Genomic DNA, 139,201 nt, shown 5'->3' on the forward strand with positions numbered 1-139,201 from the left:
TTCAAGTTAATAGAAAGAAGTCTCCTTTCTTTATTAATCTTGACTTAATGAAATGTTTAAATAATTTCATTAAGACAAGTTAATAACAATTGAATTTTCTCTTTCTTAAGACAATTGGATTTTCTCTTTCCATTAAAAGCAAAGTTTTGGAATCAAATGAAATGTGATCCTTGCACAACCACGCAAAAGATGCTCCTCAATCAATTGAAAGACAAGACTTGCTTGCTGGCTGCCCATAAACTTCCCATTGAAGCATAATTTTTTTTTATGACTTTATCCAAACACACTGACTGACCTTTTTTCTTTATGTGCCAAGAAAAAGTTTGGCAATGAACATGCAAATATGTATCAAAATTCATATGACCAGAAGTCCGAACCAATTTCTATATTAATTATTTCAAACTTTTGTTGATAAATACATCAAATCTTAAACTTCAACATTTTTAGTCACATCATCTCTATTAGCAAATTGGATATATGAATATATCCGTGCTAATGCACATGTTCACTCTACTAATAAGAAAAAAAGGGTTTATTATTGAAAATGAAGACATTTTACTGCCATTAAATTTCGCCATCCCATAACTCCTCCACGCTTTTGTAAGGGCCATTTTCTTGAATTGCAAAATCTCCACGCAGCAGCCTTCGCTGTAATTAACAGAAGAAGCAAGCACATAAATCATGATGGAAGGACTATACAAGAAGGAAAACATGCAAAATATATAGCTTTGTGTGTGCCTTCTTTATCTATGCTCTTCCAGAAATCTAGAGTGAACATTTTTCAGAGGTTTACTGACCTGGGGGATGGTACTAAACTTGGAGAAGAGCTCTGGTGGAATCGACCAATCAAAAACACTGAAGTTCTCTTTGATCCGTGAGTCCTTTACACTCTTAGGAAGGATACTATGACCACTCTGAATTCCCCAGCGAAGGGCTACTTGTGCAGGAGTTTTGTTAAGCTTCTCAGCTATTTCAATCACTACTGGTTCTTTCAAGACATTCCCATCGATCCAGTTCCCTGGAGATCCCAATGGACTATAGGCCTGCCAGAAACTCATGTATTAGATTCTCTCCATCAAATCAGCCAGACATATAAGTGGTAAAGCAAGATCAAAGCAAAAGAATATATAATATAAAGTTAGGGGTAAACAACTTAATTGAAGAATATAAACCAAAAACAAGTTCATAGCATGCTCCTCCAATTAACCAGATGACTAACAAATTTATACGAAGTAATATGCTAATCTCTTGACATCTTATAGAAATTCCTATTGCATACTTGCATTACATTTTGCCTTGAAATAAGAGTTTCGTCACACTTCACACCCATTAAAAATTGTATGGGTGGAATTAATCAGATTTACAATAGTCTTCGATTCTAGGTATAGCAGTTTGGTAATAATCTTAGCTTGAATTGCACTAGGCAAAACTTTGAAGTTGATCAAAAATAGATAAATTGTTTTAGAAATCAACAGTGAAAGTTTTAATTTGAACTTCAGTTTTATAACAAAAATTTAGAGCACATAATTTTGTATGTGGAATAAAGATGTAAGATAGAGGCCATTACAGTCAGATGAACACCAGCAGAATTGCACAGATTGTGAAGGGCCGGCTGCTGCCAGACTGGGTGGCATTCAACCTGGTTCACAGCAGGAGGAACCTTAGCATACCCAAGCAAATCTTCAAGCTTCTTGGTGGAGAAGTTGCTCACTCCAATGGCACGTGCCTGACCTGAAGCATATAAACCCTCCATTGCAGCCCATGTTTCAGGAAGACACAGAGGAACCAAAACAGGAGCACTAAGTCCCTCCAAGCCTGGTTTAGTGCGAATTGGCCAGTGAATCTGCATTGTACAGTAGCACTAATTCAAATTTCCATACTTGCAAGAGTAGCAAGAAGAGCAAATTGGATATAAACCGATAACAAAATGAATTCTAATGGACTCGATTAAAAAATGAAGCCCTTACAGTCCTACTAAATTACACACATAACAGTAAGGATTTAGTAGGTGGTAAAATGACTCGTCTTTTAGTACTATATTTCTCAATCAGAATTTTGAGTAGTGAGGCATACAAGATACAAATCAATGTAGTCGAGCTGCAGGTCCTTGAGAGTCTTGCTCAAGGCCTTGGAGACATCTTCAGGAGCATGGTCACTGCACCTGCAGAATTTCACAACAGCCATACTCTTGCATGAGAAAGCTGAAACAGTAATTGAAATTTCATGTTGCATACAGTATAATCATGTTTGATTCATGAATTCATCTTTATTTAAATCAACAAGAGATTACTGATCAGATCAACCAATTTCAGAAACTATAAATAAATAAATCATTACAGAAAAGGCAACAACAGTAGCAATATTAATAAGAGTACAACTGTAGAAGTGTACAACAGCAACAAGAACAGTAACACTGATAATCTTCAGATTCATAAGAGATCCACATCACATCAGATTAGTTTATAATAGGCAAAAGAAACACTGAAGAATTTCCTTAAGAATAGGGCAATTACAGTATAACAATTTCTTGAGAAAAATAATCTTTTTCTTCGCATTCAAAACACTTGCAAACTTACCAGAGCTTTGATGTGATCCAGAGTTCTTCGCGTTTCACTACTCCACTATCAAATAACTCTTTAAGGGCCTTGCCTACCTATAAAAACAATTTCAATCAAATTTGTCTAACCAGTAATTGGCAATTATTCAAAACAAATGCATGCCAATCGTTGCCCCCCCAAAAAAAATGCGAATACTGCAGAAATAAAAGTATAACATCCTAAATTACAAATTGCACATCTATTTCAGGAACTATGGATTGCCAGAAGTATATAAGTTTAGTGTTGCTGAAACGAATAAGATAAATTATAATAAAGAAGCATCCCCTCTTATGGGATAAATGGGATACTTACCTCTTGCTCATTACCATAAATAGCAGCACAGTCGATATGCCTATAACCAGCCTGCAAAAAGGAGTACCATAGATATGGTGAAAATGGAACATTAGATCTAACTATGAATTATGAAGTATAATTTACTGGTGTAATCTGGAAAAATAAAATTGAACAATTGAAAGTAAAAGATGCATTTAATCAGCACAAAAGAGAGTGAAAACCAACAGACCTTAACAGCTTGAATAACAGCTTGGCCAACTTCACCAGGAGAAGCTTTCCAGGTACCAAGACCAACTGATGGAATCTTAGTGCCAGTATTCAATTCAAACTGGGTTGGCCCATTTACAATTTCAGCAGCCATCTGTTAAAGAATTGAAAATTCAATACACAAAAATGACAAAGAAGTAAATTTTGGGAGAAAATTGTGAGAGTTATGAGAAAGCTTAGAGAGAAAAAGCTTGATTATATAGATGAATGAAAAGGATAAGACTATGTAAGTGTTACAAGAAAATAATCCTAATACAATCTCTATGATTCACAAGAATCAAATAAAATAACAATTGATTACAAAAAGATAAAAGGATTAGGTAATAATATTGATATCAAGAGATTTTCTCTTGATATCTCTTTTGATATCAAGAGATAATCTCTTGATATCTCTATTGATATCAAGAGATAATCTCTTGATCTCTCTTGATATCTCTATTGATATGAAGAGATATTCTCTTGATATCTCTACATAAATGTAGTAGATTGCAATTTGGTGCTATTAAATCATCAAATGGGAGTTGTTTGAGCAATTGCACACTCTCATCATAAGCATATTTGAGTTAAGTTCACTCTATTATACTCCTCATTCCACCTCTCCCTTTGATCTCTTCTATATACATAGCAGTTCCCCTTCCTTTCTCTCTAACAAACTCACTTGATTCCTTTCCAAACAAATCCTAACAAACTTATTACGCACTATCAACATTAGCCCTTTCTCTATACCCAATGTATCACTATCACACCATCTTTAACATTCCTTGCCTTGTCGAAATAATCAACCACAAAAAGGGAATTGGAAACTTTGTGTAAATAATTCAAACTCACTTGATACATAGCAGTTCCCCTTCCTTTCTCTCTAACAAACTCACTTGATTCCTTTCCAAACAAATCCTAACAAACTTATTACGCACTATCAACATTAGCCCTTTCTCTATACCCAATGCATCACACCATCTTTAACATTCCTTGCCTTGTCGATATAATCAACCACAAAAAGGAAATTGGAAAATTTGTGTAAATAATTCAACACACAGAACCCCAAATTGGGAATCATATAATACAGGGGTTCGTAAATCAGGCAATGAGTCCAATAAGCCAAATGTACAACTCTTATACATATAAGCAAGAAATTAATAAACATAGAACATCTCCAGTGAAATCCTCAAGAACAATGTATCCCAGTTGAGTTTTCATCAAAATATTTACCACAAGCCCACCATAAATTTAATAATTGAAGCACACAAACTTAGCACAAAAACATTAATGCCAGCTTTGGTAAGTAATCAACACTCATCGTATGTGAATATGACTTTATTGATCCAGAAATTAATGCTTTTATGCATTATTTAAACAATCCAATAGCAGTAGGAAAGACACTCACAGGAGCTAAGACACTTTGCTCCATACATAACTGACTAACAATCCTCCATTGAGATCAACCTCACCCCTCTTTTACCATTAGAACTTGATTTATCTAAGTATCTAACAACAACGCCATGATCTTGGTTATTAACACTCAGACACTCAGTCATCACCCTCATAACATCATGAAGTCCCTTTTCGGATATTCAACCCATAGCACAATCCAAATAAAATGATCAAATTGTCACTTACCAACCTACTAAAAACCTCAACCCTCAATCCAAGATAAGCCAAAATCATAATACTACATTCCACTCTCGTAAACTAATTCAATTCCTGTCATGGATTAACAAACCAAATACACTGAAGGGACAATTTCCAATGATCAAGGACTAGGTCTAACTCGCCTAAACTCACCTTACAAAAACCAAACCTAATTTCCAAGCATAATTCAAATTCAACCCAAAACAACTCACCCAGCTCAATTACCTACCTAGTTCACCCTATGTTACTCAAACTCTTCCCATTACCGCAGATACTCATATCAGATCCTCGACACTCAAACATGGGTAGGAGTACTGTACACTTCAACCCTCCATCTTTTTAATGCCAAAATCATATAAAAATTCACAAAATAGTTTCATCAATCAGACACTTGTACACATACCCGTCTCAAACATAGGTACCCAAAACCAACGTTCACTCACTCTAATCGGAACACTATAATTACCAGAGATTACATGTTTACATGCAAATTCAACCAATAATTTTGATTATCATATACTACGTATATTAAAACAGACGAATAACAATCAAAATCAATAACGTTACCAACATCCAAAAAAACCAATATCATCAACACACAAATCACAATCAATAACCAAAATGCACAATTTCACACATACACCATTCCAGAAATTCAGACAACTTTAATATCCATAAGATTTACGCATAATTAATCACATGATAAATCAGAAATTCCAGCAAAAATTAAGTGTAATGAAAAAAAATTGATAAAGTGGGAATGATGATGTTTAGAGAGAAGATGAACAAACCGAAGGAGAAGAAGAGGAAAATGTGTGACGACGGTGGTGTAACGGTGGTTTTCCGGCGACGAGAAGCGGAGTAGCGAATTTTCCGGCGAAAAAGGGTGTAAAACTGAAAAGATATTTTCCCGGTTGATGAAATGGTTTTTGAATAGGATTCCTCGAGAATAGTTCATACGTGGTGGTGTAATTATTGTTTGATTTTGTGTTTTCGTGTAATGGGATTGTGTGGTTGGGTATTAAAGGAAAACTAGTTTTTTGGCCCGGGCGATGTCCCGGGTCGTTGTTTGTATATAAAAAAATTATAACAAAATATAGTAACATATTGTTGGTTTTATAAAAATAATATCATTTTTTAAATTTTTTAAAATATAATTGGAAATCAAAATTTATTATTTAATATGCAGTATCTTAAATGTTATATTGTATCAGTTTGTTTTATTTGTTAAAGGGATTTTTTTTATCATTCGGCTATCATAATAAATTCCTTCGAGTAAACATATTTTGTGGTTAAAAAGAAAAAAAAAACCTTTAAAATTGCTTTGCATGGTTATATATTTTTATTAACTATAACCTATATGAATTATGGTTGAGTAAATGAAAGAAATAAAATTAATTTTGCAATCATATTATTGTTAAAATATACACATATAAGTTTACAATTAAAATTTTAAAATTTATGAATATGAGTAACTCTTTTTAATACAACTTTATCATCATAAGATGTCATCGGATTGGTGGTTTGTTAAAGTTTAATTTTAATGAATAAGAGTTTATGAGTTCAAATATTAATGCTAATAAATCATAAATTTTAAAGGGAAAACATTGATGTATGACTAATGATAGTGGGTGACATGGCGACACGTGGCAAGATTGGTGACACGTGGCAAGATTACAATCCTTGCCATTGAGTTTTAATATATATATTGATGATACACATAACACTTTTTTTAGAACATCTTCAGTGGTTGTAGTCTGTAGGTAGGGTTGTAGGGGTGTCAATTTGGATGATTGGATCGAATCGGATCAGATCGGATCTAATAAGGTTGGGTCGGGTCAATTTTAAAAGTTGAGGTATACTAAATTTTTATGTCCACGCGAGTCCAAATCTGAATCGGATATTTTCCGGGTCAGGTCGGGTGTGCTTTTGACACCTCTATTTGTAGGTAAAGATTTTGTAATTTAAAAAGTTCCCTAGCTAATAGCTTTACCATTGGAGCTAAAAAATGAAATTATTTTGATTAAGCAAATTAGTTTTGCACAAAAAAAACTTGTTAAAAAGAGTGGTCGATGTATAATAAAATTTTATATAGAAATCTAATGAAGACATTATGGTTCATTTTAATTACAAACTACAGAGCAGTAGCTAACTATTTGGGCACAGACCAGCTACAAATGAGATTAACTTAAATAATTTATGTGGTATATATCAAGTTAATTTGCTAATAGCTTACTATTGGAGTTGTTCTTAATTCACGTTTGATTGTTCAATTGGGATGGAAATACTACCCTTGTTTTTAAAGGTCATTTTCAGCAAAATATAGTTGTTCAGGTGATCTTAGGCCTTAAGCGTGGTAGAAGTTTTTGTAAGAAAAAAAAAGTTTGGTGAGCCATGAAGGCTGAGATGCGAATCAATCTCACTCTCGAGCTATCCCTCACTCTCGTGATAGATGTTGTTAATGGTCAACAAGCTATTAGATGGAAAGATAGATAAATAAAACATGAGTGTTCGGTGAAATTAGATGTAACCAATATTGTTACATACAATACGCACAGTCTCAAATACATGATTTTTGTCCATTAAATTGAAAATTATCACTTGCAAGGTTTAACAATTGAAATAACATATTTCCATTGACATAGGGTGTGTTTTATTTTTCTACTTTATTTAACATGTCTGGTTTTTTCAAACCTTATCTTTTTTTAAAACCTTATCTAAATTTATAATATCTTATAAAGTGAAACTAGGTAATCGTTATTAACCCTTATAAAAATTTATTAGATGTTACATCTTTTATTTAAAATTGTCTTAGCTTATTTTTCTTAAATAAAGGGAAAATTTTAACTAAGGGCATGTTTTGATTTACTGAAGTGAGCTGAACTGAACTGATTGGGGCAGAATTGAACTAAATCGAACTGAATAGATCTGAACTGAACTGAATAGAGCTGAACTGAACTTAATAGAGCTAAAATGAATATTTTATGAGAGAAGGAAATTAGGAGCTGAAATGAACTAAACTGATTGGAGCTGAATTGAACTGATTGGAACTGAACTGAACTGAAATTAAGCTGAAGAGAACATGCCCTAGATGTGCCTAATGTGTGGTATCATCATAAGTGCTATAAAAGGCTATTATGATTAATGTAATACGGAGTATAATACACTATAAGTGTTGCGAATAATATTTGATCAAATTATAGCTTATACGTGTATTCTATTCATCTTAATTTATACTTCCTCTATTTCTTTATAGTTGCAACACACTTTAATTGGAAAATATTTTATGTCAAAAGTTGTACTCTACTATCATTCTTATTATAATCTCATAACCTACTAAATTATAATCTTAACATTCTCTCTCCTCCATTTTAGGTGTTTTAAATCACATGAGACCCACTTTTCTTAAATACCATGCAAAAGGGTGTGTGTATTAAAAACGGAGGAAGTATGAACTTATTAAACTCGGTTGAATTTATTGTGTCAAGTCAAATTGTTACGAATAATATTTATTTATTTTACATGTATTTAATTATTACTAACGATACTTGATCATAATTCTTGAGTACCTTCCCTCATTACTCTAACCCTGTAAGCTAGTTGTCATCTACAGACAAAGTACTTGCATTCGTGATTCCGCCATATACTCTTTGACAATCTATTCCCACAACCATTATCAAATATTCAATAAAAACCTATAAATAAATAAAATCATGAATCACGTTACAAAAAGTATTAAATTAAATTTCTATTCAATAATTAAAAAAAAAAAGATTTAGATTTGATTCCCTACTTTCTTGGAACTTGAAAAACGTTAAGTTTATGCTAATCCATATTCTCACTCTCCCTTAACACACTCACACCACCCCACCTCCCCCCAAAATCCTCTTTCAAACGGTTCGTTTTACAATTTCATCACATCATCCCCTTGAAATTACCAAACTACCCCTACAAACTCCCCTAAAACAGCACTATATGAAAAACCTCAAGGGCAAAATCGTCAAAAAAACGGTTACGCGGCATTAAAAACAAAAATAAAAACCACCAAAAATCCACGTCATTAATTTCCGACAAAAAAAAAAAACATAAAATTCCTAAATTCCAATTTCTCCCTCCAAAGTCCAACCACCCTTAATTGACCCATTTTTCTCTCTCCTCTAATTCTTCCCTCTTTTTCATGGAATTTCTTCATCAATTTCATCATTTTCTCAAAACCCTAGAAATCGATCACTTCAAACCGTTTTTCTAACGATTTTCTCCGATTTTCCGGCGTGTTTTTCTCATTTTCCGATGGATTTTCCGGCGAGATTGATGGTTCAAATGGCGTTTGATTCACTTTTTCCGTCGTTGTGGGAGATTGAAGTTACCTTTGCCGCCGCCATCTTTGTGATTGCTGCTTACTGGTACTTCAGTCTTATTGATTGCAGTAGCCATGGTTTTGGTCAGACTATTGGTTCTGTTGATACTCTTGATGAGAGAGATAAAGTAAGATTTCTTCCATTTTTTCTACTTTTTTGTAAATTTTTGGCATTATTTTTGGTAAATTTTGGTGGTTTTGGTATTATCTGAAGTATTGCTTTATTGGATTGTTGTTTTGTTGATTAGTTTGTTAGTGGAAATGGAGAGTTTGGTGGAAAATTGAATGTATAGTTTGTTTTGATTCTTTTCTTAATTTGGTTTTGCACTACTTTAAGCTTTTTTTATGGTAGGATATTGCTTTTCCTTTTTGGGTTTTATATCGTTTTCGCTTTCGGAGTAAGTGTGCTCTTACTTCTTGTAGGATGTAAGGAAAAGGAAATGAGTAGTGTAAGATTATGTATTGTATTTGATGTTTTATTAGGGTGGTACAGTACTAGTTTACTAATTTTTGTTATTTGATTTACAATTGCGCGAATTGACTTTGAGTAAGTTCTTTGATTGCCTTCAACGTTAATAGAATGGTTTATTAATGATCTTGACTATAGAACTTGTTTAGTAAGGTTGATTTTTTTGTCATTAACATTTTGGAGAATGAATTGGAGTTACACGTATATAGGTTTTCATATAAGAATGATGAAATTAGAGATTAGTGAAGCGCAATGCTAAGTGCTATGCTGATATTGTACTTGATAGTAGTGACTGATAAGTCATTGTGATTGAGAGAACCATGAATGAGGGGAAAGGGTTTGCGTTGTTTTTTTAGAGTAAACTTTTAAGTTATGTTTAGTGATACCATGATTTGTTAATCGTAGAATCACTTGAACTGTGATATGTGATGTTTTTCTTGCTCCCTTTCTCTCTTTGCTTCTTCAACTTTGGGGTATTCCCTGCTTTTCATTTGGTACATTAACCCCAATTTTGACCGTATCAATTTTTTTTGGTCCTTTTCTGAGTTTGTAATGTTCAATTGATTGCCAACGTCAGCCAGCTAGAGAAGCCTAATAGGCTAATATAATTTTGTTATTAATCTAGGGGGCATGCTACATTTGATATCTTGGAGTAATTCCACCTTTCTTGACATGCAGTTCTGCAATTATTTTGTAGATTGGCAAGCTGAAATGTGATCCTCAAACTCACGCAGGGTACTTGATCAAGGTATGGTCAATGTTCGGCAACAAATTTTCTTTTTTGATATGTGCTGAAGAATTCACGTAATGCCAGTAAAGCACAGACAAAACATGTATTCTGATTTTTAAGTGTAAATTTTGACATGTTATCTAAGATGTAGATACAAGATACATCTACTACGTTAGTTTTATAAAATGCTTTTAACCTTTTTGAGACGTTGGCATGTTTCTAAAGATGTAGATGTAAGTTGTATATTGAATAAGAGTTATTAAATTTTCTAAAGATGTAGATGTAAGTTGTATATTGAATAAGAGTTATTAAATTGTTGGGGTGCTCAGTGATAAGCTTGCTTTCATTATGTTGGGAAAAAAGGTATCAAACATTATGGATAGAAATTTATGGAGGAGTGGATTTAATATTGATTTTCTGTTTGAGCACCATTCTTATAGAATCTTTTACCCTACAGGTTGGGCTTTTGGCTGCAAAGAATCTTATCGCTGCAAATCTGAATGGCACATCAGATCCTTATGCTATTGTTACTTGCGGTTCAGAGAAAAGATTCAGGTGATAAAAATGTTTGACTTTAATACCTTGATGTTTTTCACGCCTAATTCAATATAGGACTATTAATGTAGCTTTCTGGAATAAATAAAACAAAGTAAAGTTGTTTTTTTGTTTTTAGACTTTTCTATTGATGTTTGATGCTTCTATTTTCAATATTGATCATATTAGTAATTATTCGAATTCAATATTGAAATCCTGCCATTATTGGTTTAACAAAATTGCCTTTCTGCATCCATGAGGGCAACTGTATCAATTTGACCCCCACTCCTCCCACAACCTTAAAAAAAAAAAAAAACAGTCATAGCAAGGAAGCTCTTGTGAAGGATGAGTCACCGGTCACTGGCTACTGGTTATTGCTTTGGCAATTCACGTCTGCTGTGTGTTTTTCATTATAGTCAATTCAGTATATTCATCCTGTTTATAGTAATTTTTGTTTCTTATAGGCCAGGTGGTAGCTTTACCGTCTTACTGATATGACCATAGTTGTCTAGCTATGTTGTTTAGATTTTTTTTTAACTAAAAAAATAATGAAAATTGTTCTGTTTTGTTGTCTCCTATAAAATTGTAAAGGAGATATTATATATATGTAGTCACCATCATAATTACATAATCTTGTTCTAGAACGCTACTTCATCCCAAAATTTTATTACACTTGAGCCCGTGTCTTAGACAGTGTCAACTAGACATATGGGTTATGCGATCCATTCTCCAACTTTCTACTGTTGTATGACTTGTATCCCCTTTTGTGTGTTTTACTATATTTCTTTCATTTCAATTTAGAGGATTAGATTGTTATGAATTTCCTTATTTATATACCGGGTTTTTGTTTAGATGTGTCCTATATGTCCTACTATGTCATAATGACAATCACCATAACTCTGGAGGTAGGATTTATTCACTATGTTGCATACTCTGGCATAAAAAGAGACTTGAATCAGTTAAATCCCCTAAATATTTGTTTAATTAAAGAATGAAATTTTAACATATCCTACCACTTCTCGCTACATCATCATGTATGTTCTTTTATTTCTACCTTGTTGATTGTAGTAACATAATTTATATTTTGTAACTCTGCATTTTCGTAAGCTCAAAATTATTAGCAACGTACGCAAAATGGCAGGGAGTGAGCACTTGGTTCTCGTTATGTTATTATCCTTCATACACAGTATTAATTATGTTGTTTATATGCTGCTCAGCTTTTATATAACTTGTTTGTGGATGCTATCGCTAGAGATGACTTAGTTGCAATATCTTGGACTTCTCTATCATGTAACAAGAAAATTCTTGATATATATCTCTGTTTTGCGTGTTTATGTTGCTGATTTGAGGCTTGCCCATTTCTCGCTGCAGTTCGATGATTCCTGGATCAAGAAATCCCATGTGGGGAGAGGAGTTTAACTTCGTTGTTGATGAGTTGCCCATCCAGGTAGCTTCTTGGTGCAACTAAAAATTATATGAATTTATGCATGCACTAATAGATGTATAAATATATACATGTATACACAATTATACACGCACGCATGCATGCTCGAGGACACACACATACATATGCTTAGAATTTTTTTTCTTTTGTTTGCTATATCTTTCTTCTTCTTAATTAATAAATTCTGATCTATGTGCTACTCATCAAGAGTTCAAGATACAATAATGGCATAGTTTGATAATTGGAAAGGGGGTTGTATTATTGTTACACTAGAAAAGTTTCCAAGAAATCTATATTGAGACTTGGAAAAGTTACACTTTTAAATCTGGAGTCTTTTGCTGAAACAAAGTTCCAAGATATCATTAGACTTCACATCCCAAGAAATATGAATTTTTACCCTTGTGCAATTAGAAGGTACTATTAAAACGTTTTCTATAAAAAAAAAAGGTACTATTAAGACGAGAAAAGCAAAGGGAAAATGCATCTTCTTTATCCATACAAACCAAAAAATCCTTGAGGGCTAGGTATGGGGACCCACATGCGCATATATACTCTGGTTCTCTGATGTTCTTAGCTTCTTACCATCATACCTGCCACTAGTGACTCGATGTCAAAGTGAACCAGTTTTCAATAAAGTGTTTCTGGACTTGAAATTCTGGAGATTCAAACACCCACTTGTCAAATGCCACCCCAAAGCTATGTTTCTTGGACTCTTCATTTTATATTTTTACCTCAAGTACCCTTGTCGGAACCTCGACATTCAAACATGGGTATGACACTTGGACACTTCATTTTTATTCAAAATCATAGAATTTTTTCACAAAGTAGTCAAGTCGGACACTTGGACACATACCAGTGTCGGACATGGGTACCCAAGTCCGAGTAACATAGTCCCAAAGACAGGTCTCTTTTATCTTCCCCCACCTTATTACTAACTGAGAACTTAAACATAGATGGGTTATTAATTGTGAAACTAGAAATATATGACTGGATGTGTTATTTTCCATCCATCAAGGCTCCTAGAAATTCGTTGCATCATAGGGCTTGTTCCAAGTTTCAGACTTAGTAGTTAGTTGAATACCAGGTAGGTGAGAGTGTAGGTTATGGGTCATTCATAGCAAGTGATGTAAAGAGGCCAAGGGAAGAAGATTTAGTTTGGGATTTCCCTAGATTAATCTGAGGCCTCAAACCACGTCAAATATCTGACAAGCTGTCAGAACATTTTAAACCCTGACAGATCGTCAGAATGGAAGAGGATTATGTCCTCTGCAAAGTGCTAGTGAAAGGTAGAAACCCACCCCAACCTTCAGATCCACAGAAATGCCAACAGCTTTAACCTTGGCAAAAAGATGATTAAGCAGATCAATCACCAAATTTATTAATTGAGAAATATAAATTACCTAGTTGCAACTTTATTGAGCCTCAGTTACCTCCTAGGCTACTCATAGCCTTCGTCCAAAAAGCAATCATGCAACTATTCTAGAACTGCACTTTGTATTGAATGATACAAGGATTACTGTATTAGACAATGGAATGCGTACATAGTATATTAGATTTAAAGATATGTTCTTTACTCCGATTCTTTTCACGAACAAATGTCCTTGCTTTCATTTCCTTCTTTTCCTTTCCTTCCTAATCACCGTATTTCATATTCAACTTATTTGCAGATTAAAGTGACAATCTATGACTGGGATATAATCTGGAAAAGTGCAGTTCTTGGATCAGTTTCAGTATCTGTGGATTCTGTGGGTGATAATTCTGGGGCAGTATGGCATCCATTGGATAGCTCCTCAGGAATGGTATTTCACACTGAAACTTCTATTTTCTGTCAAATTTATTGTTTTTTTTTGGTTAAAAGTCAAATTTATTGTTAAAATAACTGTTTTAGCTTGGTTCTGATGGGTTATCATTGTCAGGTTTGTCTTGATATCAAGGCTATTCCTACAAACACTTCCAGGTATTATTTTGGTTTGGTGAGCCAAATTCTCCAATCTTTACATTTTATTATTGCCTACTGAATTTTTTTTCCACATGGCCCATGTTGGATGTCTGAAAATAACACTCTCCTTAGTGGTTTGTACATTTCTGGGCAGTTTATTAAGTGTACCTGCAAGCTATGTTTCTTGGTGATGTGGCAACAATGTAAGGGAGAAAAGTTGGGATGTACCAGGTTCCTCCATAGATTGTTGCCTCGTCAGCTGGACTTGGAGTACATGCTTTGAGATGTGCATGCACTTGTACTAATATCTTTTAAGATTTTCTAGAAGCCACTTTATAATCAGCAAGTTTGGATTATAATGAAAAGTTCTTAAGTCACCTGAGTACGCTGCTTCTCCATTAATGGCAAGTTTATTGCAGAATTGTAGTATGTATCAAGTGCTAGAAATTTTTTATTTGATTTAAAGCTTAAACTTGTGTAATTTTAGCTGTTGGGCACATCAAATCTTCTATCGATGCTAGCAATCAGCTTGTTCATGTCTGGATTGGTCAAAACACATTTGTATTTCTTACATTTTGATTTTGATGTGTTCCAATATAATAAGCCACTCATCATATCTAGCTAGTTAAATTTGGAAAATTTCCATATTACTCTATACTTCTTTTTAGCATTTTTGATGCATGGTATCTTAATAAATTGTTTGTTTTCAACTGAAACTATCGAGGATATGGTTTTGAAGGAATTTTGTATACCATTTCTAGTCATATATGGCCTATATCAATGTGGGACAAAGGGAGTACGGTTTAGTGATCTTTTGTTTTTATAAAATTATTGTTGTTGTTGAATGTGTGCCTGGATTCTATGGTGAATATTATGAAATTTGTTGACATCGTGATGTAGTTTAGTTGAGGTTGTCTGGAAATTTACTTGGAAGCATAATATAGAACATTCATTTTTACCACTATTGACTGAAATAATTTTTCTTAGGGTTTTAGATGGCTATGGTGGAGGAAATGGTCGCAGGAGGGTTTCTCCAGATAAACAAGGGCCAAAAGATGTAGAGCCTATGGTGGTCTACCAAAAGCCTGGGCCATTGCAAATGATATTTGATCTACCCGCTGATGAGGTGAATTACTATCAAACTTACGATTTCGCTTCTCATATTAGAAGTAAAGGGAGTATGTTTCTTGTATAGGTTGTCCATTAATGGTAACATATTGATGTTGTCAATGGACTAGTGTTCTAGAAAAGCGTTGCATTTAATTTGTTCTTGGTGATCGTTATTTGTGTGGCCATTGGTAATGTTGCTTTATTCTGTTTATGGTTTTCTGCCACTGTAAAAAATCCCAAGCTTAATGACTGGAATCTACAGCTTTTACTATGTGGGTTTTATGCTCAAAGTTTATAATGCATTCATGTCTTTTCCTCTTTTCTGATCTGGTCATTCCATGTTTCATATGATTTGATGATTATATATTGCAGGTTGTCGAGCACAGCTATTCCTGTGCACTGGAGAGATCTTTTTTGTATCATGGTCGTATGTATATATCCGCTTGGCACATTTGCTTTCACTCTAACGTGTTTTCTAAGCAGATGAAGGTTATTTCTTTCCCCACACATTACTTTTTACCTGTAGTAATTATTTTTAATCACAGTCAATTCCACTTTTTTTTTGTTATTGTATGTATAGAAAGGTTTCCTTGCCTCTACATGTTATATTCCAATTTAAGAATAAAATATGTCTGAGTACTTGTCGATCTAAATACCAAATTGTTAAACAAATAGGTGGATTGGTATTTTTGATTAATAAGTATATGCAAGTGGGGTGGGGGATACTTCACATGGGCTTTAATAGAGATATTTATATATATGTGGATTTGTATTTTTAATCCTAGGCAAATAATTTTGAACATTTGTTGTATCTTAAAAAGAATTTATAAACAATGATTGCTTTTAAATTAGAGTAAGAATATAATTTCTAACTTAAAGAACAATAACAGTGGCATGTTGGGTCCTGTATGTGTACTACCAAAATGGTATTCATTGGATTGACTTTGCTTTATTTAGTCTAATTGTAATAATAAAAATTATAAAGTCTCATAGAAGCTAAACACAAGAAAGGCTATTAGTTCATTCAATTTTAACCATCTAATAACTTCTACTGTTTTACATGCCCCTTATTTTATCAATTGTTATTCACTCAATTGATAGTGGAAGAATAACATTATAGTGATGAACAAAAATTTGAGTGCATGTGCTGGCCATGCCCTTTTTTGGCATTTTTTTTTTAATCGCCAATTTGTTACTGCATCTTTATTATTCACCAAAATATTAATTACTCTTATTTCTATTCTTGTGTCAGCGTGGGAATTTCCCATTTATTATTACGTTTTAGTTAAGAATGACGATTCGTCCATCTCAACTTACAGCACCTTGACCATGGCATTAGTTCAGGAACAGTTGTACCTTATTTTTTGTTTTTTTTCCCTCGTAAAGGGTGTTATTTGAGAAATATTTTTTATGAGAAAACCAACTAATTTAATACGCTATCAGAATTTTCCTGTTTTATTGTATTTTATTTTTGAGGGACCCCTGTTGATTTTACTTAGTGGCTTAAAGTTTTATATTTTAGAATATATATATAGCATGTTGAGCTTTATATTAATTCAGATACGCATGAATGCATGATGCTGTGTGACTTTACTGGTGACTTGCATTTCCCTCTCTATGATGAATTTTTGAACATAGTACTAATATTTCTCACGCTGTATACATGTCCAATTTATAGGTGATTATTCCCTTTGAAGACATAGATGAAGTAAGATTTCCTGTTGTAATTTGACATTGTTGTCCCTTTTTTCTTGGCAAACAGTACAATTTCATTTAACTTACGTATTTCTCTTTGTAGATTCGAAGAAGCCAACATGCTGTAATAAATCCTGCTATTACAATCATCCTTCGGCTTGGTGCTGGTGGCCTAGGTGTACCGCCTTTGGGAAGTTCTGATGGTGAGTGATGACTAATGATGTTAGGTGTTTTGTTCGAAGTATGGATTATTTTAAAGCTTGTGGTAGAAACTCATTGCATGATTTGTTCATAAGTTTTCATTGTTGATGCTGAAAAAGGTATATGTTCTTCCAAAATTAATGTTATTTATCAACTAGTGGCTTTTTTTTGGGATTAATGCTTTGATTGATTGATCAACTAGTGGCTTTTTTGCTGAAAATGTTGTCAATTGCTGTCTGATTACTTCCATTATCGACTGCAGCATATCTTATTAATTAGCATCAGATATGATGTATGAGTAAATTTTATGTGGGGGTATTAGTTCTGTTTTTTTTTTTTTTTTTTTTTTTTTTTTTTTTTTTTTTTTTTGGTTAGAGCTCCTTTTCAACCTTTTAGGAACTTTAGGAATTGCTATCTTGAAAATGCGTGATTGTTAACAGGAAATTAACAGCCTTAATTTCATGTGGAAGGGAAGAGTAGTGTGTAGCAAGCTAATGCGAATGGGTTGTTAATGTTTGCTACACACTACTCACTACTCTCATTAGTTTGGTTTTTAATTTAGGGTTATCCTGGGATTTGTGGCCTCTTCTTGGTTTCAAGCCTGGGGCCTTTACTAGCCTATCTCTTTCATCAATTCATCCAGTTTGATAAAGAATTACTGTCCTCTTCAATTGTACATTATGAATTCATCCTTTTTACAAAATGTTCTCTGTTGTCAGACAGCCACCTACTTTGGACCATTATATTAATTTATTTTTTTGTTTGTTCCTTGCAGGGAGAGTTAGGTACAAATTTGCATCATTTTGGAACAGGAATCATGCCTTGAAGATATTGCAACGTTCTGCGAAAAACTTTCTTGTGATGCTAGAGGCTGAAAAGAAGGTTGTTATCTGTTGAATCTTTGTTTAAATTGTGCCTTTTATTAACGGTTTGGCAACTACATCCATCCACCCTTAAGTTTTCCTTTAAAAGAAACTATGCAATGTGATTTAAAAGTGGAGGTCATTTTGCTTGTGTATGAACTTTGAAGATATGGACACAGAATGTGGAGTTTTTTGGAGGCAATTTTTCCTCATTAATCCACTCATTTTCAGCCTATAGAAATAATAAATTTGTTTTTTTTTTTTTTTTTTTTTTTTTTTTAATTTCACCAAAACCATTCATGACATCATCATATCATATTAACTAATATTGTACTCCATTTACTAAATGCCATTATTATCAACTTGCTGAACAGGCTAAGGCACTATCAGAACTTCGTGCACATAGGAGTTCAAAACGGACAGGTCAACCGATGCCTAAAGTTCTTGAAGAAATTATACCAAAGACTGATAAGTTTCAGCCATTTGTCAAGGATGAAGTGCTTGTTAGTATATATAATGTATGGGACAACACATCTTTTCCAAGTACACATCTAATTGGTTATTTGTTAGTATCTGTATTGCATGCAATTCTGCTAAATGTTTGTACTTTTTCTCAGGACAAATTTCCATGCACAGCTGAGCAATTTTTTAACTTATTGTTAAGTGATGATTCAAACTATATTAATGACTATCGTTCAGCACGGAAGGATTCTAATCTTAGTGTAAGTACAATTTATTGATTCCTTTCTTGTCAGTAACTGCTGCTTGTTGAACCTTATTATTCACTTTGCTAATATGTTACAAAGTTAAGTAAAATGTATCTTTAATTTTTCCTTCTATTCGGAAGCAGTGTTCTCAGTAATTTGCCTGCCACATCTTGAAGCATATTTCTGGACGCCTCTCTTCTGTGATTTACTAAGGAACTATGCTTATTTGTGCTCATCTATCTTCTTGCTGTATATCTCTTCTTTTGGTCTTGATTATATATATTGTCTGATAGAGAAATAAAGGGAATTCAAGTCTGACGATGAGCAAAAGTTTAGATTTTGTTCTGAATTTCTGATTGAGATTGTATAACGAAGACCTAGATGGTTTCTAATTGTGAAATTAGGGATAGTGTCTTCAACATTTAGCACCATTTGAATTGTTCATAGTAGAGACAATAATTTACATTGGCTATAGAGCACAGTAAGCCTCATTGTTTTAGTAGCATATAATAGTCTGGATTATGTTCCTTTGCTGCAATAACTACTTTCTTTGCCAAACATAATTACTTAGCTTACAGGTTGAATAAACATTTTCTCAGAGAATGATTTGTCTTAATTTGAATTGGAGAAAAATATTGTTTTGTAACAAATGCTTACCTTTGTATCTGTTTCTTATTAAGTTCTCACCCTTGAATGTGTGACCTATTCATCTTAATCTAAGTTGGTGCAAAACTGAGTAGATTTTGTCCTTTATAACGTTCATTGAGATTAGTTTTCCTGTCCAGTGTTTTGAATATGATATGCATCTGTTTCACTGTTTTCAGATAGGGCAGTGGCATTCAACAGACGAGTACGAGGGTTTAGTTAGAGAAATGACTTTCCGCTCTATATGCAAGAGCCCTATGTGCCCCCCAGACACGGCAATGACAGAGTGGCAGCATGTAGTTTTATCACCAGATAAGACAGTATTGGTATGACTTTGTACATCATAACCTACTTTATTGAGACTTCTTTGTTTTGTTTCCACTTTTGGGCTGATCTGTGTACAAATCTTTGACTCTAGGTGTTTGAAACAGTACAACAAGCGCATGATGTCCCATTTGGGTCTTATTTTGAGGTATGCTGCTTCTGAGTGATTTTGGTTTACTATTTTTTCCATTTGATATTACAACTAATCATGCAGCAAGCCTTAAAAAAAAAAAAAATCAATTAAATCCTATGTTTGGCATTTTCTAAAGGTGCACTGTAGGTGGCGTCTTGAAACTTGTTCTGAGTCATCTTCTACCATAGACGTAAAAGCTGGTAATTCTTTTTTTCTTTTCTTTCCGCAAACTTTTTTTTTGTTTGGTTGTTTAGTACAGCATAACATTTGTCTGATTTGCTTTCTGTGATTCTGTTTACCATGATACTTGATTCAACAAATTTAATGATGCTGTTCCTTGCAAGTCTTCAGTGATTTCAATTTTGTTAACCTGATTGCTTCTATATCTTCTCTTACTTTTATTGGTGATAGCTGTTAATTTATATCATCCCTTACCCTACTTTTTCCTTTATCTGTTGTAGTGCATGCTATGATTCTATATATTCTTGGAGCTTTTCATCATGCTAAATATAGATTTACTTCGTATAAGGTTTCAAAGAAAACATTCCAAACAATCCACAAACGACCATTATATGCAAATTCATAATTATCTACACACTCCCAACCTCTACAAATCTTCTCACAAATTTTTTTGCTATTTTCTTTTTTTACTCTTGTTTCACAAAAAACACACATCTATTTTCTTTTAAAAAGAGTTTTCTCTCTTTTTGTTTGATGTTGAAGCCCCTCACATTCCAGCAAATAATCCTCATCCTGCACCAGAGGGGATAAGGTCCCCCGCCCTCTTACATTGGAAGCTTTCCTTTGTCTATCAATGGATTCGGAACACTGGTTCAATCACAGGGTCCATGTGCAGCATTTCATAAGTGCTCATCACCAATCTGACTACTATTGGCAATTGTTTTAGGATATATCTGATTTATAATAAGCAATTAACAATTATTAGGTTCCATCTTTTTTGCTTTAATTTTGTTGGACCAAGTATTATTGCATTAAAACTGATTTTTATGATTCATAATTGTTTTTCCGGATTCCCTTTGTTATTTGTTTTTTGGCGATACAGATTTGAATTTTACTGGTTTTGAAATATTTTAGCTGGTTAAAACTTACTTCCTCCGTTTCTTTTTAGTTGACACGTTTCTTTAGTCACGTTTGCCAATGCACTTATTCAATCATTAATATCTTTAATTATCGATAAGCAAAAATTATAAAAAGTTGATATTTTGAAAGTATATAACATGACGAATCTAACAAGATCCGACATGACTATATTTTTTATTACGTATAAAGCACAAAATACGGTCAAAGGGAGATGGATGAATAGTGCTAAAGTCAAAACGTGTTAACTAAAAAGAAACGGAGGTAGTATTTTTACTGAATGTAACTGTATTTAAATTGAGTTATTGTCACTTGAATGTTGCCAGTTTCTTTCTGAAGCACAACACTTGCTTAACTTTTCCATTAGTACTAATAAATTCCTCTTAAAGCAAAGGAAGTCAGGGCAATATTGCTATGTTAAACAATTTCTGCCCCCTTTTACTTTTTGTTGTTTTTCTTATCCATTCTTCCTTCTAAAAGTGCCTTGCTACTGGTTTGACTGGTTAGGAATGAGACTTTATGCATCTAGAGCTATGTGAAATTATTTAAATGGTGCAATTAGCTCTCAGCTGATTGAGATCACAAATTCTCTTCTGCTTTGGCTTATTTTTTTTTATTGAAGTTTCTTTCATCTTAAAACACTGTATTGCAGATAATTTTGCTAGTTACATTTATACTCTCGTCTTTTGTAGGTGCTCACTTTAAGAAATGGTGTGTCATGCAATCTAAAATTAAGTCTGGGGCCATTGATGAGGTGCATCTCCTCTCCTTATGTTTTCTCTCTCTTGAAAATCAGACAGCTTGGTTTGATGCAAAGATTGCAATTGAACTTAAACTTAATTTTTGAGTTGTTTCCATGCAGTACAAACGAGAGGTGCGCATGATGCTAGATGCAGCTTGCTCTTACATTAATTCTAGGAATAGTACCAATGCAGATGACAGCGCCCAAATGTCTTCTGATTTACAAGAAAGTGCGTGATTGGAAGCAATTCTACTTCACTAGTTTCTTCAGTTTTGGTCCCAAGATATGGTGCAGCTCTGTTCATAGCTTATATTTATACCCTTGTTCATCCTTTTCCTTGTTCATTGTTTTTCCATGTAAGGTTTTCTTGGATAGCATTATAGTCGTGATTCACCCTGATCCCTTGGCAATAAAGCTAATGGTGGTGGTGGTGTGGTGGTAGCCCGTGTTGTACGTAGTATAAAGAATACTTATTCTGTTGTAATTAGGGCTGCAGCATATTACTAAGAAGTTTATTTCATTTATACATTTATAAAAAGCTGTGTATTTTGTTTTGCGATTTTTGTTTTTTCATATTCTTTGAACATTGAGCTAAGAGTAATTTTGTTTTCATGTCATATTGGTCAATGGCAGTAAATAGATTGAATCATTGAAGATAGCAATAGATTGTCTAACTAGTCCAATTTTCACATTATCATGTTGGATAAATTACAGATATGGATTCCTTCACCAATAGGGCATCAACAGCTCATTCCCGCTGCCAGCTCTCTTCCCAACTTCCATCACCAAAGTTACCTACCAACACCATTCCCATCGACAAAAACCTACCAATAATTACCAAGTAAAGATGGACATCGTGCCGTCGCGGGCCGTGCTTGGCCGTGCCGGGGTGGGGCTCGTGCCGGCTTGGTGGCGGGCGTGCTGTGCCAAGTTTTGGCGCACCCTAGCCCACGGCACGGCCCACGTGCTTGGCGGGCCGTGCCGCGAGTCACCACGGTTTTTTTAATTTTTAAAAATATATATATTATATAAAATCGATATATATATTATAAAAATAGCGTGCCGGCAGGCCGTGTCGTGCCAATTTTCAACATTTGTGTTCACGGCACGCCCACGGCCCACAAGTGGGCCGTCGTGCCGTGCCGGAATCGTGCCGCCCGCGTGCAGGCACGGCCCATGCCCACCTTTATTACCAATCATCACTGCTCATCCATAAAACCGCCTTCATAGCCTCCTACATACAACCATTATTTTGTGCCTTCAATTTTGTTAGTTTTCATTTACTTTGTTATATATTTTTTATTTAAATGAAAAATGAAAAGATATTGTTTCCAAATTTGGCAAGCTGAACCTTATATGTCAAAAGAAATTATTTAGTAACAGAAAGCTAATGGTGTTCATGTATTCTGTAGTCACCATGTACAAATGGGGAGGAAAAAAAAATTAAAAAAATAAAAATAAAATAAAAAATAATAATAATAATAATAATAATAATAATAATAATAATAATAATAATAATAGAAAAAAGATGGGAAAAAAAGGATATAATTTACAGTTTGGGCAGAATGATAGTGCTGAATTGATTACAGTTAGATTGTTGATTATGTTGAATCTTTGATGTACCACAATATATATACAGCAAAGATGCATGTAAGTTGTAACTACACCACCTAAAACTACAATTTACCAAACAAAATATGTACAAGGTCACATTTTTTTAGCACATAATCAGCACTAAGGCCAAACAGGCAAATTTAGGGAAAAATTGGTATATACAACAAATGGGCAATAGGTCACTAATCTTGAATACCAGACTCTGCCTCATCTAAGCTATCAGCCTTTACTTCTAACATATAATCGCAAATCTCCAATAGCTGATCTGCGAGGGGTGGGATACCTGGATTTCGCCCATCATTGTACATGTGGGCATTATAAGCAATTTGCCATACATCATGACGAAAATCTTGTCTGTCTTTGTACTCAAGCCGTCTAACCTTCTCTTTAATTGTGGAGAGATCCATTGGGCGTTCAATTATGTTCAAATAATCGGGAGCCTCTTTCTTGGATACAGGTTTTAAGAAAAGGTACGATACCTCAATTCTCTCTTTGAGAGTGTCAAGAATGCTCTCCAAAATATTAGCTAGGCCAACCTGTCAACAATCGAACAACATTAGTTAAAGCAATAAAGCCCAAGGATACCAACTATAAAATACATGTATCACATTATTTGTCAACAGCAGACTAATCATATCAGTCTCACCATAATTGAACTTCACAATTCCTGGAAAAATTAATGAGAGAGCCACTAGCTAAGGAAAATACCTCTCCGCCCTTACGCCGCTTGGTTGGTGGGACAAACTCTGCGCCATACCTCCCCAAGTCTACAACGGACTTCCTCTTAGCACTTCTTTCCCTCTCTGGCAATCGGTTATTCCTTTTTGCTGGAAAATCCTCCAAATGATCTTTCAAGTCAATTGTCCTCTTCTTTTTCTTTTTCTTCTTGTTGGCTTTTCGCCGTTCTTCTTCTTCTTCTCTTTCTCTACGTATGTCTTCTTCATATTTTCTAAGCTCAGCCAATCTATCTCGCTCTTCTTGCATTCTCATTTCTTCTTCATAAATCCTTCTTGCTTGTTCTTCTCTAACTCTCTCTGCATTTCTCCTTTTCTCTTCCTCTTCCCACACACGTTTAGCTTCTTTATTTTTCTTTCTTAATGCATCTTCACTTATATGCTTTCTTTCTTGCTGTCTGTTTACTCCAAATCCTGTTAATTCAATCATCTTCCTGGTCTTTCTGTACTCTATATCAGCACCTTCCTGGCTGGAGTGGTCTAGATTGATAACTTCCTTGGGTTGCTTGATGGTGATTTTTTTATGATGATGTTCTTTGACTGTTTCGCTGGGTGGCCGTATAATAACATTGAGCTTTGAAGATTCAGCCTGAACATCATCAGGCTTTGTTTTGTTGCTTATTATTTTAATAACTTTAGGTGCAGATTTATTTACAGCTTCAACTTCAGATGTGCTTGGCTGTTCTAAACTTGGCATTGGAACAGATGTAACTTTATCCGGAACCTTCTCAGCAGCGGCATATCTGACTTTCAAAAATTTGGTCTTCGAACTAGACCTTTCCTCCTCAAGACATTCAACTTTAGGAGCTAATGTCAAACTTTTAGTCACGAGTTTCTTGTTACAAGTCTTCACATGGGCCTGAGAAGGGGGGTCCTGAGATAAAAGTTTATACGAGTCCTTTTCTTGATCTAGGTTGTTAACCTGAGCTTCTGGATCTTCCCCATACTTGGGACAGTTCTTGTTCGTTCGCATATGGCCAAGCTAGAAATATATTTTAAGTATAGTAAGCTCATAAAATTACAAAAGCAGCAAATCAAGAAAATCTAATGAACAAACCTGTCCACAGGCACCACAAACAAAACTATCCCGAGCTGATTTCTTTTCCTTATATACCTGGAAAAAAGGGATTTGAATTACGATTCGATAGTTTAACACTACCTCCGTTTTTATTGTTGACACATTTTGACTTGTGTACTATTCACATAACTTTGATGTGATTTAGTGTTAGATAAAAACTATCATGTGGGGTCTTGTTAGCTTCGTCTCAACGTCTAGTTTCCTAATATCAAAATTTTATAGTTTTTGCTGATACGCAATTAAAGATATTTACATTTAAAAATATGCGTTGGCCAACGTGCTTAAATGAAATGTGTCAACTAATAATAAAAAAAGAGGAGGTAGAATTTAAGACTCCTTTAAAATAGAATATGCATGTAACAAAACACATAAGAGTTCAGCCTGCACGTGAACTGCAAAGTATACATGATAAAAGATACTTGAGCTTTCATAAAGGAACAAGCAAAATTCACAGATAAAGTATCATCTGGCAGGCATGGTCTTGTCAGAATCGTCTCCTTTCATTGTTCCTCCCATCATCGCCCAAACTGCCCAAACTCCCCGCCCTAGTCAGATCTAATGATTTTGAGGGTAGGTGTGCTACTTTTAGGGGTGGGTGGGTTGATTTTAGACCGGTTTTGGGTGGTTTTGGGGTGAGTGGGGTGGGTTTTGGGGTGAGTGGGGTGGATTTCGGGTAGGTGCTGTGGGGCGGGGTAAGTTGTCAGGGTTTGTTGTGGCTTGTGATTAGCCAGCTGTTGCTGGGGTGTTCGATAGTACGTGGTTTTTGGGTGGTTTTGTCAGTGCTTGTGGCTGGGACTTATGGGAGCGGGGGGGGGGGGGGGTTGTTGGAGCCCAACTAAAGAAGACGGAGATGTGGTGACTGAAATGGAGGTTGAAAGCCGTGGTCGATGAGGGTTTGTTGAGAGTGGTGAGATGTGTATTGAGGGCAGTGAAGTTGAAGGTGGTGCTCGGTGGGGTGTGGTGAGGGAGGAAAGGGTGGTAGAGTTGATTGCGGAGGCTAGGTTGGTGTGTGTTGAGGGCAGTGAGGTTGATTATGGTGGTTGCCAAGAAACTGGCCAGTAAAAGAACGACAAGGTGGTGGTGATAAGGTGGAGTCCCTTGATTTATTAATTAATCTCATTTTCTATCTCATACCCTTAATGATATGCCCCTTATATTTTTAAACAACCAGTAAGAATTTTTTTTGGGAATTGTGCACATGAGTTTGTTGCACTTAATATGTAACAGAGGTAGTAATTTGAAGTGTATCTACATTTGTGCTAGATAGATCCACCTCTGTCTACTGCCTAGGCAGATACAAAACAAACAAGACCGAACACAAGGATAGTTAAGGGTAATCTATAGGTCACACCCCTAAAAAAAGAGCAAAAAAAGCCTAGAGATCCAAAAGGTCATATTGATCCCCACTGATCAGGATGAATAGGTATTGTATAATTATTTGGTGAACCACAAGGTCCACAAATCAGTCAATTAGCCTCATCTAGGTTGCCTATGAATAATGATATATTTTACAAAAACGGGTCACATTATGATACCTCGATAAATCCCCCAGCCCACGACACAAATATATATATGTAAGCCCTACAAAATAGGTCTTGACGTCGACAAAATAAGTAGCCTTCTGCATATAATTTGTGAAATTTCCACCAAAACTACATCATATCACAGAATCATACGGAGCATTATATCACAAGGTCAATTTTAAATTTGTTCCACATAATAAATGTCAGAAAATGTAAGCATATACAATTTATAGGCTACAAAATAAGTAGATTTTACCTTAATCCCTTCGGTCATTATTTTGACTTTTTTATTCAGTAGATCCAAAGGCAATGCTTCGTTCTTTTTCGATGTTTTTGGCTTGGTCGACATAGGTTTTTTAGAATGCAACTTTTCAACCTAACATCAACAGAATATATTTACCAACAGTTAATTCGCTCGGGCACGCTGATATGAACAAGCTTAACGACATAAGAAATAAACATAATAACCAATTAGGAAAAAAATTTATTAATAAAACCAAGAGAATTTTCTCAAGTCATTACCTCCTCTGGATCAGCATTTTGCTTTCCCATCCATATACCATCAGGTACAACAGGTCCATCCATATGCTTCAATATAGTAATAGGCTTCTTGAAGCGCTCTGCATTTTCAAAGCCCAAACTCAATTGGGACCCTTGCGTTGGTCTAAGTGATTCTCCTCTAGGCCTTGGTTTCTTCTTTTTCTTCCATTCAGCTTCATCATCTGCACATAATTATCTATATCAAATAAACATTATAGGAAACCCCTGGATACTTATAGTACATGTACAACTCTCCTTAAGGGCAATAAAACGTGATCAGAACACAGTTACAGCCTGTTTTCTCATCATAAAACATGGGCCAGAAAATACCATCCATGATAATCCTGCATAGTTCAGCAGCTTCAGCAGCTTCATCTTCCATTTCCTCTTCCAACCGAGCTTGCGAAGTATGACGTCTCATTTTTAGCCCCTTCACTCCATCAGACTTGTTTTTTTTAATCTCCAAACCCTCTTCACCTTCCTCACCTTCTTCTGCATCAAGTAAATTTTCTAAATCTCCAGCAAAAGAATCCAGATCACTATTTGCTTCAGAGTCACTTTCATTTTCGTCAGCATCAGCGGCTGAAAGAGATTGAATCTGACGGTCCCAAATTTCCTGACATTTTTCTCGGGTCTGCTGTTGAAGCTGAAGGAATGACATCCGCTGGCCTCGTGCATATTTACTAATAGTTGTTGGGTCAACCTTGACTCCTGAGGCAGCTTGTTCACTTGAAAGTTTGCGTATTAATGCAATGCGATGCCACCGAGATAATTTTTCGATCTGTTCCTCAGGTATGTTGAATTTCAAAAGAACCTAATGATAGCAAAAGATCCAAGCCTCAGATAACCAGTAATATCCCTCTTCATTCAAAAATGATGAATAAAAAAAGTAACTTACTAGTGAGTGTAATATTAAATAAACTAGCTAATACATAACAACATTGAGAAAAGGACGGAAAACCTAGGTTCAAGAGCATCCTGAGATTAGGCCACCAAAAATTATCATACAATAACCAGGCAATCTATTGCATTTACAAGAATTACAACAACAACAACAAAGCCTTAGTCCCAAAATGATTTGGAGTCTGCCAACATAAATCATCATAAGGAACTGTGTGATATAATTAAAGGGGCATAACTAGATAATCAGTTGAAAGAGTTTGAAAAAAGGTGAGTAAAGTGAGAAAAAGTAAGAGCATTCATGAAAAAATTAAGGGATTTTTAAAAAGAACTAAGAATAAAATTCAATAAAGTTTAAAGGAGTGGTTAAAACGTTGTAGTAAAAAAAATAAAGGTATGAGAAAACTTTAGCAAAAAAAATCAACACAGTTCATAAAACACTAGTGGGATAAAACAATAAAAGTAAATATGTATCAAATAAGTATATTTTTGTACAGTTTGCAGACTTAAAAATCTGTTTTCATTTTTGTTATTCTAGAAGCTTTCATTTATCACCTCACACTGTTTAAAACTAAGGATGGACATGAAAGTAATAAATTTATAAGACTCCAGGTTAACTAAATATGCTTTACTACATGTGTTTAACATTTTCATTGACTGTAGGGATTTAAAACTTTACAAAATTCCAGGACATAAACCGTGAAATAATACTAACAGAAAAACTGATAAATTTGTGCATTCAAACCTAAAGGATTCTATATAATTAAGACCTACACACCTCTCTTGCAGCCTCCATGCTCAATCGTCGAAGATCAGCATCTGTCCCAGTGACAGTAGTACCACGAGGAACAGCAGGCTTTTTCTTCACCAGAGCATTCGACAACGGAGGCTTTGCAGCAACACGAACATAACTGAAGCCTAAGCCTCGACCAGATGGATCACCAACACCTGAAATTTCCAACCGCTCTATATTTTCTCTGTCCTGGTATGACAGGAGAAAGACAAAAGGCAAATATCAACATAATTGTAGAAGCCCAAAAAATTTGTAATCTTTAGTTCTAACAGTTTTCCTTCACTTGACCACAGAAATCTAAGCTAGAACTATCAATAACTAAGCTGGTCAACTGACCAAAATACCTAATACAATCTAGACAGCCTGTTTACCAAGGACAGCAGTAAATTTGGCTGACAGATACATATATTTTACGGATCCATTTTACAAGAAAACCAAGGCAAGAACTATGACAAAAAGGTATATTCGAAAACTGGCATGATCAAATACAGCAACAGTTATAATCCAAGAGTTAAGAGTTAAAGACTCAAGACAAGCAACCTTAACTAAAAAGAGGCTAAATCATGGAAAATTATGCCGTAACTCAAGACAAGCAACTTAAAGACAAGACTGAAGACATAGAAAATTTACTATTACATATCTTAGAGAGCTACTTTCTAGTAGATTACTACAAAGAGGCTCACAAGTGTTCAAGAACACAACATATTCTTCCTATGGCATCCTATCTTCTAAATACAAGAATGTTTCCCATCAAACGCTATGGATAATCTCTAATGGTTCAATAATAGTGTTATACCAAGATGAACTACAACAGCGAAGAAACACTGCATAGAAGCAAAGCCCAATAGGGTAGAAGCATTACCTGACTGGTACAAGCAACAAAATTGGCAGTTAGATTCCATGGAGTTATCTGCAATTCTCTCTCAATGTGTGACGCTGCAGCCAGAGCAATTGCTTCATCAGGAAGCTGATTCATTGCAGACGAAAGAGCAGCTAGCTGTGCTGGGCCCGTTAAATGTGCCAACCTTGTTATTCCAAGACGTTTGAGCCGATGAAGACCTGCCAGTAGGCTTTCATAAGTGCAGACCTGTAACAAGTAGCATGAGATCAGGAGGCAAGCATCTTACTGAGTTATGAAAAGGGAGAAGAATTGATAACAAAATAGATAATCGACACTGAAACTGTTGCACACATTCCAGCTCAGATTGATCTTCTTTGCATCACTTTGCACCAATGGGTCAAGACATCAAAAAAAGAGGAAGATAAGACCATTCATTTTTCATTAAAATAGGACTGCCAAAGTAGACAATAGTAGCACCTTTACACTGCTTCCTAGAATGACATCCACTAATACTATTAACTTTCAGTGTATAAACAAAGTAATATGCCCACATAGATGCCTATAAAAATAGTAGTTGGAAAACTTTCCAAAGAGATGGAATTTGTTTCATATCTCTTCAAAAAGCTCATCTCTTTCTTACTTAACGATAACTAATCTTTGATCCGAGATAAGGTTGAAGTACATTATTTATTGAAAATATTTTCTTTGCATATTATTAAATTATGTAAATTAACAAAATCAAACTTAGGAAAAGATTAGTTTATCAAAAAACATGGAAGATTGGCTAATATCAAATTTAGTTCAAAAATTAAAAACCTGGTTTATTTTTAAGACCTAAAAGATATTGTTGGTTTTTGAAATGATAAATCACTTTTGATAGTTTAGGATTTTTTTTTTCCCCTTTTTTAGAAAATTACTTCCAAATTTTGAAGCATAATAGTATTCACAAAAAACAAAAGGTTTAGGTGGGAAAATATCATATAAGAAGCTTAGTAGCTAACACATGTGCTTCTAGGATATCCTAGGTTTTTATTTTAAATATTATTGTTAAATAGATAGAATCTAGAGGAAAATTGCAATGGCTAATAATGAAACCCATAAAAGACATGGCATTAAAATCTCAGCCACATCGCCGCATTGAAAGGAGTTGTTAAGCTAACTGTGACCGTGACAGTGACATACAGCCACGGCTATCAATAATTCCCCCAAAAGTATATACGCATTCACAAGTGCATCCGAGTATTAAAATCTTGATTAAAGTTGGTTTAAGCAGGCGGAAGACATATTAAACACATCTGGATCAAACCCCTTTGTATTCTTAAGCTGATTCAAACCCATTGAGCAAACCCTTATTCCCAAAAGTTCAACTCATTTTCCGATTTGCATCATTTCACAAAATTCGACTCACTTCTACTTCTTCAATTTCGGGAAACCCATTTTACTATCTTACCCTCCTATTTACACCCTCTCTCTTACTCTATCCACCATTTTCTTACACTCACCCACCTTATTATCCCATCTCTTTTACTTTATTCACTTTTTTCTTACATCCACTCACTTTTTCCATGCATTCCTCAAACAAGAGTCCACAGTAAGCCAGTCAAACTTTCGGGAACAGAGAGAGAATAATCACTGGCCTCATATTTTCGGGGAAAAAAGGTACATGTCCATAGAGAATTACTTTGAGTACTACATATTTGCTTCATTTCTAGAAAAAACAGTCTCTGTATTGAGGAATGGAAAGGAAGGCTCCCACATGTTCTATTTCTCATTATTAGGAAAAAAAAAAATAGTGAAAGGCTAACAAGAAGAGTAGCAAACAAAGAAAACAAATAGAAACAAGCTAAAACGGAAACCATATAAGAAAAAACAGGGAGTGATATTTGGTGAGAATCAGTAAAACAACATTTTTAACAGGAAATATTTAGTTTTGGCAGAAAAATAAATAATATATAAACTGCAGATGAGAAAAAACACAAGAGAATTAGCACAAATCAGGTCCAATGAATAAAAATCAACTACAATCTGAGAAGTCAGTTTCAGTCATTCAGTTCAATCAATAAAATAGACATCAGTTAAACAAAATTTGGGAGAAGAGGCCAGCTCAGCGAAATCAGGGTGGAGAGACCAAATTAAAGTTACTGCCTCCTAAAGTACAGAAAATCATTCTCCAGCAATAATCTGAGATAGACTAGGATATACAGTTCAGTGAGCAGAATACACGAGAACCATTTCCGACACAATTAGATATTAAAACAAAAGAAAGAGCATAAAATGTGCACAATAAATGAAAAGCCTCACTGTTTCTGGTGTCACCATCCGTCTAAGCTCTTCCTCTGGTGGAATGTGGAAATTACGTCTCATAACATAATAAGATTGTCCATTTGGCCCTCTCTGGTGCACAGAAGAAATACATTCCAAAAATCATAACACCATAAAAAACAGAGTTAACGCCACTGTGTTGATTAATTGATATAAAGAAATATCAAATACAAATTATCAAAAATGTAAGAAAAAGTACCTGCACATCCGCACAATGCTTCACCTTTTTACGAAGAAAATGTTCAGCTATGTTAGAAAAATGTGCAGACAACTCATCAACACGAATCCAGGGAAGCATGCCACGTTTTTCAGCTGCACGAAACTCACGATACATATACACTAGAAGTCTATTAATCATAAAAGATTGGAGACCCTTAGCACCAGGAGACATAACTTCCATGTGCGGTTCCTGCAATCAACAAACAGCCAACAAAATTAAATGAACTAATCAAGAAAGAAAACTAAACCTTTCTCCAAGCACAATATAAATGAAGAATAAAGCAAGAGAACAAAAATATTAGAGGATGGTTTCCATGAAAAGATAAACAAAGTTCCAAAAAAGGAAATCAGAATTTAGACTGTTCAGATGTTGAGAACGTAAAACAAAAGCAATCAGATAAATCACCTGCTGACCAACAGCATGCATCTTGTTGATTCGCCTAATAGACAACTTCCCCTTGGCTGATCGAACCAATATGTAGTCAGTTGAAGCAACTTTATGAGGAAATATAGGTGCTCTATACATGTTTGTCTCAATACATGATTGACTACAACCCGGTTTTATATCTCCGAGAAAGGGGGATTTATCAGCTGGATCAAGAGCCAGAACTGTCCCTAATCCACTATTCAGATTACGCAACATATCACCATTTTGATCATCTGAAGATGATTTCTGATAATAAGAGCATAGTCTAGCACCCATTCCAACATTACTAATCAACAGAGGTCTTTCCTCACAATACCTGCAAATTAAAACAATGGTCTTTTAGTATGCCCCACCTAGGCAAAACAGAATAAGCAAACAAAATAATATTATCGCTCCAGTTGGGCATCCTTATAAATTGTTCACATATTCTACTTCAGGCAACTATTTATTCTTGGTCTTCTTTACCAACATTTCCATTAGGCATTTTCTGTTTCTTTTTCTTTTTTTCTATACTTTATTTTCCTCTTAGATAATTCTCTATAAACGTAAAATGATTAAAAAAAAAAAACTCTTTTAAAAGTTTTGTGGTCAACCTTTAAAAGTTTTGATTATCAATTATTTATAACCTACAAGAAATATATAGACCATGAAAAGTCAAATGGAGCAATTATTAAGGGATGGGGTATATATTTAGAGTGAAGACTTATTTGATACTCTGTACATCACAACAAATTGAAATACTTCCTCCACTCCTTGAATATAGCTACGTTTACCTCTTTAGGAAGTTTAACAAAACATACCCATATTAGAAGAACACTTTTTTCCTTTCACATTGCAAATACCCTTACCTTTTGTACTTGTTGCTATAGTATGCAAACAAGTTGTAATAACTAATGCAAAGAGAAATTTAAAGAAGATAAGAAGAAGACAAGATAATAGGAAGCACAAGAGCCATAATTTAAGCAAATGAGCTCTACATGTCAGATAAAAACTTATTCCTTATGAATTTAGGGCCTCCATGTGAATTTTACTGTGCATTAGTTTCCACAGCTCGTAAATACTTTTTGAAACTATCTGCACAGGCGGAGAGTACCATAGAAAAATAGCTATCTAAAAAGGTCCCAGTGTCAGTTCTATTATACCCCCTGTTTGCTTGCATTTTGTTTTGGAGTTAATAATGATACACTGTTGAACAATGTTAAGCATAATTAACTTGATAAAGTTCGCATAACAAAGCTAATCTCTGATAAAAGAAAACAAATGTAAAAACAGCCTGTAAGGTAGTCCAGACTCCAGAAAGTACATTATATAAAGAGAAAGCACTCTTCGACAAATGCAAGCTCAACCCTAAAAATCCACAAATTCCTTTCTTCTCAAGTGCATAATCCAAAAGCCAGTGGAACAATATTCCCCAGTTCAGCACTTCAGCCTTCAAATCTTTATCAATATTCTTCTGTTCTACGCAATAGATTATCTTGGCTGTGTGAAACTGAAACCCACTCATCCCAAGAAAAGCTAGCGATCTTTTAGTCATCTTCGCCACAGGGAAAAAACCCAAAAACATACTTCCTCCATTCTTTTTTACGTGACCTGTTTCTTTTATCACACTTCCCAATGCAGAACTTAAACGATCAATTACTTTAATTCTCCATAAGTAAAAATTATAAAAGTTCAATATTATGATAGTACTAATTGAGACAAATTTTTTTAAAAAAAAAATCCCACATGAATATGTTTTTCCTTACATAATTCACAAAAGACAGTCAAAAGAGGGGTGGTGAATCGTGAATAGTGTAAAAGTCAAAGCAGGTCAAGTAAAAAAGAACAGAGGAATTAGTAAGTGATTAACTCTTAGATTGCTATTGCATATGGTTAAGGAAGCACCCATTTCAAATTTTACGTAAGTTTGCTAGGTACTTCTTGAAAGATACACATAAGGCATCAAGAGAACTTTAAATAGGATTAAATTATGTTATTGTAGCTGCTTGTGGTATTCTAGGTCAATTGATCATCCAATAATTGGTTCCAATTCCAACATCTACTAGAGTTCAACAGGATTAACAGGATTAACAGAACTTCTGGGCTAGTGTACCTTTTTATTTTGATTTTTTTTCTTTTTTTAAGAACTTCTGGTTTAAAATATCTCGTCCTGCGGCTGTATAGGATAAAATAGTATCCATGTTTATATGTGTTGTAATCCTACAAGCCCACTAATTTTCTGTTAATTCCTTCAGAAGATTCCTTGTCCTCTACTGATGTGCTTGCCTTCTTAAATTATTATGCACACGATAATTTCAAAAAATAATTATCTTAACTATCTAATACAGAATTAAAATTTTACATAAGTATACAAGAAGAAAAAATGTTATAACATGTTTAAGAAATTATTAAGGTAGGTAGTTCAGCATGTTACCCCAACTAACAATGGTAACAAGTGATTGTCGATTTTTTATTTTTTTATTTTTTTATTTTTTTTATTATACTGAATTTCAAACAAACAGAAAAGATAGAATAAGTTTGATTAAAAAGTTTAAATATGTGTATTAAATGATTGGTTGTGCCGATGGACATAAATTTAAATTATGTAAGTTATTTATTATTGACATAATTTTAGTATTGAATATTTGAATGTTATTTTTATTTAAATATTCACTGCTAATTGATTGATATTTCCTTTTTTAAAGGAAAATGATAAGCATAGCTCTTAAGGCTATGTATAAAAAGCTAAAAAGGAAATATTGAGGAAAAATTAACATTAATTACAACGATGTGCGCGTGATTTTGTCATAAATTCCCAACTTAATTCCATTTTAGGCAGTATATTTAATGCTTATATATAGCCCTAAGGGCTACATATAACATTACCCTTTTTTAAATGTTGATTGATTGATGTTTCCTTTTTTATTTGCTGATTGATTGACTTTTTTTTATACAATTATCTCTTAGAGCACTCTCACTCATGGGCAAAAAAATGCCCATGAGGAGAATTTAATGGTAAAAATGCTATAAATGTTATCCCACTCATGAGCAAAAAAAGAAATGCCCATATGTATGGCAAAAATAAATTGCTACAGTACCTATGGGCCCTACCTCTCTATCAAAAAATTAGATAGTGTTTGTGAGAGAAAATATAGGAGAGATGGTGGTGTGGTTTTTTTTTTTTTTAGCCCATGAGTGTGGGAAGAGTTCTTAAATAAAATGCCCATAAGAAAAAATGGAAAAGAGGAGTGAGAAAGTGAGTAGAGAGAGAATGGCATTTTTATTTTTTGCCCATGAGTGAGAGTGGTCTTATACTATGTCTAAAGGAAGAAGGATGCTGTGTCTTTTTAGGGGGACACCACAACCTGCCCCCTCACTTACATATAGATAATTAGATATCAATGAAATTGCTTTCATCCAAGGTAAATAATCTGACAGAAAACACTAACTGACTAACCACAGAAGCTTACAACACTATTTGTCCTTCAGAGGATGATGAAGCAGAAACAGAATAGTGTTGTAAGCTTATAGACAAGTCAACAAGACCATTGCCAGTACATTGAACTTCCTAAATCCTAATTATCCGTATAAAGAAACAGTTATGCTTTGGATGTACAATCATGAAGCAGGCATTGATGCTTGAACAAGTAACTTACTCCATTAGGAAAACATGACCATCTTTGAGTGAAAGATCAGATTTCTTCTTAAAAGCCCCTGGCGGACGCAAGGACTTGCTCCCATTAGGAAGCTTCTGTGCAATTGGCAACAAATGTATCTTTGTACGGACAAGATGAAGCAATGAATTAGGCCGCACACTCTGGGCAGCAAGAGTCATATGGTCATCGAGCTCTTTTCCCATATAGAATATTTTAACAGCTTCAGTCAGTTTAAAATCTGCGATGAAAAAACCAACTAGGCATGAGCATTTCAAACTTCCAGCAATAACTATTAACTAAATACTCAGGATCCATAAAAAATATTAGGTAGTAAGATTCATTGAAACCTGAAACAAGCACAGTTTTTGAATTAAGGTGGCTCACCCAGTTTTTTTGAAGCTTTTGATTTTAATGAGCTAATATTTTCTTCTGCATCCACATTGATTTTGCACCCTTTGCCACCCAGGCTTTTCAGTAAAACCTTCATAGGCCCTTGCACAGGAAGCCTTTCCAGCTCTTTAACAGCTAACTCACTTAGATGTGGATACCATGTAGCCTTTGGACGATGAAAGTTAGCAATATCCTTGCTGCAAGACATCCAAAAAGAAGCAGGTTAATATAGACATCCAAGTTTTTATATGACATCAAGCACATGCACATCTAAGATTCCAGAAAACTTTCAGCAATCAGAGCTTCACTAGATGAAAAATCAAGTAAACCATTAATGTGACACGGGTTTTGATATGACAGGGGTCGTCAGTTCAGTTTTCCCCGGTATTTTTTTTTTCCCCATTCAACTAAACTAAAGGATTAATCCACTCCTACCTATGATTTTCCAACCCCACCCCACTAAAATACTCAATCACAAGTCAAACCTTCCAGCAGTAGCTCACAACCACTTTGGTTCTTCCCCTCTCCAACAGTTGCTCACAACCTTCATGTTTTACAAGTAAGACCAACTATAGGAGTGGTCAGTAAAACAGTATAAACATCTCCATGATGAGCAAAAATAATTGGAAGAAGATTGTGAGATATTATTCTACAATGACTCATATTTCTAGTGAAATGAAAATCACTGTAATTCAGGTCCGTGGTCTACAAGCTCATAATCTCAAATATGAGGTGAGGACATCTCTTGGCCACATCTGTCACTCATCACTGTGAAGATGGTTTGCAAGGGATGAGGCTAAAGAAGAAACAGAGAGAACAATACGGGGCTTTAGAGGATTTTTAAGCAATCAAAGTTGTGTTTAAAGGCTGGCTCCAGAGACCAGTGTATTAAAAAGCACGCCTAGGGGTATGTGCTTAACTTGGTCCATGCGAGCCGTTTTTGGTAAGGTGCAAAAAAAGCGCCGCAGGCGAACATTTGTATCATGTTTTTTTAGTCTCCTAGTATTCACAGCTTCATTTCTGATTTGAGTAACTTGTTTTTAAGAAAATGTATGATCTAACAAAACGAAAATTGTGTTATCATAATTTGTTACTCAAGTGTATAATAGGCATTAAAGTTCTAACATTAATAACACGATATCTTGTATCATTAAGTTATGGAATGTATAGGCGCACCAAGGCACTGCAGAACCCCTCTCGTTTCATTGTACCTTGAGCTTTTTTATACTTTGCCAAAGACAATCAGAGCCAGTGGCAAGCGGAAGGAATTTATACTGCGATTGTGGACAAAGGCCAAAGGGAGTTTTAACATATATTTATAATTAATTCAACATTATGATTGCACAACAAAAACCCAACACCCCGTGAGATGTGGAAGAGCCAGGAGAGCGGCTAAGTTCCGTCTTTATCAGAAGGTAGGGATTATTTCAATAAACAAATAAAAAATGGATTTAAGGCAATATAAAGACCTTCATTTTTTTTATTACCTTTTCGTCGTGTTAAAATCAAATGGCCTCTTACCTCATTTTATATAAAAGATAAATTTAAAGTTGTATCCCATATTTTGTGGCTAAAAGACTTTCAACTTTAACAAACACCTTATAATCAAGTTCTTATATTTGCATAAATTGGATAGATATATATATAAATTCCACACATCAGAGTGATCAACTGCTTAACTAAGTTCTTAAATGCAAGAAACTTTTTCCTAACCATTCATCCAAAACTTCAAATGCTTAAGAGTTCGTTTGGCATTACTGTGGTTTTCTGTTTTTTGGTTTTTTGTTATTTATATGATATATGTCATATAATGAATCAAATATTAGTCAAACTTTTTAAAATCATGATAATTTTGAAGAGTGACAACATAAAAGAGGAGACACCTTTTTCTTGTTTCCTGTTTTTGATTTTTTGCTTTCAAAAAAAAAGAAAACTAAAAACTAAAAACGATGCCAAACAAGCCCTAAGTTCCTTCGTTAATAAACTCTAATCTATATCAACTGTCCTTTTAGCTAATTCCTTTTGATCCAAAATATATGTCAATTTATAACACTACTAAGAAATGCTTGAAAATTCATGAACTTTTGGGAGTTTGGGATCCAAAGCAGACACACAGCACAGTACAGCACTACTATGAATAATCATAAAGTGACAAACAATTACGAATGGTAAAAGGTGAAACAAAAAGAATTGTCTTACTTGCTCAGTCTAGGTTTTATTGTTTGCAGCTTCAATGCAGGAATTGAATGCAAAACTTTCACACTATGAGCAGTTCGTTTCTTTGAAAGCGACTTTAGCTGCGGTGAAGTTTTTCGGTTGGAGTAATACTTGTCATTAGCAATATTAAATCGTCCACCAGATAATGTTAGATGACCAGGAACTTCGAAAACTTCAGCACCATTTGTTCCATTTCGTGTAGTAATCATTGCCCCAGCATGAACCTGTAGATGCTCATAGTCTTTGTTGTCTAAGAGTTCAAAGACCATCTGCTCATCTTGAAGATCATATATTAGCTTTGGTTTAGCAATTGGCTTCCCAAATTCCCATACTATATTATCGATCCAAGACCCTTCATTTAATTCTTTGTTTTGTAACGCTAGTTGTTTAAATCGCTTCATAAAGTCAAGTTGTTCAGGTTCTTCTGATTCATTTCCCTTCCTTATATCGGAAAGATTTGAAGACTCATTTTCCAATCTAGACTCTAACCTCAAGAGTTGAGGATGGAAAAAGCTCTCTGAGAAGGCAGGAGTAGAAGAATCTCCAAACCCAAATGGTTCCACATAGAAGTTAATCAAACTATTGTGACACAAATTATCCTTCTCGCAAGGCATACTTTTGGAGTCAGACAACTGCTCGCGAGACCTCGACATGATTTCTTTCTCTTCATGAGTCAGAGACTCAGAATCAGGTCCAGAGAGTTCACAACTTTCCATGGATATTGGACTAACTGTAGGGGAGTTGCCCCAGATAATCTTATCTTCCCAGTCCTGCTGATCTAGTGAGTAAAATTCCGTAGACATGCATGACTTTTGTTCAGCAAAAAAATCAAAGGTCGAATCTGTTCTCATAGGCTCAGAACTAAGACAAGAGTCTTTCTTCACATCATGAACGGTACACATTCCTTCAATCGAATCTAACTTTGAGTCATCAACCACTAATACTTCAGAATGATCTTGCGCTTCCTGCATGTGTATTCTTCTGTCAGAAAACACTTGGCAGGATCCCCTAAGAAATTCCTCCTCATCCTCCTCAACCATGTGTGATGAATCAAGAGAAATATACTTGTCTGAAAGAGGATAATAAGTCAGATTCAAGATATATAGTAGCTTGTTAGTACATAACATCAGATGCAGTAGAACCCATGCACTAGAGAACTAGGGAATCTATAGCCAATAGCCCAATACACTGTTTATCAGGGAGCAAAGACATTATTGAAGAAACATCAGACTGTAGTTAAAGGAATTCCGTAAAATGTTTAATACCACCACTCCCAAAACACACACACACACACACACACACACAAACACAAAAAAGAAATTTCAATAGAAGAGAGAATTACATCATAATTATACAATGGTTGTATCACAAAAATAGTGCGGGCATATTACCTTTAGGAATGGAATACCTGTGCCCCCTTCTTCCAGCCTTTTTCAAGGGCTCACTAACACCAAAAATTTCAGAAAACTTCAAAATTGCCATTCCATCTTCTACACACAAAATAGGCAGTCGCACCAAACTTTTAGTATCAGTAACATCATGGGAAACTACAGGTTCATCCTGTTGACAAAGAAACAGAATTAATCCATGGATTAGCCAATCTCTAAAAGTACCTTCTAATAAAAGAAACTTCAATTAAAATAAAATAAAAAAATTTAAAAAAAAAAAACATGTGCAGTAAATGAAACCAAGAGTCAAATAAAGCAGTTGGTGTGCACGCCAACAGCTACAGTACAAGTTTGGTTCTTCCTAATATAATTCACTGACACCAATGGAATATACAATGAATTATTTAACTAAAAGGTAATCAAAATTAAAGTAACCAACATCAACAAGAAAGACATGAATGGGAACAAACTACTCTAATAACCCCAAACTAAAAATGAGATAAAATAATTAAAAAAAACTTGCTGTTCCAAGTGTACTTGGAAATGGCCGAAATAATTTTAACAAGACAAGTTCCTAGTAAGATTTGAGCCCTTTTTACGATAAAATTAATACATGAATTTCTCGGAACACATGGTGCCATAATTTATAGAAAAAGAGCCATAGTGCCTCATAACCAGCAATAAAAAAAATTTACCATGTCATTAAAGTATAATAGAATATTTGATGCAGAAGCACTTAAACATCCACATTATTAAATACAAGCTCATTGATTCCAGCAAGTGAGTGAGCTTCCAGCTATTCTGCTAGTTGTTTAACTAATTTGTATTAAACTGAAGATTTAGCACCAAATCAAGCAAAAATATAATATTTAGCTAAACATTTTGAACAAAGCCAAAGATTATTTATGATTCAGCAGACTAAGAACTGAAGCAAGAGCATGAGAGTGACAAAAATAATTAGCAGCAGCTTTCTCACACACAAACTAACTGTAGCAGACTAAAAAAAATTTTGTCTGTTGGCAATTTGCTTTTAAAAGCATCAAGACTTGATTCTGCCTCTATTTGAGATAAAATCCTCCTAAATTTACAAAGTAATAGCCAGCAAAGTGTTGACTAAAAAGCATTCAGGCGGCCAATGAACATCTGTAGCAATTAGGTTATCTACATTACTGTTAAAGCTACTGCCAGAATTAATATAGCCAAGGTGGTGTAGTGATTCCTGTAGAATAATATACACCCTCTTAGTAATACTGTCAAAACTAAATAGCATAGATTTTAATAAACATTAGGTGTTGAACATCAGCATAAGAACTTCCAGCAATATATATAGCAACTGAACAGACTAACAAAGAAATTTTTTTACAAAAGAAAATAAATAATTATCCATTACACGTAATTAAGGTCATCAAGTATACCTTTTGAAATTCAGTAAAACCAACAGCAGTTTCAGTCTGAGCTGGACTGGTATCCATAGGTGACTCGGGATAGATATCTTGGTTAGCTGCTGTATCATCATTGGCATTCTCCACTGAAAGAAATTTGATACAGTAAGTTTCAGAAAGAATTGGATCTCGTTATGATTAAAGGAATAGCAATGAATCACCAAAAAGAATCAGAAGACTCCACAACTGATATGAACATATCCTCATTTAAAAAAATTGCTGAGAACAGAAGCATCTTTTCTTGGATTTCAGTTCTCAAAAATGTCAGATCCCAGTCATCCCACTGCAGCACTAGCACAAAAAAAGAGATCCCTGATCTAAATAACTAAGTCCCACAAATTTGGCACAAAGTCTACAAGAAGTGCTGCAGCAAACTCTTCCTAAAATCAACAATCAATCAAAACCATCCTAATGTCCTTGTGTTTAAAATTCTTTACCATTTTGTTCGGTGGCAGTTTTGTAAGAAGATAGAAGTTATATTCCCTTCCCAATGTGTCACTTCAGGCTTCAGCAACCTTCACTGCTTCGAAATTTTATCTACTTTCCAGCCTCACTCTTATTTTCCTTTCCAGGCCACACCATTAAATCCAGACATGGAAGCCTTCTACAGCAAGTCATTTAAAATTAGAGTGGAAGCCTTCTACAGCAAGTCATCCCACTGCAGCACTAGCACAAAAAAAGAGATCCCTGATCTAAATAACTAAGTCCCACAAATTTGGCACAAAGTCTACAAGAAGTGCTGCAGCAAACTCTTCCTAAAATCAACAATCAATCAAAACCATCCTAATGTCCTTGTGTTTAAAATTCTTTACCATTTTATTCGGTGGCAGTTTTGTAAGAAGATAGAAGTTATATTCCCTTCCCAATGTGTCACTTCAGGCTTCAGCAACCTTCACTGCTTCGAAATTTTATCTACTTTCCAGCCTCACTCTTATTTTCCTTTCCAGGCCACACCATTAAATCCAGACATGGAAGCCTTCTACAGCAAGTCATTTAAAATTAGAGTTGAAGCTTCATGGAAAGATGTTTCTTTGGTTGAGGCCTTGAGGATTTGGCAGGCATCAATATCAGTCAAGGACAGAACGGGACTTGGATAAAAAGTGTTAGGCAAAGAAACGCAGCCAGAATTTCTCAGCAGAGCAAGCTCTGGTTTTAGTGGACCATAAGAAAAGGAGAAATGTTAATTAATCCCAGCAAAACTGACCCATACCCGATAACCCAACCCATAATCCACTCGAAATCATGTGACTACGTTAATCCAAACTGTCCCGCCAAATCCAATGTGTCTACTAATAATTATTTTATCATAATATGCCAATAGGAAATAGAATGGAATATGACCCAATCCAACCTTAACAATTCTACACCTAAACATGAACTGAGCAGATCCCAAACTAAACAACTCAATTGCCTTTCTAATGTTAATATGGATTAATAACGAATTACATTTATTCTAGCGAGCTGATCAGATTATAATACATTGTAAGGCATTATAAAAAACAGCTTTTGAGGTCTCACATTCTATTCAAGACTAAAGGATCGATAAGGTAGCAGATGATTTAGAAAAGGAAGCAAGGAGCTCAATTCGTTAGATAATCAGATAAACTTTGCAAGTAGAAACCCCTTGGAGTTTATTCCATCAATCCATCAACTATGTAGGCTTATTGGATGAAATATGGTTTATCATAATCTACTACATAATTTCCCTTTCTACCAAAAAAAATAGTAGCCGTATTCCTATCATCAGGTTAGCGAACAGCCAAACATCAAAACTTAATAGCAAAAGGCAAAAAAAGAGACCACAGACCATTGCCAATGAGAAATATCAACTACCAACATATCATCCACCTAAGAGGCCCTAATTAAACAAATGTTTTGGAAAAAACCGTTAGCCTATAGAAAAAAATAATGTTCGCAAGCTTCCTCGGAGTCAGGCAATAGAATCAGGTTCGAAGACTTAGACTAACGTCTAAGTGGCGACAGAGCTGAATAATGCCCGTAGGGCTCAAAAAAAAATGTGAGAATTGGCAGACCAGAAAATTAGAAAATTGGGAAGAAAAAAAAAAACTAAACATATGTGGGGTTAGAGATATATAAAATGTGAGAAGCGTCACTTGAAAAGCAAGAGAAAATTATTTTCAGACTAGAATATAAGGCAAATGTGAAAAATAATGCATAGCTGAGGGAATAATTAAAAGACAAAAAAAGCCATTAAATTTATAATCAAGAACAGAACATCCAATTAAAAAAAAAAAATTGTGCATGCCATAGACACCAGAAGGTAAGCTACAGACTGAAGTTGAAGATTCCAGAAAGGGGGGATAAAAACCTGGTGACGCAATTGCTTGAATCTCCAACTTGTTATCCACTGGCTCGATATTCTCATCATCCAGTGGCTTCAAAACTAGGTCTTGCACAGCACGTGTTTCAATTTCAGCTTCACTAGCAACAGCATCAGATTCCTTTTCATCATCCACATCTTCATCATAATCTTCATCATCAAATACAGAGGATTTGTGATCCAAATTAGCTGCAGGAGCATCAGCTGGAAAATATTCGCTTTTTGGCAATAGATGGTCCTCCTCGGTACCAGTGTCAATCTCAGGACCCTCATATTGCTCATCTATATCTTCATAATCAACAGCGTCCACAGCCTTCTCATCATAATCTGAACAGAAGTACAAGATTCTCAATTTCCAGGACACACCCAGTCACCAAATCTCAGAAACATATGGACAAAAGTAAACTTTGAAGCACAGCTTCTAAGGCTTATCTTACAACAATATCACTCCTTCAAAGTGAAGCCAAATGATTTCTGATTTTTGCAGATAACATTAAAATATCTTAACAAGCACCCAGATCCAAAATCTAGTGCACCGATAAGATCAAACTCCATTTACAATTCAGATACATATCTTAACAGGTAATATGTTATCTCAATTTCAAAAAATAATTGGAAAACTACAAGCTTGGAATCAAACAAATACCAGCACCTATAATGAAGATGACAAAGATAAAGTTCCATCCACTAATAAGATTCATAGCAACAAAGTAATACACAATAGAATCATATAAAGATGAAGTTGGGATCCTGAAACAGCAATATGAAGCAATAAATCTAGGTAAGTGAGGAAACACACACACACACACACACACACACACACACACAAGAAAAATGGAAACAACAGAGTTTTCAAATTAATATGAAGCAAATATCTGAAGAAAGCAACTCTTGACAGCATGTGGAACCTATCATATCCCCAATGAGAATCCTGTAACCGTGTAAGACCATCATATATGCCTCCTAAGTCCTAACCCAGGTACATAAAACAATATCATATTAACAAATCTTTTAAGCAGAGTATAAACATTTATAGTATTAAATTTAAAGACATACGAAATGGCATCAGTAGCTCAAGACAAAACCAAAGGAACTCTAATTTCATAAAACATCAGTACAAAACCTTCTTCAACTGTAGAAGCAGCAGCTGGTGTCTGTGAGGATCTTCCTGAAAACTAGAATCAATCAAGTATCAGAATTATATATGAAAAAAATTAGGACATACCATTTGATAACAAAAAACAGAAAAGGAAATCATACATTCATAGCAGTGAGAGATGGTCCCAACTTGGCAGCCAGTGCATCAAGATGCTCTTTTGCATCCTGTAAGAAAATCCCTCAAAATCAACATGGAACATCTAACAACTGCCAGCAACAAAAAGCTCTCTCTCTCTCTCTTTCTACCAAAATATATTTACATACTCCACCATTACATATTATCAATCAACAATAACAACTTTATAATTCCATATCATATATCACTTGGAAATATGATAGATACATTTCTGGTCATTTTTTATCACATCTGAGAAATTACTTGTCAACTTTAAATGCTACAGCATCTACAAAGTCCACAAAGCACATAGCCTTAGAAAGTGAAGGAGCATAGGGAGTACAAGTTAACTCGGTGGCGATTATGTTCCAGCACTCGAAATGGGTAAAGTGGAAGTGTCCAGAACATGAATCATTTGACAGTGTAATATATATCCAGAAGCCTCATTTAGCAAGGATCTCACCCCTAGGATAATTCTCATTAAAACAATTATTTATTTCAGATCAATAAACGTAATAAGGCATCTTTCATTCCTTATCACATCTAAGTTTACCGTGAGCTCAACAATATGAATTGGGACAACTCATCTTCCACTAAAACCACTCTATAACCAAGTACATACATTAAAAAGGAATTCAGTAATATTAAAAGAAAGTTACAATAGTGACAGTTTAACATCGGTTGACAGACAAAATAAAGAGGCCGTATGAAATTTATATTCAAATCTATCCTGCTTAATATTGAAAAGCATTAGACTAAATACAAATTTCAAGCCTTTGATAATTAGAAGTAAACCAACATGACAGTTTTTAGTTAGCATTTTCAAGATAAGTAAGTTTATGGCCAAAAAGTTCAGCAAAGTTCAGTTCATGACCATTGAAGGGTCCCCCAAATAAATTTCACAAATACAATATGGTATAAGTTCATACAAGCTGAATTCAAGGCTTATTATATAAAATAAGTAAATTTTGAGTGAAGAGAACACAACCTTAATCATTTGAGATACAGTTCTAGGGATTTAGAATTCGTACTTGTAATTTAAATGGCATCACAACAAAAACAGCATAATGAATTAAATAAATCAAAAAATAAAAACAAACAAATAAATCACCAATTTGGCAGAATGTCAAAACGCTAGTGTACTGTAGGTCCATGTACAACACATATCTCACGATATATTACCATAAAACAGGTATTAAATGAGTAGGAACATAGTGAAAGACATGCATGCAAAAAATAGAAATTTTTCACAAATATCTTTCTCAATAAATCTAATACATGCTAAGTACAAATTCAAGTATACTATTGCAGCCACATAAAGTCATAAACTATGGGAACCTTCCTCGAGAGCTAAAAGATGGCAAGTGAAGCACGGAATATTACCTCATCAAGGTAATCAACTTCAAGTTCGCCCGAATTATCAACATTTCCGAACATAAAACCCAATAGCTGATTACCTCCACCAGCCTCTTCATGTTCTTCTTCATCATCATCTACTAGCATAAATGAGAGCAAACAAATTTAGTTGGACCTAACTACATATAGCTTGCACCAAGACAATTTCACAGCCTTTTAAGCAACTATCTTACGAACACAATATAGTCACAAAATTAAAATTTAGGCTTATCTTTCAAGAGTCGAGAACAAACAGAAAACTAATCAAATAACAGAATTTTTTTAGCATAACATACAACCTAGGTGTTTTCTCTTCTAACGGCGACATTTTCTACAGCAACTTAGATAGAATTTTACTTCTCAAACACCATATACCGCGAATTAAACTAATAATTAAGCTTCCAAAGATGACTTTCTCCATTTCTTATCCATGAAAGTAAAAATGTATCTTCATACTCAAATTCGAATGTAAATTCCACTTACAACTTCTTCCCCAACAAATTAAATCATAATCAAGCGCGGTAAATTACCTGATTCTCGATCATCGTGCGAACCGCTTGCCGGCTCTAAACTCATATCAACAAAAAATAGCTCCCAAGAACTCTTAAATCACAACCAACTCACCCTACAAAAAAAAAAAAAAATCAAAATCAAGAAAAAAATTGCATTAAATTATTCTCGCTAATAGAAAAATTCTAGCAATGAGATCGCTAGTTTATAATCAATCATAACTTGAGTAATTATAACCAATAGTTCAATAATCCACCTTAGCAGAACCCTAAATATACTAGAGTGACGATTAAATTAGCGATTAACAGTAGGTTGTGAAATTGATATTCGATGATTGAAAGAAAAATAATCTCACCTAAGAAGCTGCTTCAATGGAGGAGAGAAAGCTCAGAAGCCGCTTCAATGGAGAATTCAGAGTACGCTTCAATGGAGGGAGAAAGATGGGGGGAGCGATGCAGCGAAATCGTGAATAAGCGAAGGGAGAAAGAGGAATTAAGGTGGTAGGAGGAAAAATATTTATTAATAAGGATTTTTTTACCGTAGGAAATTTGTACGGTAAAAATTTGTTAAATAAAGCCTTTTAATGTATTTTAAATGGAAATAAATAATCCCACTTTTGCCCGAACTGAAAGTAATAAACCCACCTTTTCGTATTTACGAAACAAACCCACTTTGGTCAGTAATCTTATTTTAATATACCTTAACCTTCTAATACAGGTAAACTTTTCCTTATTTTCATTTCTTCCGGTTTTTTCCCTAAATTTATTAGGGTAGTTGGGATTTATTGCACGCCTCTTAACTCCTCCTCACCCTCTTCATTTCCCCTGTTCTTCCCCCTTTAAATTCAATCAAATTAACCATTTTTATCTTCGCTCACCCTAATTTCTCCTCTATAATCAGTTAAGTTTCTGTAATTTCTTATCAATGGCGGCAAGTCATGCTTCAATTGGCTCTGGTTCCAGACCTAGGAGTAGGGGAAACTCATCTCCTGGTCTTCTGTACTGTTACCATGACGAGGTAGCACCTCTGAGAACTGTGCGCCATGATGGTCCAACGAAGGGGAAGAGATTCTATGGTTGTTCATACTGGCCTGTAAGTTGTTTTTGGGTATTTTAATTTTAGTTTTTTTTTTAATTTAAGAGTATTAATTTGATTATAATGTAGGAGCAGCGGACATGCGGGTTTTTCAAGTGGTATGACGTAGTTGATGATGTTAGGGTGTTGCAGCACAGAGTTCTTGACAAGGAGTCAAGGATTTGTGAGCTTGAAGACGAGAATTACTCTCTCAGAGAGAAGGTGAAGAAGCTCAAAGCCAAGAAGGAAGAGCTTGTGGATGAGGTTGCTGAGAGGGGAATTGCCACCACTGAGACAATGAATGAGTTGAAGGAATTCAGCTTTGACAAGAAACTGATCCTAACATTGGTTTTCTCTTGGGCATTTTTTACACTTGTGTTGGTGTTCAAGTAGTTGTAGGTGGATGTGTTTTATTTTGGGGAAGATTGGCAGTAGCTAGGTAGTATGTATGTGGCTGAGTTGTGGAATTTTTTGGTGTTTTTAGTGATTGAAGTAAGGGAAACTCAGCTAGTAGTAGGTTAGTTAAGAACATAGTATATAAGTTCTTCTGATGTAGTAGCAGCAGCAGTTTATGCTGTGATTTTGTAAAAAATCTTGGAATCTTTTGAAATGAATATATATGAATGGCTTTGTTAAGTAATTGTTGGTTATTTTGTGAGTACTTAATTGCTTGAAAATGATTGAACACATTATGATGAAATAAGTAACTAGCAAATTAAATTAGTAGCAAGTAGTTCAAAATGCTAAATTGAGAGTGATGAAATACATTCAAATGTAACACATACAAATACATGTTACCCTTAACAAAAAACAGAGTTACTAAACACAAATATTGTTCATAATTGGCTCTTAATGTCTGAACTGATACAAAAGACTTTGAAGGATTCTTGCACTTGGTAGTTAATTGGTTGACCCTTGGCTGAAATTGTAGGAGAATGTTGTGGTGCTGAGATCTTGAGGACCTGATCCACTTGGAACCTGCATACAAAAATAATTTGTTCAGAAACAAAATCAAATCCAAAGTTATGCACAAAACTCACACAATCACTCCCACTTACATTAGTGTAATTGGAGCCATCAGGAGCAACAAAGACCCTATAACCCTGTGGCACCTGACCCCTTCCTCAGCCACCCCTTGTTATGCCTCCCCTGGAACCCCTTCCAGTGTTATTTCCCCTTCCCCTGCTACTTTCCCCTCTACCACTCCCCCTACCCATACTGATGTCCTCTCCCCTACTTCCCCTTCCTCTACTGCTAATTTCCCCTCCCTTGCCCAGAACTCTCCCACCTTTGCCTATCCTTGAAGGCTGGGCTGTTGCTGTTAAATGAACAGATGGGGCTTGCTCTTGTTGAGGTGTTTGATCCACCTGTTTCCTAGGCCTACCCCTGGGTCTTTTTGGAGGAGGTTCAACTGAGGTGGTTGTTCCTTTGTTAGGATAGGATCTTTTGTTGTGGCTTTTAGTGTTGCAAACACTACATGTCATCTCCATGCCATGTTTACTTAGCTTTCCTGGTTTCTTGGGGTCCTCATGTGGATCCTTTCTCCTGTTCTTCCTTGGTCTTCCAGGGCCAATTTTTATGGGTGGTGGGTCTAACACCAAATCACTCCTGGGGCAGTGTCTTTCTCCTTCCAGTGGGGGTATTGAATTTGAATAGGACAATAGATACTTGTCCTTCTTGTAATAATCAGCCACAAAGTCCTTTGCGTTCCTATGTGTGAAAAACATTGCTGCCACAGCATGGCAACAGGGGATGCCACTCATATCCCATTTTCTGCAGGTGCATATCTTCTTTTCCAAATCAACCTTCATGGTGTCTAGCATGTGACTAACTTGGAACACTGTGTTGCTTGAAGGAGTCACATGACACATGGCAGCTTCTTCTTTCTCCAAGTCTAACTTCTTCTGTATCCTAAGACAAATTGTTGTTGTCCGTTTTTCCATTTCTTGTTTTTTTGTCACCAACCTCTTCATCAAGGATGATCTAATATCCTCAAGCATGTACAGTAAATGCTTTGCTCTTGCATTTATAATGTACCCATTGAATGTCTCTGCCATGTTGCTTGTAATAACATCAGCTTTCACCTCTAATTTCAAAAAAGCTCTGCAAAACACATTAGGGTTACATGCTTTGAATGCATCTGTTGCTGCTGGATCAGCTTTTGTTAGTTTCTCAAAGGCTTCATCATAGTCAGCTCTACTGTAAGCCTTGGCACAACTCCAAAACAGCAGCTTCAACTCATCCCCTTTGAAGGTCTTGTGCCAATTGGCATAAATATGCCTTGCACAATGTCTGTGCTCAGCATTAGGGAGAATGATTCCAACTCCTCTAAGTATTGACTGTCACAACCCAGATAAAAGACACTCTTATTCAAGTACAATTATTACATAATAATTAAAACAAGTACAAAAGCAAACTAATTAAAACTGAAGCAAGCAAGTTACCTGATGTTCATCAGAATTAATAACAACTCCAGCTCCATCTCCTAGATCAAGGCTCTTGCGTGCTGAGGTTTTTGATGAACCATTCCCAAGAACTGTTGTTTTCTCCCTCCACCACAGCCCAAGCAATTGGGTACATTTGGTCATTACCATCCCTACCAACAGCTGACATCAACTGACCTCCTAAGAAGGTCTTTAAGAAACATGCATCTACACAAATGATCTTTCTACACCCTTCCTTCCATCCCTTCTGCACACCCTCAAAACACACATACAGTCTTTGAAAAATCATTGGAGGTTTGTTTTTGTGCATGTAAGTGACCAAATCCAATTGTGTGTTAGAACTGGATCTTTTAATAGCTACCAACTTTCCCGTAATGGTCCCTCATTGACCCATGTAGTTTCCTGTGGGCATGCCACTTCACCTTATAAGCAAAATCAGGCGTCACAATGACTCTATAAGCTCTCCTCACAGTTTCTATAATTTCTTTAGCAGGCCAATGAGGCCTAGCCTTGAAGACATCAAGTAACTACTCTGCAAGCCAGCTACATTTCAATTGCTTATTCTTTTCCATGTTCCTGATGTAAGTATGGTCACCTACCACAGTCTTAACAACAAAAGAACCCCTTCTAGAATCCCAGGAAGCATACAACCTAAAGGGACAACCTGTGCTACACCTTACACCTATCCTTTGCTGGCTTTTCTTATCAGCCAACACAATATGCAAGTTCCTCCCTTGTAAGACTGCAAACTTGGCCACAGCTTCCTTAAAATCTTCCCTACTTGTAAAGCTTTGACCAACTTTCCACTGAAAACACTGAGAAGTCTGTTAGCTTGCCCACTAACAGCCCTCTTCTTTCCCTTCTATGTTGCATGGTGTCAGCTTCATCACCACTTCCACCAGGTGAAGGTATTTCTTCCCCAGAATCCTCATATTCAGATGCAGGGTCATCTTCCCCCACTGCTTCAGTGTTATCAGGACTCTCAGATCCAACTTGTTGTGCAGTAAGGGCACCCTGATCAGCCTCAGCTTGTAATTTAGTAGCTAATTCAACTATGCTACAGTTGAATACCTTTACCCTCTCCCTTGATACTTGTACTTCATCATCACTACTATCCAATTCCTCTAACAATACTGGATCTTGTAATAATTGTAAGTCATTATGTTCAAAACCCCCCCCCCCCAAAAATTTGCTTCAAAAATCTCATAGTCACCTAACCAATCCTCATGGACTTGAGTTCCTTGATTTACTTCATCATCAGGCTGAAATAACCATTCTTCATCATCCTCATCCACCCACTCATCTGACCCTATTTCATAATCAGCATCTAACTTGTCCTCATCAGAATTAAGACCATGCAACAACAAATCTAGGGGAATAGGACTATTGGGTCTGTTGTCCTCCCAGTCATAATCAGAAGGGACTTCAGATCTATGAAATTTTTGTGAAGGTGCAACTGTGTTTCTGGGTTCAGCTATGGTATACTGTGTTTCATTGGGGGTTTTTGTTTGCTGTTGTAGGTCTGAGATGTTTGCACATGCTAAAGTGTTAGATGTAGAAGCAAGTTTTTTGTTTTTTTTTTAAATGGGGGTGTGGGGACCAGTACAGAAACTGTGTTCCCTTCTGCATGTTCAGCACATGAAACCTGAGTCAACTTAGGGGCTTTTTTGGGGGTCAATTTGGTGGGCCTTGTTGCTGGGACTAACTTGTGTTTTGGGCTTCTAATGGATTGGGCTGTGTTTGTTGATCCACACTGAGATCCATGGACAGGGTTTAGGAAAGTCAACTGATTTCTATTGTGAACAACAAACAAATCCAGACATCTACTGCCAAGCAACAGTTCCCCCATTGTCCTAACTTCATCATCATTATACACACTCCTTAACCCATCAACATAATCAAAGCCAGGCATCAAGTAATATATCTGGTACACATCACCATAATTACCACATTTCTGTACTAATTCCTTTAAATAAAACCAACATAACTCATCGGCATCAATTGCAAAAGTCCTGTATTGTCCTCCCGCATACCCCCAATTTCCATTTTTCCCCAACTTAAACACCCCCCCATGGTAAATTTTCAGACACACATTTTCCATGGTTAACCAACAATACACGAATTTCACTTACAATACTGAAGAAACCCTAATTACTACCCCAATCACAACACAATACAGTACCTTAATTCATATCCAAATCATCAAAAAAAAAAATTGAAAACTTAGGGTTTCTGATATTACCTCGACAGTACATGCATTGCCCAAAAATTGATTGAAGCTATTCACAATTCCCCTTTTGAAATTCCAAGCTCTGCGTTTTCAGATTGAATTTTTTTTTTTTTGGGGATTTTGGCTTAACTTCGTGTTCACACCAGTAGAAATGGCGTTCGACAAAAATTAGTTGAAAATATGGAGGTTTAGGAGGGAAATGGGATAGATTAACCTATTCATCAGGTAACCTGTAAAATGGTATATTAAAATAAGATTACTGACCAAAGTGGGTTTGTTTCGTAAATACGAAAAGGTGGGTTTATTACTTTCAGTTCGGGCAAAGGTGGGATTATTTATTTCCATTTTTCCTTTAATGTATTATACTTGTAATACTCGTGTTTTGTTAAGTAGTACTCGTATTTTTTTTTTATCAAAAACAACCTTTTAAATTTTTTTTTTTGCAAAATGAAACCCGAAAATAATTTTTTTGGAAAGTTAAAACCTGTAGCCGAAATCTAGCCGTTAAAAAAATAATTATGTATGGGTTTCATTTTGCAAACAAAAATTTAAAAGGTTGTTTTTGATAAAAAAAAATAAATTAAAAAAAAAAACACTTAAAAGGTTTTATGTAACAAATTTTCCAAAAAAATAAAAAATTTAAAACCTTTGTCTTAAAAGAAAACTATTGTATATTCAGGGTTATTTGCTCATCAATTTTTTTTTTTTATTAAATGAACTAACAAATTCTAGTATGGATCGGGTACTCGTACCGTTAGCACCAGTTCAGGTATTCGATAACCAATAACACTAAAAATTATCCATTAACCAAACCGATAACTTTGGGTACTCAAAGTTTGGGTACCCGGATTTTCGGATCGGTTATTGGGTACCCAATATGATATCCAATAATGAAAATTTAGACTTTATGATATAGTTATTATGATATCAATCAACACTAATATCATATATTCATGAGTATCATGACCAAATTCCTTATAATATTACTAGTCTTTTGAATTATGAAGTGATAATAAAGTAATGTAAGAGTTTAAATTTTGGGCTTGTTCCTTCAACTTTATTTCAATTTAGTTCAGTTCAATTTCTAATTTTTTTTTTCTAGTTTAGTTCAATTTCTAATTTCCTTCTCTCATAAACAATTCATTTCAGCTCATCTCAGCTCAGCTCCAATCAGTTCAGCTCAGTTGAGTTCTAATTTCTAGGCGTTTCATGTGAAACCGCCCAAAAAAATGCCCTAGGAGCGTTTTCCTTGGTTATTGGAGGCACATCAGCCCATCGGTTTGCCGTCCTCCGGTATTGATATCAATTTTACCGTTACTTCCAAGGTAACCACCGATGAAGATAATGATTTTACAGATCTATACATATATAAATGGACATCACTTCTCATTCCTCCCACCACTATCCTGATCGTTAACTTGGTTGGTGTTGTGGCGGGTGTTTCTTACTTTCTTATGCCATCAACATTGTTATGGTGGTTAATCAGTGGTCGTTGGTGATTGGTGACCACTAGAGAGAACAATTAAATATTTGTGGAGAGTGAAAATTGAAAGTTGAGGTAAATTTGGTTAGCTTTTTAACAAGAGTAGGAACGTATTTTTAGATATAAATGAATTAAATATTATGTTGAGGGAGTATTATGTTGGGTATACTAAGTTTGAGAAATGAATTAGATATTGTAATATCTTTCTAAAAAAGGAAATGAAGCAAGTATTTAAAAACGGAGAGAGTATAAATTTTAGGCTGAGCCAAATTGTTTTAGAAAATGAAAATGGGATGCGACAAGAGGATAGTTGAAGTAATTGTTCAATTTATTACGCAATCCAGACCAAATTAGGCAGTAAAAGTTGATTTATCATCGTTTTTTTTTATGAGACATTTTTGGCGTTTATAGTATGCCATTAGAGCTAACAAACACAAGGAGCCCTCAAGAAGTCAAGAATGGAAAAAAATTACTCTATGTTTCAGTGTGGATTTCAATTCATAATACAGAAGTATCAAATTAGATAGGTATAAGAACAATTATCATAAAAAAAAAAAAAAAAAAAAAAAAGATTTCATCAACCTAGAAGCACGTCAAACATTGATCAAGATCAACCTGCCATACTCGTTCGGCAACAAAGGATCAAAATTTTCACTAAAGCAATAAATGATTTGACAACATCTAGCTTCCTGTCACCCATTTTAACTAGCAGCAGATCTGAGCTTCCCCCGAAGAAATTGCAGGATGTGTTCACGTTTCCAGTTGTCAATTCTACATCCAAAAAGATTAACATATGATTACAAGTTTAGGACATTACATAAGGCTCAAAAGATAAAATAAAAAGAAAAAAAGAAAAGAAAATTAGCCACCTAGTTTGCTGTTCCCAGGCATCATGATAAATTGTGTGTTAAAAAAAAGTAAACAACTGGCCTAGGAAAGTCCAAAGATTATGCTGATTAAGGGAGTTGAAAAATCCAGAGAAATAGAACATTACTAACCTAATTGTTTCAGCATGTTCACCATTGTCATCTAGCATAATCATCTTCGGTGGCGAGTTGAAAGAATATTGAACTTTGACCGAAGGAAACTTGTCGTTCTCTTCTTCTATAAAGCCAACAATCTCAGGATAGAAGACCAGTTTCCTCATGCAGACCTCCAACAGTGCACCAGCATAGGTAATCTGTAATGGTTGTTATTCTTAAAAAGTTAATAACCTGATAGCAGTAATTATTTCTAATTGTCAAAAACACAATTACTTTGATAGTTTGATTGTGACAAAAGCAGAGGTGAAGATTTCATCTCTTTTCTCAATTTAAGCAACACTCTAGTGAAATAGAGATGCAGGACAAGAAAACGAAGGGCACAAAACTACTTAATAATGTTAATATAATAGTCCAAAATGTTAGGGATGCATCATAAAAACTAAATATTCTTCCATGAGTAGAGATTTTCTCTAGGACATAGAAATCAGAGTCCACTAAATTATGCATAACAAAGTCACAAATATACAGCTTGAGGTACAAGGCGCTAAATTTCAAATTATTGGCATTCTTGATCAAGCAAACACAAAGTCTCAAGTAATCAAGTTCCGATACATAAGATCATGGGACAATTTAAAATCTGGAATTTTAAGTTGGAAGTTCAAGATAACTTCATTAAGAGTAAATACCTTGCTCATTGAATCATCAGAATCCTCCACACAGCAATTTAAGCAGTCAGATACCAGTTCTGAAACACAAGTCATAAGCACCAACATTATATAAAATGGTTCTAGATGCAAAATACTCCTATTAAGCACAGTACAAGTACAAAAAAATGGTAAGGGGTGGGGGTTTGTAAGGCATCTCATAGCAGGGAGTGAATATTATCTTCAGCGACCAATCTCTGTCCATGCAGAACTTAATTTCTTTCCTATTCAGCGTCTCTTTTAACTGATTAGAGGTAAGGCTATGTTAACATTGGTCAGAAGTACAGATACTGGATGATGGTTCTTGTTGTCACAACTCACAACACTTAGCTTAATTTTTCACATTACAAACAAAGGAAACAAATCTTAAAGTTCTTCATAACAAAAACATTATTCCTCTTTTAAATAAAATAAAACAGAGATCAATAAGTATTCTCTTGAATAGTGCTTAGTTTCCAAGCTCCACTCAGAAGCCAAATGCCTCTTCCAATTACAAGATATGCCTGTTTGAATCCATAATCTCAGCTAGAAATTTGTCAATTACACTTGTCTTCAACAGAAAGCATAGAGATACAAGGCCTCCAAGCTCCATTTAACACTTTAGTTTCGCAACAACCCTGACATTTGAAAGATGAATAGGCTAATATATACATGGTTCTTGTTTCATAGAACTATGACTATTGACTACAATGCAGGAAAAATTAATGAGAAGAAAATGATGTTATATACTTGTATATTTTGCTCTAGCCATGTGTTACGGAATATTGGTAGCATGATGTAAAAACTACCAAAACATTCCCAGCTCAACTGAGCTACTCCTATATCTGACATCACTGTATGTGGCAGATACCCATAGTTTTGGCAAACGTTCTCAGTGGATTCCTCATTCACAGTGACAAAATTTTAATGAGAAGATTGGATATCTTGTATGGTTGTACCAATGAGTCAAATACATAAACCATTCTCCTGTACCTCCCAGCTAACCAGATTTTACATGTCGGTGTGGCAAACTGTGGATGGAGACTGGAGAGTACAAATTGGATATCTTCATACTTAGGCCTATCGAGCTAGATACTTTGCTGCTTTCCATGACAAGTCCGAAATTTAACCATAGGATAGGCTTATAAATTCCAACAGATTTCAAATAATTAACTCAATATTAAAGGGCTAAATCCACACAGTCTCCATTATATACTCTCCTATTCTCTAATTTTCAAGAAAAAGAAAATAGCAGAAGGAAGGCAATGAAACCACAGATAAAATGATAAATACACCAAATATTTTAAATGTAAAAATTTAAACTGCCCATCAATGTATATTATTCACTAGCTACCTTTGCAGCATCTCACACTATAATTCATAATCGCCAAAACTATTACGGCCTGTTTGGTAAGTGATATCAATGGTGTAATGTAAATGAATTTGTATATAATTAATAATTTAATCAAGGGAAAAAACCAAAATTAATGTCTATTATCATAGTAATGCTATTTCACCCCAAATTATTTACAAATTGTCATTTCCATCCATTATCATTAGGACTTAGGAGGGTGATATAGGGAGGTAATGTACATCTACGCAAATAAATACAAGTTTGGATTACTACGGACATTAGGGTGTTACTTTGCTTGCCCAATCACACTAAAATATATCCCTATTACCACTGTGTATAAATGGCTACCAAATGGGCTATTTAGATCAACTCAGTGAACACAATTTCGGGCTTGCCTCTTATTAACTATTTTCCTTAAAACTAATAACTCTCCTCGATCACCACGGTCTCTCCGTCTAAATCGAGCAACTCATTCAAATTCAATTCAACTGATTCGAACTTTAACCTAACCAACACATAAACAGTTTACAATCACTAACACCTATCAAAACTCGGCATACACCAATCAAGCTAATCGAAACACCAAGAATTAATACAAATCATACTTGCATATATCAACGCATGCCAATTCTCACTCAATCCCAACCATTCTCATGTATTAAAATCAAGCGAAATCATATGGAAACCAATAATTAAGCTTATTATACCAAATTCTTCAATCAATTAATTCTAATTTATGTATTATAATACTCATATTGATGCAATCTGCAACCCTAATCAATTCAATTCCCGCAAAAGTAACCCAGAATTGAAAAAATTAAAAAGGGTAAAAACCCTAATCAATCAAATTAACAAAATAATCAAATAATGCGTATCAAATTGAGGGAAGAGAATGAAAAATTGAGCAAGGAAGGAGACCTTGGTCTTTGACATACTCTGACAAAGTTTTGCAATCGGAGCAGAGAGAAAGACCAGTAAATCCCAATTTCTCGCATTCTTTTGAGCTCAGTTGTTGTCCATGAGAGATTGCCGCCATTGTTAAGATCAAGGTCGCATAGATCACCAATCCCATCTTCATCGTCTCTCTCTTCTTCGTTGAGGCTGAATTTCACAATCTATAACACAGAAATGGAGTGATGCTGTTTTTGAATTGATCAATTTGACTGAAACAAAATACAGTATGACTGTATGAGCTTGAATGTGGAGAGGTGTTAATTCGGTTCATTGTGTGTCGTGTGGGTCGAGTCTAGTTGAGACGTTGAGTGACTTGAGTCTCGTATGGTCTAATCGTGCTAAATTAATGTGTTCATATATGTCGAACTTTGGATCCACTACTTACATACTCCGTACTTGTATTAGGTTGGACCTGCGGACTTGGTTGGGTCAATTTCTTCTACACCACTTATTATTAAATATATACTTGTATATAGGGATGTCAGTGGGGCGGGTCAAGTAGGAGACCCGCCCCATCCCCGCCCCACTTGGGTCTCGGTTTGGCGGTGGTGGGGCAGGGATGGGAATAAAAACCACACCCGCCATGGGTGATGGGGCGGGGGTGGATTTTAAGTTGTACCCGCCCCGCCCCACTTCGTACCCGCCCCACTTCGTACCCGCCCCATCCCCACCTCATACCCACATCTATATATCTTTTAAAGCAAAATTACATACTTTTATACTATTTATAAAATAATTACGTGAAATACAATATTAATTATAATACTTTGTACGAGACTTATATTAAAACACAAAAATGTGTGTAGAATGTTTTATTTTATAATTCGTATTAATTATGTAGGATTGTGTATTTGAAATACGGAAATTAGGTGGATCTTGGGTGGGGATTAGGTGGGTCTTTGGTGGGGATTAGATGGGGATGGATATCCAAGTGGGTGGCGGGGCGGGGATGGTTTTGGAGTTGTACCCAGTGGGGCGGCGATGGGGATGAAAATTGGACCCGCCACAGGGATGGGGATGGGGATGGGAAGGCCAACATTCGCCCCGCCCCATTGACATCCCTACTCGTATATGAAGTGATTATTTTCGATATACGTAGACAAGATTTGATCTCATGAGTCATGAGTATCATCCTTTAAAATTTTAACCAAATAATTTTATTTTTTTTACAACACCGAATATTCTTATTGATTATTCACAAAACAACATAATAATGGATTATATACTCCATAGGTACTAATTAGTTAATTTAATTTTATAGTGATCAAATTAAATTTAGTTTAATTTAATTTTATATTGATCAAATTAAATTTAGTTTTCTACGAGTATCCATAGTCCCATACTCCCATACCATAGGCAGCCATCATGGTATGGATCAACCAACTCTTAAACACTACTCATTTAATTCTTAATTCATCTATTTGCTTTGTTAACTAACTTGAAACAACTTCAATTTGGAGTAACTTGGAGAAGTAAAAATTGTGTTTGAAGAGATATATTAAAATAAAATAAAAAAGTTATGCATGGTACTTTCTTTATTTTTAAAGTTCACCTCATTGTTTATTAAGAGTTGTATTAAGTGGGTAGATATATAATCGTTTTTCAGTATGCGGAGTGTAACAGTAAATTAAGTAAAGAGAATTGCCGAGGACAATGATAAATAGAATTGAAATTGGACAATCTTTTAAGAATTAAAATCTAATGTTGTGATTTATTTGGTGATGAAATTATTGAATGATTAAAATGATGAAGATAGTTTGGTGTAATATTTGAGCTGGACCCTCCAACAACTGAAGCTTCCTATTCGCTTGGCATTTTGTTTGTTGGTTCCCTATACACATCTTGATTATGACTAGCTAGCTTCACATTTCACCATTTTTATTTGGGTACAAAGTTTCACACAATTACATAAACGTGCACAAACAATATTTACCACATACAGCTACTTTGTATGATATTGATAATTTGAGACATTACATGTCATATACAAGTACAAGTTTAAAGTGTTATTTGTACTTCATTTGCTCTTAAACCTTCTTTCAATTTTTAAAAGTTAAGTCAAAAGTTGTACTTGTATGTCTTTGTAGTTTTGTAGTTTGTTCCATACATTTTTAACTTAGACTTACAACATTTAACATGTCTATTATACACTCTGATGTATCTACAATAGAAGAAACATTAAAGATAAGATTACTCAATTAATAGATGAACAATACCGAAAGGAGTACAAATATTGTCTCGATTAGTGTACGTATTCTGTTTTCTAGCCAGGCAATTCGGTTGTAAGTTACATTATGCGATATACGGAGTAGAATAAATTGATTATTTTACATTAAGCTTTAAAGTCTAAAAAAAATCAGATAAATATGGATTACGCAAACACATGAGGATACTAATTAGGACGATGAGAGGTACTAATACGAGTAGAAAGAACTGCAAATTCTACATACATATACAACACATATTGTGAATTCAAAATAAAATATTCTCCACCACCAATTTATTGTGAATTATTAAAACTTTTACTCTCAAATTCTTCGACTATTATGATATTATTGTCTCATAAGGATTGATATGGAATTATGGATACAAAGAATGGAAAGAATGTTCTATCTTAATTGGAGGCAGTATTTTTAATTCACCTACATTCACATCATAAAGTTACTGCATGCAAAGACAATACAAAGTAGATGGATAATGTATATGAACAAACAAATTGGCAACATAACACATATATTGCGTAAACCCTAATTTAATTTCTTCTACCATAAAAAAAATCTACATCATTAACCACAAATTCTTCCACGTGGTCAATAAGAATTGGCTTTGATCATAACATAATACAAAATCCTCCAATTACATACTATACTACTTTAATCAATCAACCATATAAATATATAATATAATCAAAATTCACATTCTATTATAATGTCACATTCATATTCTAGCTCTCTTCATCTTTTAATTTAATTTCCACTCCAAGTTTCTCCAACCCCCCTTAATTATTTTATCAGAAACTTCCTACCTTTCTTTCCTTTATTTAAACCCTACTTTTTTCTTTAAATATATACCATCTTAAATCAACTCAAAAAAAAACCCAAACACAAATAATTTTCATTCCCTATCTTTTTATTATCTTCTTTTTTGCATGCAAAAAATGAAGAACAACAATAACACAAACAACACAAAACTTATTCTCTTACACCCTTACATACTTAAACAAGGTAGCTCAAATAGGTTATGGTTCTTAGCCGTTATTTCAATTTTCACCCTTATTTTTCTCCTCACTCTTATGTACACCCGTGACTCGTTCTCGGCCTACTCGAGCTCGACTACCTCCACCACCGCGGTTTCAAGTGGTGTCGCGGCTTCTAATGATGTGTTAGGTGATGGGCACACGACTTCCCGGTACCCCCTACCTAAGAATGTTGTGAGTACGCTTCTACATTACTCTTCTAGGGCTAATACGACGGAGAAGATGGATATTTCTGATACAAAGTCGATTTCGGATGTGTTACGTCGGTGTCCTTCTCCTTGCAACTTTCTTGTTTTTGGTCTTACGCATGAAACTTTGTTATGGCGGTCTCTTAACAACCATGGTAGAACGGTTTTCATTGATGAGAACAGGTAACGTAATGAGTTTATTTAATGAATTCAAATGGACCCTTTCATACTTTCTTTTTTACGTATTAAATTCTATATTTTCGAGTTTCCATTACATATCTAATTGTAAGTTTGTAAATTAGGTTTATACCATTAGTTAGTTGATATATCAACATTGAACCATACATAAGCTCACGACAGATGAGACTCATGAGAGTTTGACCACATATAATCTTAATAACAAGGTTTTATCCTAAAACCAACTGGTAATATATGAGGAATACCCTATACCGGTATACCCTAGGACTACTAGTTTAACTATACATTAGCCATCCATCTAGCTGATGTGAGACAAATGTCATCTTATTTCGCTTGCATGTGAGTTATTAATCTAACTATTTATATCTCTTAATAAAGAGAAAGTGAGCTAAGTATATGCTTAGGTTTATAGGATGTACAAGTATAATTTATCAACCTCGTACATGTATCCTTAGCTAGGCCGTTATAGCATTGTACTCTTGAAAGGCGTAGAATAACACACATACATGAATGTCAAATAAATCATGCCACTACTAAATGCTAAAATTGAACTATTCTCATCAATATGTCAGTATTGCTTCAAAAAGTATATATGTGGCACATTATTTGATCCAAAATATAACATGCATGCTTGTACATCGGTAAGTGTTTATATTATAACTTGCCTAACACTAAATTTTAAATATGAAAAGAGGGTGAAAATACAAAATTATATGTTTGCTTATATTTTTATGTGACAGAATTGACTCGTGTGATTTAAAATATTTATTTAAATGGCATATCATATACTTTTTACAATAGCAAACCGGTCATTGAAAGTTAAAACAGTATATGTATTCCACATTAGGCATATAGCATGTTTTAACTTTTTTACTATATAAATAGCACAAAACAATTCACACAAAGTTGCTAGGTTACAGCTAAAATAATAAGTTTTGGCAGGTATTATGCTGCATATATGGAAGAAAAACACCCTGAAATCGAAGCATACGACGCACAATACACAACAAAGCTAAGTGAGTACAAAGAATTGATATCCTCCGTAAAAGAACAAGCTCACAATGAGTGTAAACCCGTACAAAACTTGCTCTTTTCTGAGTGCAAACTAGGCATCAATGACTTGCCAAACCAAATTTACGATATCGATTGGGATGTCATCCTCATCGACGGTCCTAGAGGTCATTGGCACTCAGCCCCGGGGAGGATGTCAACCATCTACACCTCTAGTGTGTTAGCAAGAAACAAGAAGGCCTCGGCGAAGAGTGGGAAGACACATGTTTTTGTACATGACTATAACTTAGACCCTCAAAGAGTTTCAAGTGAGGAGTTTTTGTGCAAGGAAAATTTGGTTGAAAATAATGGGATGCTTGCTCATTTTGTGTTAGAGAGAATGGATGAGAATTGCTTTGAGTTTTGCCATTATAAGAAGAAATCTTCTTAGGGTTTATATTATGAGACTCATAAATTGGTGGGTTGATTTGTTTTTCTTTATTGAACATGTAAATCTTGGATGTGTAGTGAAAATGTATGGTTTGATCATGCAATTTGGCCCTATGGTATAGGTAAATGTTTGTTCTTATTTATGAACAATTTTCCCCTAAAGAAAGGGCTTGTAAAAATAAACTTTCGAGTTTTAATATGTATATACATCATACAATTCAAGTTTTTGATGTATCAAATGAATTTTTTTTTTTTTTTTTTTTGGTATATTTATTTAGGTTAATTTTAATGAAGTCAAAGTGTGTTCTTTTTGGTTGATCATCTATATGAAGGTACAAAGAACAAATTAGATTCAATCTCAAATCTAAGTTAATATTCGCCGATCAAAATTGTACTAAGTAAGTTGACATCTGACTACATATGCTTAATAAACTGAAATAAAGAATTACAAACCATGAATTAAGTTCATCGCTTAGCTATTAAATCTCTTAATAAGGTGGTAAAACCTTGAGAGATGTGAGCTAAACTAGTTTTCGTAAAGTGTTGAATTAATTACACATGATTGTTCTTTGAGCCTAATAAAAGATATAGTCTACAAAAATTAGTACTTCACTTATTCATCTATATGTATTCTTTTTCTTAAATGCTAAAATTACTTCTTGGTTTTTTGTGTGTAAGGTATTAATGGGGTAGTTTCACCAAATATGCTAGCCTAATACATTAGTATTGGTAAAAAGTAGCCATGTCAACAAAGCATAAACTTTCATCATTAATAGCAGTTAAGTTGTCATAATTAAGTCAAAAAGGTGATAGTAAAGAAAAAAACACAAGCAATGAGAAATTTCAATTATTAACAATTAATTTGTTAAGATAAATTCCAAATACGGAAATTGTGGAAAATGAATGTTTTGGTGTGACGGCAAAGTAAAGACATCCAACTTAGATGTGAACTGGAGACCAGCAAACCTTGACTTAACTCTCAGTTGTTGCAAGGTCCTCCTCACTTCAAATTCTTTCCAATTTAAGTTACCTACCATTAAGGGCATGTTCTGATTGACCGAATTGAACTGAACTGAATATTTTTATGAGAGAAAAAAAATTAAGAACTGAATTGAATTAAACTGAACTGAAAATAATCTGAAAAAAACAGGCCCTAACATTTTCAAAAGTTTTCTAATATTTACAAAAAAAAAATGAAGTATTTAAGTGAAAAAACATGGTTAAAAACTTAACATATATACCAGCAATTAAATATGACGCAAGCACACGACCCTTTTAAAACTGGACACTATGATTTTTATCACACAACAAAAACTTTCGTAGTCTAACCAAATCACTGTACAAACTTCTACTCAACTCAACCGACCCTTGAATAATGGATTGGAGAGTATCAAAGCTAGCTCGACGTCCTATTTTGCCAACCAAATTTGCAGCCCTATCACATCCCTCGTATAAAATAAAGAATAGGCTAAACACTGAGTTAGTCGGCTACATGTATTTCCTTTCTATTTAAAAATATCTAATCATCATAAAGAATACTAATCCCTTCGTTTCATATTGCTCTTCCTACTTTGACCAATTATATATTACAAAAAGATTCCAGTAAGAAGAATGATATAAAACGTAAGGGCGCAACATTGGCAACCCCGTACCAGCTCGATGAGTACTAGGAAGTAGGAACCAACACTTCTTAGTGATGCATACTCGAGGTACATGGAATGGAAAAGGGGACATAAAGAAACACTTCATTTCAATCTAATTCTGTGAATACTATTTGAAAATATAGATTTGCCAATACAAGCTTAAATTATAATTATTGGATCAGTATATAGCCATATATTCCTTTTATTATTTCAGGCAAAGCCTCTACCGGGAACCCCCAAAGGATTCCCAATTCATCTGCACAGATTATCAAGTCAATCGAACCTTTCATATAGAACTCGTACGTTTTTTCATTACATCAACCTAGTTACATATTAAGAGGCCGCAAGTTTAAGTCACTTCATGCTTCTCCACTTTGGTCCAGGACTGTTCTACAAAAAGCTCCAGACCATGTACCAGGCGAGAACTAAATCTGCACAGCACTTACTTTCCGAGAGATGAACTGCCCTTGAATGATATAAATCTTAAAGGCAATTAGGGTAATTGGTAGTTAAACAGCATGTATACTTGTTGAAGTGAGTACTAAAATCTTGGGGAACCAGTTTTGATGGGTGCCCAAATATCTGCACCATTGCTGCGAGCCAATCCAGCAGTACACTCAACTGGTACGAGACACAACCCTTTGCTTCTTAAGCTATAATGTACTTGTTCCTGAAGACAACAAATGAAGATTAAAGACTACCGATCAGCATTCAGCAAATGAAGATTAACGACAACATATTGTGAAGTTGACATGAACATGATATCGGAACCATAAAGTATGTACATACATCAGTAACACATAATTAATGGCTGTTTTCTATGAACATGAAGCATAGAAGACAGACACTACTAATTCCAACTTAACTCTCGGCTACAACTCAATGACTCGTTAACAATGAAATGGTACAATACTAACTGGAACCAGCATTGATCCAAAGCTGGACTCTACTTGAAAACTAGATACCTGCCCAATGATTCAAAAGCCGATAATTGATTGATTTTTCCACAATAAACTGAATAAATCCCGAATCCATCCCAGTTCGAACTGATTGACACAATACCCGAACTGAACATGATTTCACACATTTGCCATCTCTGAATTACTGAGAGAAAGTTAGGAAGTAGGAAGTACATGTATTTTCCTATAGATCTAGAGAGAGTTCTAATAAAAAAAAAGGAAATTTTTTTTACTACCTCCGTTTCAAATTATTTGCAATGATTTGGACATAAAGAGTGAGTAGAAAATGTCTAATCATTGCAAATAATTTGAAACGGAGATTATCTTTTCAGAGGTCAACAAACATGAAGCATCCTTTAACAGGACAGTGTAGACTGTAGAATTTGTTATCTAGTAGTCACTTAACAATACCAAGAAAGTCAAGAAGTGCGTAGAAATTGACTAAACAAAATTAAGTGTCTGCGACGTTATGTACATTTATTCAATAATGACTAATCACTTTCAACAATACTTAAAAACCATCAATCTAATTCTGTTTAAAAACCTTAACAGGTTAAGGTCTCAAACACTTCGCCAAAAACCCAGCTATGTCCCACATATGTCACAATCCAGTCTTTTTCTCATAATGTTTAGCACAATTACTCTTCTAGCTACAAAATGAGGTGCTAATTTTTTCTCAAAACATATGATTAAGTCCGTTATTTCCTAGGATCTTCGGTCTTTAAAGACATTCCCCCTTGTCTTAAACTATCTTGCGCAATGCCATCACAATCAAGTCCTCAAGAAGGCACTTTAGAACTTTAAATGTAATCGCACGCAAACAACCCTTTTACAAGAACTAACACAGATATGCACAATTCCAGCATATTTCTGTTTAAACCATAAAACTAGTTCTCATATTCAACTCAAACTAGACCAGAAAATGGATTTTGTTTGGTTCTAAAACGTACCAGATCAGAATTAGCAGTAAGCGTGTGTGTGTGTAATATTATCTTTGGCGAAGAACACATTTCAGGATCCATATCAGCAAACAAAACTAATAACTTCTTTTTCTACTCAGTATAACTTAAAATGAAGCTATTAAAATCCAAGATGCATGGGATGAGCTGGAAAAGGTAAGGTTCTAGCGAGCATGCATTGCAGGGAAACCAAATAGCACCAACTTTGATCAAATAAACAGCTAATGTCATCTTCCAAGAAGTAGAATTTGCTCTCTTCTTGGTGTGGGAGGACAGTATACCCCAGCGCATAGATTCAACTCTATACAAAAATACATTGATCAAAAAGTTACTCACCTCTATAATTGTATCTGGTGTATTGTTGAGGTATGGAGCACTCAAAACCTACAAGTACCAACACAACATAGAATTAGAGGAGCAAGGGTCGATAGTATGGACAACTTCAAGTAGATGACAAAGAACCTCGGTTGAAATTTTTGCTCTATCAAACAAAACCAGTCTCATACAACATAAAATATAATTTTTCTCCCTGAAATACATAGGGCATTTGAGGTTTTCTAGACGAAATAGAGTTATTTTTGGGGAAATTCTATTTTCCTGAAATTGGTAATATTAGCTTATGAAATCCCACAGTAATTAATTCAGTAGCTCAAAGCCTTAGAGCAATAGAATTGATAAATTGAGTCAATTATTAAATAATTTATTTACTTGTTAGTCATTAAAAAGCTAGGAAAATCAGAAAAATCAGTGCATAGTCGAAGGGTATTTCTAGTGTCCGGTACACAAGATCGTCACGACTTATGAATACCCTACAGAATGGCATACCTTCACTTGCTCATGCAGGAATCTGATGTATTCCATCGCCTCATGCAGGACAGAAGCTGTATCAGTCTGCATCACAAATTTGAACAACATATAAGAATTGTGCATGACAGAACACCTTCCCACAAAAAATCTTACAAAAACACTTAACTTCATGTTTGAAAATCTTCAAATATGAATAAAAAGGTAATCTGTTTATTGAAAGTACAACTCAAGCAACGTTGCATAGTTACAAATGATCTCCACCATCTACAGTCTCCAAAGTAAAGGAGAAAATACAATAACACGTGCCATACCTTGCCATATGGGGAAACAAGCTGTTGTAGTGTAGTTATCTTTTCACCGAGCTTCTCTTTTCTTTCCTGCATCAATAAACCATGAGTCAACGGCTACAATAAGTTCATCGATTTGCCTAGACACGCCACCAAGTTTTCCAACCTTAAGAAAATGGAAAAGCCAAGCACAGATTACTATGTAGTGTTCCCTATAAATTTGTCTCTTTTTTGGGGGAAAAGCCAAGCACATATGTGGGCATGTAAATAAAATATGTGCTGATATAAAGACTTGGTATTGAACCTCATGAAGCAAGTATAACAACAGACATCATCAGACAGAAATACATATATTGAGTATTGACAAAGTGACAAGCAGGCAAAGCGTTCCTCAGAATATAATAACTCTTCCAAGTTCCAACCACAAAAAATTGTTCCAGTTCGATCAAGATTCTGTGATATATACCCAGGCAACCAAAAGAATAGTGGCTTCAATTGAAAATCGCTACCCCTTCCAAAGATAACCCATAAACTCATTGTGGTACAAAAAAATAATACTGCATAGATTTTATAGCATAAATGTCAAAAATGACTCATAAGAAAGTATGTGAATGCGGTTGACATCAAGAACAAACCTTGCTCGACATTGATATATCAACCTTTTGGCGCTTGGATGCAACTGATGTGAAACTATCCTGATCAATAGGCCTAACACTTCTCTTAAGTTCGGTCATCTCACTGCTCTAAACTCTTCTAGCACAAGCATATACAAACAATAACACCAAGTTAGTACAATAGAAGTACATAGCAACGCTGTAACATATTGCTGAAACACGAATTGCCTTGTCACAACGTATAAATAAACTACTTTAAAATACCATTAAAATAGTAGCATTAACACTCTAAAATACCAACATATATCGCTAGTTGATATTGGATACCAAAGCAATGAGGATAATAACTAATATATCCTTAATTTGTGTGCATAACCTTCAAAAAATTCAATAACATAACACTCAATAGCAGCATATATGAGATTGTCTCGATATCATAGGTACCTTCAGTGTAAAAAAAAAGTACACAAAAACTTATACAGTACTTCAGAAACCAGCAATATCACTATCACAGCTACAAATCCACATCATTCTTTTGACCAGCTCAAACATACAATCTATTGATTTTTATATGATTATGAGTGATTGTGTTATAGAGACCAAGTCCTGCATGTGTCATACACTCATACAGGTGCGAGTGAGCACACTCGCAATGATTGAAATCGCTTATATACATCCAGCTTCCTCCAAAGCTTCTTTTAATATACTTCCTATGCTACGTGTAATACAAGTTAGTTCAGCTAAATGGTAAATAAATACAATATGAAAGAGCACATTAACCAAGCATGCCATCTGTAGAATCAGGAGCATAGCAGACTTTTGTACCATGGGATTCATTCAGTTAAACGGGACAGGAATATTATAAATAAAGTTCATTAAATAGGCCACAACTACTTCAATGCTATCTGTAATCAGAGATCACAAGACCTCGTATAAGTTTCACACTACAAGCATTCCATGTTCGCAAACATAGAATAGAAATCCACAAAATTAACGATGCAGAACAGCACATGAACCTACATCTCATAAGTAAAATTTACAGTTTTCCGATATATGATTTTTTAAAATACGACATAGGAAACATCCTAGGCAGAGTGCAGCCATTCCTACTTGCATATTTTAATTCACGTAATGCCTCCACACAAGTCATGATAATCAATTATGACAAAACAATGACAACCGATATATATAATAATACAAAGGCGCATATTATATACAACGAATTAGGAACAAAGCAATCTAGTCAAAGATTATACTTCAGCAAATTTGCTGACACCACCTAATTATATTTGCTCATTGTCGATTATACATACTAAATCCAAAACAATTATGATTATTAAATGTAAGGACTATTAAATCGACAATACAATAGTAAGCAAGGAAATAAATTCAACCAAACATAAAACCATTTTTGTGGTTAGTATTTGAGATAAACCTCAACTAATTCTTTCAATATCAGACACAAAAGCAGACAATTAATTAAATTAGAGATGTACATCATGAGTATGCAAACATCAATAAACGCGTCTCATCTAGATTTTTTAAACACGATCATTTGTGTACGTACTCGATTGTCCTGATCCATGCTCAACATTATCACCTAAATTGATGTCCAATAAGAAATGGGAATTGGATAAAATTATTAATCAACTGTTATTGGCTATATTTTACTAAACCCAACCATATATTCTTGTGTAGTCCTAAATAATGTTTAGGACCACTAAAACCGACCATGAAGGAGCTTTCAGTCTTTCAGAAGTTCTCAGCAACAATAAATTAAACCCAATATATGATCACACACTTAAACTTCACTAGTATTAATCTACTATGTGCTGACAAGCAAGGAATTTCAGCCCATCTGTCAAATGGGTTCATTTAATATCATGCATTTCAAATCAACGAAAAAGCGACATTGGTCATCTACCTCGATCACTACCTATAACTCCCACCTCGTCTCCCCCCCTCCTCACAAGGGTTGTGCTCCTAGATCGGAATCAATCAATCAATCAAAACCTAAATCCCATATGTGGGTCCTAAACCGGAAAAAGGAAAAGAAAAAAAAAAAATCATACTTCGTATACACTTATACAGATATATCTCCCAAGTACGATCACAAGTGCTCGACCGAGTACGTCGGTAGGTCCTTCTCCTTACCTTATGAAAAAAACAGAACAATCACAAGTGCATATATTGATAGAGGATCTAAACCACCTACCCTAACAGTTTCCTAAGGTGAATGTAATCCAAAAACACTACCAAATTTGTGGGTCCCACAACTCTAATTTTATTTGTTTGGTATATTGATGAGTAACAAGAGTCAAAGATAAAAAGGGAGTGAATGTGGAAAATTGTACAAATGGGTTGAAAAAAAAGTAGGGTAATAATGATCATGATGATGTGTTACCGTACTTCTTACTAGCTTGTTACGCTGTACAGAAATACTACCTCCGTCTCTAATTAATTGTATGATCGTGATTACAGTACTTCTTATTAGTCCGCTTACACTATACCAAGTACCAAAAATACTTCCTCCGTGTCAAATTAATTGTTTCGTAACATACTTTCTCCTAACTCGAATTAAGAACATGCATGGTAAAAACCTCAATCAAGACAATCATAAATCAATTCCTTAAACGATCATTAATCAAATACGTAGTACAACTTATTATTTAGGAACGAAGATAGTACGATTATACGAATATTCAATTCAAATTGATACTCGGTACTATGTATATGTGACATTTGATTCACATGAGTAAAAAAATGATTCACACGTCATGCAGATAAAATCCAAAAGATCATACATTCATACCAAATATATTACACGAGTAAATAGTACGGAAAAAAGTACCAAAACATTTTTTTTTTTTCATTTACTCCTAATTAGTACTAATGTTTTGCCAATTTATTAAAATCAACCCAAAAAAATAATAGATAAGGGTGACCACTGACCAGCTAATTCTACTCTCCTCCAAATGTAAAATTTCATAACTATGCATGAAAAATAAAACTTTTCATATTATTAACTCTCGAATTGAATATTGATTATTGATACTCATAACAAAAGAAAATTTTATACACATATATATCAAATTATTATTTTCAAGATCGTAAAATAACAAATGTTGCAACTAATAAAGAATGGACGACGAATTAACTCGAAAGACTGCTAATAGTAAGACAGATGATTAAAGAACAAGAACTTACAGAGAAAAGCAGAGTCTGCATTTCAAGAAAGCATAAAACTTGAGTTTGAGTTTCTTGATTTTCTTCACAATCTTCTTAAAAACAGGGCATAAAAAACCGCCAAACAAACCAAAAGAATTAGGTGAGCTACAAAGTTGAAGCAATAACTCAACTCTACTCAATTTAAGCCTAAAAAACTTAAAGTTTGAAACTTTTTTAGTAAATTCTTCAGTTATCAACGGAATTTTTGCACTAAAACAAACTTTTTTTTTTCCAAGATTAAATCTTTTTTTCTGGGTTCCACACAAATTAATAAAATATGGGGGGAAAAATTTGTGGGTAATTAAAATTAGTTGAGAATTATGGGTTTTTAGTTGGATAGTTTGTTGATTGAGTTTTAACAGAAAAAAAGAGGATGAAAGAAATGAAATAATTGAGAAGGTTTTGGGTTTTAATGGGAGTACTTTTTATAGAAAAGAGTTAATAAAAATGAAAATATAATTTATAGAAGGAAAAAATAAAAAGGGAATTTTGTGGATATATGACAGCTAATTTCCAACCATGTAAAAGTAGTTATGAGGATATTAATTGATTAATTAAATTAAAAATAAAAATTTATGAAATTAAAAAAATTGTTGGTATGTTATGCTGAAGTCATATGATTTTAAGTTTGGTTGAATAAGACCATATTTTTGGTGTGTTGTGAGAAAATGACCACTTTTTATTATGTCCTACGCGCTAGCTTGCTTGCTGGCGGTCTTCTCGTTCTTTCGTTTCATCTTATGATCATCCATAACTTAACTAAAACTAAAAACAAAATGTGTCCTTTTTTTCCTTCTTATTTTTGGTCTTTGTAATAAATTCCTTTCATCATGTTTGGTAATTGGTACCATGCCTTCTATGAGTTCTATACTTCTATGTTCTATCTCCTCTTTGTTCGATGTGGGACAATAGTTTATAGCTCGAATATTTTGATTATAATTAAACTTACACCACCCAAAAGACTATGCGGCTTTATTTTATTGGCTTCTTTATTTACTTTCATATAAAGGTAATTTGAATCACTAATAATTATGCATAGGAGAAAAAAAAAAAAAAAAAAAAAAGGAATTACATGTAATAAGAAATAACTAGTTATTACTTCGTATTAAGGGCCTGTTCATATTTACTTAAATTCAGTTCATTTCAGTTCAGTTCAGCTCCTAATTTTCCTCTCTCATAAAATATTCATTTTAGCTCAGTTCAGTTCAGCTCAGTTCAGTAAATGTGAACAAGCCTAAATTGGTACCAATTGGTTGTTGGTGTAGTGGTGATTGAGATTACACTTAGTGTGGAGGACCGCGTGTTCGATTGTCCGCAACAACAATTGAGAGGAGACTGGTTACTAACCACCCAGAGGCTAGAATTGATCCCCGAATCCGATTTAACCCATAAGGTAAATCGGGTGCAGCACTAAAATCATTGGCGATTAGAATTGAATTTCTACTATTCAACTCTTCAGAGTGCCTAATTTAATTCATTTAGAGTTTTTTTAAAATGATAAACGAATGGTACTAGGAAAAACCCAACATTGAACTAATTTAAAACCACTCTTAACAAACTATATAGAACTGCACACTAAACTATTGAAGATTAGACATTTTTCCTCTCTACTTTATGTCAAATCGTTGCAAATAATATGTAACGGAGGTAGTAACAAAATTTCGATTGTGTCACAGAAGTACACATGGGCGGAGCCAGGGGGACTAGCGTGGGCCGTGGCCTCCCCTTTGGCCCAAGAAAAAACTAATATTTTGCTCATATATGTTATTGCTTTTAACGTAGAGGAGTTGGTTTTGGTAATTGATAGTGGACAAGAGGTTAAGAGTTCAAATCTTACAACTAACATTTTGTATTTTTTTTTTAAAAAAAAGTAAATGCAATCAATAAAATTAGAGTTAAAATTAATAATAGTTGCGAAATTACACATACATAGTTATGATCTTGATCTTGGCCCCCCCTCACTTTAAAATTCAGATTACGCCACTGAAAGTACAAAGCACCAATGCACCGCAAATTCTAATTTCTACAATAAGGGATAAAGGAAAAAAACTAACATTAATTACATTAAGTGAACTCAATTAATAAGAGAATGAAAACTTTTTTGTGGGACGAAAATTTAGAGAGTTATGAAAAGCTCTGTGTGATATTAAGGAAGTTATCTAAGACTCTAAGAGCATCCACAATGGCTAGCTACATGTACATGTAGGTGATGTAGCTTTGAGTTGTCATATCATTAATCACCAAGTTACATGATTTAAGCTGCGACCTACAATGATAAACTAAATCATTGTATAATAAATAAATTATAAAAAAAAAATAATAAACAAATAAATAAACAAATCCTTAAAAGATATTAAACAAATCAATATGTGTGTGTTGGGTGGAGTGAAACTACATAGCTCTATATAGAGCTAGAGCTAGAGCTATGTAGTTTGGCTTAGCTACAAGAGGTTGTAGCTCCACCATGACTAGCATGTAGCTAGCAATTATTTAGAAATTGCTAGCAAATCCTTATGCACAACCATTATCAATGCTCTAATAAGCTAGATACAAACTAAATTTGATGTGGTTTTAGGACATTAGGTGATGTGTGATAGAGGATTGTGAAGAACTACATGTGTTCAAACCTATCAATACGTATATGAAAACACAAACGATATATACCACATGTTTTGCCTAATACTTTATTTTCTCTATTCATAACTTTAAAATCTCTTCAACATTATTCATTAATTGTATTCATTTCTCTATTCAATTCACATACAAGTAATTTTTCCCTCACTCCTTAACTTTCATTAAATTAATTGAAATATTTTTAATTACACAACTATGGTTACATTATTTGTTCTAAAACATTCATTGAGATTTCAAGGGACAAAAATTGTTAACGTTTATTGAGTGGGAACTGTTCTAGTCAGTAGTCCAATATTTGGGCTCAGTAGTGTCGTATTGGATCGGAGATCAACGTGCATCATCACTTCGGAAGTCTTAAGTAACTCAACATGAGTTATCACATACGTACACATTCAAATTTTAAAGCGGGACAAATAGTGGTAAACCCTTTTGTGGATTAGAAGATTTGTACCTAGTTCGAATTATAGTAAAAGCATTTCCTTATCTCTTTTATTTACGAAGTATATATAATTAAGTACTATGGAGTATATGTTTGTCTTAATTGCCCCTCCCCCTGCCCCTCCCCCTCCCCCTCCCCTCCAAATTAAAGGCCCTATGTTAACCATTTTATGTTTGATTCACTTAATTTTTACTTTTTAAAATTTATTAAATATATTTTGATTATAATTGAAATTTGAATATCCGTTAGTAATACTCATTTTTCTTCAATTTATATCTTATTTGAAGTTCTAAAATCTTAAATAAGTGACAGTAAAATAAATAAAACAGATCCTAAATCGTTCAACATTAATAATCTCAAATACATACTCCGTATGATCTAATACCAAACAACTCGATTATCACCGTCATAATTAACAACCCAACAATTCACCACGGCAGTAAAAAGATAAGTTGGGTAAATTGGCGGGAAAAAAACGAAATATAAGACAGGTCAGTTTTCTGAAGATTCAGGTGAGCAGTTTCTAAAGTGGGGCCCAATGATTTGTCTATGACTGAGCCACCCAGTTTGATTCTGTTAGCCAACTTTGTTCTTTTTATCAAAATTAGAATTGAAATTTATAAATAAATAAAAATAAAAAGGGGGCAAAACATCAAATCATCATCGTCAGTCAATAGGAGAAAGCTACTCGATCTTTGCTCGTTTGAGAAGACCACTCTCACACTAAACTAGTCCCACCTCTTTGCTTTTATCATGCTTCTACTACTAAGTGCGAGTACATGTGTTAAACTTATACGAGTATTAGCAAATTTGTTAAAATCGGTACGAAACTCATTTTGCGACTTTGAAGTCATGAAAACTCAATCTTTACCTTTTATGTTTGGGCGACTTTGAAGTCTCAGGTCATCTAATCTACTTTGATGTGAGTTTTGTCTTGAATTGATGGTTAATTCATAGAAGTTAAAACTCATCATAATATTTTATACTATGTCATGACACTCCTAACATGAGAGCTTTTTGGCAGTCATGATGACCTTAATAGCATATCAGAGGACCAACTAAAAACTTTTGATAATTAAAGTTTGAAATATTTGTTTTATACTGTATAAGATAATTCTGACAATGAATTTATTGTATTACATAAGGCAAATGAATTACCAATTGATCGAAGGAATTGTGTCCTCAATTACTCCATACTATAAATATAATATGACCATATTATGGAGATAATAATTCATTTATTTGGGTTGTCTTTATGTCTTGCTAGCTTAGAGACCCATATCGACCTTTGGGTTAGAACAAAATAAATTCCAAGCCCACCTAAACGAATCTTATAAGGTCACACAACAAGTTTGGATCAACAAAGAAACCCGAAAGTTCAACTAGGGCCTTAGGGTGACTGGCCAAAGAGGGAAAATGGAGAGGGGAAGTCTAACCCTAATTAATCTAACATTTGATTATATTAATTAGGGGGTGGAAAAAATAAAATATCTTTTTACACAAAAGAACACGTAATATTTTTCCTCTCTATCTTTTTCTAAGCCGGTTGTATAGCTCTAAGAAAGAGAAGATAATATTCTCCCGTCCAATTAGTATTAGTGGAGTGTTGAATGTATTGATCAAAACAGGTGGACCGAATAGAGGAGCAGCATTTGAGGCTCATCTTCCACAGAGTAGAAATTTGCAAAGAGGAATTCACTCATCAAAGTTAATAAACTATTACTACCTCCGGTTCGCATTATCTGCAACAAAGGAATATTTTATATCTCACAAATAATACCCCTTTGTTGCAGATAATGCGAAACGGAGGTAGTATATGATCTTTATTTGTATATACATACGATCTTGTTTAGATGCGCATGGATGTGAAACGTTTAGAGTACCCTAGGTTACCTACTCAATAAATTCATAATTATTACTAACCTTCTTATAAAATTCCAAACAAAATAACTTGGTTTAATCATGGTGATAACAAAGTAGTTAAACTAAAGATTAGTGAAAAGTAGGCCCCACGAATCTATGGGATAAGAGCATTACAAAGTCCACGACATGGTTAAATAAAAAAAAAAAGAGTGATTTTCTTTGAATGTAAAGTCTATCTGTCTGCGGCCTGTGGGACCCACGCGCTTTCCTTCTTTGTTTCTTACTCTACGTCCTCGTCTTACACTCTTACCCTTTTCAGTTTTATGGAATACGGATTACATTGTTGCATACAATTAAGTGGATTTAGGCCATGTTCTTTGGAGCTGCTGTGTTCTGCTCTGCTCTGCTGAAATTTAGTTTGTTTTTCTTTGTTCTGTTTTGCTTTGCTTCGCATTTTGTGGAAGTCTAATCCTGGATCTGCTCTGTTTTGTCCTGCTCTGTCCAGAAGCTCAAAAGAACATTACCTTATTAGTGACAAATTGACAATTAAATTGTTTGAGTTTATGGTTATATACTTTAAGAGAAATTTCATGAATCATATTCATACGTGTCTGAATAAAATCTCATGCATACATAAATAAAGATTACAAATTGGGATTAAGGCTTTGATTGATTACATAATATTTCCTCCTTTTTTATTGTTGACACTGTTTGACTTTTACACTATTCATATACTACACTTTGACTCGCTTTTGTGATTTATAGTTACGATAAAATATAGTCATATGGGATCTTGTTTGAATCATTTATATGTATATTTTATTAATATTTATTTTTTATAATTTTACAATAATAAAATAAATAAATAAATAAATAAATAACTCTAATATATATCTATACTAAGGGTCTGTTCTCTTACGTTGAAATTCAGTTCAGTTCAGTTCAGTTCAGCTGAGTTCAGTTTAGTTCAGTTCAGTTCAGCTCAATTCAGTTCAGTTCAGTTCAGCTCCTAATTTCCTTCTCTTATAAAATATTCAGTTCAGTTCAGTTTAGTTCAGCTGAGTTCAGTTCAGCCGAGTTCAGTCAATGAGAACAAGCCCTTAGTTTTTAAAAAATATAACTTGAAAAGACACATATTCTCATCCCATTACGTTTCTCTATCTTATTCTTTAACCCAAGTGCCACATGTCTTGTTACATTATTAATGTTTTAAGTATATCTTTAACTTTTTCATTAAACTTATACTTTATCTTCCATGTACACTTCATCTTCATATCCCCTTTTCAATTCAACTTTTTCTTTTTCTCTCGTTACTCCACCTCCTTTATTTAAGCCTCATTTTCAATTAAAATTCAAACGTTTTAATTTCTTTAATTTTTTTCGATTATACATTACACCTATAAATATATAATGACACTTACTGATATTTTCTCACTATCTCTCAATCAATATATAATTTTTTGTGAACAAGCGTGCATTGCACGGGCCAAAAAGCTAGTTAATAATCAACTATCCCAACTCTGTATAGTATTAATTAAATATCCCAACCTTGTATAGTATTAGATGTACTTGTCATATTTTAAACTACTCAATGTCAATTTTCATACTTCCTCCGTTCTTTTTTACTTGACCCGCTTTGACTTTGACACTATTCACCACCTCTCCTTTGACCGTCTTTTGTGAATAGTATATAAGGAAAAACATATTCATGTGAGATCTTATTGAATTTGTCTCAAAAAGTAATATCATAATATATATCTTTTGTAATTTTTACTTGTGGAGAATTAAAGTTATTGATCGTGAAAGTTTTGCATTGGCAAGCGTGATAAAAGAAACAGGCCAAGTAAAAAAGAACGGAGGAAGTACTCCCTCCGTCCCAAAAAGAACGACTCATTTGACCAAAACTTTGTCCCAAAAAGAATGACCCATTTGCATTAAAACACCCACCAATTTGCTACAATATTTGTGCAAAATTAGCTTCCCCATATGCTTTCAAAAAAAAAAAAAAAAAATAGCTTCCCCATATAAAAATTTGATTTTCCATGTTATTTTATTACTTTCTCTCTCTATTTTTTTACAAGCCCCATGTAAATTTATTTTTCCAATATACTTTTACTTCTTTTTACTCAACTTCCTTAATACTCGCGTAATCAACCCAAATGGGTCGTTCTTTTTGGGACGGAGGGAGTATATTATTAAGCATTTAATGACATTTTTTCCTGACATTAATCGATGCGTTAGCAAGATTGATTTACTTGTTTTAAGTATGGCATTAAGTTACATTACTTTCTTGCTTTTAAAGTATGATGATGATTAAGAAGGCATTTAAAAACAAGTTGTTGAAATAATACTAATAGATACTCTTTCAGTATACCAAATGAAGTGACCAGTGATTAATCAGCAGAATATAGTTAGTAGAATAGTAGCTAATGAGGTTAAATTTATCAAGAAATACCGATAATCGAGGCTTAAAACATGGATGACCAAAATTTGTATGATGTAGAATGAAAGGGACTTCCCAAAAAAGGAACTTTCGTATAGCAGAATTAGCAGACAGTATACTTATGAATGTCTATATTATTATTATTGCCTAACCATTTTTTCAAGTCACAACTAACTTATGTATTTTTCTAGAGTTCAACTAGGCGCATAAATGCTATCTATGTGGAATGCATATAGAAGGGCTAACTGGTAAATTCACATAATGTTTTTTTAGTTTTTATCACTTCAGTGGTACTTTTAATGTATTATTATACTTATAGTGGTATTTTTAATATACTACTCCCTCCTTTTTTTTATATGCATCACTTCGACAATTGTACTATTTACATACCATGGTTGACTTAATTTTTTCACCTCTAAAAAAATGAATAAATGTTATTATATTATATATCATTAGATTTGTCATACGCTGGAGCTCAGGCGTTGACCACCACCACACAAGCTCACCCAAGTACTCCATAGGCCCATACAAACAAAATACAATTTAAAAAGTTCTTTTTCACAAGTTTCACTTAAAAGGTCTTTTTTTAAAAAGTCGACCATTTAAAAGGTCCTTTTTCACAATTTTCTCATTAGATAACATAGGTTACAATTTATAGAGAATATTGTCCCAACCTTCACTATTGATGATCGTTAGAGTCTTAGAGATGACACTTATAATAGAATTATAGCTCTCTTAGGCTTTTTACTAGTGAAAACTCTCCGTTTATAACCCCGGTCACAAACTCATAACAAAAAATTCATTCTTAAATCACAAGTGAGATACTCCTAAAGTTTCATTAGACTTGTAGAGTTGTAGACTTGTAGTCACCCTTCGCACATATAGCGCCCTCGGCCTTAGTCGCGAATTATCGCTGTTTATTGTTAATATTCATTAGCGCACCATGCACATTAAACTACGAAAGTGCCAAAGCTTAGGCTGTAGACACCCTACTTTCGACTTAGGTATAAGACAAACAAAACATGAAATCACTTCTTGAATCTGATTAGATATAAACAGATTAACTCCACAACAAGCTTTCGATAGAATGCAGGCACTCGTAGAAAAAAAAACAAAGACACCACATTTCCAAACCTTGATATTTGGATTTCAATTTTGAATTGGCCACAATGGGCGTTTTCAAATATTCGTCACAGTATCACCAGGCTTTCCGATAATTCACATTTTCCGCAACATTTACAAAGAACCCTGACATCATTTTATGATGTCCTCAAAAGGTCGACATATAAACCCGTAGGAGGATAAGTGAGAAAGAGGGGAAGAGAGCTTAATAGCCTAAAGCACTCTAGTTTCACATTTACAATTTGCTTGAGTGCTGCCCTACATATTTAAGGAGGAGAAAACCAGTATGATAACTAGCAGGAAGTTGGTAGCGAAATCTAGATGATGCTATGTAGAGAATCAACAAGTTGTATGCAGTTGATACCTCTTGCTTTGTTGGAGTAAAATCGCATCTGAATTCAAACATTGGTTAAATCTTGTCAATGTTGATAGCTCAGACCTGAAACCAGAAAGGAAAATTTAGCAACTTACACATGTAGTTCAGCCTACTAGCATAAATTAAGTACATAGTCAGTTGTAAATCTCGTAATCAATCAGTTAAAAGAGAGGCAATAGCAGAGTAAATCTTGTAATCCATCAGTTTACCGTTTCAGGTCTTTTTCTTTAATTTAAGGGAGGGTGATTGGAAAAACTCAGCAATGGCTGCTAAATTTAGACAACAGCGCACTTTTACATCCTTAACAGTTAACGAGACAACAAAATGGATTGATTATCTTTCTGCAGCAGTTCCCTCACCAATGCTGGAAAGATGTCAATCATTTACAGATTTGACTTCAGTACTTATAGCTATAATGTTCAAGTATCCTGTAAAACTAGGAATATCCCTCCGCTTGCACATAGGGTAGAAAACTACATAAACTGGTATAGACAAGACTACTCTCTTTGCGCAATGTCACTATCGGCCAGCCATTCATGTTAAACCAATGAACTCTTCCCAAAGCCAAGGTTCCCTTAAGAAGATGGATACAGAAACTAAGAATCTATAATCATGCTAACCACTAGACATAGGCAATTCTGCAATTTGATTTTTTTTTTTTTAAAAAAAAAGAAAATTCAACTCCAACAAAGAGAGGATTCTGCTTCTCCTATAAAAAATCCCTTCGCCATGGTAATTAACTTCATCATCCTTATTCTCTAACTCTGATAGTCGATCTTATCAATCAGATAATTATTGGAACCTCCTCTCAACACCGTCACCAAAATCCCTATCTTTCAACCGCTAAGACAAAAAATACTCATTTTGAACATGCAAGGCAGTTTCCTCCGCTAGTAAAGTTGATAAATGAACAAAAATAGGTAGTTGATGCCAGATTCTAATCCCACTGGCAAAGAGAACTGTTCCATTGCCCTAAAAAGATTAAACTGCTGAGCCAAAGTACTGATTTTATTGTATAAAGAAGAATTGGATAATAGCAAGGATGGGGTTTTTCATCTTTTATTGCTGAGAGAGAAACAAATACACCGAGCAGTAAAAAAATATGACCAAAAGGTAAATAAATCGGTATGTAGCAAGATGATTTAGAAATCTGAAGGGACTTTCAGTATTAGTAGTTCCCTTTTCCACAATAAAAAACAACCCGCGAAAGGGATAGAACAGGAAGCTTAAAGTTTTAAACCATAAGACTTGATATAAAAAGCAAACAAGCAACAAACCTGTCGTCTCCTCCTGGTGTACAAAATGTACCATGAGCGAACCAGGACATAGCATGGAAGAAGAAAACCAGCAAGCTGAAGGAAGGAAACTTCATACTGCATTGCATAACCAATAGTTAAGTCCTAATCTCTTTAACAAAATGAAGTAAATACTTCACAACAGCATATAACATGTTTGTCTTTGGTATGCATGATAGCTTCCATGACACAGCCAAACCACAAGAACAGAAATACTGGTTCTGAGTAGTTACAGAAACACATACCGCCAAGCTAACTAAAATTATCAGTTCAACATTCTAAAAGCAGTATTAGGGCGGCCTTTCAATTTAATTAAAACACCCACTATGAAAACCGTCCTACCAATACAAGAGTATGATAGGACCACACGAAACCTCAGTTGCAAGATTGTTTCACAGAAAACATGAAGTTTTGTTTAAAGTACAGTATTAAACTTGCATATCCTTAATTCAACAAAAGCAAGACATATATGTCCCACAAATTACAAGGTGTAGGATGACATGGTCATCTTATGGAACTTACATGAAAAAATGTCATATACCCCTGCATCAGCCCAAAATCTCTTGTAATCATCAAAACTTGATGGATTAGCAAGACAAACATCAACTGCAAATGCAAAGCAATACATAAATATCTCAAGGTTTAACATTAAAGAAAACTGAGAATTGAATTTGGCTATAAAAGAACACGATATTGAATGTAGGGTCATACAATGATAGCTATTGAGCGCAAATATGTGACATTGCCAGCATTTGCAACAGCATAATCTTCATACTCTGATTCCAGTAATTGACGCTCAGCAGCAGCTAGAGCCAAAAGATGGTGGTCACGGAAACCAAAATGATGACCCCAAGCTTGACTGCAAAAATAGATATGCCAAGCACACAACTAAAAGATTAATACAACAGTAAATCATATTAAAAAAAAGACCAAGCTCTCGCAAAGCAATCAGAGACAAACTACAGGATAAAGTTTATAGTACGATAAAGCTATAAGATAACAAAGGTGAAATTCACGACCACCACTCAGTAGTCAGTACTAATTCCACAAACAGCATGCCCCAGGAAGTCCAATATGCATCACCTCTAACCAATTAAAATTAGAAAAGATAGTTGCTTCTACACTATTCAGTCTCCCTAAAACACCAAAATTATATCTTAATCAGAGAATAGAATAACTCAATATCCGATGGGCCTTGGCTGTCTTTCAATTACAAATGTAAAGCTTTTATAGCTTACACTAACTAATTAATGATCAACAAGGTCACAAGAATCCTTGTTCAGCTATGAAAAGCACCAATAAAATGGACCTCCTAATAAACACTAGTAATCATTTTCCTTCAACAACATTCATTAAAACCCAAGACCACTAGAAAATGGCATTCTACCTCATTTCAGAGGTTCACCTCAACTGAAACTGGCTTAGTGGCTTAAACTGCGGGACCATGAAACAAAAAAAATCCAACGTGACCCAACAAAACATAAAGAATAACTAAAGCCTGATGTTAGAGGTATAAGTCTTTCTCCTAAAGGTCATTGCCTAGTTTAGACAGGACCACATTCCCTACTGCTGTCATTCATTCATCAGGTACTTCCGTACTTGTTACCCCATAATCTTCCTGATATTAGCATTAATCTAGAACGTGTTGAGTCTGTTGACTTCATAATACATAGTCAAAAAGTTTCAACTTTCTATAGACACATGCCGTATGCATGTCCAAAAGAAGTAATTGTACCTAACGCTGTTTGATGGAACTACTGACAGCAAAAATAGTGTGATCAGCATGAGAATATGCTCATATTTCTTGCAGAATAACTATGTATTACTCCCTCCGTCCCTAAATTACATTCCTATTTCTAGCATTAATTCCTCACATAATAGAGTGAAGTAGGAATGTAATTTAGGGACGGAGGGAGTATTAACTTTGTTTGGTAAGACATAATTGATGTTGAAGAGCATCAATTGAATATGGCACACTACTCTCGTACAATAAGAGAAAATTCAATTTGGAGTTTCACTAATACTTTCTTTTAACATTCGACCAGAACGACTCTTAAAAGAAAGACAACCAATGAAAGAGACACTTGCACAAAGTCTTTAAAATTCAGTATTACCTAAGATCAACTGCCATGACATCAGGGACAGGTTTTGGTGGGAGCGTATAATTGGGTGTAAACACCTGCAACACAGGAAACGTTCTTTTAATCATCATTTATTTTGCAACATTTCAAGCAAAACCTAGTTAGCGAATACAAAATGATCAGCAATACCGACCTGATTGCATATCTCGCAGGTGATATCGCCCTTTTTGTTGCACCATTTCTGAATGCACTTCCTATGAGCAAACTGTTTACAAAGAGACCTACGATATTAGTACCATTCCAGTATGTACGAAAAAATTCATAGAAAGACAAAGACAAGAAATTATTTTTTTTTAAAAAAATGAAATCATTTACAGACTACATTATGTTCGGATAACAACTTTTGAGGGAAAAAAGACGGAAACAAAAGGAGAGGGAAATCTCATCTCTTCATGAGTGACAAAAAGGAAAAGGTGTTCTTTCCATCAAAATCTTTCAAATTAAAGGTTTAGATTGTCAAAAAGGTATGGAAATTGATCCACATTACTTCACAAGTAAGTCTATTAAGTAATTATTTTCCATTAACAAATGGGAAGCACATACCACTACAAAGTGACAAACTTTTTCTATCTTTTATTTGATTTCATTCACTAAATTGATCATTGATCAAATTGTCCTTTATCCTCATCAAATAATGACAAACACACTCATCATTTACAACAAACCGATTCACATTAGTACCATCTAGAATTCCCTTAACTCGACTTCCTTAACCCAACCAAATTACTTTCCGGATAACAGAATTACGGAAAATGGATCCATCCCTCTCCCTCCCCTCGAAACCCCATTATCCAAACACAATGTAATTATTGTGGGAACAAGTAATCATGATTTACAAGATCAGCAAACAAGTAATCATGATTTTAAGGTGAGCTATAAATCAAATTGATATTAATCTATTCAAAAGAGGGGACAAAATAATAGAAAATGGAAGCTTAAAACAGAAGAAACAATGCAATTAAAAGGTTACTTCCATTATTAAACACATGAGAACAACCAATCATCACGGATAAAACTTTTAATATAATCCACAACTTGATAATCATTAAATCATATACTCTATTTGTCAACCCTTAACAACAATTGAATACTTTTCTTGGAGTAGATGTTATTTTATAAAAATTTATATTTTCACTCAAATTATGAAAAATAAACCACTCCCTTTTGCTTCGAAATCAAACGAATACCGTTCACGTAGACTCGAAAGTAGCTCGGCTTTAGAAGTCATTTAGCAAACAGGCGATGATATTTTGGGATTTTATGTTTTTTTATTTTTTAATTTTGTTTTTGATTTGGGATATATGAAACAGTTCATTATAATATTCCGTGAATAAAATTTTAAGCATAAATAAACTACATGAAAAAGAGACGGTCAAGTAAATTCAACATTAGTTTTTTGAAATTAAAATTAATCAAAAGAGCTAATTTCAAGCTTGAAAACCCAGAATTTCAAACGCTCATAATAAATTAATAAGTGAACTGACTAATTTCAAGCTTGGAAAAAGCCCAGAATTTCAAACGGTCAGAAAAAATTTATCAGTGAAAAACTGAAAAATCTAGTAATTCAACTTAAAAAATTCATTTCAAGAAACTTTTTAAAAAGGGTTTTTTTATATAAAAAATCAACAAATTAAGGGGAAAATTCCCCAAATTTAAAATCAAAAAAGCCAAATTGCAAAAACAAAGTAGATAAATCAAAATCCAAACAATTAACAAAAAAAAAAAAATCAAGATACCCAGAAACTTTGGAAAAAACAAAGAAGTTCATAAATAATTAAAAACCACTCAAAGTAACAATTTTTTTTACTAAAAAAATAACTAAAAACAATTCTAAGCAACTATCCAAATCATCAAAACTAGATAAGAAAACAAATACAACTTCATAATTTGAAATTTATAAAAAAAAAAAAAAATTTATTAGTTTGTAAAAATTAAAAAATAAAGGGAGAGAAGAAAAAGAAGAGACCTTCAAAGTACCATTACAAGCGCAAGGAGATTCCAAAGAGTGATCATCATCTTCTTCCTGACAAATCCTACACTCTTTCTGAAGCAAGCAACTTGAAGATGAACTACTAAGTATTTTTTTATTATTATTATTAATAATTTCTTTTTCATTTCTTTTCTGATCAATTTTTTCATGAACCCCAGAATTTCCATTTTCTAATTCATTCCCAGATGAAGAATGTAAACATGCTGTAGCAATTATTCTATCTACACACACCATAAAATCATTCACCATTTTTTTACAAAATTTTTTGTGAAAAAAAAAAATCAAAAAAAAAAACAGGGGAATTAAATGGAGAAAAACAGGGGAATTAAGAGGAGAAAAACAGGGGAGAAAGCAGAGGAAATGAAGTGGGGGAGTTTGGATTTTATATATAAATAAAAAAAAGTTTTTATTTTTATTTTTATATTTGGGAATAAAAAAGGGAATAGAATGGTGCTATAAAAAGGCAGGAAGTGGGTGGTGGGAGGCGGAATTTACGAAAGTGGGTGACTTTTTTAATTATTTATCTAATTAATAATTAATTAATTATTAATTAGTTAATTAATTAATTGTTTGTTTGTAAAATTACAGTTTTTGGGGAGTTGTAAAAAAATATCTAAAGGAAGATGGTGTTATTGGTATGAAAGATGGTGCAACAACTGCCCTGAAAAGCTGAGCTATTGTTGATTTGGGATTTGACCACTTTGATATTGGACACTACATTTTTAGATATGGTGTGGGCCTTGTGTCACTTGTTCATTTGGTGGTTGTTCACCTAGAAAGTGTGCATATTGTTATGCTTGGAGTTACCAATGGAGGAAAAAAAAAGTTGACCCGATATGATAATCTGATCTAAACTTAACTCGAGCAATAGGAAAAGAAGTGTGTTTGTATTGAGAATGGTGTTTAGACAATTGAAATATACTTAACTAGAGAGTATTACTTCTAAGTTATTACTTTAAGGTTTTTTGTTGATAAGAAATAAAGATAATGTGATAGTTTGATCCAAATATAATTCGATGAGTAGTGTATCTACTATCTAGCTAGGTTGAGATTTTAGCCATTTGAAATTGGATAAGATGAATGCTTTTAATTTTCATATTAAACATGTGTTACCTTATAATTGATATTATTGATAAGATAAGACTCATAAAAGATATGATTCTCTAACAAAATAATGGATTTAATGCTGACTGTAATAACAGGTGTAAACCGTTAACAAAAGAAAAGAGAAATCCTTTTGGTATTAAGTTTTGTATGTCCATACTTGGAAGAATATATGTAGTTATATTAAAAGTAACATAAACAAAGTATTTTTCCAAAAAATAAGATTTATATCAATATATTATATTTTGTCCATGAGAAAATTAACTGTGTAACATGACATCTCTCTCTCATTTATCGAACTCATTTGGAATGAAAAATTGAAAGCTTGGCCACGAGCCCAATATAATTTGGAAAATTTGATTTAAATAATCCAACCTTTAACGTATTTATTTTTAATAATCCAAGCTTTGCAGGGTGTTCAATTCTATTAGGCCAAGGTAACCTGCTACCTGGTCTTTAGGTAATTTTTTTTTTTTTCATTTTCAATTATTTTTTAATTCATTTTCATTTTCATTTTTTTTAGGTAATTGTATCAGCCTTCCATTTCCCCATTGATTCCGGCAACCCAATTCCGGCCGCTCCTTCCCCCTTCGCCCTGACCTCCCTTTTCCGGCCACTCCGTCCCCTCCCTTTCAGCCATTTCGGCCAGCCCTCCCCCCCCCCCCCCCCCAGCCACGCCTCACCCTACAAAAACCCGAATTCTAAATCAAAATCGAGATATTTAAATCAAAACCATCGAATACAAATCAAAACTCAGAATTTCAAATTCCATAGTATAATCGATTGAATTTTTGCTGAAACCATTGAGTTCTTGAGGAAATTCCATTCTTGATCTTGCAAAACCTTAATCAAATTGGGGATAAATTCTAGGGTTTTGAAGATCAAAGATTTCTTGCAAATGGAGGGTAATTAAACAGAGAGAGAAAGAGGGAAAAGGGTCGGGTTTTCAATGATTTTGGGCCAAATTCTCCCAACACCCACAAGATTCGCTACGTAAACCACTCCAAACACCTGAAAAACCCCAAAATTGGCGGTGGGGTAGGGGTTTAGATGGATGGGTTTTCCATCTGGTTTCGCGTGGGTGGGGGTTTCTGGGTTTGAGGTGGTTGGATGTCGTGTTTCTGGGTTTCGATTAGGGTGGTGGCTGGTGGGGTGGGGTTCCTTGCTGGCGGAGGTAGAGGAGTGGTGGGCGTAGGTCTAGCCGGAAATGGAGTCATTCATGGAGGTGTGGAAGGGAGGAAGAAGATGAAGAGGTTGGGAAAAAAAAGGAGGAAGAATTTTTTTATTTTTTTTTTTTAACTTTTTTTAAATCAAAAATATTTTTTGAACAAATGAAAATGTGACACATGGCAGGTGACTTATTATTATAGGTTAAGTGACCTATTTGGCCTAATAGAATAAAACACCCCCCAAAGCTTGGATTATTGTAGAATAATCAAACGGTTGGATTATTAAGGGGGTGTTTGGTTCAAGCATATTAGGTATAAGGTATGGGTTTGGAATGACCAAAACCCATACCTTGTGTTTGTTTCTTGAAATTTCATTTTTCAAACCCATACCTCAAACCCCCAAGGTATGGGTTTTTGAAACCCAAGGGGGGAGGTGGATTTGACTCATACCCATACCTTTAGGTTTAAAATTAAAAGGAAAACTATCATTCCTAGATAAAAACCAAACACGTGAAATCAAGTATCAAGTTCCAACCCCATACCACCCAAGTTTCATTCCTCATTCCAAACCCATACCATTGTTTGAACCAAACGCCCCCTAAAAATAAATACGTTAAAGGTTGGATTATTTAAATCAAATTTATAATTTCATTTAACATTTCAATGTATGTACAAATATGAATATATGATTTTTTTTTGAAAGACAAAATATGAATATATGATAAAGTTTCATGAATGCATCCCTTTAAAATATCTACACAATCAATTAGACCTCCAACATTGTGTAGTAACATTATTCTTACTCGATTAAAGGAAAACAAAATCCAATTGGACTCTTTAATTCGAAGTGGCAAATCACTTACTTACATACTTTAATAAGGTAATTTTAGTCATAGTTAGGGCATATATGGTCTTTGAGCTAATTGAAAGTAACAAATTCTAGCTCAAAAACATAACCAATTCTAGCTCAAAAACATAACCAATTGATATATGCTCAAAAACATAGTTAGGGTATATCAATTGGTTATGTTTTTGAGCTAGAATTTGTTACTCTTTATGATTATACTCCCTCCAAATCTGAAAGTTCAACTCAATTTGCAATTATATGGTCTCAAATGAACATCTTTGACCACGAATAACTCAGTTTGTGTATAAGTGAAAATTATAAAAAGTTGATATTTTGATTATTTATAATAAGAGAAATCTAATAAGATCTCACAAGCTAATTCATTTACTTCCTCTGTTATTTTATAGTCGCAACACTTCTCTTTTCACGCTTGCTGATACATGTTTTCAATTGTTGATATATTTGATTACCAATATGGTAAAAATTGTAAATTTTAGATATTAAAATTGTATAAATCGAGACGAATCTAACAAAATCCTACATGACTATATTTTACTTAAGTATAAATCGTCAAAGCTAGTCAAAGTGAAATACATGAATAGTGTATTAGTTAAACTGTTGCAACTATAAAAAAACGGAGGAAGTATATATATTTTATAGCTTATAAAATGTGCTCAAAGTTATTTTATGTGTTTTTCTAAAAGTTATACCCCTAAACTTCTTCGTTTTCTAAGCTGTGTCCATGCTTTTTCAAACGTCTAAGCTATGCCCTCAACCTCACTAATTTTTATTAACAATAACCTTTGACGTTAACATAAAGATTTTTTTTATTTTTTCCTGATTTTAATTTTTTTTAAAGTGTTAAACCAATAAGAACAGGACACGTGTCAAATTAATCATGCCACGACACCATTGTTGATAAAATAACTTAACTTTCGTTAATAGATTTAACTGTCAAAGGGTATTGTTAATAAAATATCGTGAGGTGGAGGGCACAACTTATTATAACTTTGAAAAGGCATGGGTACAACTAAGAACCGAAGAACTTGGGGGCATAGTTTAGAAAAACCCTTATTTTATTTTAACCACATGAATAGTAAGTGAGTCGAACTTTCAGGGGGTAGTATTTTTATTGTACTACGTAAATGAAGGTAAGGGGCATCCATTTTATTCGATAAAAACCAAAATCAAACAGAATTCAAACAGAATTATTAATTCAGATTGGATTGAAATCTTTGAAAATTCAGATTTTCAGAGTGCATCGGATTGACCATGTTCGGAATCGATAAATCGAAATAATTGAAATATGAACGGGTGTATAATTTGTAATAGATGACTTGATGTTGAATTGAACTATCTATGTTTATCATGTAAAATTATGTATTCAAGAATTGTATTGATTACCAACAAGAGTTGGCTCAAGTGGTAAGCAACTTGATGTCGCTTAAGGGAACTTGATGTCGCTTAAGAGAGGTCTCGGGTCGAGCCTCGCCGTATGCAGAAACTCTTGTTGGGAGACTCACCCACCATAAGCCAAGTGTGCTACTCAAGTCGGAGCTAAGCTTCGGTGAATCGGGTCATCGGGTGGGCATCCTTAAAAAAAAAGAATTGTATTGATTTAATGGGTTGAACTAATTTTATTTTGTAATTGCAAATATTAATATAATTGTGATATGCCCTAAAAATTGCAATGTATTTTAATTCGGAATTATGAATCGAATCCAAACAATTGAATTTTAATTTTGATTGGATCATGTTTTATTGTTGAAATTTTGGATCAAATTAATTTGCAAATTAAAAAAATCAAAATTTAATTCGAATTAAATTTGGCCTAATTTCAAACTGAAAATCAAATGGACATCCCATAAGGTCTGAATCACAAATGTTATGAATGTTCTGATATCACACAAATCTCCATCAATAAATCAATTTGTTGTGAAAACCTTAAATCATAACCCCAAATTCTCGCAAACTAAGAAAGATTAAACCTAAAATATGGGTGTACTTTTTCTTTCTTCTTTCTTTCTTTTTTTTTTTTTTTTTTTTTTTTTTTTTTTTTACCAATTGATGAATGTTAGTTGAGCTTGATTGATTTTTTTTTATTTAATTTATTTTATTATGGGCATTGGTAAATACAATACTTGTTAGTTGTGATTTGACTATGTGGAGTATTGCTCCAATTGTGAAAGGGTTGTTGCCTTGTTGGTTGTGTTTGGTTGATTAAGGAAAATTGAGCATTATGGAGGTTTTAGGTAGAATCTTATGGTGCATGATGAATTCAAATAAGGTGCTCCAAATATTGTTGGTACTACACTATAATTGTCGCAAACATAATATTGTTAGGGCCTGTTCACATTTACTTAATTTCAGTTCAGTTCAGTTCAATTCAGCTCCAATCTGTTTAGTTCAGTTCAGTTCAGTTCCAATCAGTTCAGTTCAGTTCAGTTCAGCTCTTAATTTCCCTCTCACATAAAATATTCATTTCAGCTCAATTCAGTTCAGTTCAGTTCAGTTCCAATCAGTTCAGTTCAGTTCAGTTCAGCTCCAATCAGTTCAGTTCAGTTCAGTTCAGCTCAATTCAGTAAATATGAACAGGCCCTTAGTCCAAAGAAAAACTATAACAACTTAGGTATTTAATGTATTGATTGATTCCAAGTTAGATTAATGTCTTAATAACGAAATACTCTTTACTCGCTAGCTTAGTAATTTGTCTTAATAACGAGATACTCTATACTCGCTAGCTTAGTAATTTAGTATGGGACGACCTCATATTAACCTATCAAAATATTGAATTTCATTTACATCAAAAAATATATATATATTGAATATAATTATTTTTCTCATTATGAGGGTGATTTACTTATCATTTGGGCAAGCCCTGTTTATTTATATCTTACAATTAATTTGTGTGAGACATGAGACAATGGCATGCATAATGCATTTTCAATGGCTCAAAGCCATCCAATATTCGTACTTGTTTTTGCATTTTTTTTTTAAAACTTATTTTATTAAAAATTTGGGTGAGAGAGCAAATAAAGGTTACACTTCCAGGAGTTGTTTTCTTTCCGTTGACCTCTTGCGTAATTATGAGTTTTATATATAGGCAACTAGCGCCGTATAATTTGAATCTTTGTTAACAATAATTAGAATACCATAATATAATAACATCACTATTAATATTTATTTTAATTAAGAGCTACGTACTACTCGTATATTTTATTGTATAATTGCACTATTTGAGTTTCTGGCTTACCAAAATGTAAATCTAACCTTAAATTTTATGTTAGTATTTTGAGTGCGTAGCAGAAGCAAATAAAAAATATAGAAATTGAAATATTAATAGGAAGATAAATGAATAGGGACCTATAATATTTAACGTGAAAAATCGGTAAAAATGCACGGATGATGAATGCCAACGAAATCTAGGAGAATACAAGTACCCTAAACTATTAGGGATTAGTATATATTGCAAATACTAACTCTCACTATAACTCAAAAAGGAGAAAAATACAATGCAACAATGGATTACGAACACCCATTGTTTCTAGAGTTTTTCGTCAATCTAATATATATATATAAAGGGGAGTTTTTTCCCGCGTTTGTAGAGAGCCATGTAGGATTTTGTTGATTTAAAAAAATTATAGAGCGCCACATAAATGTGCGATGTAGGGTTGGGATTAATGTGTGCCACATAGGTTAAAAAAATATTAAAATATTAAAATTATAAAAGTCAAGGTGAAAAATAACAATATATATCATCTATCTTTATGTACTAAAAAAAAAAAAAAAACCTAAAAAAATTATGTGCTATACGTTTCACTGGCCCAAGCAATCTAATATATATATATATATATATATAAAGGGGAGTTTTTTCCCGAGATTTTAGAGCGCCACGTAGGATTTTTATTTTTAAAAAATTATTAGAGCGCCACACAGGATTAATATTTTTAAAACGCTACAATTGGATTATGCCACCTAAGATTAGTTAACGTGTCACGTAAGATTATAAATTATAGTTATATCCAATAAATAATTCAAGTGCCACATAAGCATAAATGACCAATGAGATTTTAATGGTTACATTAATTAAATACGAATTATTATCTTTTGAGATTAGAAATTTTATCTAATACTTTAAAACAAATACGGAGAAAATGATATATTACATACAACTAATAAAATAACAAATATAATTACATAAATATAAATAATTTTTTTTTTTAAAAAATAAATCGATCCGTGCATCGCACGGGCTTCATCTAGTTTCTTAATATGTTTGAATTTTCTATAGAGTATGACTGTATGAGACATAATTGTTCGGCTTATGAAATTTGGGCCACACTAAACCTAACATTTTATCTTACATTAAAATCACAAAAATATGATACTATATCTAGATAGTTCATAGTTCGAAATATTAAAAACGGAGTAAATAAAATAAAATATAGTAATAGTCAACGTAGGTAGCTTTCATAATTCACAACATAAGAGGAAAATGGGCAATGCATCATAGTAAGATAAAAAGGAAAAAGAGAGGAATTGAATGGGATGATAACACATCCAACTTGTGGTTAGAAGAACAATAATTGGAGCATTGGATAAGAGCAACAACTTGGATAATGCAAGAATATGATGTCTTTAATTTAGCACGTAACAACAATAATAATGGGACATAATTGTTGATGTGTCATGTGTAATAGATAACTAATGTCTTATAATTTAACCATAATTTATTATAAAAAAATATCTAGCTAATCTTATAATATATGGTGGATATAAATAATAATGTTCAATATTTATTATTTATTTGGTAGGTTGTCATTGTCACATGAACATAAAAATATAAAGTAATCTTAAACATCATATTTTATGGCTCACACAAAATAGAAACTATACTCATTTATTACTTGGATGGAATCTACAACATTTGATAACCATTCTTATGTTGTCTCTCCTCTTAGGATGGATGAGCTAAAGGATGGGCATTGCCCATCAAAACAGGGAGGGACTTCATCCACTAGTAGAGAAGGTATGTCGAATTCATTATATAATTTAATTTGCAATTCGTACGTCCGTACCCATTATTCTACTTGTATCAAAGACGTACTATATTTTTTTTTTGCTCATTATGGCCCGGTGAAAAATCATTCGGTGTATCTAAGGGTGTATAATATTTTCTTGGTTCTCTGTCTATTGTTATATTTAAAGATTCGCCTTTGTCAATGTGCCTTATAATATGAGATAAGTATTAAGATTATCTTATTAATGGAGTAAATTTTAGTATAATAAAACAAAAATATATAATTTTGAAGTAGATATTGAGATTTGAGAAGTGTAATAAGATATCACATATTCATAATTGTTCTTACATAAAACCACAATAAAACTCCATGGCAATTTGTGCATACGAAAGTGTAAATCCTAAAATGTTGCAAACTTGTAATAAAAAAGGACATGTAGAAGTAGGGCTTGTTTTCTTCATATTATTTTCATTTCAGTTCAATCCAATTCTAATAAGTTCAGTTCAGTTCTTAATTTCCTTTTCTCATAAAATATTCAGTTCAGTTCAATCCAGTCAATCAGAACAGGCCTGTAAAGTCCCGCTTGAGCAATATTTTTGGTTGCTGATCAAGTATGAGTATCATTTCGCGTAATTTTAGATTATGTTTTAGTCATTTGATTTTACTAAAGATATTTTTTTGTTTGATTAAATTGACTTTTAACAATTATTTGCTCTATTCTAAATGGTGTTTTCACCAAATACCATGAGTATTATTCATGTATAACAACCCCTGTCTTAATAAATTGTAGTAGCTTTTCACACTTCTGAGTCTATAGATTGGCTTTGCAAACATGTCCACATATTCTAAATCATCATCCTCATCCTATGAAACTGCATACTACACATAAGAGTGACAAACAAAGGATGTTCATGTGGGAGGAAATTTCAATTAAGAGCTCTGATTCGGCTAAAAATCCGCAAAGGTATTTTTTGTGAAAAATTCTAAGGGTGCAAGGGAGTTCCTGAGCAAATTGTTGGATTACGTTATGAATTTCAAATGAACCGCCCCTTCATTTTCTTTTGCTTGCAACATAATCTGCGGACAGATCGCCCAAACCCAAAAACTATTTGATGTTCTAAAATATCAAGGCTTAAGCTCTTTAAGGTCCAAATTAGGAAAAATGGGCTCTAAAAAAGTTCAACTTTGAAAATCCAATTAATATTCAAACGACCCAAAACCAACAAACCCAGCTACATTCCCCTCCTCCCTCTCTCGGCTACGGCGACTCACAGGTCTCTTTTTATCTGCATTTCATACCATTTAATCAGCTCAATATAATTTGATTTCATGATTTTTCTTTGGGTATTTTCTTTTTGTATTTGATTTCTTCAATTTTTATTGCTAAAAAAGATCTGAACTTTATTGCTTCAAGATGGAATTAGCTAGTGAAACTTGTATGTATGCTATGTTTTAATGTGGTGTTGGTTTAATTTTAATTAATTCTTTGATTGGAGTATTTAATGTTTGATGATCACTTTGTTTAATTTGATAACTGTTTGTGAATTTCGACTTCTTGTTGTAGTTTGTTTTGAGGGTATTTTGTCCCATAAAGGCTGTAATCTAGAGTCTACTAGACTCCGACTAATCTGAATTAGAGCGAGTCAAGCTCAGATAGGGGGTTGACACCTCTCCTAAAAAATGTTGCTGTGCTCCCTTGTTGTTAGCTGTTTTAATGTAGTTGCCAATTTCAATTCCTCCAAAATGTTCAAATTATAGGCATTTTTTTATTTGAGTTGATTGTAAATTGATGTCCAAGTTATGTGCATAATTTTGTCCTAGCTTGATATATTTAATATGAAGAATTGTTCGCGAAGATTACTTTACTTTAACTGGATCATGTAATTGTTGATATCGAGTTTTGCAAATGAACAGCTAAATTAGTCATTTTCTTGTGAGTTTGTTAGGATTAGAATACAAAGAATAATCTATGAATTAGCTTTCTGCTTGTGTGGTTAGATATTCGTAATTGCTGGATGAGATAGGTTTCAGACAATAGAGTTCACACGAAAAGCATATAATAGCGCATTTTATATAGCATGGCTATGTATTTGCAGGGGCGATTTTGGTTAATAGCTTGGAACTTTGTTAATTAAACTGAAATGGCAGCTGCTGTTGCATCACCGTCTTTGGAGCTATTAGGTGTGTATCTTGTTATTTATGTTTACGGATGTATTTAGTGCTGAAGTTTTAAAGGGGCTTAGGCATTGAAATTTGCTGTTGTTCTTCCTTTTAGTTCGAGACCTAGAAGGATTTTCTATTTGGACTGGTCCGCCATTTGACAATGGTCAACCAAAAGTCAAGATACCTAAAGTTCCTTGCAGCAGTGCAACATTTTCTGAGGATGGCTCTAGATTAATGGTGATTAAACCCGAGGGTGTTATAAGTATTTTTGATTGCAAGACCTACAAAGAGATCAGATCCATTCAAGTTCCAAACTTTGCTGCTGCAAACATATCACCTCGTGGGACTTACATTCAGACATTTCAGAAACAGGCGTCTCCTCAGGAGAAAAACGTGACATTATGGAGTGTAGAGACTGGTGCTTGTGTGCATAACTTTTCTCAAAAGAATATGAGTAAAACAAGCTGGTAATGAAGTTACTTCAATTATAAAAGCAAGTTCTATTTTCTTGATTGTTTATTTGTCATTCTTGTGTGCAAAATTGCTGTTCCCTTTCCTTTCACATGTTCTACAGGAAGCTAGATATCTGTTGGCTGTTTACTTTTATAAGTACATAGATTATGTATAGGTAGCCTAAATGATTATTCCCTTTTTAATTTTAATTTTAGTCTTGGTAGAGGGATGACTTGATTTATCATGTTGGATGATGGTCTCTGGTTTTCTTATTCCCTCTTTTTTAATAGCCTTTGTCTTTTACTGCACAATTCCTCACGTGTTTTGTGGAACCAGTCTAATGGGTCTTGTGATTCTGCTGATTATACTAGGAAGTATGTCTTTGAATTTAGTCTTTTCTAGTTAGAAGAAAAAAGGGTTGTGTGTCACCAAGTCACAAAATTTAAGAATACTGATTTATTTTAGCCTGTATGTGATGCTTTAAGTGATAGTTTGTAACGAATCAGGCCAACACACCACCTGTTCTTCACACTTGCAGCAGGAAGTAGGAAAAAAAAGGGGTAGGCTAACACACCACCACAAGGGGAAGCACTACCTTAAAGCTGCAGTAGTTGTTATGGTGGCTTTTAGGGATGAAGACAAGAATAAGTAAAAATGTTGTACTTTCTTAGCTAAGTAGTATAAATAGGTAGAGAGTAGTAGAAGGAAGATAGGCAGAAATTTGTATTGGGGAAACCTTAGAGAGTTATGGCTTAAAGCCATTGTTAGAGAGTTATAGCCTCAAGCTATTTTGAGAGTAATCAATCTATACCTGTCATTTGTAAATTGTAACCCCTTTGCGCCATTGTTAATCAAGATTCAAGCTTCCAATTTTATTATTTCTTCTTATTTAATCAATTTACAAAAATCAGATTATCTAGTCTATTACATAGTTATGTTGAAACTTCTTTTCTAAGTTCTGTTGGTGAAACATATGTTTTCAATGAAATGTTTGTGTGGTGTCCAGGCCTTCAATTCGATTCAGCTCCGATGAAGCTGTTGCATGCCGGCTCGTAACAAATGAAGTACAGTTTTTTGATACAACTGATTTATCAAAAGGATTTGTGTCTCGCCTCAGAGTTCCAGGAGTAGCAGCAGTTCAACTTTCCAAGCTGCCTGGTTCACATGTTGCTACGTTTGTTCCTGAATCCAAGGTTGGTCTATATTTGAGCTGGGAACTTACTTAATCTAAACGCGAAGATACATGGTCAAGTCGGACTCTTTTCTGTGTGAACTTTCAGGATGTCAGCATGCTTGATATATTACAAAGTATAGTTTTTCTTCATATCTGACCTATAGCCTATAGGTTGTAGGCTTGGTCCCTGATAGATATTGAACAAACTTCTGCACTAAAAGCAAACTATCATGTACCTTTTTTTATAGCTTACTGGTCACTATCTTTGAACTGAGTAGGTGTCTTTGTTAGATTGCTGCACAGAATCAATGGAATTGTAGAAAAGAGGCCTGTAGTGTTAGAATAAGTATTATAACATTGTTTTGATACTTAGCTCTATTAACCAAGGCAAAGTGTTACGTATGCAAAGGCGATTGAAGAAGGCCCATGATTTTAATAAGTTGAGAATTTTTACCTCTGCAAGATTGTCTTGTTGTTTAAATGATTTTCTTCTCCCATTGATGTTCTTTTTAGGGAGTTCCTGCAAGTGTCCAGATATTTGCATGTGGAAGTGACCCCTCTAGCCAGCCTCTTGCACGACGCAGCTTCTTTCGTTGTTCAACTGTGCAATTACATTGGAATTATGGTTCCACTGGTCTTCTAGCTGTGGCTCAGGCAGATGTTGATAAAACCAACCAGAGTTACTATGGAGAATCAAAATTAAGTTACTTGACAACTGATGGAGCTCATGAAGGACTTGTACCTCTTCGTATGTGACCTTGATGTTTATAGTTTCAAATATGATTCAACTTTGCTTACAAACTAATCAGTTCAGTACATCAACAGGTAAGGAGGGACCCATTCATGATGTTCAGTGGTCCTACACTGGTACAGAGTTTGCTGTTGTCTATGGATGTATCCTTTCATTGGGAGCTAAGAATGGTTTACTCAAATATTGTCCATGAAAAGATGGCCCAGACACTGGTGTGTGATTAATACTTTCTAGATGTAGAGGAGTTGTTTGTTTGAACTAGCTGTTGCTCACATAAAGGCTTGGATGTTCCTTCTCTTAGGAACATGTGTTACTCTTGAGATCATTGTTTTTACTTCTCTTCGGAATCCTTTTAATATATTGTTGTTCCTTGACCTAACTCTAGTTATGCCTGCTAAAGCTACAGTATTCGACAAGAAGTGCAATCCACTTCTTGAACTTGGCTCGGGTCCGTACAACACCATCAAATGGAATCCCAAGGGAAGATGTATCCTTTGTAGAGTTGATATACCTCATTTAATATTTTTTCCCCTGTTCTTAATGAGCACCCCCCCCCCCCCCAACTTCTTCCTTTGTTGTTGTTGTTGTTGTTGTTGTTGTTGTTGTGTTTATATCCTTAAATCCTCTCATACAGTTTTGTGCTTGGCTGGTTTCGGAAACTTACCTGGTGATATGGTATGCATTTTGTGCTTATGTAGTTAAACTGGCTGTCAGCTTTCGTAAATGAATGTCACTGCTTGTTATGCTGCATATATCTGAAACATTGGTACAGGAATGGGTGGTTGATGATGTTGTTCTTGTAGCTTTCATTTGGAAAATGCTTGTTCTTGCCCCTCAAATGCCTATCTTTAATGCTTGCTTTGTGGATTTTTTTTTTCTTTCAAGTTTCATTGAAAACTAAAAATCATTTCCTTATTTGGCCAATACTTATACCTTCGCAAGATTCTTCTTTTAGGTATGATCATGTGTCATATCCTTTTGCTTCGTAAAAATCAATTGGAGTGTCATACTTTTTTTCCTTATCAGGATTTGTAATCTTCCATGTCATTGAATGTGTACCCTAAGAAATAAGATGCACACATAAAAAACAAGAGATTTTACCAAAATCAGATCAAGCCAACCTGTTGTACCTTTTTTATAATTTAAAACTTTTTTTTTTCTTTAAAATACTTTAAAAATATCCATAATGGATGGAAGATTGGTAATTATTCTGGATTACAGTTAGTTTTGTACTTTTGTGTATATAAATGGTAATTCTTATAGCTATAACTTGGCTGTGATTCGTGTACGAGTTATTCTTCCAAGTAAGAAAAGCTGTTTGATAGTCATGCCATATGGTAAACATTATACTTTGCCATCAGCCTGTGATGATAGCGTTTGTGGAGTTGGTGACTACTGACTATGGACTAAGATTATAAGGATCTTCCTTTTCTACGTGATTGCATTTGATGCCTTATTCTGTGATTCTTCTTAGAGTTTGAACTGATATAATAGAATGACTAAATTCCTTGACTGTTCCTAAAACAGGCTTGTTTTTAAGGGCCTCCGTATTTATCTACTGCAATTTTTACTGGAGTATGTAGTAAAAAGGTCCCAGGAGATTGTATGGCTGTAGATAGGCACAAATTATCTTCAGTTGATTCAAATTAATGCTCAAGTAAAACAGATCTGGCTTTATGATGTTCTGCTTATAAATCTGCAAAATTATTTATTGTGTTTTTTGATGGACCTTGAAAGTGTTTCAGGCTTTCTGGGATTGCACTGAGAAAAAGCCGCTTGGAACAACTAAAGCTGAGTGGTCTGTAGTTAGTGAATGGTCACCTAATGGTTGCTTTTTTATGACTGCTTCAACAGCACCGCGACGCCAGATTGACAATGGGTATGCTGATTTTATTCTTGTAACGGAATAGGGATATTCTTAGTGGACTTCTGATTGTGATTTTAAGGGATGCTCTTTGGCTACCAAAAAGTAGCAAGTCACCTTTAAGTTTAGTAGCAAATTTCATGATTTGATCTGAGCGCTGCTGCTATTTTTTATTCCGTTATCATGAACGATATAGGCAAGGGTTTAATCATCTTGTGTTATGCATGTGCTGTCGTTTTCATCTAGGTTGACTAAGTTTTGGAACTTCTGATTCTGTTGCCTGTTCTGGAAAGTGGGAAAGGGCAGGTCAGTGGAAGTGGGCCTGAGGCTTGCATATTGGCCACAATTGTTTTTGGATTTTCTAAATTGTCTAATTTATTTGTAAACTTGTCTTTCTCTGTTTTGAGTAATTGCACCAAGATGAATTATGTTATCACATGAGCATTTGATTGATTTTCTTGGCTGATGACAATAATATGTTCTTGCTATTACGTACCTTGTTTGAAAGCTTCTTTTCCCTTTCTCTCAAAATGCTTTTGAATATAGCATCTAATGTGACAAGTGCATGTCCTTCCTTTCTGCTATGATTTCATAGTAAACTAATCTGAGTCTACAGTATGCAATATTAACAGTGATTGTAAATATCTTTTTCCTTTGAAAATATAGATGTATGGCTGTATGCGTTTACTCACTCTGCCCACCTTTTTTGCCCCATTGGGATTGGGTTGCATTTTATTTATTTTGGATGGGTGATCTCTCTCTTTTTATTTTTATTTTTATTTTTATTTTTATTTTTATTTTTATTTTTATTTTTATAGTGCGGGGCAATATTGAACATCCTATAGAGGAAAATGGGGCTAGGAAAGGGTATGGAGTGAGTAATAAATTATCATCACTGCTTGTCAAATTCACTAATCCATAATCTTTGTGAAACAACAAGCAAACAAATCATGTTATCATTTGGTAGAGGGACTTTCTCGGCAAAGAACTGTCTAGACTCTAGAGCTAAAACCTAAACTCGTGGAGATTTGACTCCAAAGAGTCAACTATAGCTATTGCAATAGAACAGTAATTCGAATTGATTGATCAGATTTATTTTTAATTGTTAAGCAAATCTTTACTCTTGAGTGGAAGTAAATCATGTAATTGATCATACATGGTTTGGTATAATGTAGGATAAAGATTTTCCACCACAATGGCTCATTGTATTTCAAGAAGATGTTCGACAAACTATTCCAGGTTAGTGTGACCAATATTTGCTATTCTCGTGTATTGTTTTGTGTTCCCTTTAATATTCATCATATCTTCTATCATTCAGGCTGATTGGAAACCAGAATCAGCAGATAGGTTTGGTGATATTTCTGAACTGGTGAAGTCTGTTGGTTCACTGAAGATTGAAGAAACCAAAGCACAAGGTTCCTTGCTTGATCCCATGTCTGCTGCTTATTCGAAATATTAATCTACATGATATGCTGTTGCGTGAATGATAGAATTTTCTCTGTGCAGGACAAGGGTCAAAACCTTCCCAGAATGCTACAAAATCCAACCCAGTAAACCCTCCACAGAAACCTGCTGCGTATCAACCTCCTAGTGCTAGGAAGGCAGCTTCTGTTAAGGCAGAGGTAAATTTTAGCTACCTTGGCATTCTACCGAACACTAATATGACCAGTTAATCATTTTTTAAATATTTTTGACAGAATCAACCTAAATCCTAAATGGTTGGTAAAGCTAATTCTAGATAATCTTCTATATATTTTGAGATTTCAATGCTAGAAATTTAAGTATAACATCCAAAGATTTCTGAGGTTGGCATGGCATTAGCAGAATGATAAACTTCACTTGTGCTTTGATATTTTTTAATGTGGGTGTTTTGATTTACACTTGCTTCATATTTTCTAGATTTCTAGGGACCTCATTGGCTCATCTCATCTCGTATTTTTGACATGGAGTTGGGTGTTTCCACAACATCTTTTTGGTTATTTGAATGATGATGCTGTGTAGTTCATTGAACAAAATTTCCTTTATTTTCAAATTGGTAATCTATTGATATCCAATTCCTTTCAAATTATTTGCTGTTTCTGTGGGTGATGTCATCTTGAATAATTTTAAAGCGGCTATTTTATTCAAGCTGATCGATAAAATGGAGTTTGTTGCAAAGATGATACTGATATTTGAGAGTATTTTGCATGACACACGCTTATTGTTTTAATCAGTATGCATATATAAGGAAATGTTATCGAATTCTGATTTGAAGTGCTTTGTAAATCTTCTCATATGAATTCGGTAGCCCAGTTTGTAACACTTGTTTCTGTTTTTGATGTGGCAGCTTTTTGGAGGATTGGATACCCAGTAAGTCTGCTGAAATAATACCTTTTGCACAGTAGATTGATTCTTTTACTATTTCTTTTTCTCTCTTTGGTAAGTTGGCAACGTCATCTAATGTACTTCCCATTATTATGCAGGGAAATGAGCAAAAATGCATTGAAAAACAAGAAAAAACGGGAAAAACAGCGGGAAAAGAAAGCAGCTGAAGGCGCATCTGGCAGTAATCCTTGAACCTTGTTTGAGCGCTGAGTTAATGTATGACTAATGCGGGAAATGAAATCAGCCGGGAGCGCGTCTTCTGGAATTTATGCATCAAAGACATCCAAGTTCCGGATGGAGCCAAAATGCAGGCTCTGTAGCAGCACAGTTTTGAGTGTTAATTAGTAAACACATCTTAAGTTTCCGGCTCTTTTGTCATACAAATGTATTTTTAAGACTAGGCGAAATATATCACTCAGATCTCTGCTATTGTACTACATGATAATTTTGACCTTGCAGTAATTTTACCATGAATGTGAGGCTTAATAGCATTGTCAAATAAGCAAATACAAGTGTATAACTACCTCATATGATTTTGTTCGACCAAAAGGAAAAACAAACTTGTGATTTTGAGTAACAACCCTCTTCCACTCGAGTCCTTGCTGCACTGAAGATCACGAATTTTGTTCCTGTTTTGTTTTCTTTAACCTCCGCTAATTTGTTTATTTATTTTCTGTATGATTGTATTGTGTTTTGGTGATTATGGTTTTGCTTGCTGCTGCTGAGGCATTGCTGAATGCATAATGCATTCGGGGTATTGCAGTTGATTTTATTAGAACTGTTGTGTAAGGCTATAGCTTCAGCAAGTGGTGGCGCCTAATCCACTCAACACTACAACTCCTTTTCGCCCAATCATTTCCTATTTGAGTCCCGTACATTAAATAACTCATGGCAATAAGGATACTAGAGCCTAGATGTTGTCCTCGCTGTATGCCTTTTAATGTGTTCCAGTGTGCCTTGCCCATCTTTGAAAACGCCTTGCTAAAAACGTTACATCTCTAACTCCTGGGTACACTTTTTAGCGCACTAGTAAGTCGTAGTTACGAATTGATGCCTTGGCTGCTGCTACTTGAAAGCACTTTCAGGGTGTCAAATTTCTACTTTAGTGGATGACTAAATTGCAATGCGTATCTTTGTATGTGACTGCCAGAATTTTGCAAGATAGGATAGGTACATATTATCCCCTCAGTTTAGTTCATTATGATGCATACTGGGGTTCAGCACAAAGGTTGTATATAGAGTAGTGAGATAAAGTGAAGGGGAGAAAGAAAGAAAATGCAATTAGTTTATGACAGCCAATGAAAGCGAGTACGCAAATAAATACTAGAATGTTAAACTCGTCTAGGTAATAAGAATAGCCTACACAATCATTATTTTGTTCATCCGGCTGTTGTAAGCAAACCAATGAGCAGGCTATGCAATACAATGTGATCATTATAAACTAAGGTAACAAGATGAGTACTTGCATATGCTACCTGCTAAGCAATACAGTGTGGTCATTAAAAAACCAAGATTACAAAAGCAGGCGGTAAGCAAGAGTAAGGTGGTCATAAAAAAACCCAAGGTTAAATTTATCAATGCTAGCTGTCCAGGCAACCCACGGAAGATTGCAAACAGCCAAGGTCCAGCATCGTTAACCAACCTTCAACAAGAAACTAGCAAGGGTGTAAAAAAGACACTATAAGCTTCATATGATTGCCATCTTATTGTCGGCAGGATTGCTAACCACAAAGGTTTTTTTTTTGCTTCATAATTTCAGAGCAGTTGTCCAGGTGCCTTGTACACTTGGGTGCTTTGTGACATGCCTCGTCTTCAACTTTATCACCTTCCTTCCCAAGGCATTCCTCAACCTATTTGCATGTAGCAGTACGTCTTCTGGAGTCATATTCTTCACACAAACAACTCGTTCATTCTTGTTTCCTATAAAAATAAGACAATGAATAGACCTTAAAAGCTGCAAGCATTACCACAATCTCTCTTTTGTTTAGGGGGAAAAAAAGAGGGGGGTGGGGGGGGGGGGGGATTTGAAACAAATTCATGCATTTAAATGCATATACAGACTTTAGAAGATGATCTAGATTTAGGAGTGCAATGATAGAAAGGAAGCAAGTAGATCCAAATCCTACATAATCCCATTTATGTGTCTATATTTCTTTCCATTCCAAATATCCCTCTATAATGGCATTGCTCAGTACTTTCAGCTTTTCGGGAAGGGTGTCTAAGATAAGCATGCAAAGAGTGGTAAAATAAAAAGAAGTAACTCCACACAATTCCAGTAAGTTCGTGCTTGAAATGCGTCAACTAGCATTAAAGCTGCTGCAAGAAATCTATCACCCACACACTACTCAGTACTTTCAGGGGGATAGTGAATTTCTCCACTTTATAAAAAGAAAAGGAGAAAACAAAGAAAGACAGTAGCATGATAATAAAAGCATATTCAGCAACTCTTACATAATTCATAGGATGAAATGTGAATAACTGAAGACTGACACCACAAATTTGTATCATTCTTAAACCCTAGTTTTCATCATAATGCTGAAGAGGCAAATAAACATGGAGGGAAGGCACTCACGATAGAAAGCCTTCAGATGTGGATGCTGTCCACGAATGAGTTCCGTAACAACCTCTATTCGTGGATTGCTCTCCTTGATTGATGGCAAATTTGTTTCCATGAAAGCCCTGCCATACAATAAAACATTTTTTCATGAGGTTCAAGTAATTATATTCGGCTGGCACATAGAGACTAATAGTAAAAAAATAAAAACAAAACAGAAGTATCCCACACTTGTTTCAATATTTATTATCTGCCTATCTGGACTCCTGGAGCTTTATAACCTTAATGAAATCATTTTTCTGAATGCACTCCTCTAAAGTGATATTTACTAACAGTGATTTTATTTCTACCAACAATGTTGGGTGTGAGGAGAGAGATAATAAGCTCAAGTAGAAATTATGCACATGCACCTAGTTGAATACCCAGAGCCATACCATGCATTTCTTTTGCTTTCATACAATTAAATCAAATGGCTTGCTGTTTTCATTTCAAAGTTCCAGCTGCAACCCAGGGTTACTTAAAACAATTCAATTGTAAATGAAATGCCTAGTCTATTGAATGTCACATTAACACATATAATCTATATAAATGCAAACTTATCAGAGAAACTTTCATATGCATGGCTGCTAGAGTTAGGAGATGCAACCACTTATCATCATAAGTTTTTCAGTAAAAAATTGCGATATTGAGACACAAGGAAAAGATCCTTGCATTCATATGCCCAAACAAAGAGAGTAAGCATGATGAAACATATCAAGTGTCCCACAAATGAATAACTACATTCAAATTAAGTTTAACATGAAGTATGTTTTTGTCCAGATGTGTGTCAGCTGCTGTTGGTGTCCAACATTGCCAAGCTTCTCAATGCAGTTGTACAGATGGAAATATAAAGTATTACACTATTGGACATTACATAACAGTATATTTACCATTTTACACTGCCTCGCTACTTGTTTTGCAAACTTTTTCACTCAAGTTCCAACATCATCAAAATTTCATTTGAATATTGTATCAGAATGAAGTTGCAATAAGCCATCAAGAGGGAACAGATGATGGCACTATACATATTACATAGGGTAATACAATTGAACTAGAGTAGAGAAAAATCCATAAATACAATACCAAGGCAACATATTTGTAAACCTGTTCCGGAAATCACTTTTGTCCAACATGTAACCATTAACTCACAATGATGTCTCCAAATGAATAATTCTTATGATATCAGTACAGCTGCCAACTGGAAATTAAGCACAAGTGCAAATCATTCCACCACTAGGACAAATCAATCTGAAGGGACAATATAAGTAGACAGCAGAGCCGATAAGTACATTTATATGCATAGTCCAAGAACTGAGGCTTATATTGTGATCTTAATGTTGCAGAGGAGCACTTTTGCTTGACCATAGTGTTCCCCAAAATCCATTGACAAACAGTACTTCAAACATAACTCATTTATCCACATTTCTTACCAAAGTTGAACTACTCAAAAGAAACCTAGCTAGCATTCATCACAAAACAATAACCTAAATAAGTAGAAATCCACCGAAAGAAAACTATTATCACATGTACTGCCATTGCAACAATCAAAGGCATTCCTACACTACAACGGAAATGTGAATACTAGTGGTGATGGATGCCACGTCAGCAGTACAAGTCAGCAAAGTTGTTACGGGCCCACAACAACTTTAGAATTTGTTAGAGATTCTGTTACAGAATAATAGCTGTAATAATTTAGCTATATATATGTAAATCCCCTGTACATTTCATTTATTCTCATTAATACAAAAATTAATTCACTCAACTTCCTCCTTCTCTCTAGATTTCTCTCTCTACTTGTAGTTCTTAGTTTTCTTCTGCAAACTTCCTCAAATGTTGACAGGAAAATATATGATTCCTTTATTTTTAGATCATAATGGACAACGACCACACTGGCAAATTATGTTGTACCCATGTTGAACCCTCGGACATTTGTGAACAATACAATACTTACACACTTCTAATGATCCACCATATAAATTGCCCTGTACAATCCTCAAATACACACCCTCGCCGAATCCTTAAACCAATCCTAGGACATACGTATACAACATGATATTTAGGCATTGCCAAATAAACTCCATGGGAAAAACCTTGCACAATCCTCAAATCAACGACCTCATCGAATCCTTAACCCGAGTCCTCGTAACACAGCTCCTCACACCGAATAAATAATCAACAAAAGTTCTCCCTAGCATTCCAGCAAAGTAGGCTAGAAAACTATATGCTTCCTTTTCGGTTTCACAAAAAGTTGAAATTCTTAGTTTCCATTACCATAGAAATTTATCTCAACAAAATCGATAAAGAACTCAACTTTACGACTACTGAAGCAAATCACGCAGTTAACATATCAAAAAATGGCAAATAAAATAAGCTGATAAAAAGATCAAACAGAAAAACGTCACCAAATTGGAGAAAATGCATCAACAATTACCCAAATCAATCAGAATTAGCAAAAGGGCGCAAATGTAATATTGAAAAGAGAATCATGATTTCTACATTTATTGAAAAACGTTGACGAAAAGAAAAAAAAATTGGGAAAAAGTGATAAGAAAATCAGAGTAAATAATACCTGATACCCCTGCTGCTGCCTCCCCAATCGCAGTAGCTAACGATGAGTTTCTGAAGCTGCCAAACTCCTCTGAGCGACATTTTGCAAAAGTTATTTCGATTGAATTTTGTAATTTCTGCAGAAATTTCAACGGATTTTGAATTGCGATAGCAAGAATTGGGATTTAGGGTTTTAAGTGTTAACAGTTAAACCCCTCACACATTTCAGTACTCCGTATTGACTATTGACTTATTGCGAGGGTAGTTTAACTCTCCAAGGGCCTGTTCAGCTTAATTTCAGTTCAATTCGGTTCAATTCCGTATTTCATCTCTCATAAAATATTCGTTAAATTCGGTGACATATCCAGGTATTAAAAAATGTAGGTTCGAAATCGTTATTAATATATAATTTAATAAGCCAAAAACTTTTTTAAAATCTATTTACCAAACAACGCCTAACTATCTAACACTAGAATCTCAACTTACAAAAATATCCAAGTCAAAATTACTAAATGTACAACTCAATGACTCAAAGTCATGTAATGTACCACCAATGGCATCAAAGCATAACAATAAGATTTACAAAAGTTGATCCTTTTTCCCACCACTATAACTTTGCATCTAATTCCCTCCCCCCAAAACAAAACAAGAAATCAGGCATCCAATTCAAGTTTACCCACAAAAAGCTCCTCTTTTCTCCACATTGCCGAGTTCGTTGTGCAATCATTCACTCCGACAAAGCAGTTGCGCAACCCCAGCAATGGCCAACTCCGCCGCTTCTGCTCTGTCGAAGCCGACAATCACCCATGTCATATTCGATATGGATGGTCTTTTATTAGGTGATAATCAACCCTGCATTTTAATTGGTTTTGAATTTTATTGTATTTTGTGATTTGGGTTGATAATTTAGTTGTTTATTTGAGTTGATCGCATTGTTTAAATAAGATTTTTTTCTGGGGTTTATGAGTTAGAAACAATGATGGAGTTTGCTACCTTGCTTGGACTTGGGTACGTGTCTAAGTGTCTAAATTGGCTATTTTGTGATTACGGGTATTTGAGGTGAACTGAAGTGTCCGAGTTACATATTTTCGTTGTTATGTTATGGGTGATGTATAATTTTAAAATGGTAGTAGTGGACATTTCAGGGTTTCTTGAATTTTAATAGAATTAGTGCTTGATTTGTTTGTTGTGATTCAAGGGTTATTGTCCCCTTTGATCAGTTTTTTATTGGGGAAGAATGGTAATGTACATTGATTGGAAGCATATCAGATTACTAGATGACTGTCTGTAGTGTATCCGTTGTTTGTGAAATGTATATCTGCATTGGTTTGTTATTTTCATTTTTAGAGCAATGTTGTATTGAGGGAAGCTCTCAATTTATCAGGCCATTGTGTAAGTGCTGGTAACCATCATTTTTATTTTTATTTTGAAAATTTGTTGTTCTTGAGCTTGATGTCAAGCTATTGCTGCACTTAAAAAGTTTAATATGATGCTAGGAATGATAACTAAATCTGGTTCGACGTCTTATTGTTGTAGATACTGAGAAATTCTATACAGAAGTTCAAGAACAAATACTAGCTAGGTACAATAAGACCTTTGATTGGTCTCTAAAGGCAAAAATGATGGGATGAAAGCAATAGAAGCTGCTAGGGTCTTTGTTGAAGCGACTGGAATAAGCGACTCTCTTTCAGCTGAGGACTTCATTGTAGAAAGGGAGTCAATGTTACAGAGCATGTTTCCATCAAGCGAGCTAATGCCGGGTATGCTTCATATATACTTCGTATATGAGCTTTTACTTGCTTGGGTTTTCTTGTCTTTCCTACATCGACCATTCTCTTGAGGTGCCCCTTTCACTGTAAAATTCAATTTATACAAGAAATTGTGTAGGTTATATAGCTAGAAATTTCCTCCAAGCTCCATAGAATGCCAAAGGACTCATCTCACCTCTGGCTTAGTTAGACACTAGGCAGAAGAGTATTAACCAAGGAAATTATATATAAATATTATATTGCAAATTTGCTTTACTAAGTAAATATTGCATAGCTCAAGTATTTTACTCAATACAAAGGTAAATGAATTTCCCTTTACCTTAAACTTTTGATTTGCATTTTCTTCTCGGATACTGAGATTTTTGGAGCTCTGCCCATTTCCCATTTTTTTTATACTCTACATCCCTTGAAAAAAAAAAATATTATGTTTTCTTTCCACCTGAATCAAACAGTAATCTTATGTTTGGATAGAGAGAAATGGAGCGAAGAGAAGAGAAAAGGAGGGATGCATTATCCTTCGTTTGGATATCTAATGCAAGGAGGGAAGGGGAGGGAATTGGAAGGATCCATTTTCCTTTTCCTTCTACTAAACCAAATCCCTCATTTGTTGGAGAGATTTTGAAGGGAAAATGGATGATCATCTTCTCCTCCCCTCCCCTCCCTTTCCCTTCCCTCTTTTTCCTTTCCTTCCCTTCCCTTCCCTTCCCTTCCCTTTCCCTTCACTATCGTTATCCAAACACAGAGTAAAGCTTTGTTTGGATAGCAAAGAAGGAAGGAAAGGAAGGGGAGGGAAAAAGGAGGAAGGGAAGGGAAAAGAAAGGGCGTGGGAGGTAAGCTCCATTTTCCCTCCAAATCTCTCCAAATTTGGAGGGATTATGCTTATTAAAGAGAAAGGGTAAATGGATCCCTCCCTCTCTTTCCCCTTCCTTCCCCCAATCTTTTACCCTAACAAGATAGTTTGTCTCCCTCCCTTTGTCTTCTCTTCTCTTCTTTTCCTTTCATTTCTTTCTATCCAAACAAAGTGTAAGACTAATTTCTTTCTTTGGTGAACTTAACAACACCTTGAATTGAATCATCCTGTCCTGATTCTGTCTCCTATTTCTGTTCCATCTCTTACTTCTCCTGTTTCTCTTTTCATCTTCACAACCTTACTTATTGATGTCATTTTTCTGATACAGGGGCTGAAAGATTGATCAAACATTTGCATGCACAACAAGTGCCAATCTGCGTAGCTACTGGGTAAACTTCTCTCTGCCCATTGTTTTATGTCTTTGCGCTTAGGGGTGGAAACTATTCTTGCATATCTAGTCTAGTGAGATAATAAATATGTTTTTGGGGAAAACATTTATTACGTAGGATAGTGTGTTTTTAATTTGAGCTGCATGCCTGTCTTACTGTCTATAACTACAAGTTTTGCAACTTCCTTTCTATGCCAATGTTTAGTATTTATCACATTACAACTATGACCACTGCTGCTATTGCTACCACTTTTATGTGTTGCTCTACTACTTCTACTATCACAATACCGACAAATTGATTTTAGAAAATGTTTGTTTTAGGTCTTTCGGAAATGGCTTCTCTTTATGTCATAACTGGTAGGGATAATGCTACTTACATTTGGACTCTCCGAGACCTTACCCATGACAGGGCTCATGCTGTATCTTGTTGATAGTATAATTAGCTGCACACTCTATGTTTAGAGAGAGGGGAAGGAGGAAGAATTTAAGACTTCAAATTTTGTGATCTATATTTGTCCATGTGATTGAATAAATAGAGAGAGGAGAAGGAGGAAGAGTTTAAGACTTCAAATTTTATGATCTATTTGTCCTTGTGATTGAATAAATTCTAATGGACTTTGAATGCAAGTGTCATGACATCTTTAGGGGCAAACATTTAAGTTAGATCTACATGGTTTCAGTGTTTGAAATGTGCAAGGAACTTGGGGGTAAGTGCTTAACTTGGTGTAGGCGAGGCATTTGTGGTTAGGTGCAGGGTTAGGCGCATGCCCGCATATAAAGCAAACTTCAGCCAAGTTTTTTAATTGTTCATGTGGAGTGCCTCAATTTATAGAGTTTGAGTGTATTGTAATGGTTTTTTCAGTCCTGCTTTAGATATTTAGATCACAATGCCAACCTAATGCATGAGCCATGAGGTACCTGTCTATTTTAGTGTTTGGAGAGGATCAGATTTGTGTTCTTTCAATGATAAGGACATTTAGAGGCTGTTTCTAATTTAACTGATGGGGTCCAGTTGAGACAGAGGAACATGTTAATTTCCTCATATTTGCTTCCTAACCAGTTGAGGTGAGGCTGCATACTTTTTGACACCCTAGATCCTGCCAATTGTGGGATCTATATTGGATTCTTGGTGTTTTTTTTTTTTTTTTTTTTTTTTTCCTTCTGGTTGCCAACTAAATAATGAACCTGGTGCATGTATTTCTTATGTTACTCGGTTCTTTCACCTATTTTGTCATATTCATTCTTGTAGGCCGTAGTACCTGTGTCATACTTGAGTCAACATTAGTGATCCATCAAACATAGAAGAAATCCTAGGAAAAACTAAGGATGTCTGTGTCAAGACACTTTCTTTTTACAAGCTTAGTAACGCAGGAGTAGTTTTATACATTGAATTATGCAAATCTTATGATGATTATAGTCCTGATCGTTGATGTTTTGAACAATGCTGTAATTGTAGCTCCCACAAACGGCATTATGAGCTGAAAACTCAAAGACATAGAGAACTATTTGCTTTAATGCATCATATTGTTAATGGAGATGATCCAGAAGTTAAACAAGGAAAGCCATCTCCTGATGTATTTTTGGCAGCTGCCAGAAGATTTGAGGTAAATTTATATTTGAACCTTTTTAGTACTTACATGTCCATTTTCTAAAATTAAAAATTAGACAACAAATCACAATTTGGCTTCTGAAGCCAGAAGTTTAAATTTTAATTCTAAAACATTGCACCAAATTAAAAGATACCATGTTATGACTTTTGAGCAGGGTGGGCCTATCGATCCAAAAAAGTGCCTTGTATTTGAAGATGCACCATCAGGAGTTCAAGCTGCTAAAAATGCTGGAATGTAAGTGCTTCTACCTCTAAATCATATGCCTAATATGTTTGAAGTAGCTAGAAATCATTAAATGTGTTGTAGTAAATTGAGACGCACAATTTAAAAAAAAAAAAAAAAAAAAAGCTAGTCTGTGTTGTTGTTTCTCCATGCTAATTCCTAGAGTGATGACAGGTGCTTGTGTTTCTATTTAATCATGAGTTATGAATTTCATGAATTGTAAATCTTTTGTATCCTGTTCATATGACCTGAAATGACGTGAAACCTGGTCATTTTGTAATTCTTAGTTTTATTGGCATTGTCAGAGGGGAAATTAAGAACCTGTGAATCAAATGTGTAATATTAAGTCGTTCTTGTTTTACTTGAATTCTTGTTATTGGGATATGTCATCCGGTTCTAAGATATTTTATTTTCGATACGTGTATAACTTCACATGTTCAATACATCCTTTTGACTGGCATGTAGGTCTGTGGTCATGGTTCCTGATCCAAGGTTGGACAGCTCTTATCACTCTGTTGCTGATCAAGTTCTGAAATCGCTAATGGATTTCAATCCTGCTGAATGGGGCTTACCTCCTTTCGAAAATGCAGCTTGCTGATCTTTACAATTATTGCCCGCTCATTGCCCTTCCCAGTAGCCCATCTTTGCATAAGCTGCCGAGAATTTCATGAGTAATACGGAGTACTTCAGTATGTTATTGCTGTGATTGACCCTATTATTGATTCACTTACTTTCATGTTTTGCAAGCAGAAACAAACATATAAACATATACTCGTATTTTTTTCCCTCTATTTATAGAATCATCGTAATTTTAAATCCTCAAGTAAGAGGATGAAACATGCAACTCTAAGATTGCACATAAGACAATCATAGCGAAAGTATTAAACATAATTTCATTAGCAATAGCAATCAATACATGATTTTTTTTTTTTTTGACAAAATACATGATTTAGTTACTTACGCACTTATAAATTATTACTCCCTTGGTCTCTAAATAGAAGCCTCATACTAAAGTATTTCTCAATATTTGTATTTGGGAGGGGATTATCATCCATTAAACTTTTGTTTTTCGTTTTCAATTGACAAACCCTGCATCCTGCTTAAATTCACTATAATAATATTCCCATCACCTTCCTTTATGTTCAGTTTTAATCAACAATCCCCTATTAGAATTCCTCCTAAAAATATATGCCCAAGAGAAATAAGATTTTTATTAGAACCAATGAATAATTTAAAACCAACGAGTAACTGATGGGAAGGATAAACTATACACAAACTTATATCAGAATACATTACCAGATACATTACAAAGAGAGATTATTTTTGGAAATACACATCCAAGGTAAAATCTACATAAGCACACATTTGTATGCTTCTATTCGACATCCTCGCAGATTTCTTTCTATAGGGAACTAAAAACACACCCTACAGGCTGCATCAGGCAGACTGAATAATATTACAACGCCACAGATATGGCAGCTTGGGACTTATAAAACGAACCCAATAGCTGCCACATATGACATTTCCTTTACAAGTGATTAAAATACACACATACAAGCATATTGTAGTACTGTACAAGCCGTAAATTGCCAGGAACACTTAAAATCATCTCCTGACAGTGGCTAAAGATTTTTCTTCACTCTCTTGAGAAGATTTTAGGGTTGATGGTGAGCTAAGAGGATTCTTGTTGGAGGGAGAGAAAGATTCTTTGGCTGCAGCATGTGTGTCAACAATGGCCGAAACTTCTTGGAGATCAGATACAGTTTCTAATTCTGTGGGTTTAGGCGTGTAGGTGAATGAAAGGTCTTTGTTGGCAGCAAGAGCAAGGAGCTCTTTCTCCTCGAGCCCCTTTGTTGGTCCAATGCTGCACCTCTCGGTTCCATGCTTAGCTAAAGCATCCTTGAATTTCTTAATCTGTGGTTAACATAGAACGCAAAATTAATTGAATAATTTAATAATCAGGTTTCAAATTATCAGTTTCAAAATTTTTGTCTAATCAATTGTGTAGCTTTGCAATGATTTAAATAGAGTGCATTGCTTGTCAAATCAACCCCTTAATCCATCAAGAAGAGAAGTGTGAGGATCATAAACTAACCGTGGCATTTGTACAACTGAAGCTGCACAGGCGACCTTCAGATCCTCTGTAGAACCGAAAGAAAGGAAGAACATGGACATTAAGGCTATAACACATTGATTTATGCTCCTCATAGTTCACCTGAAGGAACTGAATATCAGGGTTCATCTCTGCCAACTGACATAGCTGCAAAAATCCAACACAAATAATTAGTTATATATGAAAAAATATCACTCAGCTAAAATATATACTCCGTAACAGCATAACTAGATCTCCACCCTAAAATTATACAGTACTCGTACAATACATGAAACCCAAAAGAGGCAAATAGGAGCAGAAAACTCTATAAGATCTATATAAAGAGGTACCTTAGGATGAAGAGCCCTGCAACCTCCACAACCAGGAGAGAAAAAATCGACGATAACCAACTTATCTCCGGCCTTTAATAAAGAATCCACTAGGTCTTCTGCAGAAGTAACCTCTCTCATATTTGGTTGAAGTCCTTTCTCCCACCACTTTGGTGCATTGTTAAAGGTAAGACCTAGCTGCATTTGTTACAACAAACGAATAAATACCACTATAACTGAGAAGTTGTTAACTGAAAACAGGGGTTCAACACTTCAACCTTTCCAAGTAAGTGTTGAGATATCTAAGCATGTGATAGAAAGCTACACTTGACAAATTACACAAAGAACAAAGGAAATTCTTTCTAAAGGACCTAAGAAACACCAATTCCATATAATGTAATCACAGTTCATCACTCGTTAAAATCTCTCGTACAAAGTTAGAAGTTGCATTTTCAACAATTTATAAAACCCATAAGTCATCATTGTCATAAAACTAAATCGAAACTTGAGGCCTAATGGCACAATTTACAAAATTAGACCTCCCTAAACCCCACCTAATGGCGAAATTCATACAACTCGACCACCCTAAAGTCCTAACACCACTTAATGGCGGAATTCACAAAACTCCACCTTCCCAATACCCCTGCCTAATGGCCGAAAGCCCAAAAACATACAACTACACCTCCTGGATACCCCCGCAGCCCCGCCCAGTGGACGAAAACATGCAACTCTGACCTTTAAACCCCGGCCAACTGCCGAAAACATACAAATCAACCTCCCTAAGACCAAGCTTGATGGCAGAACTATACAACTTGTTATATACCCCCACTTAATGGCAGGATATGTTAATTATATTGATTGATGTTAAGCATTTCAAAACACTATATCATTAAACAAATGAACACACTTTTAATCAGGGCAATCAGATACCAAAACAAACCCTTTCAAAAGGTTGGAGCCAAACTTGACCTTGTAACCTGTTATAACAAACATTATTAGTTGAAATTAATACCAGCTCCTCACACCAGGCAATAATCAAGAACACCAAAATAAGATTCACAAATCTACCAACATTTCAACAAGAATAGATTTACCTAAACTATTTGAAGCTTAAATTAAGCAATAATGATCAAATCAATAGGATTCAAATACAGATAAAATTTTTATACATGGGTATAACAAAATTCGATAAAGACAAAGTAAACATGGGTACAAAAAAATTCGATAAAATAAAGAAAACCCAGAAATATTTTCACAAACCTTAGCATGAATTGATTGAGAATTCCTCGATTTTTGGGAACAAAAACCGCGATTTTGATCGACCGCAGTTCTAACACCACCAAAACTACTCCTCAAAGATGAAAATCCAGCTAATTTGCCTTGATTTTTCGTGGAAACAGAACATTGGACGGGAAAAATTTTAACATTACTATGATGATTATGATGAGAAATTGCTTGAGAAAAAACGCTTGACTTGCTAATAACATCAGCCATTGAAAAACCCAGAAGAAAAAAACCCTAAAAATTGAATGAAGAAATTGGGATTATTTGCGAAATTTGTGAAAAGGGTTTCGAATTGCGTGGAAGAAAAGAAAAGGGTAGAAGTCAGATTTAGGAATGAACAGGTAAAAGTCTCAAATTTTCCGGTTGAAAAATGAAAAATTGCAAAAAATAGGGTTTACGTAAAGAAGTTTTTAAGTCTTTATTTACTTATATATTTTCTTATTTCTTTTCTTTTTTTTGTTTTTGGATGAGAGAGAGAGAAAGAGTACAGTTAGCTTCTAGAAAGTGTAAAGGATGATGACCGTTGGAATGTGTGAATGGATGAGGTTCATAAAATTTTATCCAAAGACACTTGTCTTATTCTCCATGATTGAGATCTATTTAGATTGTGATGTGTATGTCGACTATGTATATGTCGACCATGGATATTTAGTTATGTTTTCTTTTTCCTAGTTATAAAAAAAAAAGAAAAAATTGTTATGGATATTTAGTAGAGGTGATTATTGGGCGGGTTGGGCCAAAGCTAAAAAATTAAGCCTATTTTCGGTTGGGTTGGGTTGGGTCGGGTCAAGCTTCGAGTTGAAATTTTTGTGCCCAAACCCGCCCAAAATGGTCGGGTCAGGCTTAAAAAATCAATTAAATATGCCTAAAAAGTAAAAACACATTCCCAAACCTACCCAAATAAAATAAATTTTCGTACTGGGCCCGACCCGTATTCTGCTCAAAACCCGCCCAAATTTGGGCCGGGCTAAACTTTGATCACCTCTAATATTTAGTTATGTTACTACTTTCATCTCTTAAAGATTACGGAGTCCTATATTGTAGGATTAAAAAATAAAATATAAATCTTAATTCTCACTAGCCTATAGGAGTGGTGTAAGGTTTTTTTTTATTATTATTATTTTTTTATTTTAATTATTGGTTCTTTTGAGGCATTTTATTTGATGTTTATGAAATTAAATTTTGTACATAAATGTTTCAGTATTATTTTTGCATGAACATAATTGGGATAATGTTTAGTCTAAGTGTGTATATTGACTAAGTTAATTACAATTTAAAAGTGCGTGCTTAAAATTTATATCCTTCATTTTTATTAGCCATTGAACCTTGTTGCACTTAATTTGAAGTTGAAATTATAAAATATAAACAACTAAATTGATCCAAACAACTTTCACATGTGATAACTTCTTTTTTTCTTTTTCTTTTTTTTTTTTACATGTGATACCTAACTCTTTCCTACCGCGATGCTAAAATTATTTTGACAAAATCATTTATTTACTTTCATTAATCACCTCCTAAAACTGCATGCCTAAAGAATGTGTTGTAAGTACAGGGAGGAAGCATGTTGTAAGCAAATAAAAGCGGAAATAATGAAATCTGCTAAGCTCTGCTCGTCTCTACTCTGCTTCAATCTGCTCTGTTCTATTCTGCTGAAATCTGCTCTGCTCTGTCCAGAAGCTCAAAAAAACAGGGCCTCAAGGTGTAGTATGCGAATAGTGTAGAAGCCAAACGTTGTCAACTAAAAAAACGGAAGAAGTATATAAACTAGTATATATATTTATTTAAATATATAATAAATGAATTAAAATGTGTGATTACTTGACAAGATGAATTCATGAGGTTTTGTATGAAGACACCCGTCGAATGTTCGTTACGAGAGGTTTGTAATCTTTTGAAATTTTAGATATTTTTCAAAATTCTAAAGGTGGATTAGAGAGTACTCCATATTTTTTGTATTCGGTGGTTTATTATTATATGTGTCTCAAAAAAGATTTGAAAAAGGTGCATGCAAACAAATTATAAAAATTTCTAAATGTGGATGAAAATTGAAATCATATTGCCCTTAGGATAGATGTTGTGGGCCTTGTGGCTATTAGACGAACACGAGAAGTCCGGTCCATTACTTGATAATTGATATTTTGCATGCAATTTTGAGCTTACCTATAAATTCTACAAGCCATGCCCGTAATTCTTCATCCCATTATAATTACATATACAAGTAATACAACAGCCAACTGGCCTAATAAGAAAATAAAACATCCAAAAACATGGGGGAAACAAAACCAACACTTATGTTTTTTATCTGCATGCTTTGCATGGTGATCTCCTTGCCACCCATTTGCACTTCACAATTATCTCATCCAAGCTTTAATTCTATGGTGCCTTCCACAATAATGCCACCAGCCATTGTTCCAACCTCTCCAATCATCACACCTCATCCTCCAAGCATACTAAGAACTCTTGGCACACCAGGAAAAGATGGAGCTCCAGGAGTTGATGGTACACCAGGAACTCGTGGCACTTTTGGAAAGCGCGGCACACCTGGAACTTCAGGTGGTACCCCAGGTACTCCTGGAACACCAGGAACTCCTGGAACCCCAGGAAATCCTGGCATAGCACGACAGACTCATATTACACCACGACCTCCTGTTATACCAAAAACTCGTGGCTCTCATGGGACACCAGGAAAAGATGGTGCTCCAGGAATAGATGGCACACCGGGAAAAGATGGCGCACCGGGAGAACGTGGCACACCCGGAACTCGTGGCACTTTTGGACAACGAGGTACACCGGGAATTTCCGGTGGTAGAACAGGAACTCCAGGGACACCCGGAACTCCTGGCACACCAGGAACTCCAGGTACTCCAAGACCTCGTGAAACATCACAAGATTATGTTCCTCTTATCACTCAACAAACTATTAACATTAATGGAGCTCCTGGCACACCAGGAACTCCCGGCATTCCTGGCATTCCGGGAGTTCCTGGCACACCAGGACGTGGTCCTGGTGGCACACCAGGAACTCCTGGCACACCAGCAACTCCTGAAACCCCTGGAACACCAGGAACTCCTGGCACTCCAGATACTCCTGGCACACCAGGTACACCAGGAACTCCTGGTACACCGGGTACTCCTGGCACACCTGGAACTCCTGGTAGAGGCTGAGCTAGACTACAAAGTCGGAGGAAATGAAAAGGTTATGCTTCTCCAATGATAAATGATAAGTGAAGAGGGTGATATATATGTCTCCTCCTAAATTGGTGGAAATGATTTAATCACCAAGTAGAGGTGGTGGCAGTAAGGCAATTCAATGTCCCGTTAGCAGCTCCATCATTTTTCAGTCCACAAATTAGGGCTATCCTCTGATATCCTAAGAGGTTTAGTGCGCAAGCTAACACTCATTATCTTTGCAATTTGTGTATTTTCTATTGTTTAATTAAGTTCATTGTTGTTGTTAAATTACTTAGATTATAGTAGTTAGTAGCAGTTTTTTTTTTTTTTCGTCATCAAATAAAGAGCATGCCAAATAAAGTATAAAGTTTTAGCCACCCTTCGTATTGATCCTCAATAAATGTGAAACTATCTCTTTATTGTTTCCAACTAATTATTCAAGTAATGTTGCTTGGATTAATGAACACAAACCCCAATCTATTTCCTTCTCAACATTGCCTCTACACGTCAATCTCATTAAAAGACAATTAAGTTTATTACATGTTCAATCATGCATGTATCGATCAAGCAAGAAAAAAAAAGGAAAAAATTAATCAATTTATCTTTAATTAGTATCAATTAAACAAGAAAAAGAGATTTTATTTAATTTCTACTTTTCTAGCCTTAGAAGATAGATCGAGAATGAGCAAAAAAGATAGTGTCAATTGATTTGGAACACAAGGATTGTATAGATCTTCTAATGAGAGATCTTCAAACCCAAATCGCAAACTTCTTTAATCAAATGCTTAGGAAAAACGAAAACCAAAAGCTACTTACTTACCCCTTGATAATATATGTGTTTCTTTAACTTAACCAAGATGCACGGTGAAACTCGAACTAGATAGGTGTAAAAAAAATAAAAAACCGAAAAACCATATAAAGACCTTTAATTACTTGTTTATATGTGTTTCACAAGTTCCTCTCTATTTTGTTGAATAACTATTTGTTTGAACAACTTAAATTAAAACAAGTGATTAATGAATGCGATATGAAGACTATATATTAATCTTTCTTGAATTAATATTCAACTAGAAATAGCTTTCTTGGCTTAACTGATTGATGTCTTTGAATTGCTACTAAACAATAACTTTCGAAAACCAATTTTTTTACTAATCATTAACGACGAACAAATAAAACTCATTACTCGGTATTAGGCCATGATCTCTTCGCCTTAAAAAAATAATATTAAGTAAAAATAATTTTAATTCGGTTCAGTAAAATTAATTTCTGTTCAGTTTAGTAAATTTAATTTCAGTTCAGTAAAAATAATTTCAGTTTTCTTAAAGAAGAATTATAATAGAAAATCAGTAAAAATAATTTCAGTTCAGCAAAAATAATTTCAGTTCATCAGTAAAATTAATATAAGTTCTAGTAAAAATAATTTAAGTTCAGCAAAAATAATTTCAGTTCAGTAAAATAATTTCAGTTTAGCAAAATTAAGGTGAAGAGAACGGGACCTTAGTTATGTATTATAATTAAGTGAATTAAATCTAAAAGATCTCCTAGTTTGATCATAATTCTATCCTCAAAGCTGTACTGAATCAAGCTAACTTTAACCGTAAAAGTTTAAAATTGCACAATTGAAAGATCTTAACATTCTAAAGCCTAGCTTTAAAAAGGAAAATCTCTCCAAAATGAAAGTAAAAACTTGTAACTGTAAGATAGTAACTGTCCAAGATAGGAAAAATATAGCTCAATCATACACATCAATAAAGAAGCTATAAAATAATGACAAACAAGGAAGAAAATCAAGCCAAAACCAATACTTCTACTAGTGGTATAATGAATGAGATGCCTCTAAAACTCCAATCTTCACCTCTCAATTATTCTCCACAACAAGATATTGCAAAAATACATCTTGAATATGAAAACATCATCAATTAAGCATAACCAACATTTGATCAAAATAAAAATCATAAAATAGTAATACTAAATAAAGAAAAGAAACAAATAAGACTGAAAGCTTCATGAAATCAAAATTGAAAATGAAAAATTAGAAAATTTATAATCTTTTTACCAAATCTATCATTAATTATTCTTTAATTAATAAACAATGTAACGCTAGCTATTAAGTAATCAATTTATATTGGGACATAAATAAAAAAAAATTACATGGTTTAAAAAAATAAAAAACTTAGGGCTTGTTTGACATTGTTTTTTGTTTTCTGTTTTTTTAAAAACAAAAAACCAAAAGCAAAAAACAAGAAATCACTTTTATGTTGTCAGTTTTCAAAATTATCATGAATTTAATAAATTTGACTAATTTTTTATTCATTGTATGACATGTATCATATGATTTTGAAAAACAAAAAAAAAACCAAAAAACTGAAAACCACGGTGATGTCAAACGAACCCCTAACTAAGCTCTAAAATTGTACCTGTATTATTAAAACAAACAATAACCACTATCTATTTTGATTAAGTTGCTTTACATGTAATAGATTTTTAAATAAAGAAAAAATTTTAAATTACCACCCAAAAATGTATCCATTTTCAAAATACCACCCGTTAAAAAGATATATATATATATATATATATATATATATATATATATATATATATATATATATATATATATATATATATATATATATATATATATATATATATTACCACCCCTTAAATTCAAAAACAACTCAGATTATCACTCATTTCGAAATTTCGGTGGATTTCTCTTATGTGGGCCCTACCCAACGACTCTTAGTGGTGACAGGAAAAAGATGATCAAGTGGCAATTCAGATAGCAAGCTCTTGGTTTTTTTAGTTGTTTTCTTTTGGTTTTAGGTTGTCTTGTACTCAATAACTAGTTTAAGGGGGGAGGTGAAGTGAAGACAGGGCTGATTGTAATGCTTAGACATAGCCGTTGGGTGGGTCCATATAACAGAATTCCACCGGAAAATTGAAATGGGTGGTTAATTGAGTAGTTTTTTTTAATTTAAGGGGTGGTAAAAAAAATAATAAAAAAATTAAACGGATGGTTATTTTGAAAATAGATATATTTTTGAATGGTAATTTAAATTTTTTCCTAAAATAACAGAGTAATTAAATCGGGTGACATAAATTAGAGTACCTTTAAAAAAAATTCATCTTTTATCAACTTGAGAAAATTGTAAAAAGTTAGGAAATCATAAAAATATAAACACTAATTACTCTGATTTACGCGTATTTTTATCATGAATTTCTAATTTTATACAATTTTCAAAAAGATATTTAATGCTTATATATAGCCCTTAGGACTACATATCACATATAGCATTATCGATAAAGATAATGTGTTTATTTACCACGTTTTGTAAAAAGGTGCAATTTAAAATATCTTTGAAAAGCTTTGTAATAATTTTTTTTTCACTTTCAAATTTAGTATGTTAACTAGATATTTTTATTGCTTTATTTACTACTTTTTTTTTGAAGGGTGCTTTATTTACTACTCCCTCCGTTCCACAATGATATTCCTGTTTTGAATATTTGACTTTTTTAAGAAAGAGAGAATCTTCTAAATTTCTCTTAATCTATAAGAGCAAATATAGTCATGTGGGATCTAGTTTGATTCGTCTTAGTGAGTAGATTATTAATATCTAACTTTTATAATTTTTGCTTGTGTGAGATTAAAGATATTTGCGGTCAAAGATGGGTAAAATTTTGCATCAATTTGCGAAACAGGATCATCATTATGAAACAGAGGGAGTACTTGATATTAAATTAGATGATATTTTAATAAGTTGTTTGTGGGGTTAAACGAGTACGTACCTTTGGTCGAGTATGGTTGTTAAGAACTCTTGAGAACAAGGAAGAAATTAAAATTATTTAAAAATAAAAAAGTGATGCAGCCGACATGGCTGTATAAATGCCTATATTGAGTAGCATTACACTGAAGAAGACAAATCCATAGTTCATAGGTGTATGTGTATCGATCAAAAACCGCCAGCCGACATGCCTATCTACTATCTCCGTTTTAAATTATTTACAAAAATTTGACATAAAATATGAGTAAAAAATGTCTTTCGTAATTGTTACAAATAATTTGAAATGAAAGTAGTATTACAAGTACTACATCTAAATTGAAAATGTTATTGGGGGATCATAGGAGGTAAGATATATACTACGAAGTACCCGTACTACACTAATTACAGTACAATAATACGAGTAATACTTTCTCTGTAATTTTTCCTTAATTATAACATTTTGACTTTTATAGTAGTCAAATTATTTATATACTCCCTCTTTATTTATTTAAGTGTTCCAATTTGACTAAGTGCGTATGTTAATGAATTTTTTTTAACCAATTATGTTTTTAATTATTATTAAGTATAAAACTATAAAATATTGAAAATAAAAAACTATACATTGACACGATTCCAACAATTACAAACATAACTATATTATTTCTTTTGTATAAATTACTAACTTTGATCAAAGTGGATTTTGTGATAGTGTAACCAGTCAAATATGGGCACTTAAATAAATACAAAGGGAGTACTATTATTTGACTAATTTTGATGGTTTATATAATTAAGGAAAAATATAGTCATGTGCAATTTAAGATATTAATTATCATAACAATATCAAAACATGGATAATTTAAGGTGTTAATAAAATCAAATTTAAGATATTAATAATAAAATAATTCAAATTTTGTACATTGCTAATTTAAGATATTAATTATTAATGAAATTCTTAAGTTGGTTATATAGGAAGTTAAATTCTCATGAATTTTGGTTTACCGGGGAGTTGGTAATTTATTTCGTATGTTTTGTGGGAAATTGAAATTCCCATGAATTCTTATTTTCTCCATTTTTTTTTGTTTTTTGTTTTTGGTTTGTGTCAACCAAACAACTAACTGCCCACCTTATCAATTTCTATGAATTTTCAATTCCCCTATTTTATACGAAAAAAAAACCTTAAAGAATTATGTTACATAAAGTTTTTGTTTTAAAAAAAAAAAAGAAATTTTGCATAAAATCACCTTTTAATTCTTGTTTTTATTCTTCATATAACTACCTTTTAAAAAAAATGTTGCAAAAGACCACCAATTTTAAAAATTTTGTTGCATCTTATGAATTATGCATGAAGACACCTATTCAGTGTTTTATGCAAAATTTCCAAAAAAAAGCCTTAAATAAGTGAGTTTAAATGTGAGCCCATAAGGTTTTGCATGAAGACACCTGTTCAGTGTTTTGTGATGAGAGTTTTGTCTACTCATTATTTTTTAAAATATGTTTTATTTTATTTGTTATAGTTGACAACACGATACTTTAACCAATAATTTTTCTAAATCATCAATAATATGATGTTATAAAATTTGATATTTTAAATTAAGATGATTTAAATAAGTATTGGCAACTTGACGTAATTATAAATTAACTAGTGTATAAAGTACAAACTGAGGTTAAAGTGGTGTACGTGAGTAATGTAAAAATTAAATTGAGATATTTAATTTTAAAGGAGAGGAGTATTATATGTAGGATTTTAGGTACTGTATTTTAAATTTTCATTAGGTGGATGAGAAAAGATCAGAGTATTCATTTCTTTTGGTTGTTTTATTGTTGATCATTTTATGTGTCTTACAATAGATTTGAAAAAGATGCACGCAAACAAAAGTTTCCATATGTGGATAAAATCATACTACCTCAGGTTAGATACTGTGGCTGGATGGACATGGTCCATGAGAAGTCCAATGCTTGACACCTAGCAATTTTGCATGCAACTATAGTGCTTATTCTCATATGTTGCTCAAATCATTTATCTATAAATTCTCCAAGCTATGCACCATTATTTACCATCCCATTCTAATATCAAAGACAAGAAAAAAATATTCCTTTAAGAAAAAAATCCTCACTAACTATGGGGGAAACAAAGCCAACAACTATGATTTTTATATCCATGTTTTGCATGGTGATCTCATTGCCACCCATATATACATCAAAATTATCTCCTCATCCAAGCTCAAATCCTCAGTCACTTATGGTGTCTTCTACAATTATGCCACCAACCATTATTAACCCAACTCCCTCAATGATCACATCTCATCCTCCAAGTGCTCTAAAAACTCTTGACAGAGGAAGAGATGGTGATACAGGAGTTGATGGCACACCTGGAAAAGATGGTGCACCGGGACAACATGGTACCCCGGGAACTCGTGGCACTTTTGGAAAACGTGGTGCGCCAGGAACTTCTGGTGGCACACCAGGTACTCCTGAGACACCTGGAACTCCAGGAACACCGGAAACTCCAGGCACACTACGATCTCACGTCACACAACGAAGAACTCATACTCTTGGCACAAGAAGAGATGGTGATCCAGGAGTTGATGGCACACCCGGAAAAGATGGTGCACCAGGACAACGTGGTACACCGGGAACTCGTGGCACTTTTGGAAAACGTGGTGCGCCAGGAACTTATGGCGGCACACCAGGTACTCCTGGGACACTTGGAACTCCAGGAACACCTGGAACTCCAGGCACACCACGATCTCACGTCACACAACGAAGAACTCATATTACAACACACCCTCCTGCTGCACCAAGATATCATGGAGCTCATGGAACACCGGGAAAAGATGGTGCTCCAGGGGTAGATGGTACACCGGGAAAAGATGGAGCACCAGGCCAACGTGGCACACCTGGAACCCGTGGCACTTTTGGAAAACGTGGTACACCTGGAAGGGCTGGTGGCACACCGGGAACTCCTGGGACACCCGGTACTCCTGGCACACCAGGAACTCCTGGTACTCCAAGATCTAGTAGCATACCACAAAATGTTGCCACTCTTAGCAGACCACAAACTATAAGTATTGCAGGAGGACCTGGCACACCAGGAACTCCAGGATTTGAGGGCACACCGGGTGTTCCTGGTGCACCAGGACCTGGTGGTAGACCAGGAACTCCTGGCACACCAGCAACTCCTAGCACCCCTGGCAAACCTGGAACTCCTGGTACTCGAGAATCTCCTGGCACACCAGGAGCTCCCGGTACTCCGGGTAGTCCTGGCACACCAGGATCACCGGGAACCCTTGCTAGAGGTAGCGTTAAACATGATAATCATAAAGGAACAAAATATACTTCTCCTTAAATAAGTGGAGAAGGTGATGGGTCTCCTCCCTTACCATATAGCACAAAGAAGTAGTAGAGGTATTCAATCCACTATGCTAAGTGGTTACGGCGATGGTTTATATGGTGGTGGTGATATCTCATGTATACTCCTTGGGCTATCCTTTGATGTGCTAGCTAGGATGTTTATGGGTGCATGTTGTGTTGGGAGACTCGTTGAATATTGTGTGATGTCCATTAGCTTAAGGTTTGCCTTTTATTTTATGTATGTATGTCATCATAGAGATTGCAAATTGATAAGGCTCATCAAGCTAGCTAGCTTGCACCGTCCTAGCTCCTTGCAATGTTTACCTTTTCCATAAGATATTGTATGTTTCTTATTATGTCGAGTTTTTTATTGTCAATGTTACTTAGGTTATTGTTTGCTAGCTACTAGCAACTCATATGTATATATGTACCTTAGTTGACCGCCTTTTGTGTCAAAGAGCATGCCAAATTAAATAAGATTATGGCCTTCGTTTTAATCTGTAGCTTGTAATTTATATACATGATGTTGTAATACTGTACTACGAGTACATAACATGTGTGTACTATAATCTGATCTGTCTATTAGACGTATATATGCGTATTTATGTGGATTCTATTAAAGGTAGTAGCCTGGCTAGCTCTATATATATAGCCTATGGAGGAAAATAGGAAATATATACAAGTATATAGGCTCAAGAGATCTTCAAAACCAAATCCCTCAAATTAAATCGGCCACAACAAAAAAAATTAAATTTGCTAGAACTCTTTAATCAAATGCATTCAACGAATTGAAAGAAGGAAAACCTAATATTACTCACCCTAGAGGCCTTGACAACACTACTTCTTGTAAGGAAGCTATATTAACACAATTACAAAGAAGAAACTAATACAAAGTATACACGACCATATACAATGATGCCAACAAGGAATGAAGGAGATCAAACCAAAGCTAATAAATGGAAGAATAACACGTACAATAAGAACGTTGAATGAGCTTATTAACGAATATACGTTCTCTATTTTAAAATTACTTGTAGTTGTGCTTGTACAAATTTTAATGTATAAGTTTTAAAATTATTTGGTCTTAAAATTGCACTAATTCTTTAGAATAATATAATGTAATGATATGATGATATTTTATTAGATCATATTAAAGTTTTTTTTTTTTTCTTGTAATATAACGATTATAAATTTTATTATTAGAATATTAAACATATATTTGGCAAAATTATTGCATTAGAAATTGTAAAGAAAAATATGTAACTATTCATTCTATGGACTATAATTAAAGAAGATATTTGTATAAATAACAGTTTTATCAAACATACTCCAAATTAAATTTAGAACATTTTAGAACATACTCCATTGAATAGCAATGAATAACAATTAAGTTCCTTTATAAAATGAAAGCTCAAATTTCTTTTGATAAACCTAGCTCACTAACTTGCTCACAGTTAATCTAAAATTGATCAACAAATAAAATACGTACTAGACTTTATGGTTAGGATTTGATTATTATGCTTGATTTTAAGATATTCAAATAGAGATTAAAAGTGCGAAGCTTGTTTATTGAAAAAATAATTCATATAAGAAAGAATCTTTTATAGAAAAAAAATTACTTATGAACACATACGACTTGATTAATAAATAAATTGTGCAAGAATATAATACTTTAACTAAACTTAAATAATTTTTAAGTTTGGCATAAAGCTTGGCTCGACTTAAGCCAAACTTCAATATTATAGTAATAATGCAAAAAATAAAATTACAGTCTTACAAGTTACAAATACGGAGTAGTAACTTGTAAGATTGTAACTATTTGGCTCGACTTGTGTCAAACTAAGGGCCTGTTCAAATTTACTTAATTTCAGTTCAATTTAGTTCAGCTCTAATCAGTTCAGTTCAGCTCCTAATTTCCTTCTCTTATAAAATATTTAGTTCAGCTACAATCAGTCCAGTTCAGTTCAGCTCCAATTAGTTCAGTTCAGTAAATGTGAACATGCTCTAAGTACTCTGTAAAAGTTACTAATATTATAATTATGATGCAAAAAATCGAATTATGTCAATTATTTTATAATGGAGAAATTATATACTCCGTACAGTAACTAACATAATGATGATTTGCAATAAGTAATCATTATAGACGATGTACAACGTACATGCATGCAAGCTTTCGGAACCGATCACTATAATTAAAATCATTAATTATAATTGAAATCATTAATGGTAGCATAGAAGAGAATTGCTACCGAGTACAATTATGAGGAAATTAAAGGGTGTATTAATGTGTAACGATGTCCATTGGAATGTATGGATGGGTCTTGATGAGTATGTTTCTTTTATCTTGTCCATCATGTAGTATCAAATATCAATATCATTAGATCATAGCTAGAAAATACGTGTATTGTCTAATAAATTAACTAATGTAAATTCATACTTAATTAGGCTATGTTTTTTTTTTTTTTTTTTAACTAATGTAAATGGCTACAATGTTTTAGGTATGACTCATGAAGATGCCAAAAATATGACTATTTGCCAAAAATGTATATAGTTAAGAGCATTGAAGGGAACCATAATTTGTTTCAAAAAAAGAAAAAAAAAAGAGAATCCTAGCTAATTGATTCCATATATAACAAGGACATTGTAGCTAAACCCTTTCTTCCCCCACTCTCCATCCCAAATTGTCTAGCCCGTTAAAGTGAGCTGACCCGTGAAAGGTTTTGGCTCAATAAAACCCTATATCTTACTATACCCAAAAACAAAAAAATTATTTGAGTCAATAATTATAATGGGGATTGTATGGATATTTCTGGTGTCGTAGACAAAAAGAATCATAACTGTTCTAGCTAGATATTAGTTAACCGCACCGAAAAAAAAAGAGTATTAATAATGCTCCATACCCAATATGGATGTAGAAATCAAGTTTAATTAGAAAAACAACAAATTTCATTTATTTTTTTGAAGAACTCCAAATCTTGACGAAAGACTAGCTAGCACTAGCAATAAAACAAAGCAAAGACGTGCAAACTTTGATTGTACATTAATAAAAATTGATACTTCTTTCGTCAACAAATTATTGTCATTTTAGAATAAGACATATGGGTATATACTATATAGTAGAATAGTGTAGACCATTTTAGATTTGCTTAAAACTAGTAAATCTTACAACCTTATCTTGGTTCTTGCAGCTCCTTTTGGCAAAAGTTATTGCACAATGGCCTATTACTTGCTCAAAATCTTAATATTTTTATATTTTTATTAAAGGTGATAATCTTATTGTCATATTTTAAATGATAAGGCAGCATGCCCAAACAATGAAAGTCAATTATTTATTGACGAGTCTACACTTCTATAACAATTTCGGTCGGTACAAACCATACATATATCTGTACTATGATTATTATTTTATATATAAATAACAAAAACAAAACAAAAAAAAAAAAAAAGAAAAAAAAGAAGAGAGATTAATAGGGCTGCAAATAATGTAATTCTGCTAGGACACATGATAATAAGTAAAATAACCATTAACAGATTGATCCCTTTTTAGACAGTAAATTTTCATATCTCCCAAGTGTATCATTTTATAAAAAAAATAAAAATAATAATCTATGTTATTATAAATGAGTTTACTTAGCTTGATGATCAATATACAATATACACTATGAACTCAATTTTTGTAAACAAAAGGTGTCTACTTCTGTTGAAACTCTTATGTAAATTGATGGAAAATGTTCTTAATTGAAACAATCGATTATTCAAGGAATATGTTTTGCATTTGGGTTTAAGCAAATCTTTGGACATTAGGTTGTAATATATTTAGGGTATGCCCAAGTAATCTATGCTTCGTTGTATGCTAAAAAAAAAAAAAATTATTCAAGGAATAAAAAAAATCAAGGGAAAATTAATTATGTTATTTTGCATTGTTTGGATGTCAATGAAATTAGATTTTTTTTTTTTTCTAAAGTCATCTACCCATGCAAGTGAATAAAACCCCCACATAAATGACAATGACAATTACTAAACCCTCCCATGCATCTCCTTCCAAATCATTACTCTCTCCATCATCAACCTCCTACCCCATACATTTCCATTACTCCATCATCGATTTAAGGACACTTGTCATATGTTTTGCGATGATAGGTTTTCTCTATAATTCAAATCATATTCCTACTATAATGTATGCAGTCCGACCTATTATAAGCATTAAATATATTTTCTAAAATAATGCATTGTAGTAGTTTCTTGCTTGGATAATCAACAATAGCGGTTAGATTTAAGATATTATGTAGAGGATAATTAACTATCACATTAATGAATACGTACTTTTTTTTTTTGTTTCAAAATACTTGGTTTAAAAAAAAAAAAAAACTTTCAAATTGATAATGAATATTTTCTTCGTTTCAAGATTATATATTGACATGCCTAAAAAAAAGGTAATATATAGACATAATTTGATCAAATACACATGTATGTCAGCACATAATTTGACCAATAATATATGAAATAATATAATAATAAAAATTATAAAAAGTCGATATTATGAAATTATATATTCATATCAATTTAACGACATGTTACCTAATAATATTGATCCTTTTACATAATATAAATAAACAACTAATAAAGTTGTTAGATGAATAGTGCATGCAAAAAGTTAAATTGTGTCGGTTATTCTAATATTAGGGTGATAATTGTTAACTAGCTAGCTAGTTATCCTTATGTTCCCTTTTTATTATGTTCATATTTTCACGGTATGTAAACGTCTAAACGTTAGGATCTGTTCACATTTACTGAATTGAACTAATTGGAGCTGAACTGCACTGAACTGAACTGATTGGAGATGTACTGAACTGAACTAAATAGAGCTGGAATGAATATTTTATGAGAGAAGGAAATTAGGAGCTGAACTGAACTGATTGGAGATGAACTGAACTGATTGAAGCTGAACTGAAATTAAGCTGAAGTGAACAGACCCTTAGTCAATACACATCTTTTGCCCATTTAAGACACTCATTTTACTTTGGTTAATGCCGAAAAATAAGGTTAATGGTGGAAATCTAGTCAGAGGTAGCCTTTTACAACATTTTACCTTTTATTAGGTAGCTTTTACAACATTTTTTTATTAAGTATTTTTTTCACAAATTATGGGTTTTATTAGGTAGTATTTGACAAAAAATCATAATTCTTTTAAACTAAATTATTTGTAAGGATTTATATTATTACGATATTATCATTTATTTCGAAACATTAAACAATAATGTTAAGTGGTTAAGTTTAAGTGTTTGATACTTGGCATTAACAACATTTTATATGATTGAGAGCTTGACATGAAATCAGACACATGACACCTAAATTTTTCTAAGAAAACTTTTTCAAATGTTAGTATATATAGATGTTTCTTTTTGAAAAAAGATCAAGATATTTTTGACAGACTAATTTACTAAAGGTGATCGATAATACTTAATATGTGATTGGATGGCCGACGAGGATCGTAAGATTTTATATAGACCACCGTCTAATGTATTGTGATGGGAGTTTTGTCTTTTTATGGCTCAATTTTCAAAAGGTGGATAGGAGTGTATTTATTGTTTTCAATGGCATGCAATTTTGAGCTTATTCTCACATGCTGCTCAAACTAACCAACTAACCTATAAATTCCCAAAGCTAGTGCTCCATAGTTTATAGTACCATTATAATTTCATAGATCAAGACCCTCAAAAATAGAATCCTCCCCAACTATGGGGAAAACAAAAACAACAACAATTTTTTTTATCTACATATTTTGCACAGTGATCTCTCTATCAGCTATATATGCTTGTGATAATTGTGACACGTCTCACCCACCTCCTTCACGACCATATCCTTATGGAAGCTTTAATCCTCAATTACCATCTTCGGTGCCTCCCATAATTATGCCTTATCCTCAAAGCGTCTTAAAAGTTCTTGGCACACTTGGAGCTATTGGCACACTAGGAACTCCCGGCACACTAGGAACTCCAGGTACACTGGGAATTCCTGGCACACCAGGTATACCGGAAACTCTTGGCACACCAGGAACTCCTCTTAGGAATTATGTTGCACTAATAACTATTGGTACACCAGGAACCCCAGGCACACCGGGTACTCCTCCTACGAATTCTGGCACCCCGGGAACTCCTGGCACACCTGGAACTCCTGGTACGCCAGGCACTACTTATTTCACGCAAGGAACTCCTGGAACCCTTGGGACACCAGGTACACCCGGAACTCCTCCTAGATATTATGGTACGTTAGTAACTCTTGGAACCCCAGGTACTCCTGGAACACCGGGAACCCCCGGTACACCGGGTACTCCTCCTACCAATTCTGGCACCCGGGGAACTCCTGGCACACCAGGAACTCCTGATACGCCAGACACTCCTCCCAGTACCTATGTCACGCAAGGGACTCCTGGAACACCTGGAACCCCTAGGACACCAGGTACACCTGGAACCTATGTTACATTGACACGGGTACGGGTATCCGATATTGGTACGGATCCGAGTGTCCGATACGTCATTTTCAAAAATTTAGGACACGGGGACACCGTCTTTACTTTGGACTTGGGTACGGATACGACAATAAAAGAAAAAAAAAATAGGATAATCATAGCAAGTCCCCATAAAAAAATTTGCAATTTTTATTTTAAATTAGACTGTATAATATACTCTGTATAGTAATACTATTTTTTTTTTTAACGAAAAGTAGTACTACTACTAGTCTACTACCTAAGTACCTAATATAATAGTCTAATACTGCCAAAACTCTTATTGATACTGCCAAATTTTAAAAGCATATGTTGAAATTTCTGTAAAAAGAGAGTGGAGTGTGGGTCCAATAAAAGACTCAACCATTCATTTTTTATTTCTCTCTCCTCTCTCCTCTCTCCTCTGTTGAGTGTTACTGTTCGCCATTTTTGAAGCTCTTCCCTGCTATTTTTGAAGCTCTTCCCTGCTATTTTTGAAGCTCCAAGACAACTATGCCATACCCGAGAGCCAAACGGAGTGTCCGGAACGGATTTCATACCCGGGTCCGTGTCGGGTCGTACTGACCCGGGTATGAGGCCAAAAATGGCGTGTCCGAGTAACATAGCCTGGAACTACTCCTAGATATTATGATACGTTAGATACTCTTGGAACCCCAGGTACTCCTGGTACACCGGGAACCCCCGGTACACCGGGTACTCCTCCTACCAATTCTGGCAACCCGGGAACTCCTGGCACACCTGGAACTCCTGGTACACCAGGAACTCCTTCTAGTACTTATTTCACGCAAGGAACTCCTGGTACACCTGGAACCCCTGGCACACCAGGTTCTCCCAGAACTCCTCCTAACTATTATGGTACATTAGATACTCTTGGAACACCAGGTACACCGGGAACCCCAGGTACACCAGGTACTCCTCCTACTAATTCTGGCACCCCTGGTACTCCTGGCACACCTGGCACACCAGGCACTCCTCCAAGTACTTATTTCACACAGGGAACACCTGGAACGCCTGGCACACCCGGTACTCCCGGAACTCCTCCTAGCTATTATAGTACGTTAGATACTCTTGGCACCCCGGGTACTCCTGGTACCCCGGGAACCCCCGGCACACCGGGTACTCCTCCTACCAATTCTGGCACCCCGGGAACTCCTGACACTCCAGGAACTCCTGGAACACCTGGCACTCCTCCGAGTACTTATTTTACACAAGGAACTCTTGGGCCACTTAGAACCCCTAGCACACCAGGCATCCTTGGGACACCAAGAGTATTGGGATTTGGAAGTAGATTTTACTTTCATGGTGAAGGTTACGCTCCTTCTAGAATTAGCAAAGAAGGTGACATGTATCTTGGAGGAGAAAATGCTCCTCCAAGAATAAGTAGGGGAGATGATGGGTCTTCTCCTTAAAGCGGCGGATGTGGTGGTGGTCCCACCTAGAAGAGGTGATGGATTATTGAGTCCACCAAGTAGGGGTGGTAGTGGCGATGTCCTGAAAGTAACTTCATCACCTATTACTCTATTAGTACTCCACAAACTAAGGCTATGCTTGGTTTTGCTAATAGGTTTGGTGCATATTGGGTCTTCTATGAAGAATGTGAGTTGTCAAGAGCTACATTAAAGGCAGCTTTATGTCTATGCACATTGATAAGGGTCTCATTCTCATAGCTCCCACCATCCTTGCAACTTATGTATTTTCTAATTTGTGTTATCTCTGAATTAAATTTAGAGAAAAATGTATTGTGTTAAGATATTGTTTTTTTTTTTTTAGTCAAGTTTTGTTATTGGTGTTACTTGGATTATAATTTGCTACTAAATTAAATGGTTGCATAACTTGCATATAGTTGCATAACTTGCATTCTTTTTCTGTTGTTAATGTGTATGTGCTAGCTTCAATTATATATATACTAAAGGCTAATAAAATTGTGACATATTAATTTTTGGTTATTTTCCCGCCAATTGTTTTTTGGCGATATGTATCCTTCATACCATCATCATATTTAACTTAAAAATCATTACAAAATTGTTGAATTACGTACAAGTTATTGTAAATCTTTATAAATTTTGTTAAAATCGTGTATCGCACGGATTTAAGCTAGTGATAGGATAGATTAATCTTAAAGCTCCAAAATGTATTCGTTAGAAAATGATTAAAGTTTACAAGTTTTATATTTTTATTCTCAGAAATTTTCTTTAAGGCCATCCCATACAACCAAATTAAAGCCCACATCAATGGCAATATCCAGATCTCTGTATCTATCAGACCATTACTCTCTCATAAAATCTACCCATCCATCTTCATTATTACTCCATAATCTGATCAACACTTTCGCTACGTACTGTCATCCATTCCCTTCATCGCAGCACCAATAACGCAGTACACATAGTCCATTCACTGTTAATTGTGTGTTTTTGGTAGAAATTAGTAAAGTGACGGATTTTAGACCAAAAGGTAAAGGAAAAGGTTTCAACCTTCAACCTTTGATTTAGTTATAAGTTGATATTTAACTATTTTTTAAAAGGAGTGAGTATGTAATTAAAGCAAGGAAAAATTGTCAGGAACTACATGCTTAATAGGGGTATTTGCAGGCCCGGTTATTGGGCTGTGCAAACAGCCCAACAGCAAAGGGCCACCAAATTAATAGGGCCCCAAAACAGCAAACAAATATATACAAATAAGGTTCATAATCATAGCAACAAGTTAGTTCTGCTGCAGTGGTTATATGGCATTGCAAGAGTTTCATGATACCCCACGCGTGATCAAATCTCGTGGGAAACATTTTTTTTTTTTTTTTTGTTTTTGTTTTTTGATGTTCCTTATTTTATTATTACTAAGTATTTGTTTAACCATTTCTCATTATTGTATGTATATCTACTTTTGTTATACTTGTATATTTTTTTCCCTTTGATACATGATACAACAAATCAAAATTCATCCTCTAATTTTTCCTCCCACGGATTAACTACATCTCTTTCATTATACTTCCTCCGTATCAAAATAAACGCAACGATTTGACATTTTTTCTCTCTACTTTATGTCAAATCGTTGCGTTTATTTTAATACGGAGGAAGTATATTAATTCACAAATTGTGGGTTACGTTACTTATGTACAATTTTAACTTAAAATAAAATATCATATATGCATTTTATCTCATTGTAATATTTAGGGCCTAAATTTTTAAAATTAGCACAAGTCAAGTGACATAATTGAGGGCCCAATTTTTAAGATTTGAACAGGGCCCCAAAATCAAACGGGACGGCCCTGGGTATTTGGAAACAACTACCCATTAAAAAAAAAATTTCAAAAAAACTACCCCCTAAATTTAAAAAGTTAGAGTAGCACTACCCATTTGCATTTTCCGGTGAGGAATTCCGGCACGTGAGCCCACTTTTTCAATTTTACTCTGAAAAGACACGATGCGATGACAAATTAGACCTTAATTCGTAACCCTTGGATAACCAATTTGAATTAAAAGCAACAAATTCAACCAATTTTAAATTATCCCCAATTTCTAAGAACCCTAATTTTTCTAATCGTTACCCCTATCATCAAAATTCATAATTAATGGATTAAAAAAGAAGAGTTACCTATGAATTGCATACCCTATTTGTTTTCACTTCTTTAATTAGGGATTTTTAGAAGAAAATTGAAAAAGGGGGCCCACACTCCGAACAATCTCGCCGGAAAATGCAAATGGGTAGTGCTACTCTAACTTTTTAAATTTAGGGGGTAATTTTTTTAATAAAATTTTTTATTGGGTAGTTGTTTCCAAATTAAATACCCCTATTGAGCGTGTAGTTCCTGACAATTTTTCCTTAAAGCAATAATTTTTGTAATTTATAATCAACTTACAAAAATTAGGGGGATGGAAATCTTATGAGCCTCAATGAAGAGTCTCTTGGAGTCAAGCACGTACATATATATAGTTCTAGTATTTATTACTTGAACATATGCTATGAAGGTTAATTATTTACGAGTATTAATTCATTTTGGTATAAAGATAAGGAAATTTTGACAATTACCATCTTCTTTTATGTCCATTTTAGCAATTACCACTTTCTGTTTTTTTTTTTTTGAAAATTACCACCTTCTATTTTCAAAAACATAAAAAATTACCACCTTCTTGCCCCCCAACTACCACGTGACGTCATTTTGGGTCCATTCTTTCCCTTCCCTCCCTATTTCCCTCACAATTCTGATGAATAAAAAGTTATACCGCAAGTGTACGGTGTCTGTTGTTAGCAGAGATTTAGCAAATACGGGTCGAATCCCACAGGGAGACAAGTTCTATTAGTTTTTTCCCGATTATATGAACTATTTCTATAAACGAATAATGATTTGATGATTAATTAACTAAAGAATGACAATAATTAAATAAGGTTGTTCTCAGATAAATTAAAGTCTAGGGCATACGTTCGGTCCACCATGCTTATACCAATCCAAGAAATGCAAACAATCCATTAATAAACAAACTAGGTCGAATAATTAAAGCACTTGTTAATCCTACGGTCGGGAATTAACGCTTACGAATTAACATATGTAGTTCGGCCGCTAACATAATCAAATTCGCCAATTGTAATTAAGCCTCTAAAAATATGATCTTTCAATTCTAATTTTTATTAGCTAAATAATCAACTCATGATATTGGCCAATTACATTAGTCAAACAATAAAGCACAAATCAATTGGAATTATTCAAACCCTAATTCATAAATTTATAAATAATCAAGCATAATTAATCAAGGTATAAACATGGCTTCCCCCACTTAGCCCTAGAAAACGACTACTCGCTCATAATTGAAATAAACAAAACAAAAGAGATAAATAAACTAGAATTCATAATTAATAAAATAAAGAACGAAAGATTGAATGAAATACCTCAATGATTGAATTAATGGAGAATAATAAACTAGGGTTCAACAATGGAGAGAAAACAAAGTAACGTTTAATCTAGAAAATAAAGCATAAGGGAGGAAAATAAAATCCTCTCAAGTATTTATATTAAAGCCTAATCCTAAGTAAAATAAAATAAATAAATTAAAAAAGGAAATAAAAATAACAAAGGTCGTCTTTTAATTGGTCATGAGAATCACAATCGATGGAAACAATCCCGCACGCAAAACCCATCGCCCGATGGGTGGCCGATGGTCGAGTGGAGGTAGGCCGCGACAAGGACCATCGGCCGATGGATTCCCATCGGGCCAGGCAGCTTTGAGGGCCGTGTTTTGCGGCTAAACCATCGGGCAGCCATCGCCCGATGGCTGAATGCTTGGCTGGCAGATGTGCAGGGCCGACTTCGGAAGGCTGTAACTCACAATCCAGGAATCATATGAAGGCGTGCGACCTATAATTGGAAAGCTCTTCAAGTCTAGT

The 139,201-nt window shown here is 34.3% G+C and overlaps 10 protein-coding genes and 1 pseudogene across 16 annotated transcripts; 4 read left to right on the forward strand and 7 right to left on the reverse strand.

Annotated features, from left to right (window-relative positions):
• Nucleotides 1-360: 360 nt before the first annotated feature.
• Nucleotides 361-5,768, reverse strand: LOC145608160 (NADPH-dependent aldo-keto reductase, chloroplastic-like). The gene is made up of 8 exons (XM_081663771.1): nucleotides 5,579-5,768; nucleotides 3,121-3,252; nucleotides 2,910-2,960; nucleotides 2,577-2,653; nucleotides 2,074-2,161; nucleotides 1,568-1,843; nucleotides 798-1,043; nucleotides 361-648 (listed from the first exon to the last, which is right to left on the reverse strand). The coding sequence occupies exons 2-8, from the start codon at nucleotides 3,250-3,252 to the stop codon at nucleotides 565-567; spliced, it is 954 nt and encodes a 317-aa protein (XP_081519897.1). The 5' UTR covers nucleotides 5,579-5,768; the 3' UTR covers nucleotides 361-564.
• A 3,109-nt stretch (nucleotides 5,769-8,877) lies between these two features.
• On the forward strand, nucleotides 8,878-22,337 carry LOC145607635 (BAG-associated GRAM protein 1-like). Its single transcript, XM_081663224.1, has 18 exons — nucleotides 8,878-9,272; nucleotides 10,311-10,361; nucleotides 10,801-10,898; nucleotides 12,249-12,324; nucleotides 13,989-14,120; nucleotides 14,238-14,278; nucleotides 15,248-15,386; nucleotides 15,743-15,859; nucleotides 17,049-17,078; nucleotides 17,169-17,268; nucleotides 18,042-18,148; nucleotides 18,504-18,647; nucleotides 18,747-18,851; nucleotides 19,661-19,807; nucleotides 19,900-19,953; nucleotides 20,075-20,138; nucleotides 21,729-21,790; nucleotides 21,899-22,337. Exons 1-18 carry the CDS (start codon nucleotides 9,078-9,080, stop codon nucleotides 22,013-22,015), a joined length of 1,779 nt encoding a protein of 592 aa, XP_081519350.1. The 5' UTR covers nucleotides 8,878-9,077; the 3' UTR covers nucleotides 22,016-22,337.
• A 970-nt stretch (nucleotides 22,338-23,307) lies between these two features.
• On the reverse strand, nucleotides 23,308-47,838 carry LOC145606622 (transcription initiation factor TFIID subunit 1-like). Of its 2 annotated transcripts, none has more exons than XM_081662431.1 (22): nucleotides 47,716-47,838; nucleotides 47,381-47,475; nucleotides 46,839-46,948; nucleotides 45,443-45,505; nucleotides 45,306-45,357; nucleotides 44,171-44,509; nucleotides 41,815-41,927; nucleotides 40,403-40,571; nucleotides 38,994-40,080; nucleotides 36,789-36,991; nucleotides 36,405-36,642; nucleotides 32,749-33,085; nucleotides 32,323-32,532; nucleotides 32,103-32,195; nucleotides 29,823-30,047; nucleotides 28,946-29,149; nucleotides 27,598-28,081; nucleotides 27,250-27,449; nucleotides 26,984-27,103; nucleotides 25,184-25,240; nucleotides 24,101-25,108; nucleotides 23,308-23,928 (listed from the first exon to the last, which is right to left on the reverse strand). In XM_081662431.1, exons 2-22 carry the CDS (start codon nucleotides 47,424-47,426, stop codon nucleotides 23,575-23,577), a joined length of 5,712 nt encoding a protein of 1,903 aa, XP_081518557.1. In that variant the 5' UTR covers nucleotides 47,427-47,475; nucleotides 47,716-47,838; the 3' UTR covers nucleotides 23,308-23,574. The 2 variants fall into 2 exon arrangements, with proteins under 2 accessions (XP_081518557.1, XP_081518556.1); XM_081662430.1 differs by having other exon boundaries at nucleotides 46,839-46,951.
• A 7,205-nt stretch (nucleotides 47,839-55,043) lies between these two features.
• LOC145608567 (uncharacterized) lies at nucleotides 55,044-58,752 on the reverse strand. Its single transcript, XM_081664181.1, has 4 exons — nucleotides 58,530-58,752; nucleotides 56,261-56,319; nucleotides 55,590-55,771; nucleotides 55,044-55,362 (listed from the first exon to the last, which is right to left on the reverse strand). The coding sequence occupies exons 1-4, from the start codon at nucleotides 58,687-58,689 to the stop codon at nucleotides 55,293-55,295; spliced, it is 471 nt and encodes a 156-aa protein (XP_081520307.1). The 5' UTR covers nucleotides 58,690-58,752; the 3' UTR covers nucleotides 55,044-55,292.
• Nucleotides 58,753-61,658: 2,906 nt separating this feature from the next.
• Nucleotides 61,659-63,844, forward strand: LOC145608649 (protein IRREGULAR XYLEM 15-like). Its single transcript, XM_081664257.1, has 2 exons — nucleotides 61,659-62,192; nucleotides 63,150-63,844. Exons 1-2 carry the CDS (start codon nucleotides 61,714-61,716, stop codon nucleotides 63,646-63,648), a joined length of 978 nt encoding a protein of 325 aa, XP_081520383.1. The 5' UTR covers nucleotides 61,659-61,713; the 3' UTR covers nucleotides 63,649-63,844.
• A 1,711-nt stretch (nucleotides 63,845-65,555) lies between these two features.
• LOC145608661 (transcription factor bHLH153-like) lies at nucleotides 65,556-72,548 on the reverse strand. Of its 3 annotated transcripts, none has more exons than XM_081664270.1 (6): nucleotides 72,124-72,548; nucleotides 68,938-69,045; nucleotides 68,327-68,392; nucleotides 68,034-68,099; nucleotides 67,545-67,592; nucleotides 65,556-65,960 (listed from the first exon to the last, which is right to left on the reverse strand). In XM_081664270.1, the coding sequence occupies exons 1-6, from the start codon at nucleotides 72,142-72,144 to the stop codon at nucleotides 65,832-65,834; spliced, it is 438 nt and encodes a 145-aa protein (XP_081520396.1). In that variant the 5' UTR covers nucleotides 72,145-72,548; the 3' UTR covers nucleotides 65,556-65,831. The 3 variants fall into 3 exon arrangements, with proteins under 3 accessions (XP_081520396.1, XP_081520398.1, XP_081520397.1); XM_081664272.1 differs by having other exon boundaries at nucleotides 68,938-69,052; nucleotides 72,124-72,546; XM_081664271.1 differs by having other exon boundaries at nucleotides 68,938-69,055; nucleotides 72,124-72,540.
• An 8,079-nt stretch (nucleotides 72,549-80,627) lies between these two features.
• LOC145608181 (uncharacterized) lies at nucleotides 80,628-86,836 on the reverse strand. Its single transcript, XM_081663791.1, has 7 exons — nucleotides 86,424-86,836; nucleotides 84,591-84,662; nucleotides 84,431-84,495; nucleotides 83,028-83,175; nucleotides 82,839-82,922; nucleotides 82,299-82,394; nucleotides 80,628-81,084 (listed from the first exon to the last, which is right to left on the reverse strand). The coding sequence occupies exons 1-7, from the start codon at nucleotides 86,694-86,696 to the stop codon at nucleotides 81,079-81,081; spliced, it is 744 nt and encodes a 247-aa protein (XP_081519917.1). The 5' UTR covers nucleotides 86,697-86,836; the 3' UTR covers nucleotides 80,628-81,078.
• Nucleotides 86,837-94,439: 7,603 nt separating this feature from the next.
• On the forward strand, nucleotides 94,440-103,952 carry LOC145609690 (eukaryotic translation initiation factor 2A-like). Of its 3 annotated transcripts, none has more exons than XM_081665145.1 (14): nucleotides 94,440-94,596; nucleotides 96,685-96,769; nucleotides 96,864-97,218; nucleotides 98,211-98,397; nucleotides 98,892-99,126; nucleotides 99,204-99,272; nucleotides 99,515-99,616; nucleotides 99,764-99,804; nucleotides 100,875-101,008; nucleotides 102,169-102,232; nucleotides 102,312-102,408; nucleotides 102,500-102,615; nucleotides 103,320-103,342; nucleotides 103,456-103,952. In XM_081665145.1, exons 2-14 carry the CDS (start codon nucleotides 96,730-96,732, stop codon nucleotides 103,547-103,549), a joined length of 1,557 nt encoding a protein of 518 aa, XP_081521271.1. In that variant the 5' UTR covers nucleotides 94,440-94,596; nucleotides 96,685-96,729; the 3' UTR covers nucleotides 103,550-103,952. The 3 variants fall into 3 exon arrangements, with proteins under 3 accessions (XP_081521271.1, XP_081521273.1, XP_081521272.1); XM_081665147.1 differs by lacking the exon at nucleotides 94,440-94,596 and adding an exon at nucleotides 95,140-95,199; XM_081665146.1 differs by lacking the exon at nucleotides 94,440-94,596 and adding an exon at nucleotides 95,402-95,862.
• A 795-nt stretch (nucleotides 103,953-104,747) lies between these two features.
• Nucleotides 104,748-108,716, reverse strand: LOC145609161 (large ribosomal subunit protein mL43-like). Its single transcript, XM_081664709.1, has 3 exons — nucleotides 108,520-108,716; nucleotides 105,930-106,036; nucleotides 104,748-105,277 (listed from the first exon to the last, which is right to left on the reverse strand). Exons 1-3 carry the CDS (start codon nucleotides 108,597-108,599, stop codon nucleotides 105,105-105,107), a joined length of 360 nt encoding a protein of 119 aa, XP_081520835.1. The 5' UTR covers nucleotides 108,600-108,716; the 3' UTR covers nucleotides 104,748-105,104.
• A 383-nt stretch (nucleotides 108,717-109,099) lies between these two features.
• Nucleotides 109,100-114,183, forward strand: LOC145608625 ((DL)-glycerol-3-phosphatase 2-like; annotated as a pseudogene). The gene is made up of 6 exons (XR_014105850.1): nucleotides 109,100-109,336; nucleotides 110,034-110,257; nucleotides 111,445-111,505; nucleotides 112,961-113,108; nucleotides 113,269-113,348; nucleotides 113,802-114,183. The product of XR_014105850.1 is annotated as a (DL)-glycerol-3-phosphatase 2-like (transcript).
• Nucleotides 114,184-114,585: 402 nt separating this feature from the next.
• LOC145608571 (thioredoxin-like 1-1, chloroplastic) lies at nucleotides 114,586-117,492 on the reverse strand. The gene is made up of 4 exons (XM_081664185.1): nucleotides 117,018-117,492; nucleotides 115,779-115,955; nucleotides 115,432-115,596; nucleotides 114,586-115,250 (listed from the first exon to the last, which is right to left on the reverse strand). Exons 1-4 carry the CDS (start codon nucleotides 117,249-117,251, stop codon nucleotides 114,942-114,944), a joined length of 885 nt encoding a protein of 294 aa, XP_081520311.1. The 5' UTR covers nucleotides 117,252-117,492; the 3' UTR covers nucleotides 114,586-114,941.
• Between the last annotated feature and the right edge of the window lie 21,709 nt (nucleotides 117,493-139,201).

Source organism: Chenopodium album, chromosome 23 (assembly GCF_948465745.1).
Source record: "Chenopodium album chromosome 23, dcCheAlbu1.1, whole genome shotgun sequence".
Lineage (NCBI taxonomy): Eukaryota > Viridiplantae > Streptophyta > Magnoliopsida > Caryophyllales > Amaranthaceae > Chenopodium > Chenopodium album.

What these genes read in the sequence shown, in the direction of transcription:
- LOC145608160 (XM_081663771.1), bottom strand. Translation starts at nt 3,252, where the DNA reads ATGGCTGCTGAAATTGTAAATGGGCCAACCCAGTTTGAATTGAATACT. An exon ending in TGGATCACATCAAAGCTCTG is followed by an intron (nt 2,162 to 2,576) that starts GTAAGTTTGCAA and finishes GAAATTCTGCAG; the next exon opens with GTGCAGTGACCATGCTCCTG. An exon ending in ACTACATTGATTTGTATCTT is followed by an intron (nt 1,844 to 2,073) that starts GTATGCCTCACT and finishes TGTACAATGCAG; the next exon opens with ATTCACTGGCCAATTCGCAC.
- LOC145607635 (XM_081663224.1), top strand. Translation starts at nt 9,078, where the DNA reads ATGGATTTTCCGGCGAGATTGATGGTTCAAATGGCGTTTGATTCACTT. An exon ending in TGGATAGCTCCTCAGGAATG is followed by an intron (nt 14,121 to 14,237) that starts GTATTTCACACT and finishes TATCATTGTCAG; the next exon opens with GTTTGTCTTGATATCAAGGC. An exon ending in TGCTTGTTAGTATATATAAT is followed by an intron (nt 18,648 to 18,746) that starts GTATGGGACAAC and finishes ACTTTTTCTCAG; the next exon opens with GACAAATTTCCATGCACAGC.
- LOC145606622 (XM_081662430.1), bottom strand. Translation starts at nt 47,426, where the DNA reads ATGAGTTTAGAGCCGGCAAGCGGTTCGCACGATGATCGAGAATCAG. An exon ending in TGCTTCTACAGTTGAAGAAG is followed by an intron (nt 44,510 to 45,305) that starts GTTTTGTACTGA and finishes ACTTCTGTTCAG; the next exon opens with ATTATGATGAGAAGGCTGTG. An exon ending in TCAAGCAATTGCGTCACCAG is followed by an intron (nt 41,928 to 44,170) that starts GTTTTTATCCCC and finishes AATTTCTTTCAG; the next exon opens with TGGAGAATGCCAATGATGAT.
- LOC145608567 (XM_081664181.1), bottom strand. Translation starts at nt 58,689, where the DNA reads ATGAAGATGGGATTGGTGATCTATGCGACCTTGATCTTAACAATGGCG. An exon ending in CTGATGATTCAATGAGCAAG is followed by an intron (nt 55,772 to 56,260) that starts GTATTTACTCTT and finishes CAACCATTACAG; the next exon opens with ATTACCTATGCTGGTGCACT. An exon ending in GAACATGCTGAAACAATTAG is followed by an intron (nt 55,363 to 55,589) that starts GTTAGTAATGTT and finishes TTTTGGATGTAG; the next exon opens with AATTGACAACTGGAAACGTG.
- LOC145608649 (XM_081664257.1), top strand. Translation starts at nt 61,714, where the DNA reads ATGCAAAAAATGAAGAACAACAATAACACAAACAACACAAAACTTATT. An exon ending in GTTTTCATTGATGAGAACAG is followed by an intron (nt 62,193 to 63,149) that starts GTAACGTAATGA and finishes AAGTTTTGGCAG; the next exon opens with GTATTATGCTGCATATATGG.
- LOC145608661 (XM_081664270.1), bottom strand. Translation starts at nt 72,144, where the DNA reads ATGCAGACTCTGCTTTTCTCT. An exon ending in ATATATCAATGTCGAGCAAG is followed by an intron (nt 68,393 to 68,937) that starts GTTTGTTCTTGA and finishes TTATTGATGCAG; the next exon opens with GAAAGAAAAGAGAAGCTCGG. An exon ending in TCCTGCATGAGCAAGTGAAG is followed by an intron (nt 67,593 to 68,033) that starts GTATGCCATTCT and finishes TGGTACTTGTAG; the next exon opens with GTTTTGAGTGCTCCATACCT.
- LOC145608181 (XM_081663791.1), bottom strand. Translation starts at nt 86,696, where the DNA reads ATGGTGAATGATTTTATGGTGTGTGTAGATAGAATAATTGCTACAGCA. An exon ending in CTTGTAATGGTACTTTGAAG is followed by an intron (nt 84,663 to 86,423) that starts GTCTCTTCTTTT and finishes CTTTGTAAACAG; the next exon opens with TTTGCTCATAGGAAGTGCAT. An exon ending in TGCGCTCAATAGCTATCATT is followed by an intron (nt 82,923 to 83,027) that starts GTATGACCCTAC and finishes TTGCATTTGCAG; the next exon opens with TTGATGTTTGTCTTGCTAAT.
- LOC145609690 (XM_081665145.1), top strand. Translation starts at nt 96,730, where the DNA reads ATGGCAGCTGCTGTTGCATCACCGTCTTTGGAGCTATTAG. An exon ending in TGAAGGACTTGTACCTCTTC is followed by an intron (nt 99,127 to 99,203) that starts GTATGTGACCTT and finishes GTACATCAACAG; the next exon opens with GTAAGGAGGGACCCATTCAT. An exon ending in CAGCTTCTGTTAAGGCAGAG is followed by an intron (nt 102,616 to 103,319) that starts GTAAATTTTAGC and finishes TTGATGTGGCAG; the next exon opens with CTTTTTGGAGGATTGGATAC.
- LOC145609161 (XM_081664709.1), bottom strand. Translation starts at nt 108,599, where the DNA reads ATGTCGCTCAGAGGAGTTTGGCAGCTTCAGAAACTCATCGTTAGCTAC. An exon ending in GGCAGCAGCAGGGGTATCAG is followed by an intron (nt 106,037 to 108,519) that starts GTATTATTTACT and finishes ATTGTATGGCAG; the next exon opens with GGCTTTCATGGAAACAAATT. An exon ending in ACATCTGAAGGCTTTCTATC is followed by an intron (nt 105,278 to 105,929) that starts GTGAGTGCCTTC and finishes TTATTTTTATAG; the next exon opens with GAAACAAGAATGAACGAGTT.
- LOC145608571 (XM_081664185.1), bottom strand. Translation starts at nt 117,251, where the DNA reads ATGGCTGATGTTATTAGCAAGTCAAGCGTTTTTTCTCAAGCAATTTCT. An exon ending in CTCAATCAATTCATGCTAAG is followed by an intron (nt 115,956 to 117,017) that starts GTTTGTGAAAAT and finishes TAACAAATGCAG; the next exon opens with CTAGGTCTTACCTTTAACAA. An exon ending in GCAGGGCTCTTCATCCTAAG is followed by an intron (nt 115,597 to 115,778) that starts GTACCTCTTTAT and finishes GGATTTTTGCAG; the next exon opens with CTATGTCAGTTGGCAGAGAT.